Source organism: Cavia porcellus, unplaced genomic scaffold, assembly GCF_034190915.1.
Source record: "Cavia porcellus strain 051 isolate PalLab524CR breed Dunkin Hartley unplaced genomic scaffold, mCavPor4.1 scaffold_11, whole genome shotgun sequence".
Taxonomy (NCBI): Eukaryota; Metazoa; Chordata; class Mammalia; order Rodentia; family Caviidae; genus Cavia; species Cavia porcellus.
In genome coordinates, this window is record NW_026947494.1 from 50,651,168 (window position 1) to 50,773,133 (window position 121,966).

At 36.4% G+C, this 121,966-nt stretch overlaps 2 protein-coding genes across 7 annotated transcripts; one reads left to right on the plus strand and one right to left on the minus strand.

The window, feature by feature from the left end:
* The first annotated feature begins 45,484 nt into the window (after nucleotides 1-45,484).
* On the plus strand, nucleotides 45,485-110,336 carry Kif2a (kinesin family member 2A). 4 transcript variants are annotated; one of them, XM_063258222.1, is made up of 21 exons: nucleotides 45,485-45,809; nucleotides 75,482-75,576; nucleotides 76,249-76,368; nucleotides 78,154-78,208; nucleotides 79,660-79,782; nucleotides 80,344-80,444; nucleotides 82,636-82,731; nucleotides 84,025-84,079; nucleotides 84,463-84,625; nucleotides 86,382-86,472; nucleotides 86,585-86,648; nucleotides 87,166-87,257; nucleotides 87,557-87,699; nucleotides 88,624-88,828; nucleotides 89,515-89,625; nucleotides 90,699-90,766; nucleotides 94,744-94,857; nucleotides 95,657-95,807; nucleotides 99,469-99,570; nucleotides 102,728-102,863; nucleotides 105,131-110,336. In XM_063258222.1, the coding sequence occupies exons 1-21, from the start codon at nucleotides 45,746-45,748 to the stop codon at nucleotides 105,214-105,216; spliced, it is 2,235 nt and encodes a 744-aa protein (XP_063114292.1). In that variant the 5' UTR covers nucleotides 45,485-45,745; the 3' UTR covers nucleotides 105,217-110,336. The 4 variants fall into 4 exon arrangements, with proteins under 4 accessions (XP_063114292.1, XP_063114293.1, XP_063114295.1 ...); XM_063258223.1 differs by having other exon boundaries at nucleotides 79,660-79,725; XM_063258225.1 differs by lacking the exon at nucleotides 94,744-94,857 and having other exon boundaries at nucleotides 79,660-79,725.
* Nucleotides 108,226-117,940, minus strand: Dimt1 (DIM1 rRNA methyltransferase and ribosome maturation factor). Of its 3 annotated transcripts, none has more exons than XM_003462711.5 (12): nucleotides 117,727-117,939; nucleotides 117,353-117,426; nucleotides 116,383-116,469; nucleotides 115,812-115,873; nucleotides 115,638-115,731; nucleotides 115,504-115,553; nucleotides 114,233-114,356; nucleotides 114,005-114,097; nucleotides 112,695-112,759; nucleotides 111,561-111,624; nucleotides 110,182-110,288; nucleotides 108,226-108,732 (listed from the first exon to the last, which is right to left on the minus strand). In XM_003462711.5, exons 1-12 carry the CDS (start codon nucleotides 117,803-117,805, stop codon nucleotides 108,690-108,692), a joined length of 942 nt encoding a protein of 313 aa, XP_003462759.1. In that variant the 5' UTR covers nucleotides 117,806-117,939; the 3' UTR covers nucleotides 108,226-108,689. The 3 variants fall into 3 exon arrangements, with proteins under 3 accessions (XP_003462759.1, XP_063114297.1, XP_063114296.1); XM_063258227.1 differs by having other exon boundaries at nucleotides 117,610-117,751; XM_063258226.1 differs by lacking the exon at nucleotides 116,383-116,469 and having other exon boundaries at nucleotides 117,727-117,940.
* Nucleotides 117,941-121,966: the final 4,026 nt, after the last annotated feature.

The window sequence follows — 121,966 nt, forward strand, 5'->3', positions numbered from 1 at the left end:
AATGGTTACCATAATGCCTCTTGCTATCTTAAAAAGAACTGCCTATATCATCAGTTATAATAAAATTGAACAAAACAGTAAAGAACAAAAACCAATAAAACCAAAACATTGGAGACATTGCAGGACTTCAAAAGAAGATAATAGTCAAACCAGAATGGGCGTCATAATGAATCTTACTGTCTTCACAGTTGTTGCCTATACTCTCAAACTTGGTAGTATCAAGCAAAACACAATAGAGGAAAATCAGTCAAAACAAGATGGTGAGAGCATTACAGGGTTTCAAATCAAGTTAATAAGAAATCAAAGTGGGTTACTATAATATATCCTGCTTCAAATTCAATGTTTTAAAAACAAAGTCATAACTCTTTGTTATCATTGTATCATTGTATCATTGTATAATCATTATATAATGTATCATTGTATAATGATTAACTGGTGATTTTCCTTTGGGTATATATCATGAGTAAGTCTGACCTGTTGGTATTCAAATTCATAAATCATGCCAATAAGTAGAAACATCTATTTCTAAATGCAAGAGTTAAATTCAAAGGTAATGACATTGATTCTCCCTTGCAGATTACTCTGTTAGGATAAAATGCCTTGAAAATTAGATTTCCTAATAAACACCCCTAGTGGAGTGAAAAAACTTCTTTCTAAAATCACATTTGCCCTATGATTCTGTACCATCACAGCTTCCTGCAGTATCACATTGCCCTTGAAACTCACTTATTAATCCAGCAAATATTTGCTGAACAAATTTTTGATTTCTGGTTATTATAATATTAAGAAAAAACTGTGAAATCCTTTTTCTAATTATTGATAAATCACAATTGCATCTGACTTCCTTTTTGCACTTATAGCTAATATATTAATGGTATTTCAAACTTCTATCGAACTGGAGTGTCTGTTTCATTTTGAACCCAAAATGACAATTTGAATCATATCATCTCATGAGCAGCTATAGCCACCAGAGGTTGAATGATAGACACTTTTTGCTCCTGGGCCTTGTTTTCATGCATTTTACATGGTGCGCTCTAAAACTTCAGTTTCATACAAATCTCTACTTTATGTCATTAAGTCTGCAATAAATTCTGCTAAAAATGTGGCTTTAATACTCTTGGCTTGATTTATTTCCCAATCCCCAGGCTGGAGAATGTGCATTTTCTACATTCTTATTGACCTATTATAAAGAATTCTAGTCTTCCAACAGAACTATTATTAGAAACTCTCACTACAAGTTAAGGGAAGTTAAAAAAGAGTTGGCTGTTACTCGAAGATACCATTGAAAAATGGCCCCCTGAGATATGTTCATGTCCTAATCTCCAGAATCAGTGAGTGTTACCTTGAGATAAGGAGGTTATCCTGTTTTAACCAGGTGGGCCCCAAATTCCATAAAAGTGTTCTTTTAGAGAACCACAGAGGGAGATTTGGTACAGACTCATAAGAAAAGAAAACAGTATGAAAATGAGTACAGAATTTAGAGTGATTGGGCCATAAGCCAAGAAAGTCAAGGAATGCTAATAGCCTACAGAAGTTGGAAGAGTAAAGGAAGGATTCTGAGGGAGGGAGGAAAGAGATAGACAGAGACAGGGAGAAAGAAAGACAGAGAAAAATAGAGGCCGAGAGAAATAGAGACAGAGAGGAATAGACAGTTAATTTTTAAAGAACTGGCTTATATGATTGTGGGAGTTGGTGAGTCCAAAATCTGTGGGACATGTCAGCAAGCTGAGGAAAGATTCAGTATTGTAGTATTTAGTACATTGCAGATCGTTGGCAGAATTCCTTCTTCCTTGGTGGACTTCAGTCTTTTCTGTGATTATGTGAGGCCCACCCACTTTATGGAGACAATCTGCTTTATTCCAAGTCCACTGAGGATATGACTTAGTGGTCAAGCGTTTGCCTAGACTATGTAAGGTGCTGGGCTTCATCCCTAGCACTGAGAGAGAGAGAGAGAAACAGACAGACAGACAGAGAGATAGAGAGAGACAGAGACAGAGACAGACAGACAGAGAAAGAGATAGAGACAGACAGAGACAGAGACAGAGACAGACAGAGAGACAGAGAGAGAGTAGTATTTGATTAAAAAAACTGTATACTGTGGCCTTGCCAAGCTGACACATAAAATTAGCTATTGGTCCTCTATTGAAGGTAAGACTCCAGTAAACAGAAATATCACAGTAAGAGTAGGATGCAGTTCTCCAGAAAGCAGAATAAAGGAGACAGAGAAACCAGGTTGGGAATTGTCCAAGTTTATGGAAACAGAGATAGGTCCCCATTAAATTCTATGGAATACGTATAGTATTTAAAGTAGCGTAACATCTCAGAGAAAAAGGTCTACCGTGAGCTCCATACTGTAGTTGTAACCTACTTACTCATCTATATATGACATTAAGATGTAGGTATCTACTTGCTGAATATTCTAGAAGTAACTGAAACCATGACTTCAACCATTTGGTAGCAGAAAACTAACTTATATTGGGCAACACAACTTCTGAGCTCTTATGTAAGTAAGTATACAGGAGATAGGATCAATACCAATTCCAAGACCAAAATGGCTGGAAAGGAGCCCCAAATAAATAAGATGATACAAAGGAATTGAAGCCACATGGGATAAAAGACAGTAACAGTACTGTATCTTTAAGATTTCGATTTGGAGACAGGGTGGCAGCAGTGAAAAAGTATCCCTTTTGACCTGTCTGAAGTTTCCCTTGTCCCTCTGGACAGGGTGGAAGTAGAGGCTCTTTTGAGATTTGCAGTCTTGATGAAAAGCAAAGAGCAAAAGTCTGAAGGAGAAATTTTCACAAGAGATTTTGAGAAACTAGGCAAATATAGTTGTTTTACAGCCCAGGTAAGAAAGGACAGAAGCCCAGCGTAATGGAGCAGATACTGTTGACATCATGATGAAACTTCACTGTAGACACTGTCACTAATAAAAATTTCAGGTATTTTCATATCGCATCATAGTTGTTGCAGATATTTCAAACCATCATGGCATTCATCACTGCTTCAAAGTTATGGCTGTCTTAGTGCATGGCATTTAATGAGTTAATAAAGAAGTCTGTGCATTACTATGTCTTCATTTTCAAAAAAATTTTAATAACTTTTTCTACTACATTTAACTTCCCTCTTAACTTTATATATAGGAAATATTATCCTGGGGCCAGGGATTTAGCTCAGTGGTGTAAGCACCTGCTTGGCAAGCACAAGGTCAGAAGTATGATCCCAGGTATCAAAAAAGAAAAAAGAAAAGAAAAAGCATTATTCTAAAAAATAATACACAAAAACCTTAAGATAAAGGGCTCTACTATTCTGTCCTATTTATATTTGCTCATTTAAACAAACATTTATTGGAATTTACTTTACCCACAAACTCTCAGTTCAAAAAATATTTCAGAAGAATTTTCATGAGATTTAAAAAGGAAATGTGAGACACAGAAAAGTGTTAATTTAAACCACAACAGAAATGCTGCAAAAATAATGACATAACAAAAGCTGTAAATTTAGGGACAAATCCATTTGAAAGATTTCTTAACACTATGTAATTTTTTACTGTTAAGCTTCTGATTACTATATAATCAAGCTGACAAGTGACTAATATTGGGCAGGCCCAAACAAGTGAATTCTGGTTTTGTTTGGGACTCTGTCTCCTCTCTTCATGCAAAGTCTTATGGAATTTTAATAGCCTTGCTTCCCTTTGGGCCATTTGTATGGCAAGACAGAAAAGATTTATAATTTTTCATATCTAAACTACATACATGGCATTGAGTAATTATCCAGAATCTTAGAGCACATTTACTTTATCTGTCACTCATTTTTTAAAAATTATATTCAGAATCAGGGAGGACATGAAAATTTGATAAAAATGAAACATTTTGACCACAGAAGATCTGAAATGAAAGAAGAATTATAATCTGCCAAAATCCATAAAATTATCCATTACCAATTCACTATTGATTATTTAAAGGAAATGGGATCATAACTACAATGGACAGTAAATGCTGGCATTGGTAAGGTTGTTTGAAAAGATCAATATGTCAAGATTAGAACTTCAAAGTTGAAGCCAAATCAGTGACTACGGATGAAAGCTAAGCACTAGTGGGAAAAAAAACTAAAGCCATAAATTACAATCAACAGAAATTGAAAAAGCCTAGAGCCAGGAAACATGGTAGTCCAGGAAGAAAAATGAGCAAACTGACCCAACAAACAGCCCTCAAGCCTGGTATGTGATTTCTCCACCCACAACCCAGGCTAAAACATGAATGAGCAGAGAACATGGATGTTGGTGAGACATTGCCCTGGTTCTAACCCTGTCTTTACTAGTCTAACTAAAAACTAGAGTATTATGTTAGGAACAATAAAACTCAGTGTTTGAATCTTGGGGCATTGAAGAGAGAAATTAAGAATATTCTTCATTCTTCCTAACTGCCCCCCCCATGCACACTGTTTCTCTGCTGATTAGAAGCTATGTGTTTGATGCTAATATTTACAGAGACAATTTTACTCTTATTGGAATTTCTCTACTTTTTAAAAACTATGTCAGGGACACATGTTTCCATGCTTTAGCATTCAATAGTTTTGTTTTCTACTTTATTATAAAAACAATATTTGTAATGGCATCTAATGACAGTCTTTACACCTTTTAGAGAGATTTTTCTTTTCACCAAAGTATATGAAACAAAAAACAGTACATAGCACCAAAAAACACTGAGTTAAACATAGGCATTAGATCCACATGCTGAAGACAGTTATTAACAAATCTACGAGAGCTGTCACCAAGGTCTTAGAAGGAGGTAGGTGTTATAAAACCGTCAGACTCCTCCTTCAGAGCTGCATAATAGCTGAAGATATAATCCATTGTTTATCTCTTCTGAAACCTCCCCTAACATGTCAGCAAATGAAATTAAAATCTTAATTAAATGCTTTACATTAGATGTAGCAATGAAGACAGTGCTTTCAGCCCAGCCAGGATAATGAAGAACTAGAGCATGAGAAATGCCACCCTGGCTCAGATCAAGATTCCAACTGATTATTTCTTACAGTTGCAACAAGAATACCTTGGGCTTTCCTGTGGAAAGCCTCGTAGACTATTTTTGGACTTTGAACAACCTTCATGTTTTATAATGACTATGCTATCCCTTAATTTACCTACTCCTTTGTTGATCACACACCTACTGTTTTGTCTACCCAGCAACCATTTTCTAAGAATTGACTAACCCTATTGCCCAATATATAAAGCTGTAAGAGGATTTGCAATATTCCTATAATGTGGTACTGTCCCCAGTCATCATTTGTTTGAAGGTTGGTATCTGACCTTAATTGGCTCCACTGCTCCCCTCCTTGGAAATTTTAAAACTAAAACTGAGAGCCAGATATCCCTATCTAGGTGGCTAGACTAAGTGGCTAACTTGGGAACTGTTGCTGGTGACAGATGGACTGCAACAGGGAAGCTGATCTGCACTGAGAAAGTGAAGGTGATACAGAGAAAGGAGCAGAAATAAGGGCCACAGGAGCGTTTCTACACTAGTTCTTCATTTGGTGGTCCTGTTCCTAGCATGTCTTGGATTCCATGAATTACTCCAGTAATTTTCCAATAAATCTACCCTTTTTGTTTTTAGGCTAGTTTGAATTGGGTTTCTGTTCTACTCAAAAATAAAAAGTTCTAATTTATATTCATCTAGTTAAAACTTCATTTAATATTTAACATATAAGTTATTTGTATCTTAGCATGTTATACTTCTTGAAACTACAAATTTCATAAGCTTTCAACTGATTTCATCTGAAAAGCATCTTTCAAGTGTCAGAAAATGCCTTCTAATCTGAGATTTAACGTTAATAATAAATTCACCCTAGCTGTATCTTTAATTATTCACAGACTTTGCTCATATCCTTTAAGGTCTTAGCTTATTAAGTATCATTCAGTTCACACATTTTTGATTGTCCACTCTGCTGCAAATAATGTACTTGGTGATGCAATTTCAAAAATAAAAGAAGAGGTATTAGAATCTAGGGGAAGAGAATTATTTGTAAGTGAGTAATTAAGATATAGTGTGCAAGAAGTATCACAGAGGTACAGTTAAGATATAAACAAGGGAGTTATTAACCCCCTGGCTAGTAATCAGCATCCTTCCAGAATTCTTCTCTCAATTTTTCCAAAAATTTCTCCTTCACTTTCTCTCCCATGTAGTATTTCCTCTTTTTTTCTCCCTAGATATGGAATGTTTTCACACAATCTTATAGTCAGCCTACATTCTGACCACAAGGATAAGGAGACTTATGCAAGCTGTGCAAGTTACAATGCCTTGGTATGTAACCCCCCAAATTATCCTCCATGTTTCCTAAGTACTCTTATTTACATGCTTGTGTATGACATTTGTATCCCCTCCCATATTGAATAAGGCTGACTTTTGTAACTTTTAGAATATTAAAAGAAAAAAATGAATTGCATTTCTTGGTCATAAAAGATATTACAGTTTCCATCTTCGTCCATTGGCCCACTCACTCTAGGAGAAGTCAGATATGTCATGAAAGTATTGAGGTAGCACTGTGGAAATATCCAAATGGCATTCAACCAAGGCCTCCGCTAACAACCATTAACTTAGCAGGACAGTGAGTGAGCACCCTTGGAAACTGATTCTCCATCCTAGTTAAGTCTTATTTGATAAGACTGCCCCATCCACCTAATACAGAACCACCTATTCCTAAATTCACTTTATACAAAACAATAGATGTTTATTATTATTTAAAGCTGCTAGGTTTGGGTTAACATATTCTACAGGAATAGATGGTACCATATCCCATCATGTGGCACTATACAAAAGATCCAAGAATAAGCAACTAACTCAAGTGTGCCAATTAACTTTAATTTCAACTTGACTGGATTAAAGGACTCCTGGAAAGGTGACTGGTTTATAGGATGGTATATTCATTATTGGATTAAACCACAAATGTTCATAGCTGAGGTGTTGTTAGAAGGTAGGGCCCAGTTAGCAGAGACAAGTCACAGAGGGTATACCATTGGAGGATGTATCTCTCACTGATGCTCTTCCTCTGTCATCGGCTTACTGGCCACCAAGAAACGGGGAGCTTGACATCACCATGACCTTCCACCATGATGTCTGTGTCTGAGAGCCAGTCAACCATGGACAGAACTTCTGAAACCACAGCACAAATAAACCCTTTCCTTCTCTAAGTTGCTTGTGTCGGACATTTTGGTTACAGCAACAGAAAGCTGACTAATACACCATGTTAGGACAATGTATAATCTCTCCTAAATGTTTTGATAACTACCACAAGAAGATACAAAGAGAATTTCTCTCTGATGGATGAATGTATAAGATACAAAGCTTAAATACTATAATGACCATGTTTACACAAGGTAGAGAAAGCTATTTAGACATGACAGGATGTTGACATAGAAAGTAAAAGAATGGCAGAGAAATAGCTATGCAGGTGTCATAGTCCTTAAATTCAACTATTCCTGAGACATAGCAGGATTGTGCTTGACTTTGGGTTAGGTATTCGACCCTTTTCCAGAATCCCTCATTTTAACACTACTATTTCAAGACCTTTCTATATCCTACCATCTCTTATTTATGCCCTTGGCCCTATCACTCACTTTAGTTGTTAAACCAGTATCGCCTCACCAATGAGATCTGAGCCTAAAACAAATTATATACTGTGTGACAAGTTTTAATGTGTCAAGTTGGCTAGATAGAACAATCCGTCCTGGAATTTTCTTTATTGATTACATATAGTAAGTGTGAGCTATGAAGAAGATTCTTGAAAGATCTGGAGAGCAGTGCGGAAGCAGCAGCCATTTTGTAGTTCACACATACCTTATCGGTAAACTGCTGACTTACCTCATCAGTTTGAAACAGTAACTAGGTCTGCAACTAATTTGTTCCCTGGATTCCCTCCAACTCTATGTGTGTGTGTGTGTATGTGTGTGTGTGTGTGCATGCATGTGTGTGTGTGCATGCATGTGTGTGTGTGTGCATGCATGTGTGTGTGTGTGCATGTGTGTGTGTGTGTGCATTCTAATAATTTTAAGGACAGATAAGTTCTGATACAATGAAAGAAATCCTCCAAGCTAAAGAAATAGAACATTTTTTTAAAGGGAGAAGTGTGAAATGGTTCATTAGGAAATCTGCATTCCCTAGGATGTAAATTGCAGAGATAGTGGTAGAATAAAAAATGAAAGCACTATTTAAGCCAAATACTAAGTGGTCTTGAACAGTGCAAAAAAGAGTTTAGACTTTCTAAACTCAAAAACTCAGAGGGCACAAAAAGAAATTGTGCTGAAAAATACCTTCTAAAAACATTGTTTAAAAATGTGATTTCCTAGGTCTCATTCCCAAATACTGATATTCATTAAGTCTGCAACTGGTTGTAGGAATTGGTATTTTTAATTTGCCATCTAAATGATTCTGGTCAAAGATTATCTAAGAGCCACACTTTGATCATCATTACAGTATGATGGGGAGCCACTGGAAGGTTTTAAGCAGAAGCATCATATAATGAGGTCTGAACTTGCAAAAGACCACTCTAAATGCAGTATAGCAAAATGGGTTAGAAGCAGGTAAAGTTGGATATAGAGGAAATCATTAGGATATTATTATAATAACACAAATGAGTGGTAACTGCAGCCTCAACAAAGTAGAAATAGCAACAAGGAGGAAGTAAAATTTAGGAGGCAAAATATCCTGGTGATTGAGATATTTGGGATGTCAAGGTGACTCTCCAAATTTTTCCCTGAGCAATTAATTATGTGATAAAATAGCAAATATATACATTTTGAATTTGGGCTATATTAAAAAGTGATGAGTCTATCAATTTTAGATGAGTGTTGATTTTAAGCTCATGTACCCGTGTGACATATAAGTGGAGATGTATAGTAGATAGTCCCATGTAGAATATTAGGAACATTTTCCCTTACAATATTTCCAGGCATTGAGACCTCTATTAGAGTAACACTTCAGATCTCATTTTCCTCATTTGCTGTTTTTCCCTGAGAGAGGCATCTGTTATGTGAATTTGAAGGAAATAATTGAGGTACATGTGACTTAAACCATTCTTCCCTTTTCCTTTGAGATCTGCTAGCCAATACAACCGCAAATCTTGTGAATGGATACAATTACATACAAAAGATAGATTAATGAAAGAGGCTGATGGACAGAGGACAAAGCAGAAGTTGTAAGTCTGTCCAGGCAGCCTCCATCTAAAAGAGGTGATATCTTCTAAAGATGTTGGAAGTGAACCAGAGGGAGCCAAGTGACTCTAAGAGGTTTCCAGAGAAAACTTCACTTACTATTTATAAGATAGAGACTATCAACTGGCAGAGTCAGCCTCACAGGGCAAGACCAGACAGATCCAGAAGACCAGATACAAAAGACACTCCTTGCCTTCCCTACCTGTGACCTTCAATCTAGTGAAATAGAAGGAAAAAGGAAAGAGCAGACTTTGAAGTTGTGTGGACCTTCAGTCAAACCTCAAGTGATGAAAAAGTGGAGATAGGATTACAGTCTCTTGAACTCTACTAGTTTTTTTGACAAGTAATAGGGTCAAGCAAACTGCGGGATCTGCTTGACACAGAAAAGAACACATAGTAAGGAAAGTCTCATATAGCACAGCTGAGAACAGAGATGAAGGGAAATAAAATCTTTAATGTTTATATTCCACCGAGTTCATTCTGTTAAATCATTGGTGATGTTCAGCTGGGTGTTTGTCTGGGTTTGGAGGGCATATTTTCAGAGTTATATAAGTCAATAAACATAAGAGAGGGATTGTGAGAAAAGGAATAAGTATAGAACCCAGAAACATACAAACACTAAAGGGTGAAGAATGGAAAGAAGAGTCATTAAAGAAGACAAATCGGAAGTCAAGTCAAAGGAAGGTTCAAAAAAGAAAACAGTTCTAGAGTAATTTATGCTGCATAAAGGCCACTTGGCTGATTCCAAGGCCCGTCAGCCTGTGGACAGGCTACGTTAATTTCCAAACTTCACAACCTCAACCCCTTGCCATGTGCATACTGTACTTTGAGCATGCTTTTCTGTTATCCTTTCAAGAAACTATTGTTTCTTTGCTGTCTTTTAAAGCCCTCTTACCCTAAAGTACAAAATCCTAAATGAGCCAAAAATATTGCATTTCATTTGTTCTCCCATGCAGTGAATCCACACCCTCTTTGTTACTCAGATAAAGATTATGGTACTAACAGAAATTGCTAGTTGTCCTTAAGTACAATTTTTGCTTGTTGGCTGGTCCCAAGTCACCAAGAATAAAGACTACGTAACTTCAATTTTCTTGAAGCTAGGTATACCAGAGCAACTAGACTCTTCCTACAACTACATACAACTCTTCCTACATACAACTGCCAGGACATCCTTACTTCTTCTTTCCTTTCCTCCAGCTGGTTGGAATATGGATGCTGAGTTTAGTCTAGCCATCTTATACCACAGGTGAATTTGGCAATGGGGAGTCACAAAGACTGCTACTGAGATGTCCTCCCGCCTTTCTCCCTAATGTAGACTGCTGAGAATCACGTAGACATGATTTCTCTTCCGATAAGATACATGTCTATTGAAAACAGCAATTTCCCCTAGAATAAGAAATTTAGAAAAAAAAACATGAAAATTCTCTAGTGCGGTGATCCAGGACAGCTTGCTGGGTTGCATTATAGGGTATAAATTACTTCTAACAGGAATTTTTTGCTCTCAAGCACAATTCATTTCAACTGGGTTGTTGGAAATTTTGTTTTGCTTCATATTACTAGCTCTAAAAGAAGTTTATCTGTGAGGATTCTGGAAGTTTCCATTGAAGTTAGTACTCGAATAAAAACATAAACTAGATCAAGTGAGCACTCATGAAATTGACTGGAGGATTTATTTTGTAACTTGGAATTATCAGGAGGCTTTCCCATCTAGAAGAAGTTTTTGTTTACCATTTGTTAGTAAAGTTCACATAAATGTCATTATGTGAATTAGAAAGGCAATTGTGATATTAAAAGAGTAATTTAAGCCAATTGTTTTTATAGAAAATAATTCTAAAATATTTGTAAGTAAAAAAGACCATTGTACTCACTACAAATAAAATATGTATTATTATTTATTAAAATTATTAATGATTACTAAAGAATGAGAAGAATATAGACGTTAGTGGCATTGTTCTTTTTATCATTTTAATATGTTAGTAACTTCAGTGGGAAAAGGGAGCCAATCTATGGCTGAAGTTCTTTTGTTACATTTCAAGCTATGTGGCCTTCAGTTTATACTCATTCAGGCTCAGCAAAGCAAACAGATTTAGTAATGTAATTTGAAACATTAGATTTAAACTACAAATGGAGTTTATCTTTAGCAACATTTTTATCCTTTCAAGATACTGCTCTGTTGTTGAACTTCAAACTTCTAGAAAAAGAAGAGCAGGCTAAACCAGGCCCTGATGGATTCACTGCTGAATTCTACAAGAAATTTAGAGAAGACAACACTACTCTTCTCAAACTCTTTAATGAAATTGAAAGGGAAGCAATACTCCCAAATTCATTCCTGAAAGCAAGCATTACTTCGATTCTAAAACCAGTGAAGGACCCAACTAAGAAAGAAAATTACAGGCCAATGTCCCTAATGAACATCAATGTAAAAATCCTTAGTAAGATACTGGCAAACAGGCTGCAGCAAATCACCAAAAAGACTGTACACCTAGGGATCAAGTGGGATTCATCCCAGGGATGCAGGAATGGTTCAACATATGTAAATCCATAAGTGTAATTTAGAGCTAAGGACAAAAATTGTCTGATAACCTAAATAAATGCAGAAAAAGCTTTTGACAAAGTCTAGCAGCCATTCATGATAAAAAAAAAACCTACAGAAAATTGGAATAGATGGTCTTTATCTCAAATTCAGTAATGTAGCTAGTTACAAAGTCAACATTCCAAAATCCATAGCCTTCTTGTGCATGAATAACAAACTCACTGAGAGAGAAATCAGGGAAACAATACCTTTTACAATAGCATCCCAAAAAATGCAATACCTAGGAATCAATCTAACAAAGGATGTGAAAGATATCTATATTGAAAACTACAGTACTCTGAAAAAGGAGATTGAAAAAGATATTAGAAAATGGAGAGATATCCCATGCTCTTGGGTAGGAAGAGTCAATATAGTAAAAGTAGCCATACTTTCTGAAATTGTTATACAGATTCAATTCAATCCCAATCAAAATTCCAATAGCATATCTCACAGAATTAGAGAAAACAATCCTAAAAGTCAACTAGAATCAGAAGAGACCTAGAATAACAAAAGCAATCGTGGGTAACAAAGACAAGACAGGGAGCATCACAAACCCTACTTGAAACTGTACTATAATTGTACTATAATGTGATAAAAACAGTGTGATATTGGAAAAAAAACAGACCCAAAGATCAATGGAACAGATTAGAAGATGCAGAAGTACCTGTAGGCACACTAAGCTACCTTATCTTTGACAAAGATGCCAAACACATTAACTTGAAGAAAGATAGCCTTTACTTAATGGTTAAACTGGCTCTACACATGCCAAAGATTAAAACTGGACCCATATCTTTCACTATGAACTAAGCTAAAATCAGAATGGATCAAAGATCTTAATATTAAAACAGACACATTAAATCTGCTGGAAGATAGAGTAGGTAAAGCTCTTGAAGACATTGGTGTAGGCAAAGACTTTATGAACAACACCCAGATTGCACAGAAACTATCACAAAGAATCAACAAATGGGATCTCACCCTACTGAAAAACTTTTGCACAGCAAGAGAAATCACCAAGAGTGAAGAGATAACCCACAACGTGGGAGAAACAAAGGATTACTATCTAGAGATAGATATATTGGCTCTTCCTACCAAAGAGCATGGGATATCTCTCCATTTTCTAATATCCTCTTCAATCTCCTTTTTCAGAGTACTGTAGTTTTCAATGTAGATACTAAAGAATTCACAAATACTAGTCTTTCCAATTTAAGATCCAATCCAAAACTGGGCATCTGAGATGGATGCACACTTCTCAGATGACAGAATACAAACAGCAAATAAATACATGAAAAATGTACATCATCAGTGGTCATTCAAGAGATACAAATTAAAACAACACTGAGATTCCACCTCACCCTAGAAAGAATGGCTAGTATCAAGAAATCAAGCAATAACAAATGCTGGAGAGGCTGTGGAGAAAAAGGAACCCTTTTCTACTGTTGGTGGGAATGCATACCAGTGCAACCACTGTGGAAATCAGTGTAGAGTTTCCTCAAAAAAACTAGGATTGGAGGTTCCATTCAACACAGCTATTCCCCTACTTAATATCTTCTCAAAAGAGTTAAAAACATCATACCACAGTGATATATGTGTACCCATGTTTGTAGCAGCAAAGTTTATAATACCCAGATTTTGGAAACAACCTAAGTGCCCATCAACTGGGGGATGGATAAAAAAGATGGGGTATTTTTATACAAATGGAGTACTACTTGGCCACGAAAAATGATAAACTGGACACAAGCAGGTAAATGGATGCATCTTGAGAACATACTCATTAGTGAAATAAATAAGACACTAACTATGTAAACATCATATTATTTCATTAGTGTGACTAGCTGAAAGAAAAAACATGTGTATATTTATATGCATATAAAAATAGTTAAGATAAATCAGTTATACTACTGATTTCTCTGAGTTTGTAAAGATTTGTACTGGTATTGTGCAGACAATTGCAGGCAGATGTCTTGTGCTCTGGGTGAATGATTTAGGGATGACAACGTGCAATGTATGTGCCATTGTTACCCCCTGGTTGACGTACTTTAAATTTTTATTGTGGTTTTTCTTCTCCTCCTCTGCTTCCTCCTCCTTCTTTTTTTCTTTCTTTTTATCTATGAATAAAATGGATTTGAAGAAAAAGGTACTGCTCTGTAACAAATAATAAGATGTGTTAAGAGAAAGATTGTCTTTTTACAAATGCATTAATAAAATCAAGTTGTAAAATCCTTAATGAACCCATTTGATCATGTAAATTTTTATTGACCTTCGACTGATTTTTTATGCAGTTTGATTATTAGCATCAAGTAGATCATCAAGAAAATCATTGAAAGGTAAACTTTTGTAGCTTCACAAAGCTATCCTAACCAGACCCTTCCTCAGAATCTCAGAAAAGGCTACCTTGCTTCTTCTATCTACCATCTTCTGGTATCTTGGTATTAACTATTTTCTCAAACTCCAAGCATATAATGTGGACTACATTTATCACTTGGTCCCAGGAGGCAGTCTTCTTTCATGAATGGTAAATAGATCTTTTGTCTATTCCCAAAATATATTAGCACTCACAAAACAGCTCTGTAAGTACTGTTGAAATGGATATCTGTTTCACTGCCAGATCCATCTTGAGACCAAAGCACCCATTTCCTTAGTTAGGAGGTTCATGGTTACTTAGGGCTCACAGCTAAGGTCTTCTTCAGGAATTTCCCACCTTATCCACTATGTATTCCTCTCTCCAGGAGTGTCCATAACCAAAACATGGTCCATGTGCATAACTACAATTACTCCCATCTGAACTTGAGAATGACTTTGAAATAACATCTTAGCAGTGCAGCTGTCTACAGAATTGTAGAAGGCTCTTAGTCCTCACGGAGTCACAGTTAACTTCTCCTTCTGCCCTGTCCCGTTGCTTTTACTCTTCTGCAGGTGTTGATCCCAAAGCTACTTTCCAATAAATTTCCTACATGCTAATCTCCATTTGAGAGCATTTTTCTTAGGAAAATGATCCTGACATAAAAATTCTTTTGGTCAATATCAAAAACCACTTTTAAGTAATCATTTAAATATCTAAAAAATTTTGTGATAGCATCAATATTCATGGTAGTCATGACAGATCAACATGTACAATACATATCCCCAAGAAAGACTTTAGTATATTACCCCAATGAAATTTTGTTCTTACTGATACAATAGCACTGCAATCTGATGGAAGAAAAAGGCAGTGTAATGGAGGCCAGGCCCCAGTATCAACACTGCTTCCAGAGTTTGGTCCCACTTTCTTCTATGGGTCCTATCTTTCAGGTGACAGATGAAGAGATAAAATGAGAAAAATATCTTGGAGCTTTAAAAAACCTAAAAGTTCATGCATCAATTTTCCTAATATGCCATTGACCAGAACTCAGTCATATGTCTCCACTAAAGCAAGGCTGATGAGCACTAGAAATCTCTGCTAGACATTTATAAAACACTTGAGATTTTCACATCTTCCATTAACCATGACCTATGACACTCTTCTACCATCTCTCAACTTGTGAGGATTAAAAATTCTATTTTTATTAACAATGTAGTAAGAGTCATGGTCCTCTACTTCAGCAAAAGCTCTGTAAGCATTGAAAGTTTCTTTGGGGTTTTTGTTACTGTACTGAGTATTTTAAAACAATCTTTATAATGTTATTTTTAATAAATACTAGCTTTTAAAAAACGGAACTATATCATCACCATAGTAAAATTAATGGCGATTCCTTAATATATCTAATTCTCACTTTGTGTACAAATTTCCCTAATTTTTCCTTGTCTTTTTCTTTTTCATAATTAAAAAAATTCCAGCAATAGCTATGTCATACATAGTCCCAGCATTGCCACTACACCTCATCTTCCCCAAACTTCTGTAGTGTCATAGTCTATTTTCTACTGCTGTAAGCAAATGATGGATACTGGTTATTTTACAAAGAATAGAGATTTAGAGGAGAGGGTACAGCTCAGTGGCATAGTGCCCACTTGACAAGTTCAAGGTCCTGAGTTTGATTCCCAATTCAAAAAAAAGAGAGAGAGATTTATTTCTTATAGTTTTGGAGTCTGTGAAGTCTAAGAGCATGAGGCAGCTTCATGGGAGGGCCTTCTTGATCCTTCATAGCATATTTCAGAGTGTTGCAGGCAAGGAAGCATGCAGGAATATGGAAGTGCAGATTTTTCTTCCCCTTTTTATAAAGCCACTAAGCTCACCACGGGATCTGCACTCTCATGACCTCATCTAGTCATAGTCGCTTTCCAAAGATTCAACCTTCAAATGCCACCAACATATGCATTCAGAAATAAATATCCAATACATGAACTTTGGACACATTAACACTATATTGTGCAGGATCCATTTATTTTTTTCTTTTTAAGCTGATCTGACTGACTTCGTTACGAGTACACCATGTAATTTTTTTTATCATAATGCCTCTTGTTGTATTCAAAATAGCGGCAGATAACTTCATACAATGTAAAAATCCAACAAAACAGAACAGAATAGAACCAATAAAAACAATGAATGTAACAAAGTACTTCAAAACAAGACAATAGTGAATCCAAAATGGCTACCATAATAGATCTTGCTATCTTTGAAATAGCTGCCCATGCCATCAGATATAACAAAATCAAACAGAATAAAACCCAACCCATCAAAGAAAGCAATAAGTCAGTCTTCCTGGTAAGCAGTGTGAGCTGCAGGTGTGACAGAGAGAGAAAAGTCAGTTCTCCCAAGAGCCTACCAGAGTGCAGACTGAGAATCAAATATCCCATCCCATACTATCCCATCCTGTTCCTCCCCCTCCCCTGTTAGCAACAAGATGGTTCCCAGGTCAGAAGGAGTTGATAGCAACTAAGGTACATAAAGCAACTAAATGCTTGTATTGTTGGGTTGATTATGCTGACCTGGGACCAGAAGTCTGAGCATCTCTTGGAAGGATGGCCGTACACAATAGAGCAAATACGGGGGATTTCCTTCTGTCTTCTCGTTGAAGTCCAATATTGTTTTCACTATTTTGCTTTGTTCTAATTAATCATTTCACTCTATTCAACATTCTCTTTTGATTGGTTTTATACTATTCTGTTTTTGGTTTGATTTTGCAGTACCTGATGGAATGGACAACTATTGTGACAATAACAAGATATACTAAAATATACTATGTGGTTGCTAACAAGATATACTATGATTGTTTTCCTGGTATCCTGCTCTGAAATTCTGTACCAATTTCATTAACTTGTCTTAATTGGCTTATTCTGTCTTGTTTTGTTGTATTTTATTATCTTTAAAATTAAAAAAACATCAAACCAATGAAAATAATACAGGACTTCAAAACAAGATAATAGGGAACTGACAATGGCTACCACCTTCAGAAGGAGATCCCCATAGATGCCACATTGTATACCATTATCCTCTGAATAGGTGATCGGACTACTGGGTCTAGACCTGCTAAGTCAGTGAAACACCAGATACCACAAGCATCAAATTACATTTCATCTCCATAGCTACCATTACAGCCTGTGTTTCTCCAGATCAGCTGGTTGGTTGCTCATGGTGTTGGGGGGTGTTGGCTCTTCTTTTTCCCAACCTGCACGTTGGAAGGGGCCGGGGTCTGGCTGTCCCCCTGCTGCCAGTGGTCCGCACATGGTGCTGGTTTGTGGGGAGGGCCTGCTTCTTGGTGAACTGTGGTTCTCTTCCCCTGCAGTCTGCAAATACACCATGTAATTTCAAGATCAGAAATGAAAACCTCCTAGTTCCTCTAATATCAGCTGGTGGTATTCTTTTCTGTAGATAGTCTTCATTTATTTTCTTCCTTGTTACTCTTTTAGAAATTACATTGGTTTGAACTCAAAGACAACCCTCACAAATGCATTAAGGCCCAGGGCCAATCCTGCTTCACTCTCTTCACGTCTAATATAATCTACAGGCAAATGCTTCTACAATCTTAGAATCACTCCTACAAAAAGATTTTCCAAGTCCCCAAGTTCAGTAATAAGGGTATATGTTTCCTTAGTGATTTGTTTCAACAAGTATCTTAGATCTTTATACTATAGTTGGGATAGTACAGAGAACTGACTGAGTTGATTTAAAATGAAAACCTAAGCACTACATTTTAAAATCGTTAAATGTACCACAAATATTTTTCACCAAGACTTAGAAAATGAAATGAAATTGCTCATTCAAGCTGCCTTATATCTTTATCACCATGTCACCAAGTATGCACTTAAATAGTGAAATGAAGTTTGATAGATTTTAGAAAATATTCCTAGAAACTGACTTGCTATATATCTACTGAGATAATCTTAAATTTTATTGAAAATTCAACATCCCTATGTAAATTTGTATCTCAGTATCAAGTTTCTGCCATACACTGCCAAAACACAGATAAATTCAAACTGTTACCTGATAAACACTTAGTGTCAGAACACATGATATTGACAATGTCCTACAGACCTCAAGACAATATTAACATCCGTAAATATCTTAGTACTTGTAAATTATATGCTTGGTTTCAGGTAGCAGAAAATCCTATTTAAATTAACTGAAACATTGAAAGAAACAGATTCTGTTGCAGAAAAGTTGGAAGATATACCTGACTTTCCCCTTTTCGTTAAGCTCAGAAGCTCAAGAATAAGGAAAAATATAGTTTCCTTCCTCCTAATTTCAGGCTTTACTTTTTCAAAGTTGACTTCTTTTTACTAAGCTCTCTTCCTGTCACAAGATGGTTGTCAACAACTTTGGAACTACTTTCTTGTAGTTCTGTTTTCTAGCAGAAAAAAAGAGAGTTTATTACCCCAATATCTAAAACCATTCTAGAAATTGAGATTCTTTATACCTTATTAGTCTGGAGAGAATTACATTTCTACATTCTACATTGAAGCAAACGCTAGTAATTGGAGTTGAGAAATTATATTCATCGACTGGCTTGACATTTTACGTAGGAAAGGGTGGCTCCAATCTTGTGGCACTCCTCCTGCCTCCACCTTCCAAATGCTAGGATTACATGTTTTGCCACACCATGCCCAGCAATAATGTATTTTTAAATTTCATATTTTTATTAGTAGATATTTGTTGTACATATTGATCACACTCATCATAGGGAATTTGTACATGTACATAATATATCTAGATTCTTTTTTTCTTATTCCCCTTTCTTCCCCTCAATCCTTCTTCTCTTTCGCATTTTACCAAAGATTTGTTTATGCTCAGTAATTTCTTTTATTTTATTTCCTTTTTTTTTTTTTTTTTTTTTTTTTTTGGTATGTGGGATTGGACTTAAGACTTCACATTTGCCAAGCAGGCACTCAGTGGTATAAGTATATCACTGAGCTAAATCCCCAGCCCTAGTAATTTCTATTTTTTTTTTTTGTCTTTTTCATTTTTATCAGTACCAGGGATCAAACTCATGACCACCTGCTTGCAAGGCTGGTGCTTATGCCACTGAGCTAAACCCCCAGCCCAGTAATTTCTTTTAATAGGTATTAAATGTGGTAGTAAAACTCCATGTCACTGTCAGCTGGCATTTATAAACATAACTTTCCAACAAAATATTGTTATCTGTGGTCATATCTTTAACCTTTCTCTAAATTTTGTTTTAGACACATTTTTTCCTTCCATCTTTCCTAGTTCTTGTTTTCCAAATCACATTTTTTGTACTGTTGATATAGACCACTTCCTGCTTTGTGTGACTATGTAAGGAAAACTTCAACTTTTGATAATGACAAACTAACACAAAAAATACTAATCAAAGAGTATTTGGAATAAGTGAAAAATCAGAAGATAGCACAAATGGCCTAAACATAAACCTGTTCAGAGAAATAAAGGCAGAAAACTTCCCCAAATACAGCGAAAGAATTAAATGTACAGAGAAGTGATGTGTAAAAAATCCCAAACAGCCACAACCAAAAAAGAAATTCTCTGTACCACATTATACTCAAGATACCAGAAGTCCAGCACAGGAACAAAATTTTAAAAGCTGTTAGAGGCAATGAATCACATATAAAGGTAAACTCTTTAGAATTATAGCAGACTTCTCAATACAAACCATAAAAACCAGGAGGGATTAAAGAGGTGTTTCCAAAGAGAGAAGTGTTTTAAAAGACAACTTCCAACTCCAACTTATGTATCTTGCAAAATTTTTCTTTAAAATTGTTAGAGAAAATGGTATTTCCATGAGAAGTAGCACCTCAAGAATTTCATGGCCATCTAAACAAAATTGCAAAAACTTCTCAAATGTATCCTAGAAAGACACAATGAAGACAACAATGCCAAAAGTGAGAAAGAAAGATACACATGCTGGGATGAACAGATATGCAAAGGAAAAAAATAAGGTAGATGAAACAGGAAAATAATGCAACAACAAGAATGAGTCAGTATGTTTCAATAATAATACTCACTGTGAATGGTTTCAATTCCCCAGTCAAAAGACATGAGTTGGCAGGATGGATAAAGAAACAACACTAGTGATATGCAGTATGCAAGAAACATATTTAATTAAAAAACTGAACAGATTAAAAGTCAAAATATGGAAAAATATTTTATTCAATGGGAACCCAGGAAAAAGCAAGAGAAGCTATTCTAATTTCAGGCAAAGTGGATTTCAAGCCAAAACTGATTGAAAGAGCAAGAAGATCACTACATATTGGTTAAGGAAATAATAAAACAGAAAAAGATAGCAATGATAAACATATATGCACCAAATTTTAGTGCACTCAACTTCTTAAAACAAACACTAATAGACATGAAAAATCAGATAAACACTAATACAATGAGGATGGGGAACTTAAAAATTTCACTGTCATAAGTGAAAAGATCAACAAGACAAAAAGTCAACAAAGAACTATCAGAGCTGAACCAATCCTTCAAATGAATACCTTTCACAAGCATCTACAAAATGTTTCATCCAACAAAAGCAGAATACATATTATTCTCAGTGGCACAAGAGATTTTCTCCAAAATAGGCCACATTCCAAATCATAAAGAATGCTCAAGTAAATGCAAAAGAATTGAAATTATCTGATGCATATTATCAGATCATAGTACAATGAAACCTGAACTTGATAGCAAAAGAAACCACAGTAACCATAGGAACACATGGAAATTAGATAATACGTTCTTCAATAATCAGTGCACCACAGATAAAAGTAAGGAAGAAAACACTTCTTACAATCAAACAACAATGCCAATATGACAAACTGGAATCTATGTGACATGATGAAAGCAGTTCTAAATTTATAGTAGTGAAATGCCACATCAGAAAAAGAGTGAAGGCCAGAAATTTAGCTCAGTGGCACAGCACCTGTCAAGCAAGTTTGAGCCTAGTGCAAAGCACACACACACAACAACAACAACAACAACAAAAAAAACAGAGCAAGCTCAAATATGTAACATAATGGTGCACTTCAAAGTGCTTAAAAAAAAACAATTCAAATTCAAAGCTAGTATGAGGAGATGGTGCGGATATAGCTCATAGGCACAGTGCTTGCCTGGTTGTAAGTTTGATAGCCAGTACCAAAGCAAACAAACAAACAAAAAGAGGTAGTATGAGGAAGGAAATTACCAGAACAGAAATTAATGAAATTGAGACTAAAAAATACAAAGAATTATTGAATCAAAGAGTCAATTTGAAAGAATAAACAAAATAGACAATCTTATCAAAATAAGGAAAGAAAATGCAGTTAGAAACAAAAAAGCTGAAATCACAACACATTTTGCTGAAATCCAGATTATTGGTAATTACTTTGAGAACATGTACTCTGAACACAAACTTCAAAAGAAATGGAAAGACTTTTAAATTCACACAAGCTACCAAAACTAACCAAAAAGATAAAAATCCCAAATAACCCAAAATCACTAAACAAAATTGAAGGAGTAATAAAAAAGACAAACTGGCAATTCAGAAAAGCACAGGTCCTGATGGAGTCACTACAACGATTTTAGAGACGATCCAGCTCCAATTCTCCACAAACCCCTCCACTCTTAAATAAAATCAAAAAAGGAAAAGTATTCTCTAAATCAATCCTGGAATTAAGCATTATCCTGATTCCAAAACCAGAAAATGACCTAAACACAAGAGAGAACTACAGACCAATCTCTTTAACGAACATGGATGCTTAAGTCCTCAATAAGATACTGTCAAACAGAATGCAGCAACTCATCAAAATGATCATACATCACAACCAAGCAAGATTCACTCCAGGGATGCAGGGATGGCTCAAAATACACAAAACAATAAAATATACAACATAAACATAAGAAAGGACAAAAACCACATGATCATCTCAATAGATACAAAAAAAGTAATAGCAAAATCCAACATTGATTCATATTAGAAAATAACTCTGAAGAAAATAAGTATAGAGGTTTTACCTCAATCTGATAAAAAGCCATCTATGACAAATCAGTGTCCAACTTGATATTAAATGGAGAGAACTTGAAAGCTTTTCTTCTAAACTCAGGAATAAGACAAGGGCATACACTATCACCATTCCAGTTTAAGATAGTTCTTGAAATATTAGCTGGAGCAATTAGACAAAAGAAAGAAAAAAAGGAATATGGATAGGAAAAGAAGAAGTTAAACTACCACTATTTGCAGATGACATGATACTTTACACAGAAGACCTGAAAAAACATTACCAAAAGACTCCTAGAATTAATAATCAAACTCAATAGTATAGTATGATACAAATTTACCACGCTACAACTAGTAGGCTTCTTATACACAAATAATAAAACCAACAAGAGAAAAATTATGGAAATATCTTTCATAGTAGCATTAAGAAAAATTAAATACATAGGAATTAACCTAACCAAGGAAGTAGAAGACCTCTTTAAAAAACAAAAAGACAATACTTTTAAAAAGGAGATTAAAGAAGACATCAGAAAATGGAACAATATACTCTGTTCTTGGAAAGGCAGCACCAATATAGTCCAAATGGCCATACCTCCAAAATTGTCACACACATTTAATGCAATCTCAACTAAAATACATATAGCAAGCTGGGCCTGGTGGCACACACGTGTAATTCCAGCACAGGCAGGAGGATCACCATGAGTTCAAGGTCAATTTGGGCTACATGAATTCAAAGCTAGCCTGAAGTCATAGCGAGAACTTGTCTAAAAACAAAATTGCATTCCTCACAGAACAATAATCAATCTTAACGTCCAGTAAAGACCTAAGATAACAAAAGGAATTCTGTGCAATGAGAGCAAAACTGAGAGCATCACAATTCTGACCTTCAAGTTATACTATAAAACTACAATGATAAAAACATGATATGGCCCCCCAAACAAACATATGGGCCAACGGAACAAAATAGAACATGCAGAAACAACTCTAGGCACACTCAGCTACTTTATCTTTGATGAAGAGACCAAATACTTTTACTGGAGCTGGGAAAACTAGTTATCTACATGCTGAAGATTGAACCCAAACCTATCTCTCTCTTGCTACGCACTAAACTAAAATAAAAATAGATCAAAATCTTATTTTAAAAAAACCAAAGATCTAAATCTTAAAACAGAAACATTTAATCTTCCAGAAGACAAAGTAGATAAACTCCTAAAGACGTAGCCATAGACAAAGACTTTATGAACAGAACCCAGTTGCACAGGAAATAATACTAAGAACCAACGAATGAGATCACATCAAATTAGAAATCTTCTACACAGCAAAAGAAACTATCAATAGAGTGAAAAAACAACCTATAGAATGGAAAAAATTTCTTCTAGTTACTCTCTAGACAAAGGACTAATAACTACCATACACAAAGAATTAAAAAAAAACTCTCTAAATTTAAAGACCCAATTAAAACATGGGCACCTGAGATAAATAGATAGTGCTCAGATGAAGAAGTGTAAATGGCCAACAAACACACGAAAAAAATGTTCAACATCCCTGGTCATTTGAGAAGTGCACATTCAAACAACACTGAGACTTCATCTTATTCTAGAAAGAATGGTTATCTTCAAGAAATAACTAATAACAAATCCCAGAGAGTCTTCAGAGAAAAAGTAATCTTTCTTAATTGTTGGCACTATCTATATGGAGTATGAAGTTTCCTCTAAAAACTAAAAGTAAAATTCCGTTTGACTCTGCTATTCCCTTTCTAAATATCTTCCCAAAAGAGTTAAGGACATTATATTACAGTGCTACATGCATGCTTATCTTTAGAGGAGCACAGTTCACAATAGCAAAATCATGGAAGCAACCTGTATGTTCACTGACAGAAGAATGGATAAAGAAAATGTGGTATTTATATGCAATGGAGTAGTACACTGTCAAAATGAATGATAATTTAAAGTCATGTATAGGAAATTGTGTGCACCTTCAGACTATTATTTGAAGTGAAATAAAGCTACACACACATGGTTTCTCTTATATAAGAAGCCCAACATTGTATATAAATAACATGCAAAATAAAAGACAATAGAAAAAAAGAGAGAAAAAGTTACTGCAATACATCATAGCTAATGTATCAAAAGTATACTTTGATTTAGTATGTTTTATATGTTCTTGGATTATTGGTGTGGATGTTAATCTGTGTTTATGATAATTAACTTGATAAAGACATAAAATATGTAAATATAATAGGTAAATCTGACGTTGGTAAAAAAGAGAAAAATAACAATGGATGGGGAAGGGAAAAAAGAATTGAGATGAGTTATGTGCATGTACCAATTCCCAGCATTGAATGCAATCAGTATGTATTGCAAACATGTACAAATAAAAGTTTTTAGAAGAATGACACCAGTTGAAGGCACAGCTCAACAACATAAGTGCCTGCCTAGGAAGTGTGAGGCTCTGAGTTCGATTCCCAGTACCTGCTCAAAAAAATAAATAAATAAAAGAATGATACAAGAAAAAAACTACTGGGCCTGGGGATTTAGCTCGGCAGCATAAGTCCCTGCCTTTCAGGTTTGAAGTCGTGATTTCAATCACTGGTACCAAAAAAAGAAAAGAAAAAAACTACTTAATGAAATACTGTACTTCAATATTAATAGTGCCTAAATAATTATGGCAACTATTTTTTAAGGTCCTACATTGTGCCAAGTGCTTTTCAGCTCTTGCCTCAGTTTATTTAATCATTACAAAAACTCTGACCTGGGTACTATCCCTCTTTTATAGGTGAGAAAATTGAGACTCGGAAAAGTCAGTAGGTAACCTGCCCAAAGCCACACATGTAGGCAGCAGCAAGCTGGTACTGAGAATCAGATCAGTCACGCTTCCAAGCCTTTCTGCCTTTCTGTCTTTCTGTCACATCACACTGCTGTTCCATGACTTCAGGCCATGCTGGTTCCCTGAGAAGCTCCACCTATGTCCTTATCAAGTGCAAACATCTCTCTGTGACTTCTAACACCTACTATAATTATGTATAATCTAAAGATTTTTCCAGCTAATTTCAGTGCAGACATTTGTTATCATTTATGTCTCTAGCATCGCCCCCTATAAACTTGCCCACATTCATTATCCTACCCTTGGGAGGAAAACTAACTCATGATATAGGAATACATACTAATTTAAAGGTCAAGTAATATAAAAGTAACTAAAGTGGAAATGGAAATCTACCATAGTACTACCAATGGAATACAAGTCATGTGTGCCTGGTTGCATGTATTTCTTTAGTTGAAAATAAAGGAAAGAGTGACTTTTGCTTTAACTGGGTTGTCCTGCCTGGCATCAGAGGTCACATCAAAGTGACTATGCAAAACTATTCAGCTTCTGATTTTTCTTGCTATGTTTTTTTCCTGCTGTTTATTTAGATTGCAATTCATTATTTTATGGCCCAGACAAGCCAAAGGAGTAGGGACTCCTTTTAAAAATTGAACTATTTCACTACTCGTAAGCAAAATAGAAAAACATAAAAAGCATTGAAAGAATTTAGCATCAGGAAAATATTCCTGGCTGCTAGTTCTCACTGATCTTCTTTTACTCTCTACTTAAAACCTGTATCAGACAATTCACATTTAATTACATATTGTTTGCATTTTTTGTTCCACACATGTTATAGTAGGTGAAAAGGATGTGAGTGGAACTGGATTATGGGGCTCTGGGATATGACGTGGATTTACACAGTTGGTGAATACAAGGGTAGGAAGGAAACAGCTAGCACTAGGAAACTATAGGAAGTGGTACTGTGGATTTAGAGTACCTTCTGGGGAAAATCGTGGGGTAGAGTTTGTACATGAGCTTAAAGTCAAAACAAGGCAATGTGTCAAGGATAAGAATTTGGTTAGAGATCGTCTTAATGTATGTTGTGCTGTTGTGGAACCCTGAGGCTGGGTGCTTCACTAAAAAAAAAAAAGAGAGAGAGAGAGACAGAGACAAGAGATCAACTTCCTGGTGCTGAGATAAAAACAGCCAAGCCCATAACTCAAAGGAAACAAGGTTTCCAGTGGGTTCAATCCAAAATTGGCTGGCTCCAAGGTAGAAACCCATGGTGGGAGGTTGTGGTGAGCAAAATTGCTTGTCGCACGACAGCCAAGAAACAATGGGGGCGGTGTAGGGGGAGGACAGGAAACAAAAAACACTCACTTTCTGGTCACGCCCCGGATGACCCATCTTCAACCAGCCCTCCTACAAGACATTTAGCTATTGACTTTATCAGTAGATGAATCCGCTGATGAGTAGAGTGCCCCGTGATCCAATTTACTAAAAATTGTGGGTGTCCTTATCATTAAACATACATATTCCTAGACTTCAAACTACATCTATTGAGTCATAGTCTATAGTAACAGGATCCATGACTCTGTAACAATCAACTCACATGAATCTTGGGCCACTAAAGTTTGAGATTATTGGATTAATATGACACTTAATAGTGGCTACTTCTAAGGCGTGGAACTTTGTGTAAAAAGTACTTTTCTCCTTAACTGATCCTTTGTTTTTTAAATTTTTATAAACACTTATTACATATGTAATAATCTACTTGCACTAGAAACTTTTGAAGTTTAAATTTAAAGTTTGGAAATATTAAATAGTGATTGCTGAGTCATGAAAACAAGGAATACGGGGTTCCTGGGGCACCTCGGCCCGTACCCAGCCGCGCCTGGCCGTCGGTGTGCGGAGGAGGAGCTGCGCGGATCCGGAGCCGCCTGCAGAGGCCCCTTCCTTTGTCTGGAGGAGGAGGGGTCCCGGGTTCCTGGGGCACCTCGGCCCGTACCCAGCCGCGCCTGGCCGTCGGTGTGCGGAGGAGGAGCTGCGCGGATCCGGAGAGCCTGCAGAGGCCCCTTCCTTTGTCTGGAGGAGGAGGGGTCCCGGGTTCCTGGGGCACCTCAGCCCGTACCCAGCCGCGCCTGGCCGTCGGTGTGTGGAGGAGGAGCTGCGCGGATCCGGAGCCGCCTGCAGAGGCCCCGTCCTTTGTCTGGAGGAGGAGGGGTCCCGGGTTCCTGGGGCACCTCGGCCCGTACCCAGCCGCGCCTGGCCGTCGGTGTGCGGAGGAGGAGCTGCGCGGATCCGGAGCCGCCTGCAGAGGCCCCTTCCTTTGTCTGGAGGAGGAGGGGTCCCGGGTTCCTGGGGCACCTCGGCCCGTACCCAGCCGCGCCTGGCCGTCGGTGTGCGGAGGAGGAGCTGCGCGGATCCGGAGAGCCTGCAGAGGCCCCGTCCTTTGTCTGGAGGAGGAGGGGTCCCGGGTTCCTGGGGCACCTCAGCCCATACCCAGCTGCGCCTGGCCGTCGGTGTGCGGAGGAGGAGCTGCGCGGATCCGGAGAGCCTGCAGAGGCCCCGTCCTTTGTCTGGAGGAGGAGGGGTCCCGGGTTCCTGGGGCACCTCAGCCCGTACCCAGCCGCGCCTGGCCGTCGGTGTGCGGAGGAGGAGCTGCGCGGATCCGGAGAGCCTGCAGAGGCCCCGTCCTTTGTCTGGAGGAGGAGGGGTCCCGGGTTCCTGGGGCACCTCAGCCCATACCCAGCTGCGCCTGGCCGTCGGTGTGCGGAGGAGGAGCTGCGCGGATCCGGAGCCGCCTGCAGAGGCCCCGTCCTTTGTCTGGAGGAGGAGGGGTCCCGGGTTCCTGGGGCACCTCAGCCCGTACCCAGCCGCGCCTGGCCGTCGGTGTGCGGAGGAGGAGCTGCGCGGATCCGGAGCCGCCTGCAGAGGCCCCTTCCTTTGTCTGGAGGAGGAGGGGTCCCGGGTTCCTGGGGCACCTCGGCCCGTACCCAGCCGCGCCTGGCCGTCGGTGTGCGGAGGAGGAGCTGCGCGGATCCGGAGAGCCTGCAGAGGCCCCTTCCTTTGTCTGGAGGAGGAGGGGTCCCGGGTTCCTGGGGCACCTCAGCCCGTACCCAGCCGCGCCTGGCCGTCGGTGTGCGGAGGAGGAGCTGCGCGGATCCGGAGCCGCCTGCAGAGGCCCCGTCCTTTGTCTGGAGGAGGAGGGGTCCCGGGTTCCTGGGGCACCTCGGCCCGTACCCAGCCGCGCCTGGCCGTCGGTGTGTGGAGGAGGAGCTGCGCGGATCCGGAGCCGCCTGCAGAGGCCCCGTCCTTTGTCTGGAGGAGGAGGGGTCCCGGGTTCCTGGGGCACCTCGGCCCGTACCCAGCCGCGCCTGGCCGTCGGTGTGTGGAGGAGGAGCTGCGCGGATCCGGAGCCGCCTGCAGAGGCCCCTTCCTTTGTCTGGAGGAGGAGGGGTCCCGGGTTCCTGGGGCACCTCGGCCCGTACCCAGCCGCGCCTGGCCGTCGGTGTGCGGAGGAGGAGCTGCGCGGATCCGGAGAGCCTGCAGAGGCCCCTTCCTTTGTCTGGAGGAGGAGGGGTCCCGGGTTCCTGGGGCACCTCAGCCCGTACCCAGCCGCGCCTGGCCGTCGGTGTGCGGAGGAGGAGCTGCGCGGATCCGGAGCCGCCTGCAGAGGCCCCGTCCTTTGTCTGGAGGAGGAGGGGTCCCGGGTTCCTGGGGCACCTCGGCCCGTACCCAGCCGCGCCTGGCCGTCGGTGTGTGGAGGAGGAGCTGCGCGGATCCGGAGCCGCCTGCAGAGGCCCCTTCCTTTGTCTGGAGGAGGAGGGGTCCCGGGTTCCTGGGGCACCTCGGCCCGTACCCAGCCGCGCCTGGCCGTCGGTGTGCGGAGGAGGAGCTGCGCGGATCCGGAGAGCCTGCAGAGGCCCCGTCCTTTGTCTGGAGGAGGAGGGGTCCCGGGTTCCTGGGGCACCTCAGCCCATACCCAGCCGCGCCTGGCCGTCGGTGTGCGGAGGAGGAGCTGCGCGGATCCGGAGCCGCCTGCAGAGGCCCCGTCCTTTGTCTCGAGGAGGAGGGGTCCCGGGTTCCTGGGGCACCTCAGCCCGTACCCAGCCGCGCCTGGCCGTCGGTGTGCGGAGGAGGAGCTGCGCGGATCCAGAGCCGCCTGCAGAGGCCCCTTCCTTTGTCTGGAGGAGGAGGGGTCCCGGGTTCCTGGGGCACCTCGGCCCGTACCCAGCCGCGCCTGGCCGTCGGTGTGCGGAGGAGGAGCTGCGCGGATCCGGAGAGCCTGCAGAGGCCCCTTCCTTTGTCTGGAGGAGGAGGGGTCCCGGGTTCCTGGGGCACCTCGGCCCGTACCCAGCCGCGCCTGGCCGTCGGTGTGCGGAGGAGGAGCTGCGCGGATCCGGAGCCGCCTGCAGAGGCCCCGTCCTTTGTCTGGAGGAGGAGGGGTCCCGGGTTCCTGGGGCACCTCGGCCCGTACCCAGCCGCGCCTGGCCGTCGGTGTGCGGAGGAGGAGCTGCGCGGATCCGGAGCCACCTGCAGAGGCCCCTTCCTTTGTCTGGAGGAGGAGGGGTCCTGGGTTCCTGAGGAACCTCGGCCTGTGCCCAGCCGCGCCTGGCCATCGGTGTGCGGAGGAGGAGCTGCGCGGATCCGGAGCCGCCTGCAGAGGCCCCTTCCTTTGTCTGGAGGAGGAGGGGTCCCGGGTTCCTGAGGCACCTCGGCCTGAGCCCAGCCACGCATAGCCATCTGCGTGCAGAGGAGGAGCGGGGTAGATCCGGAGTGCCCGCAGGAGGCCCTTCCTTTGTCTGGAGGTTTGTGGATATCTCTGCAAGCAGGGAGGGATCACAGGCTCCTGAGGCACTGTGGTCTGTGGTGAGTACCCTAACCCGGCTGCGATCCAAGAGCTGTGGATCTACCAAGGGGCAGGTGGGCGCACAGTGTCCCTGAGGCCCAGCTTGTCTGGAACCGCGGAGTTCTGAACAAGCAGAGAAGGGCCATTGGTTCTGCAGGCCCAATGGCCTGGGGTAGAGTGGTGCAAGAGTCTCAGTAGCTGCAAACATAGAAGGGGATTTTCAACAGATCCTGAGGAGGCTTTCAAATAACACTTGAAACACAGAAATATAGGAAAATGACAAAATGAAAGACCAAATTACAACCTCAAACCTCCAGCCCATCTCAGGAAACCCTAGGAGAAGTGTATTTAGAAGAAAATATATCTCATCCTCCTCATATATTAGACACAATAGCTACTGAAGTTGACAAGCAACTCCAGGAAGCTTTAAAGAAATTCAAACTCGAAATAATTTCCCAGATAAAAGAAGAAATGATAAAAGAAATGAAAGAGATTCTAAATATATCTAAAGAAAACACAGATAAAAAATTGGAGGAATTAAACAAAAAGATAGAATCCCTAGACGAGCAATATAAGAAACAAACAGAATACATAATGCAGATGCACAGAGATATACAGGAAATAAAAAACTCCACTGAAAGTTGTAAAAACCGCCTTAATGAAAGTGAAGATAGAATTTCAGACCTTGAAGACAGGATTGCAGCAAGTGAACAGGAAAGGAAAGATCTTTTAAAAATAACAAGGAATCAGGAAACAACAATTCAACAACTGCAAGATGATGCAAAGAAGAATAACATAAGAATGATAGGGATTAATGAAAAAGAAGGAGACAACATAAAGGATATCAAGAGGATATTTAGAGAAGCAATAGCTGAAAACTTCCCAAGCATGAGATCAGAAACTGACATCAGGATCAGTGAAGCATATAGAACTCCAAATAGTCATAACCAAAATAAAACTACACCCAGACATATAATAATCACCATCCCAGAAATCCAACACAAGAATAGATTATTAAAAGCTGTCAGAGAGAAAAGACAGATCACTTATAAAGGAAAACCTATCAGAATCACAGCAGACTTCTCATCACAAACAATAAAGTCAAGAAGAGCATGGAGTGAAGTATTCCAGATCCTAAAGCAAAATGATTTCCAACCTAGACTGATATATCCTGCAAAACTATCATTTAAAATAGATGGTGAAATACGATACTTCCATGACAAAGAACAGCTGAAGAACTTCATGAACACCAAACCAACCCTGCAAAAAATATTGAAAGACAGTTTAGATACACAAAGGAAAAAACCACTAAGCAAAGCAAATAATTAAACAGAACAGAAAGATAAAGATGCAACAGCAGAGAGATAAGAATCCTACAATTAAACAACATTTAACAGTAATAACCATTAATGTAAATGGTCTCAATGCACCAATCAAAAGAAACAGACTAGCAGAATGGATCAAGAAACAAAATCCAACCATATGCTGTTTACAGGAAACCCATCTAACCCAGAAGGATACTCACAGACTGAAAGTCAAAGGATGGAAAACAATTCTTCATGCAGCAGGAATCCAAAAAAAGGCAGGAGTAGCCATTCTGTTTGCAGACAACGTGAACTTTAAACCAACAATGACCATAAAGGATAAAGAAGGTCACTACATACTCGTAAGGGGAAAACTCCAAGAGGAAGAGATAACTATCTTAAATATATACGCACCAAACTCCAGAGCGCCCAGTTATATAAAACAATTATTAACAGAAATGAAAACTCAAATTATCAGTAACACAATTGTAACGGGAGACCTTAATACGCCATTGACACCAAGGGACAGATCGACCAGACAGAAAATGAGTAAAGAAATAACAGAACTGAATCATACCTGTGAACAAATGGGTTTGATAGACATATACAGAATGTTCCACCCAACAACATCAGAATACACATTCTTCTCAGCAGTACATGGATCATTTTCTAAAATAGACCATATATTAGCTCATAGAACATATTTAAACAAGTGCAAAAGAGCTGAAATCATCCCTTGCATGTTATCGGATCACAGCGCTCTGAAATTAGAAATTAATGATAAAAGATACTGCAAAAATCCCACAAACACATGGAAACTGAATAACACACTCTTGAGTAATCAGTGGGTCACAGAAGAAATTAAAGAAGAAATCAAACAATACCTAAAAGAAAATGAAAATGCAGATACAACTTACCGGAATCTGTGGGATACAATGAAAGCCGTTCTGAGAGGAAAATTTATTGCACTGAGTTCCCACATCAGGAAAACAGAACGAATACAAATAAATAACTTGATGCTACACCTCAAACAGCTAGAAAAGGAAGAGCAAGTCAAGCCCAAAGCCAAAAGAAGAGAGGAAATTATAAAAATCAGAGCAGAAATCAATGCAATAGAGACTAAGAAAACAATCCAAAGGATCAACAAATCAAAGAGTTGGTTCTTTGAAAGAATAAATAAAATCGATAAGCCCCTAGCCAACCTTATTAAAAAAAGGGAAGAAAAAACTCAAATTCATGCAATAAGAAATGAAAAAGGAGAAGTCACTACAGACCCAATAGAAATACAGAAGATCATCAACACCTATTTTGAAAACCTCTACTCTCAAAAGTTTGATAACACAGAAGAAATAGACAGTTTCTTAGAAGCATATGAAGTGCCAAAGCTAGATCAAGAGGATGTAAAACTGTTGAATAACCCAATCTCGGTTACTGAAATTGAAAATGTAATTAAGTCCTTACCCACCAAGAAGAGCCCAGGCCCAGATGGATTCACTGCAGAATTCTATAAGAAATACAAAGAAGACCTAATGCCGACACTCCTCAAACTATTCAATGAAATTGAAAGGGAAGCAATCCTGCCTAAGTCATTCCTGGAAGCAAATATCACTCTAGTACCAAAACCTGAGAAAGACCCAACTAAAAAAGAGAACTATAGACCGATCTCCCTAATGAACACAGATGCAAAAATCCTCAATAAAATATTGGCAAATAGGATCCAGCAAATCATCAAGAAGATTATACACCATGACCAAGTGGGATTCATCCCAGGAATGCAAGGATGGTTCAATATACGCAAATCAATAAATGTAATTCACCATATCAATAAAGCCAAAAATAAGAATCACATGATCATTTCTATAGATGCAGAAAAAGCCTTCGATAAGGTCCAACATTTATTCATGATAAAAACTCTACAGAAAATTGGAATAGATGGTCTTTACCTCAATATAATAAAGGCCATTTATGACAAACCAACAGCCAGCATCATACTAAATGGCCAAAAATTGAAAGCCTTTACTTTAAAATCAGGCACAAGACAAGGATGTCCTTTATCACCACTCCTATTTAATATAGTACTGGAAGTACTAGCCAGAGCAATTAGGCAAGAAAGAGAAATAAAAGGGGTAAAGATAGGAAAAGAAGAAGTTAAGTTGTCATTGTTTGCAGATGACATGATACTCTACATAGAAGACCCCCTAAGCTCCATTGAAAGACTCTTAGATACAATAAATTAATTCAGGAATGTGGCTGGATACAAAATCAATACTCAGAAATCAATAGCATTCCTATACACAAACAACAAAACCACAGAGAGGGAAATAAGGGAAACTGGACTATTCACATTAGCAAGCAAAAAAATGAAATATTTAGGAATTACTCTTACGAAAGAAGTGAAAGACTTATACAGTGAAAACTATATTACACTGAAAAAGGAAATTGAAGATGATCTCAGAAAATGGAAAGACATCCCTTGCTCATGGATAGGAAAAACAAACATTGTGAAGATGGCCATTCTCCCAAAACTCTTATACAGATTCAATGCAATCCCAATAGAAATACCATCAACATACCTTATAGATCTAGAGAAATCACTCCTAAATTTCATCTGGAACCAGAGGAGACCTAGAATCGCAAAAGCAATTCTAAGCAGCAAAGACAAAGCAGGAGGCATCACAATCCCTGACTTGAAATTATACTACAAAGCAACAGTAGTAAAATCAACATGGTATTGGAATCAAAACAGAGCTGAAGATCAATGGAATAGATTAGAAGATACAACCACAACTACAAACACACTCAACCACCTTATCTTCGATAAAGGAGCCAAGCAGGTTCACTGGAAGAACGACAGTCTCTTTAATAAATGGTGCTGGAAAAACTGGCTCTCCATTTGCCGAAAACTAAAGCTAGACCCATGTCTATCACCATGTACTAAATTAAAATCTAAATGGGTCAAAGATCTGAATATTAAAACAGAAACGCTAAATCTATTGGAAGACAAATTGGGTAGAAACCTTGGAGACATAGGAGTAGGTAGAGAATTCATGAATAGGACTCAAACTGCACGGGAAATACTTCCCAGAATCAATAACTGGGACCACTTCTTATTAAAAAGTTTTTGCATGTCAAAAGAAATCTCCAGCATAGTGAAAAGAAAACCCACAAACTGGGAAAAGATTTTAGTGAACTCTCTCTCAGACAAGGGACTCTTGTCTAAAACATATAAAGAATTAAAAAAACTCAGACCTTCAAAATTCAAAGATCCAATCCAAAAATGGGCATCTGAGATGAATACGCAATTCTCAGATGAAGAAATGCAAATGGCAAATAAATACATGAAAAAATGCTCATCATCATTGGTCATTAGAGAAATGCAAATTAAAACCACACTGAGATACCATCTCACTCCTGAAAGAATGGCCAGGATCAAGAAAACCAACAACAACAAATGCTGGAGAGGCTGTGGGGAAAAAGGAACTCTCCTGCACTGTTGGTGGGAGTGTAGACTGGTACAGCCTTTGTGGAGATCTGTCTGGAGGTTTCTCAAAAAGTTGGGATTGGAAATCCCATTTATTCCAGCTATTCCACTTCTAGGCATATTCCCAGAAGAACTGAAAGCATCATACCACAGGGATATATGTGCACCTATGTTTATAGCAGCACAATTTGTAATCGCCAGATCTTGGAAACAACCCAAGTGTCCATCAACTGAGGAATGGATAAAAAAGTTGTGGTATTTCTATACAATGGAGTATTATTCAGCTATAAAGAAGGATCGCATTGAGATATTTATCAATAAATGGGCGCAGCTTGAGACCATACTCATAAGTGAAATAAATCAATCTCGCATGTATGAATACCGAATAGTTTCCCTAATGTAAGTAATGATTCAAATATATAAAAATATGTGATAATCATGATTCCCCATTATGTGGCCTTGAAGCCTTATAAAATTTTCACTTATTAATTAGAAAGACTTTACTCTGGGCTTTTTGATATGGAAATATTTGAAGCTATAGTATATGAAGTTTTATCCAAATATTTTAAGGAAAAAGACAGACACTATGGTAACTACTATTCTTTAAAAAAAAATTATTTAGCTATTTCTTATGTTTATTTTAATTAAGGGAAAAACTTAAAAAATTAGGATATATAGTAGTAACTCTTTTTGATCTCCTATTAACTTGTTTTGAAGTCCTGTAATACTCCCAAGATCTTGTTTTGACTGATTAGACTCTGTTCCATTCTGTGCGATAGTAGCAAGTTTGAAGGTATAGGCAACTAATTTGAAGGCAATAAGATTCACAAAGATGCCCATTCTGGTTTGACTATTGTCTCCTTTGGAAGTCCTGTAATGTTCACAATGCCTAAGTTTTATTGGTCTTGTTCTCCACTGTTTTGTCCGGCTTTATAATATCTAATGAGATGGACAATTCCTTTTAAGGAAACAAGAGACAATGTTGATAACCATTGTTGATGACCTTGTACTCTGTTCTACATCATGTGCTATGTCTATCCTTGGTTTGGACTTACAGCTTTGTTTTGCCATATTTGACTTTATTCTCTCCCCCCCAAGAGAGTAATGAGAACTGAGGAGTAATAAAATCCAAAATGTATAAATTTTGTTATAAAAAAGAGAGGGAGGGGAAAAAAAAAAGAGCTCTAACGGATATAACAACAAGTGTGTTTAGGGATGTTAAATAGCTGACTATATTAATGTTTTTGGATCATTGAACACAGCTGTTTGCAGTCTCTCCGTTTGAATGTCTACTTTGTATTCTTTGATACTGTGATTTGAGCAACTATTTCCAAGATGATATTATGTAATCTATTAACAGGTGATTTCTTACTGTTATGTTTTTTTTTTGTAGTTATGTATTATGTGTAACCTTACACTGCTTTGTTTTGTTTTGTGTTTTTCTCTTTTTCCTCTTAAATAAAAAAAAAAAAAAGAAAACAAGGAATACACCATCAATCGAACACATTTAGGAGGAGAGAAGACCATCAAATCAAAGGATGTTTGACAGTATATAACAAGTTATCAAACTTTTCTTCATTTAAAAAAATTGTTGAGCATTTATGTTTCAAGTACTGTTCCATGTGCCAAAGATACAGTAAAGAAGTTTGAGGTCCCTCGCTTACTAAGTGCTGGAAAGGAGACAAGGCATAAATAATTGATCAAAATAAGGGCAGGTGGTGCTGGTAACAGGTTGTAATAGAGTGTGGATTGAGGATGAGGGAGTAGGTAGGAGGTGTTTTCCAGGAAGTGGTTTTTCTCTGAGACCTGCAAGATGAATAAGCAAGAACATCAGTCCTGACTGGGGAAGGCTGGGTGTTTTTAGGGGCAGAAAGGTTTTGTGACACTGAAGCAGAGAGCACAAAAGCAGTCCCTGGTGAAGCTGAGAGAAGCCTGAGCCAGATCATGTATAGTTCTGTAAAAATTTAGATTTTATTCTAGAAAGACAGTGATTGGTTTTATGAAGGAATGATTAGTTCTTTTGCATTTTTAAACGACCATTTTCATAGCTTTAACATTCGACTTAGTGGAATATGTTCACAAGAAAAAAATGTTTACAAAGATATTCATAGTGAGGAATTTATTTCAGTATAAAATTAAAGATAACCCAGCAATACAGTGAATTTGTAAGCAAAAACTTTAAGGAATATATGGAATGTTTGATGGATAGTAAAAATAGTAAGTATGTGGGCCATAAGAATCATGGAAATTGTAAGAACTATTACTTATATCAAATCATTATGTTGTACATCTTGAACATATAAATGTCAATTATATATTTTAAAACAGTAAAAAGAAAATTCTATAAACCAAATATCCTGGATTTTTCAATGGAAGAAAAAAAAAGTAAGTAAAAACTATGTAGAGGGAGAGAAATCTATGAATTAAAGTAAATTTTATTTTTTATTTTTTGGTCTTTTTGAGACAGGGTCTCACTACTCAGTTCAGGCTGGCCTTGAGTTCACTTTGTAACCCAGGCTGCTCTCTAACTCACCACAATCCTCCTGCCTCAGCCTCCTGAGTTCTGGGATTACAGGCGTGGGCTACCGTGCCCAGTTAAAGTAGATTTTTATAAAATGGGACAGAGTAGATTTAAATGCTTTGACATGTTCATTTGGGAGACAAAATTATAAAGAAATGCTAATAAATTATTATTATAAATGATAGGTAAATTGATACATTTAGACGAAAAGAGAGAGTTGGGATGGGTTTAGGAACTGAAGTGCTTCTCACATAGCTGGAAAAGGTCACTTTCTTAGCACAGGTGGTGGTTACAAGAGAATTGCCTTACAATTCATTAATACATGCCTTTGTTTTAAAGAATTTTTCTATTTTTTGTGTTTTAATTTGTGCTAAAGTAGATATCAGATACAAATAAATGTAATGAATATTATAACAAATGTTGTATACAGACCTATATTTAATATAAACTAACAATTTTCTTGTTTTAGATTTTAAAAAATAAAACATGGAAGACAAATTAAATAAAGCAAAAAATACTTTAATAAACAGAACTAAATCTACAATGCATTAAATATATTTACACTATAAAATGTATTTTCTCTTTCATTATTGTCATAGAACATATATTTTCATTTTAAAAAAGGAATTCAAGTGATAAAAATTAATTTACAAAGATTAGGAAAATACTGTGTACTTAGGTTTTAATATTTGTTGGGAACTGGTTTCTATAAAATAGTTTAAATTTATAATTAAGAAGTGCTATCATTTAACAAGAAATAACTTACCAAAATCCATTTTTTCTAGTTCAGCTTGACTTGGAATAAATACAATAACCTGAAAATTAATGCTGGTCATAGTTTTCAAAAATAATAAAGATGCATAGTACACTGTCAGTTATTTTGCATATTACTAATGCTCCTTGACAACATTCCAACACAGTTTATTAAGCTCCGAAGCTAATCATAACTATTTTAAGGACAAACAAATGGCTTTTAGTTTGTATACATACTAAAAACGGTGAAAAGAAACTATCTGTCTTTCTTGAATTCTTATTCACCAAGTTTCTAAAAGTTCAGGTAAGAAGAAATCTCTACATTTGCTATACCTGGAAGGAATTAGTTACAACTAAAGCAAACCAAATTAGTAAGTGAGAAAATCAAGAACATCTCAATGTAGACAATAAATAAATATGGCATCATATTATTTGATATTTCTATATAGATCTGAGTCCACCCAATATGGATCTTGAAAGATTTTGTACCTATCAAGAAGTACAAATGAAAGAGTAATAGGACACAGGTTATGCTCATTAATCTTACTCATCAACTTTCTTTAATTAAGACTCCTGGGGAGATGATTGGATCATCTCAGTGGACTGATCCATGGATGAGTTCATAGTTGAACATTGGGGGGTACAATTGGAAGAGGTGGGTAATGGAGGAGTGCTTTTGCAATCCCTCTCTCTTTCTCTTCTTTTTCCTCCTTCTTTCTCTTAGGGGTGATTTGTTTTCCTCCACCATACCCTTTCACCATGCCATTTCCACCTCAGGGTCAGATGGCTCTGGACTAAACCCTATAAATAAATATGCTAAAATAAACTGCTTCTTCTTCAAGTTGTAGGCATCAGGTATTTTGCAGAAACAGGAAAGCTGACTGATACGAAGGTCAACTAAGAAAATAACAAATGTCTACCCAATGTCCAATCTCTGAGCAGCAAATGTACCTAAGAATTTTCAGGTAAGTTTTTCAAAATAAACTACCCTAAGCCATACTTCCCAAGATTTTAAACCAGTAGGCAACAGCAGATTTTGTACCCTCTGTACTTGGTTTTAAAACTTTCTTAAGTTGGTTCTGATCATCAAGACTGACAGAGAATTTCCCAGAAAAGACAGTTATTGTAGATCAGATTTGATAGAAAAAAATTCCATAAAGAAAGGAGACTTTAGCTGTGCTTCAGCAGGTGAATAAGTTTTAAAAAGACAGACAAGTTAAGAGAAGAGCATATCATTCCAGTTGACAGGGGATGATGCAAACACCAACATATACGAAAGGCAAGGTATCACTGGGAAGAATATGGGTAGGCCATTCTAGAAAGATTTCTGCACAAATGAAGATGGTACAGTTTCTAATGCATGTGGCAGCTACAAGACTTTTTAAACTACAATTAGTCAAAGGCTGAATTCAGAGGTAAGGTTAAGAAATGAATGGGTGGTGGTAATTCACAGTGTAGATCCTTAATGTGGTTTGAATGAGTCCCCCAAAACTTATGTTGAATTTGAACTGCCACTGCAAATAGAAATAAGAGGTGGGAGCTCAGAGACGTAATTTACGCCATTTTTGTGGGAATGGGTTAATTATGGCATGAGTGGGTTCCTAATAAGTAGAATGAGGTCAGCCCTACCTTTCGTGCATGCTCAGTTCCTCTTATGCCATGTTATGGTGTAGCACTGAGGCTCTTGTTAGATGCTAGCATCAAGTTCTTAGATTTCTCAGCCTTTAAGCTATAAGAAAACATTATTTTCTTTATAAATCAATCTCAGGCATTGTAACACAGAAGCACTAAGACAGAACACATTTTTTTAACAAGGCAAGGGAGTAAAATAAAATAGTCTCAAAACTCACCAGTTTATTGACCTTGGAGGAATTCTTACAGTTTATGTGCTAATAACCCTAAAGCAAATCTAGGTTTAATAAGAAAATTGGCTTAGTTGCATTACAAGTAATATGACTTTTTAGATCTATCTGAACTGATAGCCACTCTTCATAAGCCGTAATCTGATGGAAATGATTCTTGAGCAAAATTTTTCTTCTAGTTAAGTGTAAGATGGACAGAATAAGTATATAAAAGATAACAGTTGTTGCTGTCCTCATTATATGAGGAGTTGATGGACACAGTCAAATTGAAAGATGCATTTAATTTAAATCATCACATATAAAATCATCACATATAAAATTATAATCAATTGTTTGAAATCATAGTATAGTACATGAGTTTTTGATATGATGGTATTATGTCTCTTAAATTGTATTATTCTTATAAATATCAAAGCTTTATCATCACATTTGATTTTCCCTCACAAAATTTTCATTTGAGAATGGAAGTTACTATTCCAGGTTGATTAAAGAGGTAACTGAGGTAATATGCAGTTTAAGAAGTTAACTCACTGAACAAATGTCTGAATGCCTACTATGTAATTTTAAATAGGATAATAGTTCTTACAAGGGTAGTATATCTTAGTAGTTAATTACTAGTTCAGGAGCTTAGTATCAATAGTTCTAGTTAGGGTTTTACCTCTTAATAAACTGGAATCAGAACAAGCAATCAAAGATATTGATGGAAACACAGCTACATTAGATGTTTCATGGCTATTCATCAGAAAGGCACTTGCAGACTTCTGGGAGAACATGGCGGATAGATAACAGCAGCTATGGAGGCTCTCTGAGAAAGCCAGCTTAGAATCCAGGAATGGTGTGGTGTGAGGAGTCCTAAGCAAGGGGAGATATACCCTGCCGACCCAGGAACGAACTAAGCTGAGAGAAACCAACTGGAAATGCAATCCCAGTGCTATAACCAGAACAGATAAAAATCTCAGTGCGGAAGCTGGAACCTGTGCCTCTGGAAACCACGATTTGAATTTCCTGCCGCTGCTGCTGTGTCTGAATCGGCATGGCAGGGACAGAATGTGAAAGCTCTGAGAGTGGGAATCAGCGAATGGAGCTGAGAGCAGGACTGGCAGGGAGCCCTGCATCGACCTGCAGTGAGTGAGAGGAATGGGGACCCTTCCATAGACTAGGAGGCTCCAACAGAGGACATTCTGGGACTGAGTAGATTAGCCAGAACAGGACGCTGCAGTGACTTTAGTTGCATATTCCCCTCTCAAGCAGGATTGGTGAGGCATGCTTGGCCTGGGTGACACCATGGACTAAGACCCAATAGGCTAGCCCAAACCAGGTCCCAGCGCCTGGCGCTGTACCCTAGCAGTGAAGCCTTTAGTAGGTTGACCTGGAGGGGTAGGCCCAGCAGAGGCTGCCCAGGTCTGTGTCTCCCTAGTACATTGCAGTGGGCGGGAACACCTGTAACCGACAAAGAAAGAAACTGGGCCTCCTATGTACATGTGTATAGAAGGAACAAAAAGTATGGGAAGAGGGAGCAACAAGAAAGGGTCCTCAGTCCCCAATCCTGAGAACACTGATCCAGGAAAGGTAGATGCAAAGGAGAATGAGGACAGAAAACATGCTATATCAGATACAGCACCAATAGACATAAAGTGATATCTCCAGAGCCTCATAGATAAGTTCAAAAGTGAAATATTTAATGAAGTAAAGCAAGACATAAGTAGAATAGTTAGAGAAATGCTAAGCACCGCGCAAGAAAAAACAGATGGTGGAATGGAAGAACAGAAAAAAAGGGGAGAATTGTTTGATGGAGAAAATAGAGAAAACATAGAATATGTGAAGCAGGTTCAAAGAGATTACCAGGAAACTAAAAACTCTATTGAAAGCTGGCATAACAGTTTGAAAGAAATTAAGGATAGATTATCTGAACTGGAGGACAAATTTGTAATGTGGGAGCATGAAATGAAAAACTTCTTAAAAATAACAAGGAAACAAACAGCAATACTACAAAGGCTAGAAGATGATAAGAGGATCTATAACTTAAGAACGTAAAAGAAGAAGTAGGGACACAAACAAATGAACTACAAAGGCTATTCACAGAAATAATCCAGGAGAATTTCCCTAATTTAGCAAAACTCAGATGTATGAGGCATACAGGACACCAGCCACCTACAACTCAAACAGAACTACACCAAGGCATTTAATAATCAAAGTTCCAGAAATTCAATGTAGGAACAGAATGTTAAAAGGTGTCAGAGACAAGAAACAGATCACTTACAAGGGAACACCCATCAGAACTACAGCAGACTTCTTGGCACAAACCATCAAATCACGAAGAGCATGGGGGGAAATAATTCAAGCTTTGAAAGATAATAACCTCCAGCCAAGATTGATACATCCTGCACAATTGTCCCTAGAAATTGATGGAAAAACAAGGTGCTTCCAGGATAAAGAGGAACTAGGGGAATTTGCAACCACCAATTCAACTTTACAGAGAATACTGCAGGATATTCTAAAAAAGAAAAATACCAAAATTCCAGAAACAGTGGCAGAGAGGCCACATGAATGGAGTAGAAAGCAAAATGAAGAACACAAACTGACAACAAATGACAGAAAAAGAGCTCAACAGAAATGAAGCAGAGAAGGTTGGATGGTAGAAACAGCTATGTTGGAGAAAACAAGACATCATAATAGGTAGTGCTGATTTAATATCATCTTGTTTTGAAGTCCCATCAAGCTTTTGTTCTTCTGTCTCCATCAGTCTTAACATGTTGTATCTTGTTGGATTTTATTATATGTGATAATATAAACAAAAACTTTTATAGACAAGGAGATTATACAGAAACCATTGTTCACTTTCTGTTAGTTGGTTCTAAATACCCTGTAATACTGTCATTTTCCTGAATGGTTTTTCATTGTCTTGATATGTTTGATGCTACGGTATACGAAGTTATACTCAAAGATTTCAAGGAAAGAGACACTATGGTAACTACTTCTATGTCGGGATATCTGGTGGTGAAACACTATTTTACTAAAATGGTTATGTTTTGACCTGTGCTGTTTTGTTGTTATGTTCTCTTTTATCTCAATCTCCTTTTTGTATTATTTACTTTTTTATTTTTTTTAATTAAGGGAAAATAAAAAAACAGCAGGAGATATTATAGTAACCCATTTTGATTTCCTACTAACTTGATTTGAAACCCTGTATTGTTCTCACCATCTTGTTTTGACTGATTTTCCTCTATTCTGTTTTGCTTGATACTACCAAGTTTGAGAGTATAGACAACAACTGTGAAGACAATAAGATTCATTATGACACTCATTCTGGTTTGACTATTATCTTCTTTTGAAGTCCTTTAATGTCTCCAATGTTTTGGTTTTATTGGTTTTGTTTTTTTACTGTTTTGTTCAATTTTATTATAACTGATGATATAGGCAAATCTTTTTAAGATAGCAAGAAGCATTATGGTAACCAATGCTGATCACCATTTTGTTTTTACAGTATGTATTCTGTCCATCCTTTTGATTTGACTGACTGTTTTGTTATATCACATTTGGTTTTATTCTCTTCAAAAAAAGTAATACGAACTGTGGGAGTAATAAAACCCAAAATGTATAATTGTCATTGTACAAAACACAGGAAAAGAAAGTGCTCTAAATGATATAACTGCATGTATATTTAAGTGTATAATATAGATAACCATATTACTGAGTTTTGTTGGATCACTGAACAGAACTGTTTGCAGTCTCACTGTTTGAATGTCTACTTTATATGCTTTAAATTTGTAACTTGAACAACTATTTCTAAGATGACAATATGTAACCTATTAACTAGTGATTTCTTACTGTTTATTTTTTCTGAAATTCTGTATAACTTGTTCCCTTTTTCTGTTTTTTTCTTTTTCTCCTTAAATAAAATTTAAAAAAACAAAAAGAAAGTCACTTGCACATAAAGCCTATATAATAGAAGTCTTGGTTAAATATATATGCTGGGGTGTACCTTTTGAGTACAATTTATACAAGAAAATTTATATAAGAAAAGTTTGTGGGTGGGTGTGTATGTGGGTGTGTGTTTGGTATGTGTCTCATTTCTAAACAGCAAGATCATGCACATACTTTAAAAATACCTTTATATGTATTAAAGGTTAAGACTTAATTATATAACCCACAGGGTGTGTGTGTGTCAGCAACCATAATAAAACATAATGTTTTATGAAGCAACTTTAAATTTAATACCTGTATGGCTTGATTTCTTTGTATTCTTTAAAGACTACACAAGGAAATAAGTAGATGCTTTATATCACAGAGACACAATCATTAGTACAGTAAAAACAAAAACAACAACAAAACAAGAGGCGAGGCACAGTGGCACACAGTAATCCCAGCTACTGTATTAGAGAGGCTAAGATAATAGGATCCTAACGTTAGAGATTCGGTCTCAAAATAAAGGGCTCAGAATGTAGCTGCAGTGGTACAGTGGTTGCTTAGCACAGTACCATCAAAAGGAAAAGGGAAAAAAAAAAGTATGTAAGGAAGAAAGGTAGAACCCTAGTTTAACCAAATCTCATTTTGAAACAGAGGTCCTGAGTGCAGTGGAATGGAAAACATGTTATTTTCTATGTTGTTTATTCATATTTATTCATAAATTATGCTAACTTAATAAGGGTTTAAGAGAATTTATTCTGAGTAGACCTGCATTATGTTCAAATTATAGATGGAGATGGAGTCTTTAATAATTTTTTTTAGGATCTACTTGGCTATTTATTAATTAGGCTGAAAACTCTGGGCACACACATATATGCACATATGCACTCACACACTCATACATCTAATTCCCCAATGTTTGAATTTTAACACTGTATATTTTTAGTCATGATAGATTTGCAATGGCTAAGGAAAGTAGAACATAAAAATGTGTTTTTCCATATCAAACCTCAAAACAAGGTAGAGGTAAGCGTTTGGAGGTTTTTATCTGTTGTACACACTGTTTCCATGGATCTGTCCTCATAATACTTCCTGCTGGGTCTGGAGTCTTGCTCTCCACATTGCTAATGCAGTTAGACTAGTCGAGTGACCTCAAAAAAGGCACATTCCTTAGTCAATCTTATGTCTCTGCTCTCTATCCTTGAGTCATAGTTGCTGGAGTTAAAAGCCAGGGCAAGTAAGTCTTGAACTCTAGAAAAAAAGCAACCACATCAGATCGATCAACAGCTAAGGCTGCCCTGGCTCAAGGATTCTTTCTGAGAGGCCAAGAGTCAGGAAATGAGGCCACAGGGAAGGGGGTCTTCATTGTGACCCGCAAAGGTGTTTGTTCTCTTCCTCCATCATTGGGCTGTAAACGTGAACCACATGCGCTTAAGAGGTGAACTGGGCCAGCCATCTCTAACTGGCAAGAGAGGTGACACCCACAGAGGAACACTGAACTGCACTGTCCGTGTCGCGTTCCCCAATTCACTCTCTCAGCCCTACTCTCCACTCCGAAAGTCCTGAAAACAAGCAGTCCTCGACCCACTGCCGCAACAGCGTGGAGGCAAGGAAACCGAAGCACCACAGTGCACCGAGAGCCGCTTCCCGCCCATTCCAAGGCGCGCAGAAAATCAAACGCGACGCTGGCTCGCTGGGGGCTGGGCCGCGCGCGTAGCGCTCTGGGCCGCGCAACCTCCGCAGCCTCCAGCCAGCCCCGGAGCTGGGCGGGGTCGCCTCCAGGCCGCGGGTGGAGGAGCCGAGGAGGAAGAGACGCCAACGGCGCAGTCTGCGCAGGCGCGCGGCGCCCCGCCTCCCCAGCGTCGGCTCCGGGCGGGCGGCGCGGGCCCTCCCACTCTCCCCCGCGCCGCCTCACGGCCGCGGCCCTAGCTTCACCCCGACACCCCGGCGTGCGCCTGCTCCCGCCGGCCTGCAGGCTCGGGGTTCCGCCAGCTCCGCTGCCGCGGCCCCGCTCGCGTTCACGCTGTCGCCTGGGCCGGCGCGGCCGCGGGCAGCCGCTCCCCCTCCCGCAGCCACCCCGCCTTTTCCGCCCTCCGGTCCCTCTCCCTCGGCCCGCCGCCGCTGCTCCAGATGAGGTGATGGCAACGGCCAACTTCGGCAAGATTCAGATCGGGATTTACGTGGAGATCAAGCGGAGCGATGGTGAGCCGCGCCGCCGGCCCAGACGGTCGGACTCCGCGTTGGTCTGCGCGCGGAGAAGACGCGGGCGCTGGTCGCCTCATTGATTGCTCCACGGGGCTGTGGGGCAGGAAGGCGGCGGCCGCAGCGGCGCTTTTGTGTGGCGTGTGTGCAAGCGAGGCCTCGTGGGGTCCGCCAGGCGCCGCTGCAGTGCGGGGGGCCGGGTCGCGAGGAGGCCGAGCGGGGAAGGGGCCTGGGTGGGGGCCTCGCTGCTCTCGGTTCGTGCTCCCCGGGGACCGCTGCCTGCCGCGCGCGGGCTCCGTTGGGGATGACCCTGCTCGCGCTTCCCGCTTGGCATTTTACCGGCCGCCTCCTCGCGGACGGCGTGGGGGTGGGGAGCGTAAAGACCAGTGATTTCATGTTGCAGAGCACCACTACGGTTCGGAGGCCGAGGGGTCTTGCCATCCCGTGGCGATTCACTGCTGTCTGGTTGTCAGGCCTCTTCATTCGGCAGCAGGCTGCTTTTCCTTTTTGCTCGTCCCTTCCACTAGGATGCAGAGAAGGCCGAGCACTGCCATGAACAGAGGTGGGGAGCAATGGGAAGAAATAGGCTGCAAGCTTCTCAAAGATGATACTGGAAGGGGAAGAGAGGGGTGAACGCTGTCCACGCGAGGCACTGAGAGAGGGAGGGAGTGGGCGACCGGATGTTGATATTTTCACACCCTAGGGAGAGAGAACTGAGAAAGTGTAGAGCGGGGTGAAGACACGCTCCCCCCCCCCCGCCTTTTTCTTTTCTTTTTTTTTTTTTTAAGAGCCTTAAGCTTGTGTGTTTTTGTAGATGCCTGTTGGGGAAAATGCTTTAGGTCGCTAACTTTCTTGGGGTCTGGAATGAGATGCATCAACTAGACTTGGGAATTATTTATATTGTAAAGGACAGAATAGGTAAATGGAAATGAATTAAAATTTTTTAATCCGAATATTGAAAGAACTAGAGATGTGTAATAGCCAGAGTTATGGGGCTTTCTTGACTCCACCTATCTTATGCCATTTCTTTTATATTTTATGCTTAACCTAGGCATTCGTGTGATCTGTCAGATCCATCTCCTTTTGGTTTCTACGAGGTTTGAGCAACTTATAAGGAGCTAATCTATATTACACATTGAAAGACATCGTGTAGCTAATGATTTGTTTCTTTCATTGTTTTTGAGGTAATTTGTGATAGCAACAGGAAGCATTATTATTCTGTGTATGAAAAGATAAACTATACTACCACTTAGAGCTTTAGAAGTAATCAGTAATGCTAGTGGGAAAGAGATGTCTTCTTTACTTTCTCTTAAGATTACTTTCTTGGAATAATGCTATTAATACTGTTTTAAAATGAACATAGGCTCACTGAATATCAACAAAAATTGTAGGAGTTACGTACTACTTTTGAAATTTCGGGTGCAATAAAATGTAAGTTCTTTATATTCCTAGAAGCCCTAACTATAATTATAGGTGTTAATTGTGAAATCTTTTAAAAATAGTATTCGATGCACAAGCTTCCATATTTTAATTTTTCTTTGATCTAACATTTAAACATACTTGAAGCAACTTTGGTTCTTTGGGGTTGTAGAATATAGACTTATAATACTATTTCAGCCTTTACTTTCAGTTCATACTAGAAATTCCCAGACATACAAGAGCTTTGTTTCCTTATATAAGTGCTTGTAACCTAAACCATATTTCAGAGGCAGTTTTTCATAATAAATAATGAAAAATTATTACAGTGTGTTATCCTAATTTATAGGTGTCCAGTTTTAAGTGCCTTCATGCATGATGGAGAAGATAAGAACTTTTAAAGGGAATAATAATTTCTGTTGACTGGTAGTGTTGCACAGTGAATATTGGTGTCTAGGAGACTCCCATCAAGGTTTCCCTTTTACATTTTAAAAAAGCTGATTTACTTTTTCCCTTCACTTTTATAATCAGTCTGTATTGGATAAAAACACCAGTGTTTACTGTCACGAAGATAAACTTAGTAGTTGAATGAACACTAATGTAATATCCAAGACAGTGGAATCACAGGGGTGAAGAAGGGCAGTGTCAGACTGCTAGTAATTGGTTACTTGAGTTTTTCTGTATCCATCCTAATGGTGATCCTTGTCCTTGTTTCACACCATGCTTCAAGTGATGCTCAAATATTAAAACTTACTTCAAAGACAAAAGGATGAACTAAAGTAAGTATATACCTGTCTTTTACCCTGTTAAAAAACTGTTCCTGGTAAGTTCATTAAGTCTTTTAAAACCTAGTTGGCATTTACATTCCCAAGTGTCATCCATGAGACAGCATATTTTCTTAAGTATTAATATTTGAGTACACAACTCTTCATACTGCACCTGGGAGAAGGTGTGAAAAAGAGAAACAATAGAGGGATGTCAAGCTGTCCGTACCCCTACTTCAGCCAGAGATAGTATTAAGAGATTAGAATATTTGGCTCCTAAATTTCCATAATTTGTGTGTCATCCCACTTCTCCAGGTGTGTCCAGCAGAAGAACTGATGAATTTTTTATTACTGGGTTTTTGATTTTCAAACATAATTTTAATTAACCATTCTGCTGAATTCTTCCCAGAAAGTGAAACCCTTGTATTCTATGTTTGTTCTGTGTCGCCACCTCCCTGCCATGATTCTCCCACTCTTAGTTCAGGCTGGTGAGACTGATCTCCTAAAGCCAGTCTGTTTTATTTGATATACTGGGGTTAGGAGTGGCAGAAGTTTGGCTTGGATTTCTGAGATTGTTTCCAGTTACAAGTGGTAAAATTAGACTGGTATAAAATTGGATTAGTCTCTGGAAATGGACATTCTTACAGCCATTTTCTTATATCTGTCTTGCTGTTATCTTTCTGATTCCGGTGCTATGTGGAACCCAGTCTTACAGTCATATAGCTGTAAAGTCTTTATTAGAAGATTTTTTAAAGTTGCACTATTAAAAACATTTTTTAGTAGTAGCTCTGACTTGTTTGTTTGTGACTAGGGAAGAAATGAAGTGTTGAGAATTTGGAAACTACAGCTAACATGGCATTGTTCTTTGGATCTTTGTCACAGTGTTGATATGTGTGATCTGAAGGGAATTTTATATTTCATCCAGAGAGATACTTAGAGATTATCTAGTTCTCATTTTTATAAATGTGGTAACTGAGTTTCCATTCGCCATAAGTGACTTTATAGAGTCATACAGCTTGTAAGTGGCAGCCAAGAACCTGTCTTGCATAGCATAGGAACCATACTACCAAGAACTCTGACAGTAAACAAGGAATTCTGTTATTTTGGAACCATATTCAGCTTTTTGCAGCCTGTGAGAGATAGGAAGCTGCTTCTCACTGGAAGCAGGCACCAGAGAATAGTGCTATAGAGCCAGATTGTAATGACCCCTGATACAGTATAATTAGTAGGATTTCACAAAATTCAAAATTCTGGGAGGAAAATATTTTTGTTTCTTAATTAGCATGGGTGAAAAAAAGTACTTTAATTAAAGCATATGAAATTCAGAGGAAATCAGAATGTTCAAAGGATGCATCAGGAATGCTGGTGTTTAGAGAGAGAGAGTCTTTAGAAAACACACTAAATTGGCCTAATTCTTTACATACTTCACCACATATATTATTCTGCTAGTTCATCTTTATATGTCATTATATAAGCTTCTGATGAGTAGACTCAATTTAGGTAATAAAAATGAACTACACAGCAATATAATTGTTTTTTTAATTATTAAGTGTATAACTAATATAGGATAAGACAGAATGGGGGGATTTGTGGATATATATAATGCCTTTTGCGTGATGTCTGAGACCATAATATTTCTGTACTGTATATGATTTGTTTCACATAGTTCTCAGTATGCTTCTATAGTACCTAATTGCATCCTCATAGAAGCCTTAAGAAGTAAACAGGATAGGAAAGTAGCAAAATTGTCATTTCATAGGTGAGAACTGGGATTTGGATTATTTGCCATAATCACATGATTCATCAAGGGCATATTTGGGCCAAAGCCTAAATCTGTTCACTCAGAGGTCTGTCTTATAGTGCCAGCGTATGTTTGCTGACGGTGGTGTGAAGTTACCTATGTTGGGTATATTAATCTGCTTTTTGGACATGCAAGCTTCTTTAATAAAATTCTTTCCACTACAAGAGGCTCAGAAAACTAACAAATGATAGCATACCTTAAATTTGCCAAGTTGGTAAAATCAAATTAAATTCTGACAGTTTATTAACTCTAAAGGTGAAGAATGGCAATATAAGACTTTAAAGCCCTTACCAGTCGTCAGTCACTTGTTGCTTCCAGAATAACATAGAAAGCCAAGCCATTTGATTCTTATAAGAGATAGTGCGTCAGCTTGTTGTGTCATAATTTTTTTAAAAAGCTAGAAAAAAAACCAGCCAAGAGCCAGTTATATGCCTGTGTATGCTTAAATGGAGAAGTGGGTGTTGGTGTGGAAAATCTAAAACAAGAAAGGGATTCCAGATGTATTTTTTTCAGTTATAAGTATACTTGCCATTAATAACTACATTAATCCTGTACAAGGCTTAATTCTTGGATTCAGCCATCTAGTTTGGTTTGCTCTATAGAACTTTTGTTTTGTAACTTAAAATAATTTTTTAAGATAATTTCTTTAGTTTTTTCTTGGAAATAGGATTTCACTATATAGTTAGGCTGGCCTTGAACTCACTAAGTAGCCCAGGTTTAAACTTTCAGCAATCCTCCTGCCTCAGCATCCCAAACGCTGGGATTATAGGTGTGCACCCCTGCCCAGTTGAAATCATTCTTAAAGAATAGCCATAAGTTTTGAGGTCTGGATAAAACTAATTTCTGGTCCATTGGAACAAATAGAGGTTAGATTGCCCTTCTGTCATCTCTTTTAGTTACAGTACTGTTAATAGTATTACAGATTGAGCATCTCTAGCCTGAAATCTGAAATGCTCCAGAATCTGAAACTTTTTAGCCCCTAACAGGATGCCATTAGCGAAAAGTTCCATACCTGGCCTCCTGTGGCAGGTTGCAGAGTGCAAACCCTCTAAAAATATTGTATAAAATTGCCTTTCTATATGTATAAAACATACACGAAACAAAATTAATTTTATATTTAGGCTTGGCTTCTATCCTCCAACTATGTCATTAGAACATATTCCAAAATACAAAATCCAAAACATATCTAAAACAATTATTTCAGATAAAGAATACTTAACTTGTGTAGTGAGTAAACACATACAAATATTAGAACTTCATCATATAAACATTTAATCCATTTATGCCAAAGATTGAAATTTTTAAAATTTTGAATGAAATTCATATATGTTACCTAGTATTCAAGGATCAAGAATTTAAAGAGAATATGCTTCATTATGTACCATTGTCATGAGTGTTCCAGAAATAGATCACTAGGCATTGAAGGGTTAAGTACCTGATTATACACAGTTGCTGTGGATAGTTTGCCACTTAAGTAATATGGAAAGGTAGATAAATTCATGTTTATGGGCAATAGGATCTCATTTTATAGAAACAGTATAAAAGGAAATGGGGTGTCATGCTATTTGGCTAGTCCTGCTAACTTCTTGTTGCCATTTCCCAAGAGGATAGAATGAGAGTGCAGGTGTCTCTTAAAAGTCAGTACTTCCCAAAATGGCCTTGCTTAGGCCTTCCTCATTTTGGTTACTACCTATTGTTCTAATTACCCATTACAGTAAAACTTATAGTTTAGGTGGCTATTCATCAGTGTGAGATAGTTTGTAGTATAGACCTTAAATGATTATGACATATCAAAATAATGTGATTTCATATTTTTTTCTTATTGCATATTTTATTAAGTTCACATTTACTAACAACTTGCTGTCTGTCAGGAATTCTCATAGGAGTTAGAGATTTTTTTAAAAGCCAAAAATGGTTCCTATTCTCACAAGGAAATAAATGATTCATATGTAATATGGTTAGTGTCCCATTCTATACCATTCAGTATCACTTCCCTTTTTAGGTTTAGGCTGTTTAGACTTCAAGTTGTAAGAGTGCTGGTTGTAAAGTATCATACATGCTATCATGTAAAAAATATCTATTATCCTTCAGAGTGTGGTTTCCTGGAGAACCCATATTTAACCTCAGAATTACTGACTTTTACATTGCTAGCAGACCAGACCTCAATAGTTACCTAGTTTAGGATGCTTGTAAAGTCAAAAACCTGGAAAGTGAAACATGAAAACAGTAGCTGAATGTATTCTACCAGTTACTGATATTTATGGATACTTGGGGAATAACCTCCCTATACAGTATGGCCAAGGGACTAAAAGAATCAGATACCTTTCTTGCTGTATTTTATTTACTTTTTTAAAAAATTAGGTCTGGTGGCATATGCCTGTAATCCTAACACTTAAGAAGCTGGGGGAGGAAGGTCTCTGGGAGTTGAGTCAGCCTGACCTTCGTAGTGAGTCTCAAAGCCCCACCCCCATACAACCAAAAACCGAGAACATTTAATCCATATTTTTTTGGTTTAGGCATACATTGTAACAAAATACCACCAATATAAAAGTTTTTAAGACAGCATCAGGAGTAGATGTAGGTATAACAAAATTTGTTCAGTGTGAGTTTTGTTTGTGCTGCCCTAAAGAGTCCAGTGAACCCAGGTCCTTGTACATAGGCAAGCATACTACCACTGAGCTGTAGCCCCAGCTCTTAATCACAGCCCTTGATCAGCAGCTATATATTTAGCCCCACCCAGATAGTGGGCATCCTCAACATTACTACTTTTTTTTCTTAAAAAAAAATCACTTCACTTACTAGTTTTGTTACTAGAAGAGATTTAACATTTGTGCCCTTTATAAGCCAGTTGCTTTGTTAAATATGTAATGTATAATATTTTGTTTGATTTTCATAATAGTCCTGTAGGTAGGCAGAGTCTTCTCATTATTACAGAAGAGGATTGTAAATTCACTCACAGTTTGCACCGAGGATTGTGACCCATTATTTTAGAAAAAGTACCATCTTCTAACAACCTAACAAGACTTCATAGAGAGTAAATATAAATACTAGGAGGATTGGTTGCATTGAAAGGAGGCATTACAGGATTGAGGCCCAATACAGGAGAATTCCAGGTCTAGAAACAAAACTACAAGGCATTTAAAATGGGCAGAGGGAAGGGTGACAGATGAGAAAGATAAAGGAAGAGAGGTAATCTAGGGCACCTAGAAACAAGAGTAAGGTTAGGATCTTGGAATTAATTTCTAGGACACTTGAAAATTACTATAAGACCTAATCTCCTAAAAGCAGTAATTGGAGTTAGCCAGTGATTAGTGATAGATTAGGGGGAGAGTAGTATTGAAAATGAGAGCTAGAATAGAGAAGATGGTATCTGTCTAGAAGAGTGAGCGATGATTAAAGAACATATAAAAAAAGAACATGTAAAATACAGAATATACTGCTAAAAGAATTATGTGGTAATATATCACTGGTGCTGAGAAAAGGACGAGGAGTTGGAAAGGACTGGACTTCACATTTGGAAAGTTCGGTTGTAGGTTATAAAATCTCTTCAGTGCTGTTTAATCAAGCTAAACATATTCATGAATATAGTGTGGAGGAGCATAGAATTTATGTACCACATAAGATCAAATAACCATCTACCCAACTCAGGCTACTTTTTGCTACTAAAACTGTTATCTTAAAAAGGACGTTTAAGTATGGATTGCTTCTAATACTTAAATGTTTACGTGCAACAAGAATTTACTTGTGCTGTTAACTAATTGTTTTGCATTAAGAGTCAGCCAAGACACCTTTAAAATTTCTTGGACAGAGTAGAAAGAAAAAAACACTAAAAGAACCTGGCTTCATGTTCAGGCTGTTGACTTACACTGCGAATCCTTGCATTTTGGAAGGCTGAGGTAGGAGAATAAGTTTGAATCTAACCTAGGCAATTTAAGCACCTTATCATAAAAGACCCAAACTAAAAAAATTAAAAAGGGATGGGGATATAATTCAGGTTGAAGGCTCTGGGTTCAATCTCAAGTACAAATAAAAAAATGGTTCTTGAAATGGAGCTGGGGCTGGATGCTGGTTGTGTAGCTCAGTTGTGTGCCTGAGGCTCTTGGCTCAGTCCCTAGCATCTCACTCCCCATGCACCCACTGGAGTTCTCCTTTACCTTTTCTTTGCTCTTATTTTTGGCCTACTTTTTTTTCTGCCCAAGCTTTTAGATTTCCTTTTCCACTCTCAAGATTCTGGATGCTATTACAATGTTTAGAATCTGCTATTTGCAATTTAGGACTTAAAAAGAATGAGGCAAATGAGGCTGGGGATTTAGCTCAGCGGCATAAGCGCCTGCCTTACAGGCAGTCGTGAGTTAAATCCCTGGTACCGATAAAAAAAAAAAATTAGGCAAAAGATGACTAGGCAGAACATAGACAATTTTAGATAGTGAAATTGTTCTGTATAATGATATCTATACCAATAAGTAGTGTGATATGTATTTGCCAACCTATAGCAAGTAAAATAGCAAAAATGAATTCCATTTTAAGTTAGGTACGGTGGATGACAGTGGTGTACCAATGTGGGTTCACCGGTTCTAATAAATGTATCTGGTATAAGAACACTGACAGTAGGAGAGGGTCAGTGCATGAATGAAGTAGATATATGGGAAATTTCTATATTCTGTTCATTTTTGCTCTTAACGTGAAAGGATGTTAAAAGTCAAAGTCACTCTTAAAATACTAGACTGATTTATGATAACAATTTATATTTTAAGACCAAGGATCAGTTCTTAATAAAAATTTGTAATATTTTAAGAATGAGGATCAACTATGCATTTAAAATGGTACATTTGTGTATTTTTGTCATACATAGTCTCTTGGGCACCATAAGAGATTCAGGGTGTGCTAACAATTTCTCAGTTTTTAGATGTACTGTGTTATAGTCAGAGGTTGTCAGGAGAACAATAAGAATCAGGACATGGCGTTTATGATACTGTTTTATGATGATCACCCAGAGTTGACATAAGAAAATGCAGGAAATCTATCCATAACACTAAAGACATAGAATATTTAGCCAAGGGCCTAAATCCCACAGCAGTGTCCCATATAAGTCCAGATGAAGACCCAGAGCTCATAAAAATGCCTCCCATGAGTCCAACTGGAGGTCTAGAGCCCACAAGAAGGACTCACGTCAGTCTCTTTTCATGGAAGACCCAAAGGTCAGTGGTGGAAGCTAGAAAGTCTATGCCAGCAGGATGGAGGAATTGTGCTGGTAGATTGATCATTTTACACTGGAGCCGAGAAGTCACACAACAAAGACCAGGTTGTCCTGAAAAGCACCACAGCCATCCTCAGCGACATAGAGGCCCTGAGCTCCTCCAGCGATACGCACAGTCAAGTACATGCCAAGAAGCCAGCGTGACGAGTTCATCCTGGAGACCAAGCTGCACACGTCTTCCCCTCTGGAGCCAGGAAGCAATGTTTGATGTGAGGACCAGAGCTTCTCCAACAGAACCAACAGGTCAAAGAGCAACAGGTAGAAGGACCCACAATGCCTCAACATGCTAATGCCTCACCTTTCCTTCTCCACGTCTCCATTTATGTTGGCAACTTTCCTCAGATGGGACATCTGTGCTCAGCACCATGCTGATGTAATCCAGCTGGCATTAAGTTGACCACCAGTTTTTAATCCATAACAAGCTGTAATGCACTGAAGAGAGTTCAGATATGGTTGGCAACCTTTGTCCAGTTTATTTTAGTTCATAGACATAAGGAGTTAGTAGTTGAAATGCCATGACTGATGTGCAAGCAGTGTCATCCATCTCTAGGATTAGATCAGCCTCGATTGAATTTGAGCAGAAGCTTATCTGTTGTGGTTAAATGGTAGGGAATTTCTGCTATAAAATATGCATATGAAATCAAATTGTTGCATATCATGGAAGTGAGTTGGGATGCAAACTACTACACTGATTTATGTGCTGTTTGTTTGTTTTTTGGTAATATTATTAAGCCTATCATTTACTACAGACCACTAAAGAGAAATGAATATAATGATTTGTCTAAGCAGTAGTTGTTTTAGGATATGAGAACAAATTAGAGATTCTAATTAGGTAACATCTTAGAAATTAGCAGCTGGGTAGCTCTTTGATGAAATACTGTTAACTGTCAAAATTTGCTTATACTGTTACAGTAAAGAAATTGACTTGTCTAAGGTGAAATACATCTGAGCCTAGAACACAGATCATTTACCTCCAAGGTCCTCTACATTCTTCCACCTTTTACCATTCATTGTGTCCTAGGGTGTTCTGGGGCTTGGAGTCAGATCATTAGTTACGTAAAGCTTAATTTTCTTTTCTTCGAGGTATATTTTACCTCCAAGTGTTGTTATGACTCCAGTTAATGTTTGCTGGATGATCATTATGTGTCCCTTTATTTGATGTCTTTCAAGGTATAACAGACTTTTCCCTTAAAAAACTGTCAGTGACAACAAAATGTTAATAGCTATTGTATTCAGTGTAAGTGCTATTTGGTGTTACAATTTCTTTGGAAAAAGAAATTCTAGTCTTCTTCAATCTCTGCCATTATCTAATTTTAGACCTTCCTGCTCACAAGTTTTTCAGAAGTTTAGATGGAAAAATGCTTCTTACTAGATGAGCAGTGCTATTGTCAGGAAAATCTGGCAGATGATGACAGTGTCTTAAATGCCTGATAATATAAAAAGTTTATTTGGCAACTTGACCAGATTTAGGATCTTTATTTTTATAAACATAATGGAAATTGTTTTAGGATTATATCTGGGTTGCATTTAAACTTATTCTATCAATTATAGTTGATATCAAGAGTTGATCACAACATGGCCCGAATAGTATGAGTGTTTTCTTTCTATGCGCTTTGGGTTGAATTTTTATTAGGAGTGATACATTGCTTTTTAGCCTTTCAGGTTCCTGGGTTTCTGTTAAGAGCCATTCCTTAATTAAAAGACTGTACAGTACAACTTTTTATTGTTTTTTCCATTCAAACATCCCTTACATAGCACCTTTATAGGTCTTTATCTATTTCCAAGTTGTTAGTTACGTCCTAACCCAGAAGTGCTTCTTTTCAACCTAGGGTGACTGTATGTATGTACTCTTTTTTTTTTTTTTTGAAGGCAGTAAAAATACAACAGAACAAGACAGAACAAAGCCAATCGAGACAATGCAGTGACATTGGTACAGAACTTCACAGCAAGATACTAGGATAGTAGTAACGGGTACTATAGTGTATCTCATTATCTTCACAGTAGTTGTCCAGTCAATTAGGTATAACAAAATCAAACCAATAACAGAACATTATAAAACCAATTCAAGGAGAATACTGAATAGAGCAAAAACATCAAAACAAAACATAACAGTAAAAATAACCTTTGCCTTCAAACAAGATACAAGAAAATCCCCCATGTTTGCTATATTGCATATGGTCATCCTCTCAAGAAATGCTCAGACCTCTGTTCACAGTTGCTGATAGGGCATGGGGGGAGATGTTTGATTCTCAGCCAGTACACCGACAGTAGGCTCACAGGAACAGCTGACTGGTTCTTCTCCTGGCCTGCGCCAGGTGCACTTACTGAGAGGGCGGGCAAATTGCTTTCTTGTGCAGCCGCCTAAGTCCCACCATGGCCAGATCTCGGGTAGCCGCTGGTTCTCCTTGTATGTAGTGTTTGTTTTTTGGTATGGAAAATGAAACTTATAACCTTAAGTGTGCCCAGCAGGCACTGTGCCACTGAGCTATAGCCCCAGCCCCACCTGTAGTCTTTGTGTATCTAATGGATTGTTAAGTGTCTTTGTTTGAATATTTCATAATCATCTCAAATTCATTGTGTCCAAATGAACAGTTCCCCAAATCTACTTAACTGTCTCTCTTATTGCTTCAGTTTACCCTGATGTCCAACTCAGAAACCTAGGTGTTCATCTCATACCTTGAGATACCCCTCTATCTCTTTCTCCTCCCTCCCTATCTTTTTTTCTCTCTCTGTCTCTATCTCTGTGTGTATGTATATGTGTTGCAACACTAGGGATTGAACTCAGGGCTTTGTGCAAGTCACTGAGCTACAGGTTTGATTTTATTTTTTGAGACAAACACATAGTTGCCCAGGCTACCTCAGATTTGCAGTCTTTCTGCTTCAGCGGGGATTACAGCTGCCTCTATGTTCTGCTTTTGTGTTTGCTTGTTCTCTGTTGAATAGTGAACCCATGACCTCACATTTACTAGACAAGTGTGCTGTTACCGAGATACATACCCAGCCCTGATTCTCCTAATATTTTAACTGTTGTTTTTTTCCATAGGCTCTTTTCATCCCTATCACTGTAACTTTGGTCAGGCTAGTTTTATGTCTCATCTGAGCAGTTGCAACAAATTCCTCACAGGTCTCTTATTTTTAAGGTAGTTACTATTTCTGAATAGCCATGAATAATCTGACCTGCCTTTCCTTTCTCATTCAAGCTACTGGTTTGAGGCATATTATATTCTAGATCGGCTGTGGTGAACGTGCATATTTTGCTTTTAAGACAAAGATGTAAATGTATGGTTTTTTTCCCTCTCTAAAATCTCAATATTTAGATTTAATTGCAGTGTCGCACTTCTCGATAAGTGAGTGGGTTTGGGGTTGCAGTTTGGGCACTCACTGGTCTAGGTAAAACTTTTAAGGGAACACTCACATCTAGTCTAGCTAACTGCTGTTTTGCCTATTTGCCTGAAATGTTCTGATGATTCCTGGACAAGGATGAGTACCCTGCTGTAATCTGCTTCAAGTCCCCTCCATTTATGCTGTCAAAATGCTTATGATCGTGTATTAGCTATTTAATTATGTTTGGTCAGACAACCTATATCTACTATAACCATGTGGCCTAGTGCATGGCCTTTGCATACTTTAAAATTACCTTTTTGTCAAACCAGTGATTAAGTGATGTAAGGTACTGCTGTTTTTCACTATAGTTTTAACATTCTTTAAAAAAGATTGATTTGTATTTTTCATTCTTCAGGCATCAAGAGCATGATTTGGCAAGGTACATGTCAGTATTCTTAATGTATACTTTAAATTTGCCTTTTAAATTGAATTATGTATTTTAAATAGCATTGCAGTCCAATGCTTAGCACTTAGGTTTCCAAGAAGTATATATATGTATTGGAAAGTCTCCATCCTGTGCCTGTGTGCTGCACCCCAGCTGCCTGTTTCTTCTAAAAGATGAACAATATTGTTAATTTCTTGTTTATTAATGCAGAACTTTTTCCCACCAATAAGAAAATTTGTGCATGTATATCTACATGTATTATAGGTAGATGTAAATATGTATCTTTTTCCTACAGAAGGTATGTTGTACATTTTAGTTCTTAATTTTATTTTTAATATATTGGAGAACTTCTGGCACTTGAATAACAGCATCATTCTTTCTCATATTTGCTGGGGTTTTTTTTGTTTTGTTTTGTTTTTTGGTGTGGATATTGGTTGCCTCATGCCTGCCAGGCAGGTGCTTAAGCAGCTAAGCTAAATCCCCAGCCCTCATAACTACATTTTATTAGTGACTAAATGTACCAGAATTAACCAGTCTTTTATTATATTTACAGTCATGCCAAATCTATAGCTACTTACTATACAGTCAAAACTGCACTTAGTGATCTTGGACTATTGTTATTTCATACATACGTGACTGTATCTGCAAGATAAATTCCTAGAAGTAGACTCACTGAGTCAGAGAATTGTATATTTGCAATTTTGATGGAGCATTTTAACCTTCCTATCTGCTAAATGCCTGTTTATTCATACCTTTGTCCACTCAGTGAATCACATTTTTGAGATTTGCTGGCTTGTGTTACAAAATTCAGACTATGTCTGTTACAGCATGCCTGATTCAAAAAATTTTTTGAGTTCTAAATATATAATAGAAACTGAATGTGGTGAAGCATGCCTGTAATCCCAGCACTTTGGAGGCTGAGGCAGGAGAATTGCTATGAGGTCAAGACCAGTGTGGACTACAAAGTGAGTTCAAGGCCATTCTGAACTGCGTAGTGGAGCTCTGTCTTAAAAAGATAAAAGCAAAAAATAATAAATAACTTAGAAAATATGTAAATTCTAGTGTTTTAGTCAGTTTTTCTGTGATGACTTAAGAGAAATATAGAAAATGTACAGCATGTCTCAAAATTTCTTAAGTTTTTTGACAATAAATAGTATGTTTTTAAAACTTGAGCAGAATTTTAAAGTATACAACTTTTTGAAAGTGTACAATTTAGTGGCATTTTTAGTGTATTATGTACAATTTTTTATGTGGGCATTTTTTGGGTTTATACAGAAGAATGAATTTGCTGGATCATATGGTTAGTGTATACTTTGTGAGGAGCTTCCATACTAATTTCCAAACTGGCTGCACAATTTACATTCTCATCAGCAGCATTTGAGGGCTCTAGTTTCTCCACATCTTTGCCAAAACTTATTACTGTCTTGGGGGAGGAGTGTATATTGAACCTTGGCCTTCAGTTATACTAAACATATACTTGTGTAGTACTGAAAATTGAACAGAGGTTGTCAACCATGCTGGACAAATACTCTACCACTGAGTTACATCCCTAACCTTTATTTTATTGGGAGATAGTATTTCAATAAATGACTAAGGCTGGCATTGAGTTTATGATCTTCCTGCCTCAGCCCCTGAGTAGCTGGGATTTTAGACATGTGCCGCCATGCCTCATTCTTTTGCCTACTTTATAAATTGGGTTATTGCCAGACGAGGTACCACATGGGTATAATCCTAATACTCAGAAGTTTGAGATAAAGGTGTCACTGAGTTCAAGGCCATCCTGGGCTACATAGTGAATTCAAGAGCAGCCTGAAATACTAGGTACTTGTCTTGTTATTGTTCAATTTTATATGTTCTTTATGTATCCTGACTTCTACTCCATTATCTAATATAGCTTTGGAAATGGTTTGTGGTTATCTTTTTACTTTCATGATAGAATCCTTTAAAGGATATGAATTTTTAATTTTGACAGTTTTTTATTGCTTATGCTTTTTGTTACATTTTGAAACAGTTGTGTAATTCAACATGTGACTTGCTTTAAGCTCTACCTTTGTAGTCCTTCTTGATTGATTATATCACTTGATATTTACATATATTCCTTTACCTTAACATTCATTCCCTATCCTTCCACATAGAAAACCAATTAATTTACCATTTATTAACCATACACTGCAGTTCTTTGGTGCAAGATAAATAAGGCTTTGAAACATATTGTAATCTTGGTCTTAGAGTCACCTATTTTTGTAACCAAATTGAAGGTAGAAAAAGATTGCTTTTTATTTGTGTAAGTATGTGTCTGTGGCATAAGGTGATAGGTTTTAGACTGTAGTAAGCATTTTCCATGGAAAATAGAATTTAAGCTTTATAATAAAATTTTTAAAATGATTATATCTTTTATGTTATTTTAAAACATGTCAATGATGTGACATACTTGCCTGAGCTAAAACATATAGAAAGATGAATTAGGGTTTTTTAAAAAGGAAAATGTTAAAAACCCATAAAATTGTATTTCTATGAATGCTAAAATAACACAGATGAATTGATGTTATCTGGGATTTGCTTCAAAATAAAGTTAGATAGTGGGAAGAGAAATAGGATTAGGACTAGCTATGTTTTGAAAATTAGTGAATCTGTGGGATTTATAATACATTATAAAGGTTTTCAGTTTTTCAAGATAGAGTAAAATTTTTTAGTAAAAAATTTTTAAATGCGTCTATAGACCCTATCTTTGCCTTGAGTTTCAGATCTGCCTTTTCGACATTATCACGTGGATATCCTGCCAGTATTCTAAGTTCTTTGAAAATTAATATTTGAAGAATTTAAAATATTTTCTAAATTATTCCTTGTCTTTATACTCACATTTCTGTAGTTCTTATGTTCTATATATTGTTTAGTGAACACACTGTTTACCTAGTTTCTCAAGATAGAAACTCCATAGACATTGTCAGCTTCCCTCATTCTTTTGAAGACTTCTGCTTCTGACTTACCTACTTTCTCAGTAGATGGCCTTGCTTGCTATTTCACCACTGAAAAATAAAAGCAACTAGAAAAGAACTACAAGCCTGCCATATATCTACCTAACTATTGGGAGCTGTGCATTTCTTACTTTGCTATGGATATGTTCTTTCTGTTCCTATTTTAGGCTCATTTCTTCTTCTGCTTTCTTCTGAGAGAGAGAGACAGAGACAGAGAGAGAGAGAGAGAGAGACAGAGTGTGTGTGTGTGTGTGTGTGTGTGTGTGTGTGTGTGTGAGAGAGAGAGACGGGGCATTGAACCTAAGAATTCACACTGACCTTAATTCCCTGGACAGGATTTAAACTTGCTGTCTTCCTGCCTCAATCTTCCAGCCTATTTGGGATACAGGCCTGTGCCACTATGCCTGGCTTCTACTGAATCTTTTCAGCATTGCAGTGTGATATATTTTGTTCCATCTAAAAGCAAAACGATCTTCTTGACCCCTCTGTCACTTTTGAGCATTGCTCTTCATTTGTTAGAATTTGACAGTGAATTCACGTTCTCTTTTGTGAAATGCATTCTTCATTAGACTTGAAAGACTACTCTGGCTATTCTTTTTTTTCTGACAACTTCTGGATCTCTTTGCGAATCTCCCCATCCCTATTCCCACCCACTGTGCAATATTAATATTATAGATATGCTTTGCATCTGTTTATATACTGTGGCCCTTTAAAAGGCTATAAATCATATGTAAGCAAATTGCCTATTTTTACCTTTTTGGGAACAGTATCGCTCCTTTTGTCATCTGTATTTGACAGCACACAACCTTTTATCTTAAGTTTTGACCATCCTCAGAATATCACATAGCCAATTGGATAGACAACTTAAACTTGCTATGTATAAAACCAAACTTAGAGCCTTTCCACATTGAACTTCTGTGACTGCACTCTTCTCTGTGTACCTTTTTCTGTTGACACACTGACTTTGGTATTTTACATCTTATTTTAATGGTTAGAAAGGCTTAAAGTAGTGCTAATAAATTCTCTTAATCCAGATTCAGATCATGTATGCATTGAAATTAGAAACTGATCTGGCTCAGAGCCACTAATATCATAGGTTTCCATTAATAGAGTATAACATAGGTGGTGGTAACAAATTATTAGGGAAAGTAGGCATTACACTGACTGTTACAAAACAGTCTGCCAGATCTCTACCTCTTGTTAGAATGTATTTACACATAATATCTACATCTAAATATGAAAAATTTGTAGAATTGCAGGGCTGTATCAGTGTGGAATTCCTTGGTCTTTGTTTGTTTGTTTGTTTTGTACCAAGGATGGAACCCACGACCTCACATTTGCTAGGAAGGGGCTTATTCCACTGAGCTAAATCCCTGGCCCCAGAATTCCCTTTTGAATTTGGTATTTTCAGATTCAAAATCAAGGAATAAGTAGGTAACATTGCACAATATATCCAGCGGAACATCTGCAAAAGATAGTTCTTCAAAACTGAGGACTATCCACAATATATGGGTTTAACACTGCTATAAAATTCTGTGATATTTTAGAGAGCACATCTTTTAATTCTTAACAAATGAATAAAGATACATTTTGGATATTCTGTGACCAAGGACATGAAGATACAAAAAGTAACCTCCTTAGAGCTTTTAGCTATTAAGATTTATTCAGTCAACTTATTAGTAAACCTTATGAAATGTGTTTGTCAGTGCTTATGTTTTAACCTTTATTTCATGTAGAATCGTAAGTTTATGATTTTTAAGAATTTATGTTTTTATATTCTCTTCACAAGTGACTTTGGACAGTTGTTTAATCTTCCCGTACCCTAACACCATGTATGCAAAATATCAGGAAACTATAATGATTTAATATTTATAATGATATAGCCCTTTAATATTTTTCTTACCTTCTTCTAGAAATGTAAATTCCAACTTTTTAAAAAAGCTATGCAGTGGGCTTTTCCAATTACAATTCTACCCAAATTGTTAGCAGAGTTTGTTACATTATTCAGTCATGTTTTTTTCTTTAAAATCTAAGATTTGTCATTCCCCCTCTTCTCTGCTAGTGTCAGAATTCCAGCTTTGTGTTTAGTCTAAGAAAGGAAATGCTAAGGCTTTTAAATTTAATTATAAACAATAACTTTTTAAAGTGTGATACACCAAAACAAGAACACCTATGTGTTTGGCAAAGTCACTTCTCTTAAGAAGGTAACTTAAGATTTGCTTAACAGTAACAACAGTTACCAGTGTCAGTTGAAGCATTATTTATGCCTTTCTCTGATGGCTCCTTGTTCCACCAAAGCTGTTGAAGGTATAGTGTTTATATAATCCTCATTAAGGATTCTTTTCATCACTGTTTAAATCAGCTAATAAAACCTGAGTATCAGTTTGAAAGTTTGACTTCTGCTGGATCTCTTACTCATCTCTGCTGTGTGATCACTAGATTCTTTCTGTTTTCTTTTACTAGTTAGTAGCATCCAAGCACAATGATATATACAGAGAATGTAAATAAATTATAAACCATTTTGAAGTAGTTAGAAAATACAAGATGTAATTATGAATATTATTGTGTAATTGAATGCCTTCCATTTTTTTAAGTAATGCTTTTTGTAGAATCTTTGTCATATTTACTCATTGTTTTAAAGCAGTATTTAGCAATCTATTTCCCCAACTTTTCCTCATATTACTACAAGCTCATTATACTGTAAATTTATTAAAGAGATACATTATTTTCAGGTTCCTTAAGGAATTCTTTTAATAATTTGAAGAAAAAAAATATCGGTTTTAAAAGGCAACCTTGAAATATTCTTACACACACAAAAAGCTAATTAGCATACTGTGTTCTGCTATGACTGTTTCAAAGATATGCTCAAATCTTTGCATTTGCATTCCACCATGGCACTTCTTATAACTAAATACACAGTTAATGGGAATCAGTGTTTTACCAGACATTGTTAAAATGAGAAGCCTATTAAATTGAGTTTTTAATCAGTCATATAAAGTGACAAAAGTTTGATTGAGGTCAGTATAGTCTAAATTCTCTTCCGTAGGAACTAACTTGGAAGAAAGTACATCTTTCAGGTATCTGTTTCCCATCTACTTTGAATAAGTGTGTTCATTTTACTCACCCTCTGGAACTCACATTATTATGCCAGGCACTTGATTTGAATGTGAAAAAATAATAAAATTTGCTTCTTTGTTCTGAGAATGGATATTTATGAATGTTTTACCTTAGCTCTTACCTTAGAAATGCAGAAGATAACTAGATTTTATTAGTGTAGTTTTGAAAATGTATATATCCTTTCAAATTATACAGTGCTATTCTGATTGATTGTTAGGGGAGTTACTAAACGGTTTAGTAAAATAGATATACGAACTAGGTGTGATGGCACATGCCTATAACCAGCACTCAGGCAGGAACAGACAAATTTGAAGCCAGTCCGGATTACTTTGTGAGACCTTGTCTCAAATAACAAACAAAATGAACAAAAGGCATAGATATACTAAAGAACCTTATATTAAATTTATTGGCATATAAGCTAGATTTTCTGTGTGTGTGTGTGTGTGTGTGTGCGTGTGTGAGAGAGAGAGAGAGAGAGAATCACTAGTGGCTAGTTTATTCAAACTATAAATTTTAAAAGTTACACTTCAGACATAACCAGTAGGTCTTAACAGTTTCAAAAGATTTGGGAATCACCATGTAAACAATCTTATACTTTAAATTTTATTTTTACTCATTCAGTGGTGTTATTTTTACTTATGTAGGTTAAAGTTTTAAGATGATAAAAGAAAAATTCTTAAAAACATCTTAGGAGGAACTGATAAAAAATGAGCAGTTTTTGGGAAAACTTGTATGTATGTTCATGTACACCCTCGAACCTATGGTTATAGTAATTAGAAATAGGAAGAAAAGTGTTGAGTTTGTAATCCTAGGTATTTTGAGAATAGCTGCAATCTTTTTAAAAACTGCCTATATCTCAAAAGGTTTTTTTTTTTTTTTTTTTTTTTTTTTTAATATTTGTTCCAGAGTTCTAACACAGTGTATCCTTCTCATAAAGGGGCATGTTTTCTATATATAACTATTCTTTTAAATACTTACAATGAAATTTTATTTATATTCTTGATTTATTTTGGCTCTTGTCTTCTACATTTGCAACCAAATTATACTTCATATGCTAGACAAGGTTTTGCCAGCCTAATTGGTTGCTGGCATTTCTTAATCTCACAGCTGCTATGAATTCAGCTGTGAACTAAGAAACATATAATAGGATTCTGTTTTCAGAGACCAAAAGGCAATTGTCATGTGTAAAACTTGTTTTTGACAATTCAACAAATGTATGAGCTCTTAGGACAATGAAGTAGCACCAATACCAATCTTAATTTTAAAGATGATAGAAGATCCTAAAAATTTGAAATCCATGTATTTGTTATTTTTGTTCACTGGTGCAAAGATAGCCTCAATTTGGACAGTCTTCTAATTAATTATTTGTAATTTTTTTTCTTTCAAAGCATCGTTTGTTCTAATACTTACTAGCATTTGTTTAAAGGTGAAATCTGAATTATTTTTTATAACTTCATAATAATAAAACATTGAGCCTTAAATAATACAAAGATTTCTAAAATGAACTAAACATAAAATGACTTCAAAATAAAGGGTATGATTCCAAAAATATTTTTATATTTTATTTGGCACTTTATATTTTTATAAATTATCTTGACATCTATATTTGAGGTGACATAATTTTCTATTAGAATGAACTATTGAAATTGCCATTTTTAATATCAAATCATTAAATTTAAACTTTGTTGTGTTTCCTCTAAGAACTATTGTGGCATAGTATAGTTGAAAATCTTACTGATTCTTGGAAAAAGCTCTGAGGATACAGTTTTTAATAATCCATAGGCATGACCATTTGAGGCCACGAAGCCATTCCTAAACATTAGATGTTGTATGTGAATATGGTGCCTGGGAGCCTATTGCATTATTTTGAATGTGAAAGAATTGCAGTGTATCATTCACACACCCTCCCAGCCTATTTTAGAAGTGTAGCTGATACTGTGAATTACTTATGTGTAAGTAAAATGTTGTCATGTTTGGTCAGCTGGTACTAAATAAGATCGTCTCATTTATATGAATAAAATCTTTTCATTGTAATCACCTTTTGATTGTTTCTAGTGTTTTCTTCTACATTTTCTTAAATAATTTGAAATTAACTCTCACTAAACAAAGGGCTAAATAAATATAAAACTGAAAATACACTTAAGACAAATACATGTCAAAAAATAGCTCATTCTATAGTTAAAACGTTGTGTCCAGTATCTCTTGCTACAATACAATAACTGAGACTAGGTGGTTTAAAAACACAAGAAGTTCACTTAGCTCATTTTTCTGGAGGCTAGATTCCAAAATCAATGTATACCTTTTGGTAAAGAACTCATGCAGCTGCCTGTGTGGTGGAATAACAGGAGAGCAAGTGGATGTGCAAAAAACCAAGGTAACTGAATTTAGGAGAATCTCTTCCACCCTCTTAAAAAGATGCTGTTAATCCATTCATGAGACCCTATCTCCTTCAGGTCCTACTTTGAAATGTACTGAGGATCTCCTTGGAGAACTAAGTTTCATAATGAGTTTTGAATAGAGACAAACCCTATTAAAATTATAGCATTCCACCTCTCTTCCCTCAAAACTAAAGTTCTTCTAAACATACAAAATATGATCCCAACCTGATAGTCCCAAAGTCTTTTAACTTCTTCCAGCTCTGAACCTGTTAAAAAAAAAACAAAAAAAAAACAAAAAAACATTATCTACTTCCAGAATAGAATGGTAGACAGTCAGAAGGTAAACATTCTAATCCCACAAAAGGAGAGGAGATGAGAATAAAGAATTAACTTGCCCAGGTCCTAGATCGGCAGGGTAGGCCTTACATTTTAAAGTTCCACAGTAATCTTTACTTCATATCCTGCTTGCTTCCTGGACTCTGAGCCCAGGTCAGCCTCAGGCAACCCTGCCTCCACAGCTTTGCTGGATTTAGCCTATATGGCTGCCCTCTGACATTGGTTTTGAACTCTGATCCTTGCAGCTTTCTCAGGTGTTATACTACTGTACTACTATTTTATGATACAACAGTCCCACAGTCACAGCTCCAGTAGGCATTGCTCTAGTTGGGGCCTTCCTCAGTAGTTTTGTCCCAGTCTCTGCATGGCCTCTTGGGGAATATCCTTTGGAATCTATGTAGAGGCTGTTAATCAGAGTGCCTGTATTTTGCACACTACTGAATTGGCGCTGTATGAATAACAGCAAGGCTTTTGAACTACACCCTCCCAGAGCAGTGGCCTGAGCTGTACCTGAGCCACTTGAGCATCTGGGATGTGCTAGGTCAAATCAGACCTCAGAACTCTTTTCTTACTGTGTAAGAAGGGCAGTGGCCTGGTACATCTCTGACGTACCTTCTGGCCCTTTCCCTATTGTCCTGATGACTAATAACCTGGTTCCCTTCTAGTCCTGTTATCTTTTTAGTAATTGGTGGTTTGGCCACATCCTTGCATACTTGTTCTTTACTTGAGTAAGCTTCAAATTCTCTGAATTTTTACTGTCTGCTTTTAATTATAAATTCTACTTTTAATTTCCTTCCTGTATTATTGAATCTTGATGTAAGCAACGTTGTCAAAATTCTATATTAGAAATTTCTTCTGTAGTTTTAGTAGTTCATCACAGATGGGCTTAGCACAGGGGAAGGAACTCAGTGATTGCATGCACCTCAACCCTCTCAAAAAGGATGAGGTCTACTATAGTTCCCAATAAGATATTCCTCACTTTCATCTCAGATCTCATTAGAATGGCCTATACTGTTTATTCTGGTCATGACTGCTTAAGAGAAGTTCCAGACTTATCAATCTTGTCTTCTGAACCTTTCATAGAATCACCCTTAATGCTTTGTTTATAACATCTTTTGATCCGGCCCGTGGATCAATCTGTAGGGGGTACCTGGAGGGGGAACGGGGATTAAATCAAGAAATGGGGAGACAGAGAGACTGAGGCAACTTGAGAGATCCAATCAAGCCCCATTTATTCCGGAAGTGATAACATCTTTTATAGGCCAAGGGCGGGCTGGTGGGACAGGAAGAGGCTATGGGGGTGAATACAACAGGGTCATCTTCACATCCGGGTATGTGACGTAAGCAGGAGAGGATTATGGTTAATGTAGGCAGACGCATTGTGCCCATAGGACAGAGAGGGGCAGGGAGGCAGCAATGGGCTGTTGCGGGGCTCCCTACAGTCTTTGACTTTGTCTAGCCTGCTTCTCCAGAAACTTCTTACCATTGTACATTACTCAGTTCCAAAGCCACATTTACATTCTTAGATACAACGGCCCTACTTCTTGAAGGACAAAAATACAATACCAGCACCTTCTTGGCTTCTGGAAGAAGAGAAAGTGGATACATGTGAAACAGAGGTCACATGATGGACACAAAAGAAAGCTAAAAAGCTGAACTTTATAACAACCCACTTTGGGCAGTAATTAGGTCTGTGAGAGAGATCACTTATATGATGACTTCAGTCCATATGGGTGCCATCTTTGTGACCCAAACACCTGATAAGCTGCAACTCTAAACTCTCTGCATTAAAGAGTTAAGCCTCAACTTTAATTTTGGTGAAGACAAACATCTAAACTAGAGCAAGCATCCATCATACCTATATTTACATCACTTTGGTAATTGGAATTTTTTTTTTAAATGAGTTACTTGTGATCCCAACAGTCTGTAAATTAGATTGATACAATAACTTTTCTTCCATACCCTTTTCCTTAGAATACTTATTTGAGTTTTGGCAGACAAAAATATGCTTTTTTAAAAATGGGGGATCTTGCTGTGTTGCCCAAGCTGGCCTAAAACTCGATGGCCTCCTAAATACCTAGGATTAAAGACATGTATCTAGCTGGAATTTTTTCACATATAAGCCCTGGCTAAAAATCTTGCATTGAGAGGATACGTTCATTGTATAAAATTTGGTTATAAAAACCAAGAGATATTCTGTTAGGGAATAATGATTGGAGACATACTCTAGATGGCTTGCTTGTACTTCACTTTTTTCACTAATTTTTTTCACTTCATTCTCAAGAGGTGACATTTTCTACACTAATTTTCTTTACAAGTATGTTGAAAAAATTATTGTGATTATGAGAAACCAATGGATAATTGTCCACCAAAGACTCATGTTGAGGATTTGGTCTCCTGTGCAGCATGTAGAGGTAGGACCTGGAAATGAGTGGTCATGTAGCAGAGTGGGCTGTTACAAGGTGGATTTATCTTGTCCTCAGCCCCTCCTCTTTGGCTCATTCCCTATGTGCTTTGTGGTTTGCTTATGAGATGAATAGCTTTGCTCTACCATGTCCTTCTGTCATCATGTAACTAGCCAACCACTGACTGAATATGGGCCAAAATAAACTTTGCCACCTTTTGTTATGTGAAGTATTTTTGTCACAGCAATGAAAAATCTTATCATGCACTCTTCTTTTCATCTTTTACAGTAAGTCTCCTTTATTCTTGCCTCAACATTTATTTCCCAGAATACCCAACTGGCAGTCACTTGTGGTTATTTACTTAATTTCTCTTCAGAGAAAATCACAGTAAGAATTATCTGATTTTTCTTTTTAATAAGCATCTCCTGTATCATACCTTCTAAATTTTTATAGTTTCTCATTTCATTGCATCCCCAATACTTGTTTTTCTTTCAGTGTCAACTTATCTCAGTAAATGACAGCATTTCTTAAGTTGCTTTTACATTTCATTTCACCTATCTTTTTTGTGTGTGGGAGTGGAAGTCACAGTATTGTGTGACTGTAGTAAGGGATGAATGAGCTCACAGGTACAAGAGGTTGAATCATAGAGAACTCTATAGTAGGTCATTAGAATGCTGCTGGGAATGGGGTATTGTGGTGCACACCTGTAATCCCAGCACTGAAAGATTGAGGAAAAATATTCGAAGTTTGAACCCAGCCTGAGTAAGTAGGTGACTTACTGAGGCTGTCTCAAAATTTAAAAAGTTTGGACTAGGGTGGTAGCTCAATGTGAAGCCCCCCCCCCCAACACCATTCAACAGAATTTAACTTTTATTTTGCTAGATGGAGAGCTATTGTAAATTACAGCTTTTAAGCAAAGCTGTAATTTAATCTCATTTAGTTTTTAACCAAGAATATTTTGGTTTATGTGTGAAGGACAGAATAGTTGGAGACAGGGAGACTTATTTGGTAGAGTATCTCCGTAGTACAAGAACAAGACACTGTGTATCATGCACCAGGCAGTGGAATTGTTAGCTTAAGGAAAGATCTGGCATATCAGTTGGTTAAATTTTAAAAGTAATGATAGTGTTGAGAATATGGAGAAATAGGTCTCGCTGTTGGGAATGTTAAAAAAAAAAAATGCAGAGCAATTTAGAAATTTACTCCTAGTAAATAGTAGTCAAATTGTGATACGTTCCTTTCATGGAATGTTGGATAGTTATTAAACTTAAGTAGGTAAGTCTATATATAATGTCATGGGAAGACTTAAAAAAGTAGTAGTGAGACAGATCCACCTCCACCTGCCAGGCATCGCCACCAGAAGACCCTTTCCTGCGGGCAGAGAGTACCAGCAGATCTGCCAGATGCTGCCACCAGAGAGTACCATCCCCCTGCCAGAATGCTGTCACCAGAAGGCTCCTTTCTGTAGGCAGCCAGCACGGTCAGAGAGAGCCAGATGGATCTACCTCCGCCTGCTGGGCACTGCCACCGGAAGGCTCCTTCCTGCGTGCAGCGTCCCAGCAGGAGCAGGGACACGTAGCCAGGTAAGCCCTGTGTACCTGTTGGCCACCGTTGGAGGTCCTGGCTTCCTTTGGGCAGCCACCATCATGGGAGTCCCAGTGTAAGAGACACAGGCTGAGAGAAGCAGCCTGACCTCCACATACCTCTGGTCATCGGGGAAGCCCCAGTGTAGCTGCAAAGATCTGGAGAAGCCACCCCACACCCTGCTACCTCCCTGTAAATCTGGGGTCAGAGGAATCCGGATGCCTGTTCCATTCCCTTACGCTGTGGAGGAGCAGCCAATGTGGGAAGTACCTAGGGCCCCACAACCGGATTGTTGGGAGGAACTCAGGAAAATATCAAGACAGAGGAGCAAAAGGCAATCTCAGACCTCCAGTCCACACAGAACAAGTCTGGGAGATACAGTGATGGAAGAAAATGGAATTCACACACCTGAAATCTCTGAGAATATAGCACCTGAAGAAACAACTTCATGAGATTATAAAAGCAAATCAGAAATAATGTCTCAGGTAAAAGAAGAAATCATAAACATACTGAATTGTTTAAAGGAATCAAATGCATGAAACAGATTCAAAGAGAGATCCAGAAAATTAATCGAAAGCTGGCAGAACTGCTTGAAAGAGACTGAAGGTAGACTTTCAAACCTTGAAGATAGGATTGGAGCTAGTGATTGTGAAAGAAAAAATAAAACCGTAAAACCAATTAAATGAATATGTTTGATTTTAAAGGAATCAGGAAATGACAATTCTATGGCTGCAAGATAACGCAAAAAAGCATAATTTAAGAATGATAGGTGTCAGTGAAGAAGCAAGGGTCAACACAAATGAAATTTAAAGGCTATTTCCAGAAGTAATATCAGAAAATTTCCAAAACATGGGAAATGCATCTGGCACGCAGATAAGTGAGGCATATAGAACTCCCAAGTAGTCGTAAACAAAGTAAGTCTATACCCGGACATAAAATAATCAACACCCCAGAAATTCAACACAAGAACAGAATATTAAAAACTGTTTGAGATAAGAAACATCACCTATAAAAGAAAACAAATCAGAATTATGGCAAACTTATCAACACAAAACATCAAGTCAAGAAGAATTTGAAGTGTTTCAAATCCTGACAAGAAACAACTTCCTACCCAGATTGATATACCCCGCAAAACTGTCTTTCAAAATTGAATGAAAAATAAGATACTTCCAGGATAAAGAACAACTGAAAGAATTCATGACTACCAAACAACCCTATAGAAAGTGCTAAAGGATATGCTAGAGAGAGACAAAGATGAGCATGGTTCCAGGAACAGGAGCAGAGGAGGATCGCCAAACAAGATAGGCAATTGAATGAAGGGGAAAAGTGGAGGGCCAACAATAGGAAAGAGGATAATGTGGCAGAGACAAACCAATGTATGCTAGGTATGTATGATTAATGTAGATGGCCTCAGGTCAGCAATAAAAAGAGACAAGCGAGTGAATCAAGAAACAAGATCCATCTATATACTATATACAAGAAACACATCTAACTCAAAAAGAAACTCATAGACTAAAGATCAAAGGAGGGAAAACAATTGTTCTGTGTGACAGAAGACCAGAAAAAAAGCAAGAATAACTTGCCCATCAATTGCAGAATGTATAAGAAAAATATGGTATTTATATGCAGAGGGAAACTACCCAGCTATAAAGTAGAATAATCTCAAAACTCTTATAGGTAAATGGATGCAACTGGAGATCATGTTCATGGGTGAAATAGTTTGAACTCATATGGGTGAACTCTAGCATAAGAAACAGGAGTTAATGGGATCCAAAAATAAAATAGCAATTGTAAGAGCGATAGGGGAGGAAACACCTGAGAGGGAAAGGTGGTAACTACTGTTAATTTCTTATTGTCTTGTCTTGAACTTTTTTATTATTTTCACAGTTTTGTTAGCTTTTGCTTTGTTCTGTTAGATTTTACTCTGTCTGATGTTATGGGCAGCTACTTTGACCATAATGGGATATATTATGGTACTCGTGGTTGGTTTCCTGTTATATTGTTTTGAGGTCTTATAATGTTTTCATTGGTCTAATTGGTTTTCTTCTGTTTTGTTTGATTTTATTATGTGTGATGGTATAAACAGCTACTCTGAAGAAAATGAGACATTATGGTAGTCATTGCTGATTTCCTATCTTGTTTTGAAGAATATTATGCTTTTATTCTATTTTGATTGGTTCTGTTGTGTTTTATTTGATTTTATTATGTGTGATGGTATGGACAGCTTTTTCAAGGAAAATGAGATATTATAGTAGCCATTGTTCATTTCCTGTTATCTGGTTTTGAAGTCTTGTAATGCTTTTATTCTTTTGATTGGTTTTATACTATTTTGTTTTGTTTGATATTATTGTATGTGAAGGTATGGTCAACTGTTTCGAAGAAAACAAAAAACATTATGGTAGCCACTGTTGATGTTCTATTGTCTTGTTGTGAAATCTCTGTGTTGCTTGCATTGTTCTGTTCTGATTTGCTTTGTTCTGTTTTTTCCTTTTGTTTTGTTCTCTTTAAAATAAAAAAATTTAAAAGTAGTAGCATTGTACCAGTTGTGAGCACTTTCATCCTCAGTATTTACATTTTTTCAAAATTAATTTAGTCTGCAAATTTTTGTATGAGCCACTATAGAAGATAGAATGATTGACAGTAATTTCATGCTTAAAAATATCTGAGTTTTATAATGCTCACGTTTTCTTTAAAAGTACTGTATTCCATAGTATAGTAACATTATTTGTCATACACATATGTTTTTTAAACTGTTATCCTAAGGTAAATTATAAATGCCCTAAAGGGTTTCACTTAGGAAATAAGTACAAAATTTCATATTGTCAGCCTTTTATTAGGTAATATTGATGATAAAGGTAAATAACAAATAGTTTCTATCGTTGAGTAATCAAATACATGAGTAAGATGAAGTAGTAACTGTGTGTGTTTACATATATGTACATGAGAAATCCTGATTTTAGAAATTTGTTTTAAGGACATGAAAAGTACATGATACACATGTACCAATATTCATGAAAATGTTTATAATAGTAGAAAATTGTGCATAATCTGACTGTGAATATGTATTAAATACATCATATGACTATAATTTAAAATAATTATTTAGCTTTATGGTTGCTAATAAATAAGATCCACAGTCTGTCAAGAAGGGAAAAACAGTAAATGCATAATGTATTTGGATCAGGGAAAACAGATTTGGGTAGGTAACATATAGATGTTTTAGATTTGCATTTCACGGCCTTCTTTCTTGGGATATTTCTCAATTTACAAGTAATTTCATCAATTTGCACAGTATATGATTAAAAGTATATTACATAAAATGTTTTGTATTAGTATAGTGTTAAAAATTGCCTTATGGAGTTTTGTTGTGGTACTGTAGAGTCATTTTTGACCCACTTTAAGGAATCTTCTAGTGATTACGACTGTTAACAGATGAGTAGCCAATTTGGCTTGCTTGGGTCACATTCAGAAAAAGGGAATTGTTTGGGCAGCATACAAAATATATGTAAGCAATAAACCTTTTATTTTTAAACGTTTTATTTAACATTTAAAAAAGAAAGCAAGATGTCCATAGGTCACAGATAGGACACACCTCTAGTAATAGTTGTATCCTGTGTCACTATGTGACATTTTTCATATATACTGAAAACAGATTTTTGTTCTCATCTAATATCTTGAGTTCCTGAATTTGATTAATAAAAAATTAACTTTATATGCCCATGGGTAATTCATTTCCTAATCTATGGAAATTCCTTTTAAGAAACAAAGGTAGCATCATAAACATACAACAAGTTCAAAGACAACTTGAACTACATAGGGAGACTCTTTAAAAAATCCAGAAAAAAAGATGTGTGTTTTATTCTCACTCAGGTCGAATACATCAAGCAATGGTAACATCTTTAAATGAAGATAATGAAAGTGTAACTGTTGAGTGGATAGAAAATGGAGATACAAAAGGCAAAGAGGTATAATCACAATGTTAATTTTTGTCTAGTCCTGCAATCACGATTCTGAACAAAACAAAAATATGTAATTCTTATATGCTGCATATATTCTTTTATCATTTCTTGAAAAAATGTCAGGTAAAAATAGTTCTTTACACATATTTATGTGATTATACATTAGTCCTCTTCACTACTAGATAAAAATGTATTTTTTTAACTCAGCCCACAAAATGTGAACATTACCATAGTAATGAATAATTTTGTTGGTCATTGTGTTACTAGCAATTTATATAATCAAAAGTAAAAAACATTCTTTTTATTTTTTTTTTTTATTTTTATTTTTTTGGTCTTTTTCGTTTTTACCGGTACCGGGGATCGAACTCACGACTGCCTGCTTGCAAGGCAAGTGCTTATGCCGCTGAGCTAAATCCCCAGCCCAAAACATTCTTTTTAAAAGAGATTCTTTAGATATATATGGATTCTGTTACTGATAACTTATAGAGAATATAAAATGTGACTGTCAGGAAGAAATATTCTTCAAATATATGTGGATTATTATTTCAGACAATCTAGTTTGCACTGCAATGCGATTTACTAGGTTGTAATTGTAAGTTATTTACTCTGTAAATTCATTTGAAAAAGGAAAATTAAATGCCAGAATACCCTTCCAAAATATGTGTGTGTGTTAAACAGATCGACCTGGAGAGCATTTTTTCACTTAACCCCGACCTTGTACCTGATGAAGAAATTGAACCCAGTCCAGAAATACCTCCACCTCAAACATCCTCAGCCAAAGTAAACAAAATTGTAAAGGTTAGTGATGGTAATTTAAAGCGAAGTATGGGTTTGTATGTTTGGGTTGTTTGTATGTTCTGCTTTTAAATTGAAGAGTATGTTTGTAAGTACTGAGTAGTTTTTTCCACCATCCACATCTATGTAAATATCTGTGTACTTTTGTCTAATATACAGTTACCACAATCATTAGATCATAGAAGTTTTTTGTTTTCTTAGGATTTTTCCTGAAGCTAAATATTTCTTAGGAGATAATATTCAAAACCATTTGTCAGTATTTGTTGAATGAATATATCTGAGTTTGACAGAATAGCAGTTTGTTTTGAATATTTGCCTATTCTAATAATTTTTTGTAATTATAATTTTGTTATTTGTGTTTACTAAAGAAAAATGAGAAATTGAGTGTAGTTTAATGACTTGTATACTATGAAGATAAACTTATCAACCATGCTGTTTGCTCCCTACCAGTTTTGTCTTAATAAAAATTAAAAGCACAGTGGCACACACCTTTACCCCCAGCACTGTAGGAGGCTCAGGCAAGAGAATTGCAAGTTTAAGCTCAGTCTTGGGCAATTTGACAAAATCCCATTTGAAAATAAAAAGGCTGGGGGATATAGTTCAGTGCAAAGGCCCTAGGTTCATTCCCCCGTACTGCTCAATAAGTAAAATTAAAAGCACATTATTTTTATTGTTCTTAAAGATAGTTCCTTTTCTATTCTCTGAAAATCCTTTACTGTTTATTAAAAGGTTATATAAAAATATATTTTTATACCAAGTAGTCAAAGTTGTTGAATCTGCATTTCATAGCATTTATTGAAAAAAAATTTTTTATGTTATGCAGATACTGTGCAAGATAAAATAAAAAGATAACTAGGGCATGCTTTCAGCCTGTAGGAACTGCTATTTTTCTGAGAGGATATAAACATCCAAATGTGTGGTAATAGACACTTAATATCAATAGAAAATTCTGCTTTATAAACATTGGATTTTTCAGTTCCCATAACCGAAGCATATTGAGGTCATTAGTTTCCAGTTGTAAATGGCCCACTTTTTAATTTTCAGCTTTAGAACCTTAGAGGATCTACATAGTTTTTCTATCCTTATACATAATTAACAACTTTTGCTTTGCATTATAGTCACAAGGAGAATTTTTTGAAGCACTAATTATGGGCTCCACTCCCAGAGATGCTTTCATTTTATTGGGAGGTCGTGGCATCGCTATCCTTTAAATAGTACCTGTCTGATTTGAATGTGTAGCCCAGATTGGATGCAACTGCATTATTTGTTTTTTGAAGTAAATTAAATTAAATCTTAGTAAATAAATAATAGGATTAAAAATTTACTGCCTTAATTGGTACAGTATCCAAGTTTTTGAAAGGCTTCGTGAAACCTTTTAAGGTAATTAACAATGGATATTTGATGGTTTTTCAGTAATTCAGTTTATTACTGTATGCAAAATATTCCAAAATCTAAAGTAATGCAAAACACTTATTGTTTCTGGCATTTTGATTGAGGGATACTAAGCCTGCACATTGTTTTGGCAGGATAGCAACATAGTAAACTTACTTAACTTCTCTACCTCAGTTTGCTAATCTGTGAAATATGAGTAGCAATAATAATGATTTTGGAGGTGGGTTAGATAAAGATTAAGAGAATTCAAAGTCCTTAGAACTAAGCCTTGTTCATACTTATTTCTGAATATTTAGTTAAAAGAAACTAAATTTTTGTATATATGTATATATAGAGAGAGAGAAAGAGAGAGAGGAGGGAATGGAGAATATACATTGAATATTTTTTCTTCTATAGAATCGTCGGACTGTGGCATCTATTAAGAATGACCCTCCTCCGAGAGATAATAGAGGTAAACTAAAACTTTTAGTTCATTATTTTGCCTGTTGACTATTTAATATAGCCTTGATTAAGTAAATCAAAAGTAAATATTACTCGATGTCATTTGGGGTTTGTTTTTTATTTTGCAGCCCTGGGAATTGAACCCAGGGCCTTGAACATGCTAGGCAAGTACTCTGCCCCTGAGCCATATCCTCAGGCCATCTTGATGTTATTTGTTTAAACTTTATGTAGCTTATTTTAAGATGGGTATTTTACTGATTTCCTAATATAGTAGTGATATGTAAAATGATTTTTAATTATATGTAATTGATATAAATGCCATGAAATATGTAATTTTTATATTCATCTCTCTTGACAACTTTTGGAAATTTAAAGAAAGTGTTATTAAAAAATGGATTGAGGAAAGAGTCAACTGCTTGATTTCACAAGGATAAATTTAATCATCACATTTACCATAATTTTATGCCAAACAATTTCCAAAAATTGTAAAGTTTAGGTTTGTAGTCAGCAAAAAAATGTTGAACAGGCATAAGTTGTTAGCTTCAAGTTTTTCCTATGCTTCCAGCCAGTGGATATAAAGTGTAATTAATTTTATTTGTACTGTTCAGTAGTTAAGAACTACTATTTCTTATAGTACATTTCACTTTGTACTGCATAGTAGAAGAGGATGGACCACAGATATTACAGAGCAGATGTAGAGGTAGAGGGGAAAGTCCATTACCGTTTGAATCCACTGTCTTTTAAGTCTTGTGAAAATTATATTTCAGGCCAGGTGGGTGGTGCACCTTGTAATCCCAGCTTTGGGGGAGGCTGAGGCGGGAGGATCATTGTAGACTGAGGCCAGCCTGGGTTGCGTAGTAAGTTCAAGGCCAGTCTGAGCTACATAGAGAAACCTTGCCTCAAAAACAAAGAAAAATTATATTTCTTTGTAAAGTTTTGCTATATACTTTTAATTTTGTCCCTTTCTCCATTAGTACCTACATTAGAAAAATCTTCACTAAAGTTTGTATATTTGAGGAGCAATGAATAGAATTCAAAATACAGAGGATTGAAAGAACTTTTAAGTTTTTACTTTGTGTATATATAGTGTGAAATTTTCAAAATGAGAGTGCTCTTAAAATTTGTATTTTATACATACATATTTTAGGGAAATACCTTTGTAATATGAAATCATAAGCATAGAAGGGTTCACATTTATATTAAAATGGTTATTAAAATAATTTGGCTTTGTTTAAGTAAATTATTCAGTTTGAGTTTTGTAGCTAAAATTACACTGGTGGAAAGTGAAGTCTGAAAACTTCTTTTACCTATGTCAGCTTACTGAACAGAATTTATTATTTTATGTCTTATTTTATACACATATAATAAAAAAAAAAACTGGCAGTTTTCCGTCTCTTCCTTTTACCAAGGTTGGTGTTTAGTAATTTTATATTCTGAATTTAAAAATCTTTTCACTTACAGTGGTTGGTTCTGCACGTGCACGGCCTAGTCAACTTCCTGAACAGTCTTCCTCTGCACAACAGAATGGTAGTGTTTCAGATATATCTCCAGTTCAAGCTGCAAAAAAGGAATTTGGACCCCCTTGTATGTAATACACGTATCAAGGATTCAGTCATTTTTGGCATACATGTATTCTCTCTTGGTCACCATTTTAAGTCCCCAAATGGTAAACAGTCTGATTACAAACTTGATTGCAGATTTCATTTTGCCACTGTGGGAAATGTATTACCTTCATCTCTTAATGCATATTTTGGAGGAAAAAATATATGTGCATGTGAGATTATGACAGTGTTTCATTTACTTTGAATTTAAAATTTTTGTCCAGATGATAATTTGTGAGATGTTGTAAAGAAAGCCTTTCCAACCCTTTCAATTCACAGAGATCTGTGATTCAAAACCAAGAGATGACATGTATCAATGTGTTGGAGTCATTTTTCTTGACTCTCATTTGTATATTGTCCTGTTCCTCATTCTGTGAAAAACAGCTCATAAGTAAAAACTCATATAGGTGTTAGGCATGCTTGGTCACTGTGTACTTTTTTCATGTATGTGGTGCAGTTATCCATAAATTTTTGTTTTAGTACTCTAAAAAGAAAATTGTACTTTTACAGCTTGTCTTTTTGTTTGTTTGTTTGTTTTCCTCAGCACGTAGAAAATCTAATTGTGTGAAAGAAGTGGAAAAATTACAAGAAAAGCGAGAAAAAAGGAGACTGCAACAGCAAGAACTTAGAGAAAAAAGAGCCCAGGTTTGTAATGTATTCATTTCCAATAAGTGATTAGAATATATCAGGGAGAGTGACCAACTTGTGAAAAATAGTAGAGGCATCCATTTAAGGAACTGAAAGAATTTTTGAAATTGATATTGTGGGGTAGTGCAAACTTTTGTGAAAATAAATTGCCATAGGAGATTTTTATTGCATGTACCTTTCATGGTTTAGTGGGTATGTTAATTGTTTCTTTATGGTCGGGTTCAAACTATCAGGAAAGGAGGGAATTTTTTTTTTCTTTTAAAAATAAGACAAATAAAAGCAGTACAGAATTCTAAAAAGGAAAACACAATTACATATTGTTATCTTAAAAGTAGCTGTTCAGATTATAAGATTTAGGCATCAAAAAATGATCAAATAATGAAAACAAACTATTCTATTTGATGAGCTTACAGTGATTAGTAGTATAGTTATCAATCTTGTGTATATATATATATATATATATATATATACATACATACACACATATATGTATACCTGCATACATGCAGTCTTTTCCCCTTTTTCTTTTTAAGGAGAAAAATTCTTGTGTTTCAGTTTACACTAGCTGTTGAGAGTGTCTTGTGCCTCTCTCATTCTGCTTACTTTGTAGCAAAATTTTTTAAGAGAGATGGAAAAATTGCATCGAAAAGGTGGTTTTTAAACCAGGCATGGTGGCATATTTGTAATCCCAGTACTCAGGAGACTGAGGCAGGACAGTCACTCTGACATTGAGGCCAACATGAACTACATAGTAAGACCCTGTTTCAAAAAACAAATAAAATGAAAAGCTCATCCCTTTACAGGTCTTCACATGAACTCTATTTCAATAACTCAATGTATTTCCATAATAAAACATCTAGTTATTTTCTATTCATATGCCACTAATCATATTAAACCAATAGTTCACATGATGCTATGTAGAATTGCGGGCCAACAGAATATTCTACTTGAACAAATCAACTTATATCTGAAAGTTACTTGAGAATAACTAATTGAGTTTTGTAATAAATAATACACAAAGCATGAACTTCCTGATATTTAGCATAGTGCCACCTGGTGTTTCCCAAGGGTACTTCACCGTATGTTTGATGTCTTAATTCTTCACATTCTGTACCTCTGTTGACTTAATTGGAATTATCTTGTTTTTTGATTCATTTAAGTTCTGTATTCTGTCATTTTAAGGCTGTTTTACCATGCATTTGGGGAGATACCTTTTTTTTCTTAATTTATAGCATCAACAATAATACATAAATCAAGAAATAAATCAATCTTCTGTTTTGCTAAAACATTTAGATAAAGCAATTAAATGAAATATTTGAATATAGAATGAATTTTTCTAGCATTTCAACTTTTCTAGATTTTACTGCCAGTGTTTTAGATAAGTGCTATTTTTCTTTTAAACTATATTTTCTACTTTGACACTGTAATGTTTAGTGAAATAAATCAGATGTACTAGCTTAAAAATCTCATGGTTTCTCTTGTATTAAAAACCTAAAATATAAATAAAGAGCAAAATAAAAGATAGGTAATAGTAAATAGGGCGATAGAACTTTTGTAAAAGAGAAAAGAAGTAGAAGATGAAGGAAGGGGTAAGGCAGAGGAATGAAAGGAAATTTTAAAAAATAGGATGTGTTAGGTTCATGTACTAATTCTCCATGAGGAATGTAATTATTATGCACTTCAAACATGCACTAATAAAAAATGGAAATTTTAAGCTGTTCATGGTAGTATAAACCTGTAATTGCAGCACTCAGAAAGCTGAGGCAAGAAAATTGGCATGAGTTCAAGGCCAGCCTGAGCTACATAGCAAGATTCTTATCTTAGATTCTTATCTCAAAAAACATTGACCGCTCCCCCCCAAAAAACAAAAAAGTTTTAAAGTTTCATTTTCTTGAATAACTAAAGTATATGTGTAACTACATGATTTTTTTAAAAGGAAAGGATGATTCTAATGGGTAATCTTTGGAGTTAACAGTATACAGACTGACAGATATATTTTTAATGTGAAAGTGATTCTGAACATACTAAATTTGAACTCTCAACTATTACCACATTTTTAGTTCAAGTTAGAGTTTGGTGGTGACAAGTGAAACTATGTCAATTATAAGTTTCAAGTCATAAATAACACAAAATGCAAGAAATACAACATTATTATAATAAATGATGAATTCTCTCTGTTTTCTAACAGGATGTTGATGCTACGAATCCAAATTACGAAATTATGTGTATGATCAGAGACTTCAGAGGAAGTTTGGATTATAGACCATTAACAACAGCAGATCCTGTACGATTCTTTGTTTGTAAATTACTGTCTAGCACTCTTTATACTGTAAATAAAAATATGTTGATACTCACTAAATTTATATTACATTTAGTTCTATGGTTTTTCTTTTCTTTATGAAGGCTCATCATCCATATTTTAAGAAGAAAACCAAGAAATCATCTACTTTATACTCACCTCTCATAATTTTAAGTGTTAGAAATGCTACTATCCTCAGACAGAACCCTTTTCAAAGAAATCTTTTCCATATTTGGAAAGGCAGAATGACATGAGAAAACAGAGTTTACTTTCTGACGATCAGTTTTCTGATCTCAGTTCCAAATTTCTTGCTGTTTGGCATAGACTGTAGATCCCACCGCCATTCCAATTTGTTACTAATTTGTTATTTTTAAATTAATGGTATTCTGATTTTTAACAATAGCTGATGGTTGAGGCTGCAATGGACCAGAAATCCAAAACTAAAAATAATATTCTATAGTCTTACTTGTTTTTCAATTCCCTACTAAGTTCTCATTGAAGAATGAGAATTTGTTGCACAGATAATTTTATGAATAGTGGTACTTACGGAAAAGAATGTTTGACCTAGTATATACAGAATATTTTAGTTACATAAAATACATTTGTATTAGGCAGATGTATTGTGAGAATTAAATACAATTGTTCTTCAAACACTCGTGTCCTGTATTTTAGATCTTTCTATGCCTTCCTATGTTTTACTTTTTGTATTTTAGCTCATGTTTAGGACAAGCAAATTGGCAAACTTTTTCTGAAAGAGCTTTCATTTCTTTAGTTATTATTTAAAGAAGGCATATATTGAAAATGTTTAATAAGAATGCTTATGTATAAGATACCATATTTTTAAAATTATTTAAATATTTTACTCAATAATCTGAGAATCTTCTATTTTTACCTAAGCAATCTTTGACAAGTTTCTCAGTAGCAAAGCTGAAAATATGCCACTTGGTAGAATAGAAGTTATTATTTTTGTTGTATGAAATACATCTTGGATAAGCTATCTTCTTAATGTAAATTAATTCTAGGAACAATATTACTCTGTACAAAATTATTTCTTGAGGTGTAGTGGTTTACCAAAAACAAAATAAGCAGTTTCCATTACATTTAAATTTTGAAATAGTTGTGTCTGATTTGTTTGTATAATTTGTTTTTTAAGCTTATATATCATATTAATGCTGTGTTTAAATTTCTAAAGCCCTTGGAGCAAATATGATATGATTTATTTTCCACTGTTTCATATTCTACTAATAATCACTAAAATAAAATATTTTTTATTCCTAGATTGATGAACATAGGATATGTGTTTGTGTAAGAAAACGACCACTCAATAAAAAAGGTATGATACTTAATGAGCTCAATAAAGAGTTGATTTTCTTATTTGTAATATATTTTGATAGTATAACAAATTAAATTGACTTAGAAAAGTTAAATGCAAATCATTTCCTTTCATTTTATTTTAACTGTTACACAGATTTCTATGCTAGACCTGTTGGTTTGTTAGGCTCTGTAGAGCATTGCCATTCCTTATTCTTGCTTCACAAAAATCTTGATTCTTTTACCTTGTTGAATTAGTGTTATTGAATGGCGTATTTATGGAGTATTACACTATTTATAATTTTTAGCACTTCTGTCTAAATTATTACTACTTATAATAACTTTTGTACATTAGTTCAAATGATAAGAAAATTACTGGGCATTGATTTTCATTTGTTTTTCCAGAAACTCAAATGAAAGATCTTGATGTGATCACAATCCCTAGTAAAGATGTTGTGATGGTACATGAACCCAAACAGAAAGTAGATTTAACAAGGTACCTAGAAAACCAAACATTTCGTTTTGATTATGCCTTTGATGACTCAGCTCCTAATGAAATGGTTTACAGGTAGGTGAATTAGGTTTAAGTCAGAATTTTGTCCTTATTCCATGTGTCTATCACTACCCTCAATCTTGCATTGTTCTTGGCATAGCTCTCCAGAGGTATTATCTGCCTTTTCATTCTGCATTTAAAATAAATGTAGTAAACTCCATAAGGAGTATTAACACTTGTTCTCTTTAATGCTTCCCAAGATCGTAATTTTCATTGCTAATGGTTAAGTTGCTATATTCCTAACACGGGTTCACATTCATATGATTAAGAAGTTTCTGGAAAATATTAACATTGCCAGTAGAAATCAGTACAGTATAAAAACTTCTAATTTGTAATTAATATCTACAGTAATAAAAGTTTTAAAATACCTATTTTTATACATCAGTCATTAATTTGTCTTTATTTAACATATACTACCACTTAAAGTAAAAAAGTTCTGTAGATCTACTTGGATTTATTTGTAGTTTTTATCATCTCTGAGCTTGGCTGATAATTTTAACATGAGATTCGTTTCTTTATATATTCAAGTTAAAAACAGTTCTTAAATGTATTATACATTGTCATTCAGATTTTCATACATCAGCTTGTAAACATTAATTTCTAATAGTTATAACATCAACTGTAGAAGCATTTTTTAATGATGGTTTTTATTGCCCTTTTATTTTACAAAAATATCTAGAAAGAAATCAGAGCTAATAGGAATCCTGAGAATTGAAGGTACTATAAATGAAATATGGTTAAGGCCAACTTAATTGATCCTAGGCCAATAAACCAGGAGTTCAGTTGTAAAGAAAAAAGACAAAATTGAAGAACATGCGAATGTTAAATATTGTAAGAAATATATTTAGAGGGAATTAAAACCATAGATTGTATATTATTTAGCTTTTTGTATCAAAATTGTCTCCTCTACCTCACTTTTTTTACCCATCTCAAAATATAGTTATGTTTGACTTTTATAATGGTTTTCGAGTACTCATTATAAAAGTATATTTCTTTGTATATGATAGATTTAGTAAATCCTGTTTCATACTGTATTTTTGCTTCCTGAATTTACCAGTACTAACCCATATCCTATTCACTTTACTTTTATGGATTAAGGAGTTATACTTGGAGGGAGGGTATTTTACAGACTCTAGTTCTTTATGACCATAACTTTCCTCTTACTGCTCTGTGCCTTCTTGAATTTTGACTTACAATTTTTTTAGCAGCTATATAAAGTATTTCACTGGTGGATTTGTTTTCTAATGTACTTTTTGTTTCATCGCCTTTTAACTCTAGCAATAAATTTTATCAATATGCTTGAAAAATAATCCCGGCCATAAATTTATTGTTCTTTACCTGAATCAAGGCTATCAACTCAAAACTCAGTGTCTTATAGGTTTAATTTATATTTTTGTAGAGTATAAGTTATTCACATTAAAGGTAATTCTGGTTTTTGTACATATTTAGAAAGTTTAAAGATGTTTTTGCAGCAAAATGAAAAATAAATGTTTTTTCTGTTTTTCCCTATTATGTCTTCTGTGTTGAAGTTATTCTTTGATTATTTTGCAATTTTAGATAATACTTATTTGTATTACATGTGTATTATTGTGGCATTCTTTATTATGGAATTATTTCTTAAATAACTTCAAGCAGTTCTAAGATGTGTTTATTTTAAAAATTTGAAGTATTTATTTAAAATGTTGCCATCTAGTTTATTTTAAAATGTTACTTTTGTTATTTAACTTACATATTTGCAACACACTCTGACTCATGCATTTTAATTTTTTAGGTTTACTGCAAGGCCACTTGTGGAAACTATATTTGAAAGGGGAATGGCTACATGCTTTGCCTATGGGCAGACTGGAAGTGGAAAAACTCATGTAAGTAATTTATGTGGTATCATGTCCCAGTTTTATTTATTCATAGCTTAATTCTAATACCTAAGTTTTTATTCCTAAATTATTTAATTCTTATTTTCTCTTCAAAATGTAGACTATGGGTGGCGACTTTTCAGGAAAGAACCAAGATTGTTCTAAGGGAATTTATGCATTAGCAGGTGAGCAACTTTTTTGCAGATAATTTGTATTATTCTTGAGTATTACCCAGATGACTTTGGAATAAAACTTTAAAACATTACCCAGTAATTGTAATGCTGTTAAGTAGATATCAATTGTAAGTTATCAGATTCTTGAAAAGAACTGTAAGATTAAGCTTTCAGATAATAAAAATCTTATTTTATTATGTCATTGTAATTTGGTACATTGTTTGAAATTAATGCAAATTGTTGAATAGGTGAATTACAAAAAGATTCTGTGTGGCTAAGAGAATAACCTTATCTAGTCATCTGTAATTTTAAATTATGTATAAGGATAAGTATTAACATTCTTTTATGAAGCATGAAAGAGACTAACTCCTTTTGTAGCTATTTTTGTCATATTAATATTCACTTTAATTTTCATTTTTATTGATATCATAGGTAAAGATTAACACTCTAGAAATAGGAAGATTAAATAGCATGTAAAGTATATATTTTTTGCATCTTAACAGTTTTTTGTGTGTGAAATTCTTGACAGCTCGAGATGTCTTTTTAATGTTAAAGAAGCCAAACTATAAAAAGTTAGAACTGCAAGTGTATGCAACCTTTTTTGAAATTTATAGTGGAAAGGTATGTGGAAACTTCACTTTTGTTTTTTAATCATTATAAAATACATATAAACCATTTTTAAATGTACAACTCAGTGATATTTGAATATGTTTGCTCTTTTACAGCTTTACCATTATAAACTATATGTATTTGGACTGCAACTTAGAATTTATGTGAATGTCACTTAAAGCTCTTAGTGTTAAACATTATTGTTCTAATAATTATTTTCATCTCTGAAATAACTTCCAGATTCATTTTGATAAACTAATTCTTCTTTTTTTAAAACAGCTCATTTTCTGTTTGAATATGATTTTTCATAGGTGTTTGACTTGCTAAATAGGAAAACAAAATTAAGAGTTCTAGAAGATGGAAAACAACAAGTTCAAGTGGTTGGATTACAGGAACGGGAGGTCAAATGTGTTGAAGATGTACTGAAGCTCATTGACATAGGCAACAGCTGCAGGTAAAGAGAAACTCAGATACTGTGGATATGGCATTAAACAAGGTAAAGATGTTCTCCGCTACACCTCGAAAGTAAAAATCACTGTTATAAAAACTCATGCAGAAATTTGAGTAACTGTCGGTGTCACTCCCGGCCGGCAGGAAGGACACACAACAAAGTCTGGCAGTGGACAACCTTTTCTTTTATTTTCCTTCTCCGTACAGCCTGCCCCGGGAATCCTCCCGGCCGAAGCCTCTGTTGGTCCGCTCCCCGCGGCTCCTTGCGTGCTTCTCCCTACAGTCTGTCCCGAAGCCTCTACCGGTCCGCTCTCCGCGGCTCCTTGCGTGCTTCTCCCTACAGTCTGTCCCGAAGCCTCTACCGGTCCGCTCTCCGCGGCTCCTTCTGTGCTTCTTCTGCTTCTTCTTCTTCTCTTGGCGGGAGAGGCACTCACTTTTATAGGGTTACAGTGGCCAACCAGTTCAAAGCGCGCGATGCGGACTGATTGGCTAACATCAGTTGTTGCTAGGCAGACTATCTTACAGGGCGGGTTGTGAAGCAGGAGATCTTACAGGGCGGGTTGTTTACCAAGCAGGAAGCAGGAGATCTTACAGGGCGGGTTGTTTACCAAGCAGGAGATAAGCGCCATCTTAGCACACTCGATGGGAGGGGTAATCTAGCTCAGGCTTTGCTCTTTCCTACAGGTCTCACGTCCGCCAAGTAAGGCGACCGGGCTCGGCCGCGGCTCCCAACAAGTAACATCTATGATACTGTTAACATATTCATATATTATAATGTCAGACTAAATTGTATGAATTTAGTTATATTCAACTGTTAACTCAGAGTGTTTTTCATATTTAAATTATGAAAATTGACTACATGGGTTTTTTGCTGTTTTTAATGAAAAATATAGTTTTATATACCAAGATATTCTTCATCACATTATAGAACATCCGGTCAAACATCCGCAAATGCACATTCATCTCGGAGCCATGCAGTGTTTCAAATTATTCTTAGACGCAAAGGAAAACTACATGGTAAATTTTCTCTCATCGATTTGGCTGGAAATGAACGAGGAGCTGATACTTCCAGTGCAGACAGGCAAACTAGGCTTGAAGGTGCTGAAATTAATAAAAGCCTTTTAGCACTCAAGGTAAATAAAATTATCTAATTGTGAAAAGTCGTATGTTTTTACTTTTTTTGTTTACTCAGTTACAAAATAATAGTACTTGTTTTACCTAACAGAGGTTTTCAGACTTGTTTTTTCTCTTAAGTTAACAGACTCTGTGGTACCTAGAATTTTTCCTGGCACACATTATTGATTCCTTTTAGATGCGATGAAGAATATGAGTTGGCAGGCCAAACCTAAAGCTGAAGATTCTAAAGGGCTTAGTTAGATTTTCTTAGGGAAAGCAAAAAAAACTCAGAATATTTGAGCTCAGATATAGTTTCTCAGAAAAAAATGTGGAATGGCTTTTAAAACATTTAGCCAGGATTTTTTCGTTTTGTAGAAAAGCAGAAATTGAAAGGATTACAACAAAACATTCTGTATTTTGAAATGCCACTGTAATATTTTAATTTTTATATTTTTCCTGCTACCTGTCACTTTTGTACACTAGTGATAAGAGTCCAGAAGTGTTTTTTAATATTTTATTCTTGTTTATTTTTAAATTAACATTATAGTGGGAACAGTTTTACAATGCTATAAAACCATTTGTAGAATTTTCAGAGCTCGTTAGCCCTTAAATGTTAAGTTGTAATAAGAGATTTTTAAAATACGTTACTTAGATCACTTCATAGGAAAACCTCATCTGTGATACTTGCTTTCCTAATTTTCAGGAGTGCATCAGAGCCTTAGGTAGAAATAAACCTCATACTCCTTTCCGAGCAAGTAAACTCACTCAGGTGTTAAGAGATTCATTCATAGGTGAAAATTCTCGTACCTGTATGGTAAGTTTATTTTTGTTTATTTTAATCCTGAAGAAATAGCTATGAGTTTCTTAGAAATTTTAATATATATTAATTACAGTAGTATTTAAGATCTCCTGGCCTGATGTGGTGGACCACACCTATAACCCTTGCTCCTGGGGATGCTGAGACCAGAGGAATGCAAGGTCGAAGACAGCATGGGCAGTTTAGCAAGTCACTGTCTCAAAAAGTGAAAAGGGGTGGGATAGCTCATGGGAAGACCCTGGGTTACAGGGCATGAGGCAAATGTGGTTGCCGACATTTTGATAGCTGAGAATATGCTCCTATCTATAGCACATTCTACCAATTCCAGCAACTGAGTTATTTCATACGCATTATCAGCTAACAATTTAGACAGTAGTTTAGAGATCTCTGAATTTTGCTATGTTCTTGTAAAGGTTATTATTAGTTTTTGGTAATTTTAGCAAAAGTTAATTTGACCGAGTTTATTCCAGACTCTTGTTTCTCCTGGTGTGCATAGCAACTAAAATTTAATCTCTATTTAGACAATTATGTTACCTGTAGTTTGTCTTGTATTTGCCTACCTCAGGAATCAGCTAGAGCCTTGGGCAATTGATACATGAAAGTTGGAGTTCCTTCTTAGTTGTTCTCTTCCTTTTGGGATAACTTTTCCAACTGATGTGATCCCTGCTTCCAAACTGTACTTGAGTTTTTAAGCAGTATTACTTCAAGTTGCTAATCAAATTTTAGTTGTCCTGTGTGATGGCTGCAGGGCTTGCCCTCTGGCAAAATACTGTTAAAAGAAAAAAGTAGGTAGAGGGAGGTACTCAGTGCTGTTCCCTTCCTCCCAAAATGCTTACCTTTATTTTCTGCTGGATTTTTATCATTTTCTGGTACCTTCAGAAAGTTGCTTATATTTTAACAAGACTCTATAATTGTTATATGATTACAGGTACTAGCAGATTGTCTTGTTCAGACATTATTAATAAGTATTTTTAAATAACCTTTGTAAAAATAGACCTTAGATGAGTTATGTGTAAGGATTATTGTCTGAATTATTTGTAACATTTTACCTTTCATTTTTTCCTCTATAGATTGCCACAATCTCTCCAGGAATGGCATCCTGTGAAAATACTCTTAATACTTTAAGATATGCAAATAGGTATGAGAGATGATATCCATTTTACGGATTTAAATTGGATACTATAATAGAACAGTACATGATATAATTAAATTGTCTACCAGGGCCACTTTTATTTATGTTGTTCTTTGAATTTTCAAGAAAACTTTAGCTTCTTTAAGATAATATTCAGTTATTTTGTCAATCCTTAAAAATGAGTAGAAATAGATTGTGTAATTAAAGAAATGACTGATATCTTTAATAAAATTGACCATTCCACCCTAGAACATGATTATATTTTTTATGTTTCAGTGAGTTAGATAATCATGTAAACTCTTCCTGCTATATTAAGACTGTGAGACTAGTGTATATTTCTAAAACTGTCCTGCTGTATGCTGAAAATTATTCCTGATGGTATTACAAGTTATAAATGAGTAATCCAGAATTTGAGTAAGAAGTGATAGTACAGTTCTTCCTAAACTATATTTTGTTATTCATGTCAGTAGTGTTTCCAACTTAAACAACTTGAATCATTACAGATGGAAGTGCAAAGTGTATTATAGACTATTAAAAAAGTTTATGTCTTAAATTCATGAAGTGCCCGTGAAACTTTGGGCTATGATAGGTGTGTTTAATCCATAGATCCCGATCCCTCACCCCTGCTGCCACCTGTGTTTTGAATGACTGTCAACATAGTTTACAATTTCTATTACCACGTTACATTTGTGTTCTAATCTATATGGATTTCCTCTTTATATCTTGCTTCAGGGTAAAAATTGTCTTAATTTTGCCTGACAAAGTTATTTGTCCTGTTCTGTGGTTTTAATCACAATGGAATTTTTATTTTCAATATTTTCTAAAAACTTGAAATATTTGTACATAAAAGCTACTTTAAAACAAATGAGTAATTTAATAAATACTTGTAAAGTGAATACCCCCGTTATCAGGAAATACAGCATTAACAACAAAGTTCTCCATGTGTTCTTTTATAACAACAAATTCTAAGTAATTTGCCCAGATCCATTAATCTGTGCCACAAAGTACCCATTGTCCAGACTTGGATTAATTAATTTAGTCATTTTCTTTTTGTTTTGAGCTGGGGACTCACTGTGTTGTCTAGGCTGACCTTGAACTCATGATCTACCCAAGATTACTAGCAGGATCACTGTGCCCCATCCTAAAAATAATTTTACTACCTATGAATGTATCCTTGGGTAACATAGCTAGCTATATGTATTTGGATCGTATTTTTTGATCTTTTGTATCTTTTACCTCAGTTGAAGAGATTTTAAATGGAAATAAGCATTGTTGGAAAATATAAACCTATTGACCTTCTGTAAAAGGTACTAAAATATAATAGCTACTCTTAAAATGTAGTTAAGAACTTTATTTTCAAAATGTATTCCCTTTTAAAGTTTGAATTATGAGTTCCCAGCTGCTGCTACTTTAGATATGTAGGATTTTTATCAACTTAAAATGCTATTTTAATATAGCTCATAGAAAAGAGGAGAACAGCTTGGTGTGGTAGGTCCTTTGCATTTGATAAAATTAAAACAGAACTCTTCTGTATCTTAAATCTTTAAAACTGTGAAGGACTCCCCTGAATATTATGAAAAGTGACATATAGGTTGAGTATATTTACCTGAAATGCTTGAGATTCAGAGTATTTCAGATTTTAGATTTTTTTAAATTTTGAAACATTCACATATATATAATGAGAGATCTTAGGAACATGATACAGTTCTAAACACGAAATCCACTTGTACTTGAAATGCACCTTACACACATACACTGAAGGTAATATTGTATAGTACTTAGTATACTTGCATTTTGACTCACAGCACATGGGAGTCATTTATGCAGTTTTCCACCTGTGGTGTCCTATTGGTGCTCAGAAAATTTCAGGTTTTAGAGCATTTCAGATTTTAGACTTTTCAGTTTGGAATGCTTACTCTTGTGTCTGGCTGTTCCTCTAGTTCAGTGGTGGCAGACCTATGGCACTCATGCTCCAGCAGACATACAGAGCCTTCTTTGTAGGCATACAAGTCCCCCAACAGGCGAGCATCAGATAACAGTTGTTTTTTCTAAACCAAACCTCAGTATTCAGGTTGAGTTGCAGTGTTGGCCCCTTACAATAAATAAATAAGTGGGGTTGAGATGGCAGTTGGGTACTTGGTCCCTAAAAGCTTTCCCACCATTGCTGTAGTCTGTTTAGGTTCAAGTATAATGTTTTATTGTTACATAACATAGCTCATTTGCTACACAACTAACCATCTGGGACAAGTAATTCTGTCACTTTTATTTCCAAATTTCTAAGAGTAGATTTTCAGCCATTCTTGCATGCCAAATATTTCATGACCTTTAAGAGTCAGTAATTTTTTTTTTTTTTCAGTCAAGGAGAATTCATTCTTCTTTAATATGAAATCTGCCATTTTGGAAAATATTTTTTAAAATATTGCTTATTAAATGTTTACGCTTTGTTTTCAAGACCCAGCATACTGATTAAAAAGTCTTGTGTTCTCAAGACAGTGGGCTTAATAACTCATTTATTCCTTAACCAAAACAGACTGTCTATGTCTTGATATATTTAATATGTAGAGATTAATAGTTGTATCTTTCTTAAAAGGCTTGTTTTGAGAACTAAGATAAGTCTGTGTAAACTGTTTACCACAGTCCCTGGAATATACATTAATTATCTTGGCTGCTATTTTAGTGAGGTGTTCTGTCTTAAAAATTCAGTTAGGGACTAATGATATAACTTGGTGGTGAAGTGTTTGGCAGTGTGCTTGTTGCCCCAAGTTTAATCCTCCGCATTGCAGAAAAACACCAAGGGAAAGGGGGAGAGAAGAAAAGAAAGAATCTTTCATTTTAGATTAAAAATCCAACCCCTCTACTTTTGAAGTGTTTTGTGGGAGTTGATATTGATACAGATGATTAAGATGAAAAATCCAATTGTAATCACTTGACAAAATTAGTATGTTTTAGAGAGTAGAAGAAAAAATCTTCAAAGGGAAAGAATTGCCCCAAAGAGAAAAGCGATACAGGAGTGTGAGAGATAATAGCCCTGTTACAACCCAAAGGATAGAGTCTTTGGGTAATGCCAGATACTAGTGATGGGTCTTGGGCATAACAGTGATTAAGGATTTTTTGTACCATATTTGAGTTATTGTGATTCCTACATATAGTATAGTTGGTTTGGACAAGAGGGTATATTAGGGGAAAAACTTGTGCACAAGGTTATACTTGTTAAACGACTATGGGTAAGATACTTTATTTCTCGTTTTCTCATATATGAAATGGAGATAATGTCAAAGATTGTCATAAAAAGTATATAATGTAGTGCCTGAAAGTAACTAATCCTAGTACCTTACATACAGAAAGCATTTAATAATTATTGCTTACAGCTGTGAAATGAAGTTAACCCAAAAAGGGCAAGATCACAAAGATAGGATGAAAACTTACGATTTTTTTAAAATATAGCATACACATTGGCAAAAGCAATTTAAATTCCATTTGAGTTTTTAATCACTAAGCTCAAAAAATTGAGTGACTTTTCTCAATTGTATTAGAATATTTCATAGCTATTATATTCTAGACATATAAGCAGGAGTTAATTCATTAAAAACCAGCGGTGGTACCTTGACATTAGTATATAATTTTCTTGAGTCCTATTTGAGAAAGTCTGCAGTAATGCTGCAAAATTATTAATATCAGTAAACAAAATATTTCTGCTACTGACCACATGAGAAAATCAGATTTAGGTTCTTATAGTTAAAATAAAGAACATTTCAGGTTTAGGTAATGGGCTATAAGTTTCTGTGAAAAGAAGAAAACATATCAAGAAGGAAAGACTAAGTCTTCCCAGTAGGGAATCAACTAGCCAAAGATGTTCAAAGATCTCTAAAAAATTGATTGTAAAGTAATATTCTAATACATTGTTAGAAAAATGGTGCATGAATTGTGCTTTGCTGTCTTTATAAGAACATTTTCTTTTAATTTGTTGCTGTTTGGTGCTGCAGAGTAAAGGAGTTTGGAATTAGTCCATCAGACATTCCGTTCTCACAGGGTGGTGGCAGTCGCCCTGACCTTTCTCCTTCTTATGAGTATGACGACTTTTCTCCTTCGATTACCAGGTCTACTTCTTTGTATACATAAGATGCCTATTTTGATAGCTTCTTTTGAATTGTGCTACATACAAACATTTCATTTACTTTTATCCTGAGCCATTTTATTTTTCATTTCATTTCATTTGGCAGGTGGTGGTTGTACTGCATGTTCTGCATTTTTATGTCTTTATTATTTGCTTTATAATGTTGATTTAGAATTCAGGTTTCTTATTTCTCATATTTTTTAAAGAATGATGTCACTTTTGCATATTTACCATTAAAAGGTACATTGTCTTGCTTCAGATGAAGAGTTTATTCTGTATGATCTTGTAAATTTCCTGTTTGCAGGGAATGACAAGGATATTCTAGACTAAATTTCTCAAATAGTAAATTTAAGTATGAGTAAACATTTTTAAAATGATAAACACAACCTTTATGTACTAGAAATAAAATTTAGCTATTTTGAGTGTTAAAACTGCCAGACACTTGCAAAGTATTATCTATTTTCCTGATTTTGGCCATGACCCATTTGAAGATCTAAACGCCATTTTTAATTTTTTTCTGTTCATACAGTATAATTACAACAAATAGTTTTTTCTTTGAAACTGAACCTACATACTTTGCTAATTTGAAGCTATAAAGTACTTAAATCAGCTCTTTGAATTAAACAACCAAACATCCATTAAGTTTTTCCACAGACTTCACCTATAAAGGTGACATCAATCTTAGCGTGTTAATTGAGTTGCCTTATATTGAATAAGTCAGTATTTTGTTGTTCCTGTGCATGAATCATTGTTAATTTAAGATGCCTATTATGTGTTTGTAGGGTGAAAGAATTGACTGTAGATCCAACTGCCGCTGGTGATGTCCGCCCAATAATGCACCATCAACCAAATCAGATTGATGATTTAGAGACACAGTGGGGTGTGGGAAGTTCCCCCCAGAGAGATGACCTAAAACTTCTTTGTGAACAAAATGTGAGTGACATAGTTGTGATTGATGTGGTTTTAGTTTATCAGTCATAAAACTTACTTGAAAACTCAATCAGAGTTCAGCAAACTAACCTGTTACCATCTGTTTTTATAAGTAAATTTTTATAGGAGTCTAACCATGCTTATTCATTTATGTATTGAATGACTGCTTTCTTGCCATAGCAGGAGTGACAGTGTCTGTACAGCTTATGAATCCAGAACATCTACTATGTGGTTTTCTGATCTAAACTTTTTTTCAGGTTTTGTAACTATTAAAGTTTTAATAAGTAATAGGAAAGCAAATTTAAGAATTATACATATATCTTACGTAAAGATTTTTGTTTTGTTTTTTGATACCGGGGGTCGAACTCACGACTATGAGCTTGCAAGGCAGGCGCTTGTGCCACTGAGCTAAATCCCTGGCCCTGTCTTATATAGTTTAAAAAGAAATGAACTGGGCTGGGCGTGGTGGTGGCACCTGTTATCCCAGCACTAGAGAGGCTGAAGCAGGCCAGTGTAGGCAGCATGAGTTCAAGATCAGCCTGAACTACAAAGTGAGACCTTGTCTCAAAACAAAAGGAAAAAAAAAAAAAAAAAACCCAAGAACTGTGGACATAAGCATACTGTTTGGGATTTGTTTTTTCACTATATCATTCTGGGTGGCCTCAAACTAAGGATAGTCCTCCTGCCTTGGCCTCCAGAGGCCTGGGGTTACTGACATGGTACATCCATATTAAAAGGTCACATGGTAGTCATCCATATTAAAAGGGTACATGAACTGTTTAAAAATTAAACATAGCAAAATACAAGTATCTATTAAGTTTTTTGCCGTATGTCTGAAATATTTAAGTATATTTTATAATTTAAATTTTTTGTTTTTTCAAATATATACCCCTTCTATAGACAGAAAAATACAAAGATATAAGAGCACAAATACTGCACACTTGTACACAATTGCTTTCGATACACCAAGAAGTGTCCTTTCTATGTGTGAGAGGTAATTATTTATGTGGGTATTTAACATCATTTTAAAAATGCAGGCTAGTGTGGTGGTGCATTACCTGTAATCCCAGCACTTGGAAGGCTGATGCAGAGGTTTGCCTTAAATTTAAGGCCAACCTTGGATATACATAGTGAGTTCAAGACCAATTTGAACTATACTGCGAGACTGTCTCAAAAAAAAGCAGTAATTATGTGGCCCACGCCTGTAATTCCAGCACTTGGGAGACTGAGGCAGAAGGATTGCTGGAGTTCGAGGCCAGCCTAAACTACTTAGTGAAATCTTGTCTCAAAAAAAAAAAAAGCACTAATGACAAAAACAAAAAAAAGTGTGATTTAATAAACTTAAAAGGTAGCTTTTACTGGCTGCTTACTGCATGATAAGCATTAGTAAGCATTTGCTTATCTGATTTAATCTGTATAGTTTAATGTAGTAAGTGCCTTAAGTCTTACTTTATAATTGATACTCTTAAGAGGTTTAAGCAATTTGACCAAGATTATACAGATAGTAAGTGCCAAAGCCATATTGAAACCTAGGTATTTTTTATGCCAGAGCCTGATTTTATTTCAGTTAAACTGACTTGCCACCTAAAAGTCTAAAATATTCTAGAATGACAAATGAATATGCCACTTTTTGTTACCATGTTCTATATGTATTGCTCTGTACTACTAAAGCTGGGCTGAAAGCAGCTCCTCTCATCCAGAGGTAATTTGGCCTAACTAGGGCAAACTGTGTGGAGACATTTTTGATTGTCCAGATCTGAGGTGATTCTGTATCTGGCAGATAGAGGCCAAGGATGCAGATGAACATTTAATACAGTGCACAGGGCAGTGTCCCCTACCCTATCTGCACAAAATGTCAGTGGATTGCAAGATTGAAAAAACCTGATTGAAAGTAAAAGTTCTAAATTTTGAACCACGGAGACAAAACTATTCCATCCCCTGTGTTGTTCTTAGAGTACTCAAAGTAATCCCTGCATTGTACCTAGATATGGTACAGATACAAAGATACACAAAAGTGAAATAAGACAGACACAGTATACCTTTACATCGTATTCTTGCAATTATTAAGCTTTTTCAGAACCTTCATTTGGAGAGATTGGCTAGATGATCAGAATTAATCTCGGGATTTTAAGCGTGACATTATCAGTTTTATTTAACAGCTTTCATGTTTCAGAGAGTGCTGTCCTTGGGGAACTTACCTTGAGATGGTTCGGCATTAGATTTAGTTACTATACATTCATATGTATTCTTGGAATGTTAAGGCTTAGCCAGGGTAGATGAAAGTGGACTGGTGTCCTACCCTAGAAATAAAACTAATACAAGTAAGTGAATAATCAAGCACATTAGAATTCCAGAAAAAGATAAATAATAGGAGTTTGTATAGTAATTTGAAGCAAAGAAAACAAATCTGGGATTGAGGGGGAGGTGGTAAGGAAAACTGAGTGAACACATGTTGAATATTATGTGTTTGTCAGGGAGAGGGAGAAAATGTATGAGAAAATGCCAATATGTCCTGATAAAAAGCAGAAACATATTTCCTCAGAGAAAGTCAGTCTCATTATATAAACTTTCAAGGATGAAAAAGTCAAATCAGAAACATATTTCCTCAGAGAAAGTCAGTCTGATTATATAAACTTTCAAGGATGAAAAAGTCAAATGTCTACTTAGTAATATTTACTGTAAGTTAAAATTTGTACACATAATTCAAATTACATGTTTTGTTTGAAAAGTGGTGCTTTCTTACTCATATTTTATAAATAGTTGACTCCTACATGGTTAACTTTATCACTGAAGTCACATTTTGAGAAAATAAATTAATTCTTTAGACACTTGATTGGGAAGGAAACTCCAAAAAGAAAAGTCAGAAAAGTTTAACTTAAGACTAAAATATTCATATGTTGTATATAGGTATATGTGTGTGCATATACACACATATGTTTCCTGTCATTGACAAAATAGAAATGTAAGTTGTCAGTTAAAATTTCTCACCTGGGCATAGTGGTAACCCTTGTAGTTAGCATTCTGGGAGACTGAGGCAAGAGAATCACATATTCAAGCCCAACCTAGGCAATTTAGATCTCAAAATAAAACACAAAGAGAAAAAATTGTGAATTTCTGTAAGAATTGCTGGAAACAGTGGCACACACCTGTAGTTTCAGCTGTAGTATCCAAGAGGCTGAGAGAAACAATCATTTGAGTACAGGAGTCCAGGAGTAACCCATCACACTTTGAAATTATTGTAGGTCTGAGATAAATTTACGGCACCAATCTCATAGATGGTTAGCAGCACAGCACACTATAGTACCATTTTTCCTGGAGCTGTGGCTTGTTGGTGCTATTGAGCATCACAAGGCAGTACCACCTGTCACTAGCCCAAGAAAAGATCAAAATTCAGAGTATGTTTTCTGAATGCCTTTTACTTTTATGCTATTGTAAAGTCATAAAATTGTATGTCAACCCATCATTATATGGAAGAGATGCTGTATTTCAGTTTACTTACAACTTGCAGTTTTAAGTGTATATTTGAAAAACCAAACTATTTCAGGAGAGACTGCTTTTTATGATAATTATGCAGTAAAGCCTGAAGTGAAAAGTACTCTTTATTCATGATAAAGTTTGGGTTGAACTAAGAGTTACTTTAACTCTTTAACTGGTCTATTTTCAGGAAGAAGAGGTTTCTCCACAATTGTTTACTTTCCATGAAGCTGTGTCACAAATGGTAGAAATGGAAGAGCAGGTTGTAGAAGATCACAGGGCAGTATTCCAGGTAAAGTGAGAAAGGACCTCTTGTCAGGATATTTCTTGAGATACAGTAACCACAAACTTTTTAATTATTTAAGTGTAGCAATATTCTCAAAGAAATTTATTTGTACATATGAGTGCACATGACATGGCAATTCTTTAGTAATTTTTTATAGAATGGTAACTCCAGGCATTTCCCTGCAGCATGTTAGAAGATTTACTGTATTTACCATCTTTCTATCCCTTTGGCAATTGTTCATTTTTGGAAATGAGTTGAACTTCTGCCCACCACTATTACTATCTTTGTTAGGCCAGTTTATTGGACAACAGTAAGATAAAATTCTTTCAAGATTATGGAGCAGTTGAGGAAGTATCAGTCTTTGTAAAAGAGAAAGAGTACCTTAGGAAATGGAGAAATACTTCTAAGACTGATCCGTAAGCAGCAGGTTGAGTGAAGGGTGTTATGTGCCTTCCTGTAGCAGTAACACCTCAGATGTTCAGTCTTGTATATTACCTAGGCTGGCCTCTAGGGTGGGCAGTCCTTTTGCCTCAGCTTCTTGATTATCTGGGATCACAGGCCACATTTTTTTTTTTTTTTTTGGTTTTTTGGGTTTGTTTTTTTTTTTTTCCTTTTTTTGGTACCAGGGATCCAATTCATGACCTTGTGCTTGCCAGCCAGGCACTTACGCTGCTGAGCTAAATCCCTGGCCAGGCCATATGTTTTTAACAGAAAATCCTGGATGCTGGTATTCATGAGGAAGTAAAGATACATTTGGACATCTTTGTAAAAACTATACTATGGACTTGACCTTATGACTCCTACCCTCATGTGTCTTACTGATGTGAGGGGGGAAAGTGAGCAATAACTTATCTTTTTTTTTTTTTTTTTTTTTTTTTGTCTTTTTCCTTTTTATCGGTACCGGGGATCGAACTCACGACTGCCTGCTTGCAAGGCAGGCGCTCATGCCACTGGGCTAAATCCCCAGTCCCAGCTACTTACTGGCCTCTCTTCCTTTTCTGATGTTGAAAAGGTCTTTTATCCATAAACAAAGTAAATCACCTCAAGTGTAGTCATTCAAGTACCTGGATAAAGGACTCCAATATGAAAGAAAACATGTTATTTCAAGTTAGGATGTATGTTCATTAAAACAATTGAGGGCTTTAGTGAGGCTGTTATCATGAGAATCTCTTTAGAAGCCTACATGTTTAGATTTATTTAAGAATAGAAACTTGTAATTTAGGAAAATTATTGTTTGGGCCCTTTTGGAACAAGATACTGTATAGACCATAATTTCTTTACCATGTTTATAAAGTCAACATTTGTTTATTGGCATAACTGGATGTTTTGATTTAGAATCCAGTTAATCCAGTTTTTCTACTATTGCATTATTGTTCCTTATACTGTGATCCACCATTTCTCAAAAAGGGTTTTATTGTATAATTTAAGTGTGTAGCTGAAGAAAAACATAAATAACTTGTGTTTTATGATTGATAGATACATATTTTCTAATAGATACCTGTCTAGGTTAACCAATTCTGTCTGGTGATATAGTCTAGTATAAATACCCATTGAAATGAAGTGATGTTTGGAAAATTACAGCTATATGCACCCTAAAAACCTAAAGAGTACTTACTTTCATGTCCAAAAAACTTAAATTCAGAATCATGTGGTCTTTGTTAATAAGCTGTATGATTTATGACATTGCCAGAAAATGAAATTTGTAGGTTCTGCATATCTAAAATCAGTCAAGACTGAAGGAGTTCCTTGACACACTTTTGAAAGTAAAATAACTATTTATTGGCTCGGTTTACTTTTCTAAAGTTGGCTATTATGTTAGCTTTCCAGTGCTGGGACAAAACATCTTACATAAATACTTTAAAGGAGCAAATACTTATTTGGCTCATAGTTTCCAAGGTTTCAGTTCAATGGCCAGCTGCATTGCTTTATGCCTGTGATGAGGCAGAAATATGACAGAAAGCTGAGTTAAAGGAAAGTTGCTCACCTCATAGCAGTTGGGAACCAGAGTAAGGTGGAACGAGCCAGAGAGGAAGTGAGCCAGGATCAGATATTGTGCCAAAGTCACAACTCCACAATCATTTCCTTCAGTAGACCCACCTCTTTTTTTCAGTCACTTAGCCATAATACATCAAATTGTGATCTTGTCAGTGGATTCATCTAGAAGGTAAAGCTCTCCTGATCCAATCACTTCTCTAGGCTCTGCCTTTGAACATTACTGCATTGGGATTGAGCTCAACAATGCATGAGTCTTTGGGAGACACTTACATATGTAAACCTTAACTGCTATCCTTTAGTCCCTTACGGTCACAGTAATTTTGAAGAACGTTTTAGTATTTAGGCTTTGCTCAGTGACTGTGACATGCTTTTTTAGTCCATTTTCTGTTGTTAATAACATAGTAGTACTGACTGGGTCAGTTGTAAAGAAAGAGGTTTATTTTGGCTCACTTTGCTGGACCAAGGTTTGAAGGGCCCCATGTGTGTTAGCCTTCTTGCTGGCAGAGTCCCAAAGCAGCACAGGACATCATTAGAGGAAGGACAGAATAAATGTTTTCATGTGTATATATTCTGTGCTTTCTCTCTTCATGGAAAGCCACCAGAATTCAACTACAAGTATTCTACCTTGATGATATTAATTCTAATTACCTCCCAAAGGTTCCACCCTAAACCCTATAGTTGTATTACATTTCCACCCTCATCGTAGGGATTAAACTCCAGCATGCGTTTCATAGAGGACAGATCATATTCATACCATGGTAGACCCCAACTAGATGTTAATTACACATATCCTGTAAGTTATAGGCTATTTGCCGTCATATTCCTCAGTAGCTTTATTATGTTCAGTCTTCCTTTGCTTTAGGGGCAGCTATTGAGATTTTAAGACTTACTCTGCTCATTCATGTTTATCTGCTTGATTCATTCCTTCCTCCAAGGTCCACCCAGAGCCCCATAAAGGTTGAAGTACAATCATCTTTCCTGGCCCATTATATTCATGCATGTTTCTGTGTTCGAACTTAAGGAAATAATAAATTTTACTGTCTGAATAAAAATATATCTATTATTATTTTAGAGAATATCATTTCAATTATGCTTTGAATATATTTAACAAATCTTATAAATTGCTATCTTTTGCAAAGAGACTTACTGAATGTTTGATCTTTTCTAGGAATCAATCAGATGGTTAGAGGATGAAAAGGCTCTCCTAGAGATGACTGAAGAAGTAGACTATGATGTAGATTCGTATGCTACACAACTTGAAGCTATTCTTGAGCAAAAAATAGATATTTTAACTGAGCTACGGGGTAATTCTTTTTTAATCTTAGTGTTGGGTATGAAATATTGGGATGTATACAGTGAGAGGATTTCATATTGCAAGAGGATATTTGCAGTGAAATTACAGGTACTATTTTGCACCTTCTTTCCAGAGATATGAAGGCAGATCAACCAAAATGTTTTTGTTTTTTAATATAAGGGTACCATTTCAAGTTCTCTATATACTTTTTTTAGTCTTTTGAGAAGCTAAAGATACCTTAAGGTTAAAGGGGAAGACACAACAACAGTCAAAAAAAAAACAAGGAAAAACATATATTAACAGACTTGGAAGTTTTTTTTTTTTTTTTTTTTTTTTTTATTGGTACCAGGGATCAAAGTCATGACCATGCACTTACAAGATAGGCACTTATGCCACTGAGCTAAAGCCTCCACCCCGCAAGTTTTAGATAGTCTAGGTTGTCGGTGTCGTTCCCGGCCGGCAGGAAAAAACACACGACACGAGTAGTCGGCGGATAGCCTCTGGTTTATTTTCTCTCTCCGTACGCCCTGTTCCGGGATCTCGGATCCCGCCTGAGGGAAGCCTCCTCTGGTCCGTTCCCTACGGCTCCTTGTGTGCTTCTCTCAGCAGTCCCTCTTCTTGGTGTGTGTGTGTTCTCGCCCCAGGGGTGGTGTCAGCATATATATGGACACATCGACCAATCACATCAAAGTAGGCAAGACGAGCTGATTGGCCAGCGTCAGCTGTTGCTGGGCAGACTAGCTTACAGGGCGTGTTGTTTACTAGCTAGGGAGCAGGAAATGGGCGCCATCTTGGCATACTCGATGGGAGGGGTAATCTAGCTCAGGCTTCACTCCTCACCACAGGCCTCATATCACTCGGTCGACGGGAGGGGCAATCTAGCTCAGGCTTCACTCCTCACCACAGGCCTCATATCACTCGGCCAGGCTCCCAACACTAGGTATTGCATTATTCCATTTTTTTTTTAGCTATCCAGAGACTTTAGATTAATATAAGAGCTTTGAGAACTATTATCAATCACCAGATTGATAAAGTTTTCTAAATCTTAGAAAAGTTAACTTTTAAAAAATCTATGTATTTCTGAGGAGAAAAAGAAAATTCGTATCTTCTTTTTTTCCAAAGGTTATGGAATATTCTTTTTCTTTTTTCTTTTGTGTAGGGTGTGTGTTGTTGGGGACCTGTATCACATGTTTTAGATAAACTACACCACCAGGACTAGAGTAGGTTTTGTATGACATTGGCACTATGAACATTTTTGTCCAGAGAATTTTTTGTTGAGGGAGACTTCCCTCTGCATGGTAAAGTGTTACCACCACCTTGGGCCCTGTGCACTAGAGGACTGTAGCACATCAACTACAGCAACTAAAACTCTCAGCAGACATTACTAAATTTTCCTCTGAGGGCAGACTTACCCCATTTGAAAGCCACTGCTGCATCTTTTCATCTTTGTCTCTAACAATTTACTGACCTGTTTGTAACTCTCCTGATTCTAATTCAGCACCTGACAGTAGGACAGAATATGTTAAGAGCAAAGAGGTATTAGCCCCTGGATGAGGTTAATCTGCCATTTGTTTTTAAAAAATAAACTTCCTTAGCTTAAAAAGTAAAATAGGAATGAGGAATAAAAAGAAATACCTATTTTTCAGTTTAGAAAGATTCGTAATTTTCCTCTTAGATGTTACTCTATATATTTTGTATAGTCTGCTTCTATTCCCAAAAGAATTTAAATGAGTTGAAATTGAATGCTGTAAAATGTCCCCAATGGAAGCAAAGTTGATTGAAAGATATGTATTTGTTGCTATGGCAGAACATGTTTGTAATCCCAGCTATTCAAGAAGTGAAGGCAAGAAGATTGTACAGCCCACACTAGCTTAACCAACTGAATGACAGCCTATTAAAATAAAATTTACACTACACCCAAGGGAGGCAGCTTAGCAGTGGAGTGCTTACCTGCCATATTCAGGGCTCGCAGTATAAGACAGAAAGAGCCAGAGGAGGCAGGCCGGCATCTGTAAAGAACATGTTGCTATCATTGAGCACTGTATTTATTTCTGAGGCTCTAGACCAGTGTTGCTGAGCCTGCAGCACATGTGCTACATTGGACTATTCGTATCATTGAAAGCTTTAAAAAGTTCTCCATCACTACTCTAGACATTGTAGAATGAAAAGGAAAACACAGTTACTGTGAAAGAGAGCCAACTTGATAAAACCCATAAAGTTGTATGTTATATAACATATAATACAATGTTTACATCCTCGTTCTTTTCTTTTTCCAAGATAAAGTGAAATCTTTTCGTGCAGCTCTACAAGAAGAAGAACAAGCCAGCAAGCAAATTAATCCGAAGAGACCCCGTGCCCTTTAAATCCGTATTTGCTGCTAAAGGATCCCCAAAACCCTCGCTGCTGTAACAGTGTTTCAGCTGTAAGGGCCATTTCAAAGTTTGAAATTCTAAGTGTCTGTGGAAAATGTCTTGTCCTTCACCTGAATGACATTTCAATTTTGTGAAACACTTCTTTGTCTACAAAATGTTTGTAGTCCAGGAGGGACAACCAAGATTTGGCATTAGTGAAACATTTTGTTTCACTATTCTCCAGATGGTGATTTACTTTTGGAGATCCTTGCCAGTTTTATTTTCTATATGATGAAGTTAAGATTGTGGACTTGACCCAAAGGTGGATAGTAAGGAGAAGCCACAGCATTTCCTTTTAACTCAGTTCAATTTTCGTAGCAAGACTGAGCAGTTTTAAATCCTTTGAGTGCATGCATACCTCATCAGTGATTGTACATACCTTGCCTACTCCTGAAGACAGCTGTGCTCACCTCTTCTTGCTCTGTGCCTTGACTAAGGCTATTACCCTAAATTTCTGAAGCACAGCCAAGAAAAATTACATTCCTTATTTGTCATTGTAAATTACCTTTATTGTGTGTACATTTTTACTGTATTTGGGACATTTTTTGTGTGTGTGACTAGTTAATTTTGCAGAATGTGCCATATCATTGAACGGAACTAAGTCTGTGACAGTGGACATAGCTGCTGGACCATTCCATCTTATATGTAAAGAAATCTGGAATTATGATTTTAAAACCATATAACATGTGATTATAATTTTCTTAGAATTTTCTTTGTAAAAAAACTAAAATATAAATTAGTTGGTGTATAATAAAAAGTAATGAAATTCTGAGAAGAGTTTTATCTTAGGATAATGCATATATATGCAATGTGTGTGCCAGTGTGGTAATAACAAGACTAATAGTGCAATTTGATCCTTACAAATACCATTACCTAAGTTGAAGTGTTCATTAGCACCGTAAAATACACCTTTTTAATGTACTGTTAAAGGAGATTGGCTTCTGATGCATGAACATTTACATGTACATTGAAAATAGTCCATAATAGAAGTTAGTTTAAGCCAAGCATAGACAGTACATAATTCCCTTGAAAAAGAATAAGCTGAAAGTTTATCTTGCCTTAATAGGCAGATCAAACCCAAGCTCCATTCAGTACCTAATATGTGATGTTTCAGCATGATTTGGTGAGAATCACTGAATTTTCACCAGTAAATTGGTGGGAAGGTATGCTATTCCTTAAATGACAGCACTTCTTACAGTGTGCTACTCCAAGGAAGAAAAACTGGCCATTTTGCATGTAAATACCTGAAGAGATGTGTGTATCTCTCTAGGAGTTTTCCCTTAGTTCCCAGGATTAAGTCCAGGAGTAGATTGACAAAAGATCTTCAAGGATATCTTGTTTTGATTTACTCTACGGGACTACTAGCTCATTCATGAGCCAAAGGGAAGCAATGAATAGAGAGTCACATGAGCCAGATTCTTGAATTCACTGTTCATAAGACTTATCAAGGGTAGCCATAGGAAATCTTATTACCATGGTGAAAAACTCTGTAAACATAAAACAAATGTAGATTTTTTTTCTCACAATATGCTTATTAATAAATGAAATCTATGGAATGACTTTAGAGATAATTTCCTTTAATACAATGACCTTTGTTTTGGAAGGGACTCAGGTTTTCTTGCAGCTGTAAGATATAGTCTATTTGTGTTTATTTCAAAGACAAGAAGAGTAGAGGAGTATTACTATTGACCTTGCAGAGGCTGTTTAAAAATAGTTTTCCAAACCACCATTCTTAGAAAGGCAATAAAACATGTGAACTTGCTTATTTTAAGCACAAAAGATTAGCTTTATTATTACTTACATTAGACAGGTACTATCTCTGGAAGGTCTTTTTATAGCAAATATGCTGCCTTATACTGTGATGGCTTCATTGTGATCAGTAGTCAAAAGTATTTGAAAAATGAATACCAGAAAAGATCTTGGGAGGTAGTTTAATACAGTCTCTCAGCTTTACAATTTGGGAAAATTGAAGATCAAAAGGACTAAAACTCCATAGGTAAAACCTCATGGGGTAAAAGGAAACACTGTAAGGAAGCTGAGGTGAATCTTTTTTTTTTTTTTTCCCTGTAGTTACAGAGTCGATAGAAGTGAACTTTGCAAAGTAAGAAGTTTTGAGATTTTTTTGGAAAATCAACTCTCAAGTAGATTCAATATTTAGGTAACAATGTGGTTTATTTCAGCTAAATAACCTCAGCTTTTTATTCTTTCTCAGACTACAAAATTGTTACCCTAATTAGTAAGTAATGAAAATTACACATTATTTTAATGATGCAGTAACGTTTACTATATGACTCTGAAGCCAAATTCTAAAAATAATTCTAAGTAAACACTTATCTTCCCCATTCTAGGTTTTGTCATTGCACTTTGGCTTTCCTTAATTGGAACCATTCCTTCTATTAAGTTTTAGGTGTAAAGAAATCCAAATATCAATGAAACTATTTTTATTAGTTTCTTACATAAAAAAATTTTTCTTACATAAAAAAAGCTACTATAACTTCATTAAAATGTATTAATAGCATTCAGTATTATATTGATTTTAAACGTATTAGCTAATAAAACTTATATGACATCTATTGAAATTTTTAATCTGGCAGTTTTTAAATAGCTTTAAAGTATCAAGTATATGAAAAAAGTACTAAAGTTATTTGACCCCAGGAACTTGTAATCATGGGGACATCTTTTTTTGAAGTTGAAAGGAAAGAAGGTAATTTATAAAACCCTTTGAAATTTTGCTAAATCTATGCTTATTTTACCAAGAAAATTGATAGAATTTTAGTTTATTTCATTCTAGATGAGCTTCTTCCATTTTATAAGGAGTCACATCCAGCACATGGCTGGCACTACATTATGGCAGCTGACTTGGGCTTAACCATCTAGAGTCTGTGTTGCAGTAGGACAGCTGGAGAGGCAGGCAATAAATAATAGAATAAATTGTGTAGCATAAACAAAGAAAAAGTAAAATTCTAAGAAACATTTGTTTTATTGTACATGTAAGAAATGGTATGAACAAATGACTAATTGAACATATTTTAACTTTACTTAAGGGACAAAGATGAAGACCTAAATAGCCCTGTGAATTATACAACATAGTAAACAGAGAAGTAACATCTTTATATTATAAACTGTTAGAAATGGTACGTTTGAGAGCAAGGTTGTGCGTATCTGCGGCTATTAAGCTTGAAGATTATCGTGTATACACTGGACCCTGTCCTATTCAAAACAAGCCAACACCAAAACAGGCTGGGTATTTAGAACTGACCATCTTTTAAAATACATAGTAATATACAGTACTAGAGTAGTATTAAATCAGAAATAGACATGTAAATAATGTCTCTCTGGAATAAGCATAATTCATCATTTCAGTTAGAAATATAAAATTAATTCTTTTCCTTGACTTTGAAAATTCTGTTTCCCAAATAGTGTAACTAGGCAAAATGGATACCTTCTGCATTGAATCCATGGAGCAATCTGGAAAACAAGCAAAAATAAAAATGAGATGGCACTGAAAAAAAAAATTGTGGATATTGTGAAAAACTGGGGTGTTTATACACAAACACATCAGCATACTGATATACCCACCTACTCCTCATGGTAGTCATTAAAGAAATCTTATTTTGAAACTAAGTGTGTAAGATACACGTTGGTTGAAACTATGTCATGCTAGCTCCTTTTTGTTAAAGCCTACATGTCTTTGATAGTGAATTTAATTGAAATTAAGACTTCTGCTATACCAGGCCTAAAGCTCACTAGAACTTGTTCCATTTCAGCATGATAAATGAACAAGAAGCTATCTGGAATTTGAGGTAGAAGTCAGATAAATGACCATTCATCAGGTGCTCATTTTTCTCTTGAGTTCTTACTGAGGTTCAAATTATATATTTACACATTGTTTTTCTGTGGATACTTACACACTTAACAGACTGGTTAGCAAACTACACCTTCAAGAAATTTAGTAAAAAAAAAATTTTTTTTTAATTTTGCTTAGACTTGATATTATTTTCAGACTGATGCATAGGACCACGTACAATGCATTAAAGTATCTGAAAAAGGCGAAGTAGAGGTACTTAAGGTGTTCAATTCCTAGGATAACACCTAATAAAGACTCAGTAGTTCTGCTAGAGCCAGCTAATGAAATACAAGCTCCATTTGTCTTAGCTCTATAGAACTCTGATTCCAGCTTGGAAAAAGTCAAAGCTAATGACTTTTAACAACATTCTACCCTTATTTCTTATTTACCCTTTAGAACATGGATGCTTGAAAAGTAAATAGCCAAGAACTTTTGAACAATAGTGTTAATAAGTAAAAACAGTACAGGTTAATTTAGCTGAGTAACTAACTGAGGCCTTACTTTTCCTTAAGACTTACTTGCTTAGTTCAAGGGGAAAAAAAGTTTGGCTTAAATTGTCCAGGTTATTGAGACCTTTTTTATTTCACATGTGTACAGTATGTCTTAGGCTAAAAAACTGTAAGTGGATAACCAGGTGTGATTATAACTGACAGTTCATGCTTAAGATCTTTTTAACAGTAGCTAGTCCCAATAAGGAAATAAATCAGATCCAGTTACACATACTACGACTTTTCTTCTTATGGGTTACACTGAAGATTAGAACTATTAAGAGTAAGATCATGAATAAATAGGAGGCTGGGGAAAGAGGGCAGAAACATGCACACCACCACATACACTAACACAGAGGCAATCTTCTGGCTCGGACTGTTCTTTACTACTGTTTTTCAAGAAAATGTTCTTTCTGCTGCAGCTACTAAGCCTCCATTTTCTACACCAAATACTATTCCATGCCATGGAAGTGCTATGCAATAATTCTCCCCAGTAGCACCTTATACCACTTAAAGGCCTTTAAATCTCTAAACTGAAGGTATCTAGGTAAAGAAATGTAAGAAAACAAAACCTGTAATTACCTGATAAAGTCATCTATGTCCATAGAACGGGCCCGTTTGTCACTAAACCCTGTGCTGGTTAGGATTTGCTGTATTTTATTTGCTATGCTGAAATCTTCTGGTATTATCTATCAATACAAGATTGAGAATAAATGAATAACATATCTTTAATGAAATTAACCTTGGCTCTTTTTTTTTTTAGTCCAGTCTAAACAGCTATCTTTAACATATCTCTGTTAATGACAGCTTTAAAAACTTGATAATTTGGGTAAGGCCTAGATGTTTAACAAGTTAAATGACTGATCTTTAGCCAATATTCAACACCCTGAACAAAAAATCATGTGTACTGCCCTTCTGATTTGGCAGTACTGGGAATTGAACCCAGGGCCTTCTCACTGAGCTGTATCTCCAGCTCTTTTATTTGGAGACAGATTTCACTAACTTAACCCAGGCTTGGCTCAGACTGGAGATTGTTATGCTGCTTTGGCCTTTAAAACTATAAATTTTAAAGCAGTTGTTTCTCCTTTAAAAGTAACATTTTCTTTCCATAAATTTCATCCTACCAGATAGTTGAGTCACATCTTTTACCCAAAGATTTTTCTTAATCCAGTAATTTTTTACTTAGCCCAGTATTTTATGACTTTTACTCATGTAAATGACACTATTGTAATACATGAAACCATATAACGTACAAAGGCTCTAAGCCATAAAAAATACCAAGGAAATCTGTCTTTGTTTTGCTTAATTATACTAAAAACTAAAAAATTAGCAGACATCTCATTACAGATAAATGTATAATGTAAGAGCACATACTTGTTTAAAGGAAGTCATACAGATGATCAGAGGCATGAAGCTCACAATCAGAAATCTGTTACTCAATCTATTTTAATTTCTGGGTATTTAAAAAATTTACAAAATAACTTTAGATCTGTAACTACTATTGGACCAATAGACAAGGGATGATCATAATTCAGAATGATCATAATTCAGAATATAAGGGCCAGGGTTTTAGCTTAGTGGCACAAGCACCGGCTGGCAAGTGTGAGGTTATGAGTTTGAGCTCCTGTACCAAAAAGTAACAGTAATTCAGAAGATAGCAACTTGTACACAATTGTTTTAAACTGAACAAGCTATACATTTGTAGCACTGAGGAAATTATTACTTGGCTGGACCCGATTCTGATGAAATTAAAAATGAATCTCAGGACAGCATGAAGGAGTTTACATTGCTCAGGTCCACTCCAGACTGCACAGCAGCTTCACCCTCAGTTCGGGTCAAAATTGTGCCACTCATACACTGGCTCCTAAGGCACCTATGAAGCATGTAAAAGTCTCAAGGATAGACCAAGAAGTAAAAATAGATGGACTTAAAACAGATCGCTTAGACCATTTTCTACTTACAGTATTATGGATGGAACAGTGAATTCTGTAGTTTTTTTCCAGTAGCTGTTGTACTGCACTTGATCTGTGGCATAAATGATACCACTATTATTCAAAATCTGCTATTACATATACTTCCTTTCAGTTTAGACAGAAATCTCTTATGTTCCATAGGTGAAATTAAGGAATTATAAGGTGTTCAATATTTAAACTTATGAAGCAAACACTATTTAAAAAGTAGAGTCCTGACAAGCATCTTAAAAAAAAAAAAAGAAAAAAAACCAATTCAGTCAAATTCCACACACTACATTCAGATTTTTAAGAAACAACAGTCTCAAAATAAGAAAAAAGAAACAGGCTGGCACTCTGGAGACTGAGGCAAGAGTATCACTGTGAGTTCAAGGCCAGCCTGGGTTACAAAGGGAACCCTATCTCACAGAAGAAAGGAAAAACAAGTCTAGGCATGGTGGTGCATGGCTAAAATGCCAGCACTCAGGAGGCTGAGTTCAAGGCCAGCCTGAATTATACATAAGACCCTATTGCAAAAAACGAAAGATAAGAAACTAGTCTTACTATGTTGCCCAGGTTGGCCTTTAACTCCTATGCTAAAGTGATACTCTTGCCTCAGCTTCCAAGAAGCTAGCTTGGAGTATTGGCATGTGCCTCCACCCTAGCTTTTTAAGTTCTCCAGATGTCCCACCAGTGTGGGAAACCTAATGCACGAGTACAACAGTGGGTCTGCAGAACGCTCTGTCAGAATGCAAGATAAATCATCCCAACAGCTAGGCATCAAATTAACTAAACTTCAGTATTCAGATTTAATTGCAGTACTGGCACTTTGTGATAATTAAGTGGGTTTTGGGTGATAATTAAGTGGGTTTTGTGATAATTAAGTGGGCAATTTGAACACTCAGTCTCTAAAAAGATTCCCCATCACTGACCACTGTGACCCTTCACAAAACCCCTAAAAATCATACCAGCAGAGTGCAGTGGCATACACCTGTAACCCCAGCTACTCCAGAGGCTAACACCAAAGGATACCACATTCAGGGCCAGCCTTAGCAAAGACCTCTCAGAAAGAGAAAAGGGGGCAGGAGTCATTCAGTGGTAGAGTGCACTGGTTCTTTATAAACAAGAAATCAGTAAAATACTTACTTAAATGCTGCAGACAGTGTCTTGTTTTTCCTAACAAAAGTAATCCTTACTAGGCCGTCCCATTCCTGAAACAGAAAGTGATCATTTTCTTAACACTGAACTTCTTGTCTGTGTCTGCAAAGTATTGTCTTCTAATATATAAAACTTTTAGATAAAAAAGTGTCTCTTGATCTGGCTGGCATACATGCAAAAGTAAGATATATTCTTGATTTCTACATTGTTAATGGGAAAAAAATGTATAGTTGTCCCATGGCATAGCATTTAGTTAAGCTTAACTATCACTTTCAATAATAAGATTTAGGACTAGGAATTTAGCTCAGCAGCATAAGCACCTGCCTTGCAAGCACACAGTTGTGAGTCTGATCCCTGGTACCAATAAAAAAAAAAACCTTAAAAATAAGATTCAAAACCAACATGAATACAACATATGGCAGAATATGCCTGTAATCTCAGCACTTGGGAGACTGAGGCAGGCAGGAAAACTTGAGTTTAAATTTGGGCTACATAGCAAGTTGAAAGCCAGCCTGAATTATATAGTAAGACCCTGTTTCAAAAAACAAAAATAAAAACCCCAAACAAACAATAGACACCAAGTCACACACAGTGGGGCATCCCTATTATCCCACTTACTCTGAACTCTGGAAGCGAGGTAACCTAGGCAACTTAGCAGGACCACATCTCAAAGTGAAGAAAAAGGGCTAGAGATGTAGCTTTGTAATAAAGCTCTGATGTGTTCAATTTCAGTACCATCACATTCCTCTACCAACAGACACACCTAAACTTTCCAGGAGTTACTGTCAAATCATCCCATTTGCCAGCAGCTTATCACAGTCACATTTTTGTCTTAAAATGACTGTTTACTTGTAGTCTGGATTCTTTTACACCACCAAAACAATTTTTTTTAAATGTTAATAGTATTATTAGCCAATCCTGCCTCAAGAAGTGCTGAAGATGGGGCTCAGTGGGGAAGAACTGGGTATTCAAAAAAAAAGTAAGAGTATTTAAAACTCCATTTTACCTTTCATTGCATTTTCCAAGTTTTACTCAAACAGACAAGTTTCCATAACTATTTTAAGTGAAACATAATATTTTAGTTGTTTGGCCATTTACAACTTTTCCATGTTTTCTGTGGTCTTCAAAACTATCTTACAAATTACTATCTTTACTCCATCACAAGGGTGTATCATAATTCATATTCTCCTACATTTAGACATCTAGATAGATTAAGCATTTTTCTGCTGCTATAGATACACATCATCTTCCAGCTTGGATACTTTCTTTTACTAAAGGACCTCATATTTAAGGCTCACCTGAAAGTTGATGGGTGGTGGTGGATTCTTAGGCTCTATTCTTACAACACTGGATTCTACTTTAGGTGGTGGTCTGAAGTTATTCTTTCCCACCTGTCAATCAGAAAATGTTTATTCCTCTTAAAGGAAAAAAAAAATAATCAAAGATACTCTCCTAACAGAAGGCAGAGATAGGTGCTCAAAGGTGAGTTAAGCTAGATTATTTTAATAATAAAAAAAATCACTTACTTTCATTAGATGGTCTACACGAGCTAACAGCTGTGTATTAATTGACAGTCTGCAGTATAACTTATCTCCAGGCTTTGCAACTAATCTGAGAGCAAATTCTCTTTGAAACATAAGTATAGCACATCTGAAAAGAAACCAGAAAGGAGTAAGGAAATGGTCACTTTCAACTAAAATGTATTTTAATTAAAAAGAATTTTCTTGAGAGGGAAACAGCAAATCAGTATCTGTGGTTAATAACTAATAGTTCAGCTGCTCAGAAGGTACTTTTTGGTTACCCTTATTACCAAAAAATAAGAAGCAAGAAAATCACTGTAAGTTTAAGGCCAGCCTGTGCTACAAAGTGAGTTCAAGTTCAGCCCGAATTGCAGAGATCCTGTCTCAAAAAAAAAAAAAACAGAAACAAAAATTTGGGCTGTCTTTAGAATGAAGGTTTGGAAGCTAACAAAAATTAACATCTTTCAAGTTGCACTTTGACCTTTTTTGTTTTGATTTTTTTTTTTTTTTTTTTTTTTTTTTGAGACAGGGCCTCACTATGCAGCCCAAACTTGAACCTTGAACTCCCTGATGATCTTCCTGCCTCCTTAGTGCTGGAATTACAGGTGTGTGCCACCATCTTTTAATAATGAGAAGCACACTAAATAATTCATTTGTGAAGACTGAGACAGGATTCCAAGTTCAAGCCCAACCTAGGTAACTCAGTAACTAAAGTGAACATATCTCAAAAATTTGTTAAAAAGGCTAGGGATGTAGTATGAAGGTTGTAGGTTCAACATGTAGTACTAAAGAACTAAAATCTACACTGCAAAAATACTCATATGTATATGCATTTATATGCCTCCAACAAGTTTCAAGAAACCATAATCACCTAGACTACATGCAATGTCTTCTGATAATATCCTACACTATGTCATTTTTTTTTAAAAAGATGGTTAATACTAAATTTATAACCTCTAAGTGGTATCTGACTTACAGTCTGAAAGCTATTGGTATAGACTATACCAGGGGCTAGTTATAGGAGCCACTACCGTTATCTAGACATGATAATAGAAAGTCTGATCTAGGGTAATAAGCAGAGGGATAAAAAATAGGAAAAGGTGTGTGTGCACACACACACCCACACAGAGGGAGAGAGACTGCTATACAAATCAGTGTTTTCTACAGAACTTCCCAGTATTTTTCAATTGGCTTGTTTTATTTTCAGCTATGTTCCTGACCTAAACTGTTAAATTTTTCTTAAAATTTGGCAATAATTCTGTTCTTTTGTTACAAACCTGAAGAAAGGTCGGTGCAGCAGCAGCTTGAAGACAAAAGGAGATGATATCTGTAAAAGAATTTCTAGTTACTTTCACAAAAGACACTAGAAACCGCAGAAGCACCTAGAATGTTTGACTGTTCAAAGATGTACCTGATAAGGCAAATTTGCCACACAAGCATCAAAAAATGGCAAATCCGTTTTCAGCACATCACCCACCATCACCTGAAGTTTGCTGGCTAGGGGCCTGATGATAAGAAAAGAAATTTTAAAAGAATATTGTCTCATAAACTTGAAATGTACTTCAATTGTATCATATATACTCACGTGCCCTGAACTCTTTTGTGAAGTTCAGCTACTAGTCTTGGGTCAAGTTCACAGGCAACTACCTGAATTAACAACAAAAACTTTTTTTAGGTACTGGCAGTGGTTGGTGGTAGCCTAATCTCAGAGGCCTCAACTTTAACTCTGCAGTTCCAGTAACTCCAACTTCTTTGCTTTGATACTTCAGAACTTAAGGTAGTTAACTGCTCTTGACAAGTATTTTAGAGTTATCTCACAATTCCCATTTGGTTCTTTTAATCCTCTAACAAACACATAAGCCATTCCCTAGGATAAATTACTTGTTGATATACCAAATGTAGTTTCCGCTTTCCTGATTTATCACATATTTTCTAAGATAAAATTTTTAGTAAGATCAAAAATCACTGTAAAAATAACAGCAATTAAAACAGGGTGACAGCTGGGAATTATACAGCTCAGCAGCAGAGGGCCTGCCTAGTAAGCACAACGTCCTGAGTTTGATTCCAGATACCAAAAAAACCAAAAAGTTGTATTTGCAATCCAGCTGAGCTTACTCAGTCATTTCTGATAGCAAAACTTTAAACCTCCTTTTTACCTTTTTTGCCTTTTCTAATAACTTTACAGTCATGTTACCAGTTCCTGGTCCAACTTCTAGCACCACATCAGTTGGTCTTAAGGCAGCCTAAAAGCAAGCATAACTTTTAGTTCTCCTGGCACAACTGAAAATTTATACCTAAACATCTTTGTTTAGTGTTGAGATTTTACTCTTCAAAAGTTTAAATTTCTTCTGATCTATGTAGTTTACAAAATTACCTCGATATTATTATGTGCTAATGAAAATCTTTAGTTCTCTCCTAACCCGGAGAATACTTGACTTTGCATGATTGGCTTTCTGCTTTCTACCTTGCAAATGATTTCAGCAGCCTTATTACTAACTCTTCTATCAACCAACAAGACCAAGTAAGAGAGGACTGTATATGAACTCTGAGACTTGCCAGTTCTTAATCCATGTATGAGCAGGTATACAAGAGAGCCATAATATTCTATAAGATCCAACTACTTTGTAAAACAAGATCCTTTTAATCTTGGTACAGCTCCATGATGCTTCCTTGGTAACTATAAAAATAATCTGCACCAACTCTATTTCATTTTCTACCACTCAATCCATAAAAATAAAGAGAATTAACCCATATAGGAAGAATATTCCAAATAATTTATGTGGCACCGAAACACACAGGATAATTTATAGGTAGCACCATGTTTTTCTGGCAGACTTTCTAATGTGTAGTTTTGACCGCAATAAGTAAATACTAATAGTGATATGGTGCTTAGGAATTGATTAGAAGAATATAATCTGTAACTGAACAAGTACAAAAAGCTAGCTTTTAGTAGATAATCCACAGACTCAGAATTTGGAGTCAGAAGAAACAGAGACCTACAGAATAAAACATAGATAATTCTTTAATTCAGTATTTACAGAACATCTCTTTTACGCCAGGCACTCTGCAGCCCTTAAGTATTCTCAGGAGTAAAATGAACCCAACAACTTTCCTCTTCACACCCACCTTATCGATAATACTGTTAACAATGAGAGGATTTTTCAAAATGTGCTGCCCAATCCCTGTGTTGAAAGTGAGTCCTAGAAGAAGACATGAAACAGTCTTAATTTTCCGAATAAGATTAGCTTGCATGCCGTCCAGAGAAATAAACAGGATGGATAGGGGAAAGGGAGCATTCCGAACCAGCGACAAACGTAGCCTCCCAGGCCGGGACTGCCACCTCCGAGTCCCTCCCTCCCACTGCCACGGAAGCCAGAGCAGACCCGGCGCGCGGGGCCCGAGCTGCAACTCCAGGACCCCCGAGCTCCGTGCTCCGGCCTCCTGCAGCTCGAGTCTCGCTCAGCGCAAGAGCCCAGCATCATCCTCCCGGCAGAGCGAACCTCCGGTGCTCTTCAGCTGCCGGTTCTGTTCCTGACGCTGGCGGCGACGGAGGCTCGCCCCCGACTTGACCTTAGGCATGTCGGGAGAAAAACAGACCCAGCGTCAGCAAAGTCAGAGGTTGGCAAAGCCAGGGCGACCAAACCTAGAGACTCCGGAGACTCCACGTTGTGCTGCGCCGCGGTGGAAAATGGGCGGGCCGCCGGCGCGGGCTCCTCCCCCAGAGGTGGGCGGGGCTTGGGTCCCAGTACTGCCGGGAATTGTAGTCGCCGGCTGCGGAAATGGACGGCCAAGGAACCACCCTTCCCAGAAGACCCCGCGCCACCAAATGTGGCCGTTTTTGGATTGGCTGGTTTAGAGTGGAGGCGGGCCTCTCTCCCATCTGCAATCCCAGGGCTGAAGTGTGACGCGGTGTACCTACAGTTTAATATAAGCTTGTGGACGCCTTATTTTGCTGCTTTGGGACCCGACACAATCTGAAATGGGTTGTTTGATGTGTCTCGTCCCAGTTAATTTCTCTTCATACTCTGGAGTGCGAAGCCCAGAATTTGGGAGTAAATTTCGTGCTCCTTTGCGGGAATTCGTTCTTCTGCCGGCCTTGTGGAAGACTGAAATCATCACCAGATCCACTCGTGCTTTTGGCTGCTCGCTGTCCCTTGTGCCTCGTCACTCACTCCCTAAACATTTATTGAGCTCCAGCCTTGGAGCTGATAATTCATAATTGAGAAGTTGACCTCAAAGTTTATTGTTTGACCTCAAAGTTTATTCATAAGGAAGAAAATGTTTCAACGGGAAGGTGAATAGGGAGGGAGGAGAGACAGCGGAAGGAAGGAAAAAAAAAAATTAAGAAGGAAATAATGGAAACAAAGTTTTTGTAAATAAAGAGGGGAAGAGGGATTGAAAGGACAGTAAGGAAATAGGAGCCAGGGGAGCACCAAGTTACATCATGTACAGGTACAAATTCCCTATGATGAATGTGATTATGTTTACCTAGAATGTACCAATAAACTTAACGAATTTTAACGTTTATTCTAGTGAAAGATATCGACAAAAATGTCCAAAAGACTAAATGGGACAATAAATATTTTCAATATCATGACAAAGCAATATACCCAAATCTAAGCTCCCTGAATGCATGATCCACAAGGAATGGCCCTCCGTCTTTTATTTTTCTGTGTCTTTGAAAAAAAGTCTTCCTACTGCTAAAATACTGACTTGCTGCTGAGAAATTGTTGCGTTTTCAGACCTTGGTTTTAGTCCCTCCTTTTACATTGCAAGGCCTGGTTTCAACAAATAACACCCAAAAACAAAAGCATAAAAGACACAAAATATTATGTAATAGAGTCCATTTTACATTATATGTTTATCATCTGTATTTTATTTTTTATTGCATTTTATGGTTTTCAAAGTGCTTTTCACATCTTCAGTGAAACCCTATGAGGTTGTTAGGGCAAATATTATTACCATCTTTTGAATGTGAGAAAATTGAGTCTAAAAGATGAGAGTGGAGCCCAGTTCCCTTGTTACAAGCCAACAGCAGCCTGCCTCCTGTTTCTGCCTGTGGCTCAGTGTAGGCACCACAGTCAGTTGCCCTCATCGCTGGTCAATAGATAGTGAAACAAGAAAATATTGAATCATTAGAACTACAATTTACACCAGTTTCACTTTTTAATGACAAGAGAAGTCAAAAGTATAAAGTTAAAAGACTAAATCTTTTATTACCATGAATTTAAGACTAAACTATGTTTGAGTGGGGCTGGGAATTTAGCTCAGTGGTGGAGCACTTGGCTAGCAGTTTTAAAGTCCTAGACTAGGGGCCATTTTAGTTCAGTGTCACAAGCTCCATCCTGCAAAGTGCCAGGTCATCAGTTTGACCTCAGATACAAAAAAAAGTAATAAGAAAAAATAAATAAATAAAATGAAAGCCCTGAACTTGGTCCCAGCACAATCAATCAATCCCCCTTGTATAAGGTTAGGACAGTTACAATGAAAACAAAATAGCACAACCAAACCAAAAAGTTAAATTGTAAAAAACCTGAAAAATATAGAAAGTATCCAAACTTCTATGAATATTTTGATACACACTTTTTTCTTTTGTTGTTTTAACAATTTATGTTTTAACACAGTTGGAGTCCTACTGAATATATAAGTTACTATTTGTGTTCCACAAAATACAGTAATATTAAATGTACTTGGGTCTCCAATGTAGCTCAATGGTAGTGTCTGGCATACAGAAACCCTAGGATAGATACATGGTTCCACACATACACACAAAACCCTCTTTTCCAAATTATTATATTCCTTTAGTAATCAATTTTTAATCAGAGTTTGGTGGCCTATGCCTGTAATCCTAGCACTTGGGAGGCTGAGGCAGGAAGATGGCTACAAATTTGAGACCAGACTGAGTAACAGGCCAGCCTGAACTGCATAGTGAGACTCTGTCTCAAAAAGACCAAAAAAAAATTAATGTTTAAAACTGCTGCAAAAAATTTCTTCTTGTGAATGCAAAAATTTACCTAATCATGTTTTTGCTTTTCTTTCTTTTTCTTACTTTCCAATAGTGCTAGCTGTTGAACACAGGGCTTTGTACATGCTAGGCAAACTCTCTAACATCAAACTACATCATCAGCCCTTTAAATTTTATTTGGAGGCAAAGTCTCACTAAATTGCCCAGACTGGTCTTGACTTTGTATTCTCCCAGCTCAGCCTCTCAAGTAGCTGGGATTATAGGTATGTGCTGCTTTACATGGCTACTACATCACTTCCATGCCATTGTTTTAGTTAAAAAATAAAGTTGTACACATTTTAGTGCTGACATGAAAAATATTTCTTATACTTTGACTTGTTCGCTTAGTATGGATTTTCAAGAATGGAATTAGTCAAGTTAAATGAATATTTAATTTTGGATTACATATTGACATTGTTTTCTTTTTATTTTTTTAAAATTTAATTTTTTTATTTTAAAAAGATTAAGATAAAAGAGAACATAACAAAACAGATCAGAACAAAACAATTTAAGCAACATAGTGTTTCACCACAAGACAACCCAACATAACAGTAGCTACCATAGTGTCTCTTTCCTTGAAATATTTGAGTATACCTTCATATGCTATAGTACAAACATAACAAAATAGTATAAAATAATTCAAGAGAATGAAAGTATTACAGGGCAATCAGAACCAACTAACAAAAACGAATAATGGTTACAGTATTATCTCCTTGTCCATAAAAAAATTTTGTTTATACTATCACACATAATAAAATCCAATAAGATACAACGTAACAGAACTGATGAACACCGAAGAACAAAAGCACGGTAAGACTTCAAAAGAAGATATTAAAGGGGCTGGGGATTTAGCTCAGCTGCATAAGCGCCTGCCTTGAAAGCAGGCAGTCATGAGTTCAATCCCTGGTACCGATAAAAACGAAAAAGACAAAAAAAAAAGATATTAAATCAGCACTTGCTATTATAATGTCTTGTTTTCTTCAAAATAGCTGTTCATACCATCACAGACAATGAAATCAAACAACTCAGAATAAAACCATTCCAGCTAATGAATGAAAACATTACAAGGCTTCAAAGCAATATAATGGGTAATCATGATTACCATATACTTTTATGCATTCTTACCATTTCTTACACTAGGGAGACTATATGGTATTTACACATGTGAGTTTGATTTATTTCACTTATGAGTATGATCTCAAGCTGCATCCATTTATCTATAAATGTCTCAATGTGATCATTCTTTATATCTGAGTTTAGTACTCCATTGTATAAAAATACGACAACTTTTTTATCCATTCCTGAGTTGATGGACACTTAGGTTGTTTCCAAGATCTGGCAATTACAAATTGTGCTGCTATAAACATGGGTGCACATATATCACTGTGGTATGATGTTTTCAGTTCTTCTGGGAATATGCCTAGAAGTGGAATAGGTGGGTCAAATGGAACTTCCAATCCCAGCTTTTTGAGAAATCTCCAGACTGACCTCCGCAATGGTTGCACCAGTCTACACTCCCACCAACAGTGCAAGAGAGTTCCTTTTTCCCCACAGCCTCTCCACCATTTGTTATTGGTGGTTTTCTTGATCCTGGCCTTTCTTTCAGGAGTGAGATGGAGTCTCAGTATGGTTTTTAATTTGCATTTCTCTAATGAGTAATGATGAACATTTTTTTCATGTATTTATTTTCTATTTGTATTTCTTCATCTGAGAACTGTGTATTCATCTCAGATGCC

Bases quoted from the DNA above. Each gene is read 5' to 3' on its own strand.
- Dimt1 (XM_003462711.5), bottom strand. From the start codon at position 117,805: ATGCCTAAGGTCAAGTCGGGGGCGAGCCTCCGTCGCCGCCAGCGTCAG. The intron at 117,427-117,726 runs GTTCGCTCTGCC...GTCTTCTTCTAG, and splicing joins GCAGCTGAAGAGCACCGGAG to GACTCACTTTCAACACAGGG. The intron at 114,098-114,232 runs GTAAGTGATTTT...TCTGATTGACAG, and splicing joins GTGTAGACCATCTAATGAAA to GTGGGAAAGAATAACTTCAG.
- Kif2a (XM_063258222.1), top strand. From the start codon at position 45,746: ATGGCAACGGCCAACTTCGGCAAGATTCAGATCGGGATTTACGTGGAG. The intron at 90,767-94,743 runs GTATGAGAGATG...TTGGTGCTGCAG, and splicing joins ACTTTAAGATATGCAAATAG to AGTAAAGGAGTTTGGAATTA. The intron at 95,808-99,468 runs GTGAGTGACATA...GTCTATTTTCAG, and splicing joins AACTTCTTTGTGAACAAAAT to GAAGAAGAGGTTTCTCCACA.